Source organism: Tauraco erythrolophus, chromosome 7 (assembly GCF_009769465.1).
Source record: "Tauraco erythrolophus isolate bTauEry1 chromosome 7, bTauEry1.pri, whole genome shotgun sequence".
Lineage (NCBI taxonomy): Eukaryota > Metazoa > Chordata > Aves > Musophagiformes > Musophagidae > Tauraco > Tauraco erythrolophus.
The window spans coordinates 27,672,061-27,793,956 of record NC_141471.1 but is presented as its reverse complement, the minus strand read 5'-3'; the positions used below and the strand labels follow the sequence as shown (position 1 = coordinate 27,793,956).

Sequence of the window (121,896 nt, the reverse complement as noted above, 5' to 3'; positions counted from 1 at the left end):
CAAGTACTGCTACTTGATGTTTCTGACACTGCTATTTTTACAAGAAAGTTAAGAAGCTAATCCGGTAGCATCTTTTAACTGGAGTTTGACATGAGTTCTCGCTCCCCAGCTATTTCAAAAGAAAGACTGTTTATTATGGACATTTTTACTTTCCTAGCGTCTAACTGCAATTCCTTCCCTCTGCACTTTCAGTTGGCATGTAACTATACAAACAGCTGATAGATCCATTATTCATCACAGAAGAAAGGGAACAAAAGAGCAAAAACTGGGAAGTGAGGAGGGAGATGTCTCAGGCAGTTCCACTACTGGTGAAATGGAGTCTTTCTGTCAGCTCCACAGTGGCTTTCTGCCTCCTGTAAACATTTGCTCCTCACCACATTTAAACGTTGCACCTTCAGCTGCACTGATCCAGCTGCTTTCAGGCTGTGTTCTAGCTGCATGGGATGAAGACAACCATTTTTAACTGGTTCTTTTTTCAAAATTGGTTACTGGTTATGCCTGCAAGGCAAGGTGATCGGCCCCACGTGCCTTTATATAAGCAAAGCTGTGCTCTTGGTTATATTACTTTCCCTACTTAGGCCAAATATACCATGACAGTGAAAGTAATTTTAGATATGTCTTTGCCTATATATGAAGTTTTGCCAGTGCTAATATATTTATCAGAGAATGCTCTTCATAATTTTTGTTTTCAGTATAATTATGTCAGCAAAAGTGTCTGTAGAGGTTTAAGTGGTTAGTGTAAACTTAGCTTACATGGAAAAATGAGTGTCAAAAAGATGACTGTCAGAAAGATTATTATATGTTTATATATTCAAATCAAACACCACTTTTTTTTTAATTGGAGGTTCCTAAACTCTAACTAAAACCAAAACCTGGTTTAAAAGGCATCTGATCCCATCTGATACTTGATTTGTGGGAGTCTGAAGATCTGACTAATTTTTTTTTTGCGTTTGTTTTATTCTGAAAAGCGTTTTTGTTAAGCTCTGCCGATGGCAATAATGGAACAGTTAACTGGACGACTAAGCAAGCCCACAGTTATATTATCAGCAGAATAAAGGCTGTTGAGAAGAATGGTGAGTTTAGGTTGTAAATTTACATCCCGTGTTGGTTCAGTCAAATCTGCTTTTAATATTACTCTTGCTTTTTCAGTCATTTCCTTGTTTTAGGAATAAGGTGCTATTTCAAGGTAAGTAATTTGGAAAAATTTACATTTCTTCAATCTTTTAAACATTCACAGACCTGTGTGTCTTTGTGAGTCTTCCCCAACTTTTCCTGTTCCCACAGCTTTGCTTGAAATAATGGCTGTGTATATACCTAATATTGCACCTTTTCTTGTCATGACTGGTTGCTTTGGAGATACCTCTGCAGTTTGCTTAATACAATAACTTGTCTGTAACAATTTAAAAAAAATATTTTCGTACACGTATGTAAAAAGACTTTTTTACTGTCATTTATGTGAGTACACATAGAATATTTTAGCTAGGGTACACTAGCTGAGAAGAGGCTTTGCGCTGATTACCAGGCAATCTGGCCCCCAAATCAAGTTATTTCTGGGATTGTTCTTTATCTGGTAAAAATCAATGGGGAGAGAACCCATTGAAATTCCCAGAAAAAGATTCCAGGTGGTTTTTTTTCTGAAGATCATCAGCATGCAGGCTTCAAACAACATGGTAAATCTTCTGAAATTTCTGGAGATGGGCATCATCTGTATCTGATAACAGACTCTGGGCTGGAGGCTGACACAATCTTAGCTGAATTCCTGGCTATGTCTAGAATTTCGGTGATCTTGTCCAACGCTACAGTTGTGCACATCCAAAAACTACTTCTTTCCAGACCAATGGAGTTCTAGAATTAGAGAAGTCAAGTACCGAGGAACATGCTCACAAGGATTAGCTAAACTGAGAAAGGAATCCTTTCTGCATCTTGCCTGATACTACGTCTGTTTAGTTTTCAGATTCCAAATAAAAAAAATTCTTTTTAAAACATGCGAATGGAATGTTCATTAGAATGGAATCTACACAAAGACATCTTCTAGAATAATTTGGGAAGAAAAAATCAAGAAGAAAATTAAAGAGACCCTGCACAGAAGTGAAGCAATTAAATTAGCAAAACTAGTGCAAAGTGCAGTTTTATATCTCAGTCTAAGCAAGACATGCTGTTTCTGCTCTGATACATCAATATAAGCATAATTTCACTGAAGTTGGTTTAAAAGCCTGGATTTCCACAGAAAATGTTTATGCATTTTCATAAATGTTTGCTTTGCTCAGAAAGACTTACTATAAGCAAACGAAATAAAATTGCGTAGTAGAAACTACTTTGAGTAAAATTAGCTTTAAGAACCAAGACTAGGCCTAACAGAAGACCTACAAGAACAACAACTGGGACAGTTTCTGTATGTTTCAGAACAAGTGATGCGTGTTTTCCAACCTTCGTTTCCCAGTTAATCATCTTCTTTTCCAGTCTCCAGAACTTCTAACCACTCTGCACAGATATATCTTGGGATCTACTGAAAGTCTTCCAAGGGATCTGGAAACAAGAAAGAAGAACAGTGTTGCTGAGGTAGCTGATACTGCCTTTTTTTCTAGCAGGGATCTGTTGTGATCCTACGTAGTGAAGATTTTTAATTTCTCATGATTAGTTTTACAGAAGCCTTTCACAGTCCCCGAGACTTTATCTACCACAGGGAATTTGCCACAGCAGTTCACATCTGGCAGTCTGCTGTATTAGATCAGTATCTAGAAGTTGGTGAGTAGATTCAGTTTCATCCCTGGATCTCCTCAGATGATTACACGATCCTCTCCGGTCTCAGGCAGTCTTATGAAAATAATTGTGGGTTGTAAAAGCTTCTGAAGAAAATAGCATTTCACTTGCTTCATTATTGAAAAGCAGCGATTGCTGTAATGGGCTGAAGACTCACCATTTGCCTTCTGACTTTGAAGGAACTTCATAGGGGAAAAAGAAGAGAGCTTCTCTGACAAGGGGGGTGAGAACTTTTGGATTCTTAATCTCCATACTTGTGTCATTACAGTATGTTTGTCATTATAAGATAAAATAGGTTTCTGGGTTTTTTCCTTCTGAGAGACATTTTTAGACTTCCACCAAGATCACTGTTTTATACCTGGATGAAATCCTTTTTGGTCTGCTACTTCAGCAACAGAGAATGTCTTGTTGCTAGGAGTGGGCAGGCATTTAGTGGTGGCAGTAGATTTCCTCTAACAGATGAAAGAAATACATTATATGAATTTTTTTTTTCAGTAACTGCTGATTCTATTATCCTTCTTCCTTTCTAAAACTATGGCTTGTGGAGAAAATATATATTACTTTCCACTGTTCTTCCCATTTGAAATGGATTTTCATTGTAGAGTCAAAGCATCAGAAATGGAAAAATAGATTTTTTTCCTAGATATTTGATGCATTTTCAACCACCCACCGTATTTTTGTCAGCTTTTCTGCTCTATTAATGTTATAAATTTATTTTTCAGCTTTTCTTGAAAATGTTTTAAAGGAAATGAATTTGTTTTCTTGCTCTATTTACAGCTCATTCACAGAAGTGAGTGCAAAAGTTTTTTGGGTCATCAATTTACTAATTTTAATTATACAATTTAAGTAGCTATGTTACTGTACTTAAATCGAGTCTACATAATCAAAATTACAGTAACTGGTTTATTAACCACACAGAATTCTCATAAACTATTTAAATTTCAGGATCCATTTTGATTTTGACTTTAAGGTAAAATTACTAGAAAGATATTCTGTTCAGTACTGTGTTAAAAGTAGTTTTCAAAAGTGGGAAAAAGCAACTGCTGTGTAATTCGATCAATAGCATATCCAGAGGTTGAGACTATTAATTCTGCAATATCGGGCTGGAAGAGTGGGAAGCGTGTAACTACATGTAGAGGTCTATGTTACAGATGTCTGCGTCTCCTCTCAGCTGCCTCTGCAGTTGGAGGAGATCTAGTCAGTGTAGTCAGGAATCTAGGACATGATTCATCTCATTTTACAGAAGAATCAAATTAATCAACCCCTAGAAGCATCTGTTTCTTCTCCACTGACTATAAAAGGAGCCTGACTAGCTCTGTGGTGGATGTTGTTTCTGTAGGCATCTAAAATTAGGTGAGATAGATTCCACATGGAGTACGTGGTGCGAGGGATGGAACGTCTGTGATTAATTCCTAATTAGCAGTGGCTTTTTAAGCATATCTCAAGTGAGAAGGTTGGTATAATGCTAAGGCTGGAGAAATTATACCAGGATTAGAAAATTACATGAGCTAGGTCCACATTTCAATTTCTTATTGATCCAAGTGTTGAAATTGTACCTCTTACAAGATTAAACGTCTGAGTTTGTTCCTATGAGTTATTTATGAGAACTCTGAAGTCTTTTTCGGAGTTGCTCTTCCCTTTGACAGTACTCCCATGCTGTATGGCCTATAATCTTTGTTCAGAGGTGTGACTTCTCATAAAGCTTTCAGTTTAGCAAGCAGGGCCGATAGCTTTGTGTCTCTGTATCTGTGACTTATCTTTCTTTACCACTTGTGTAATCCTCATCTCATTGACAAAAATTACCAGCAATGATTGATTCTTTCAGGGCATTGATTTAAAATTGAATAGTAATATGGAATAGTAATGTGACCTACAGTGTGTCCTGCTAAGACACCATGAGAAACACCTATTAGATCACTATTCTCTATTTATACTTAAATTTTTAAACTTGTCCATAAAGTGGTTTCTTATCCATTTAATGTATCATAATGATTTTTGTATTCTTCTAATTCATTAGAATGTGTATATAGTACTGTGTCAAATGTGTTATACCTAAATAAGATTTACTTTTCTCAACTAAATTTGTGATTACATAAAAAATAATATTTTGCTTTTACATATGCTAGTTGTTCTGAATTAAGTTTCCTTTAGATTTTTAATTGAGTCATGTAAACTATGGCTTTGCTTTTTTGTTTGTAATCAGTGACACCTGACTGTCCTATTATTGCCCATTTCCTTCTGTTTTATCCTTCAATGCAAGCACAATATCTTCAATAATGATCTCTCTAACTAGATTTTTAGATGTACGTTATCTGAACTTGCTGGTCTAAGAAAGTCTAGCGTTAAGAACTCATAGAAATCCTCAGCTGAAGTGGACTGCTCTGTCCTTTTCTGCACAAGAACTGAAAAATCTGCCGTTTCCACTCAGTGAGGAGCCAGTACCATTGATTGATAAGGTTCCTCTGTATTTCTCATGTTCCTTATTTTTATATAAAATATCAAGAAAACACAATTGTATCATTCATTTAATGTATTTTTATTCATGTAATATTCCAAATAAACGAACTATAAAATTAGAATAGCCTTCCTTATTGTGTTTTTTTTTTTTTTATCACAGAGAAATTAAAGAGCTTGTGCAACTTCTGAAATCCTAACGTAGCCAGCTTTGTTTATTGCAGTGTTGGAAGGGATCCTGTTGGGCATAGAGAGGGTTTGCTCTGTGTTCTGTTCTTAAATCTACGCAACCTTTTAAAAAACTTATTAACAGGTGTCTAATACTTGTTGCTTTCCTTCTCCCAGATTGCCCACATTGCTGTTGAAATGCATGCCTTTTTATCTTGAGCATGTCTCATTTTTGCTTTTTTCTGTCTCTTATCTTTCCTTCTGCTTTTCAGTGTACACGATTCTGTCTAAGGTGCACTCTGATCGGAATGTATACCCTTCCGCTGGAGTTCTTTTTGTTCATGTTTTGGAGAGAGAGTACTTTAAGGGGGAATTTCCTCCTTACCCAAAGCCTGGTATGGGATGCTAAGATCTTCCATATTATATAAAAATTATATATAAAAAAAATTTTCAAAAAATTCGAGTCTAGTTAGCATATCTTACAGTTCAGCATTTAACATACAAAGGACAATTTTTAATTTCTATTGGAATATCTTCAAATGAAATAAAATACGTGGTCCTACAAGTTTAAAATGTTCTGTTTGTGATCATTATTTGTGAAAAGATGCATATAATTGTCTATTGTGAAAAATGTACTTAATAATTTGGGAAGGTGTAAAAACACGTTATATATGTGAGATTAGGAAGTATACCTTTTTCTTCCCTTTGGTATTAAATATGAAATCGTAGAAGGTTAATAATTGTGTCTGTTGAAAATGCCATTTATCTGATCACTGTTTCAGACATAGTATGTATCAGGCTATATGAAAGAGCACTTTGAAAGCATATAGTAAGCTTGAGACCAAACAGAAGATTAAATCAAATATGAGACTATGTAATGATGTCTTCTTTCATTTAAAACAAATACTCATTTGGATTCAGCCTTCCTCCTATATTTAGGAACAGTTTAATGTTAGTAAGGAGTTTGTTTTTAGAGAAGGAGCTGTAATTTCCCAAGTAAGTTGTTTTGATGTACACTAAGGTAAAACTAAAGGATTGATCACTGGCAGGTTAGAATATATATAAGCAATCTGAGGGATGGGAAGAGAAGGAGAGAGCCTTCTGCCCCATTTGCTTATCAATAATGAAAAATAATAATAAATATGAAAATATATCCTATTTATGTAAATATAACTATACTATTTTCATATAAAAATAGGAAAAACCTATAACACATGTACAGTGCACACATAATCAAAAACTGTTTCATTAATAAGCTTTTGTATTGATTTGAGGGTACTTTTTTCAAAACTCACTTTAAAGAAAAAATAAGCTTCTGTTAGCATTGGTTAAATTTTGTCATGAATGAAACCAAATGTTTTAAAAATTTCCTCTCCTTGAAAAACGGATCTTTTTCCTGATATATATCTGAGTCTTCATTTCATGTAACAGTGACTGGCAGAGTGAAGTTTCCCTCTGTCCAAGTTTTTTCCCAATTTTGGCACATCGATGGAACAAACCTGGAAATTTTACTAAAGATGGATTGTCTTTCGAATCCTTACGGCCCCAGCCTGTCTTGACATTCATGTGATTCAAAGGCAGTATGAATCTGTTTTCAGCTACTGCTGAAATTGTACCTGTAGACGATGATGATGATATCAGAAATTCCCTGCAAGGCTAGCTGTTACCATGGTCCTTTTATTTTTGTCTGCTGTGCTGGATCATTAGCATGGCCTACCTTGATGAAGGGCAAACCAGAATGTATGACAGATAGCTTTGAGATTTTTCTCCAAATTATTTGTGATGCTGAGAATTTTGTTACAAATGCAATAGATTGGATTACTGGGACATCCTGAGAGAACTGTGAGGAAAGTTGCGTTATGCCCTCATGTGGGTTTGGTGTGGTTTCGGTACCTTTTAGCCACAGCCAGATGCGTAAACGTGTACTTGAAAACTAGTTACCCTTTGGGAACAGGACTCAGTCTCTTTGTTCCTCTCTGGAGGAGGTGACATGTTCTTTCTTCACTGGGCTCAGTTTCTACCTTCCGTGCCAGCCTGCCCATCATCTTCTCTTGTCACTTCTGCAATTGCTGCTGTTGCCGTTTCACAGCTGAGTTGGAGGAGCACGGTGTAGAGGTACCTGTGCAGGCACAGGGCAGATTTGCCCAAGCTCTGTGTCTCAGCTGTAAGGTGCTCACAGCTCAATGGTGAAGATCTGGTGGTGCTTACAAAAGCTAAAATAAACAGAAGTCAAATCTGACCATTTGTAACAGTTTCAATAAGAACCACCGTAAGTGTTATACTGGTTTGACTTGAAGGGCTTTTAGAGATCGCATCTGGACAGTTGTGTTTAGTAGGCATCAGTGGATCCATTTTGCAGGAATGTCTGGTCCTTTTTTGCATTAACTTGTTCTCTGTAGAAAAACTGCTGGCAGGCTGTTGGTGCTGAAGACCTGTATCCATATCCGGATGCTAACAGAAGCTTTCAGGCATTGATGGTTATTACACAGTCACTCTTTACAGTAAGCCCTCCCAGGTATACTGGGTCTCTGGAGCCATCATTAAAAACATAAATAAAAGAAAGATTTTTGGGAATTAAAGGACTGAGACCTTTTTGTGCTTTTGTCAGGAAGGAGGTTAGATGCTTCAATTCTAGGGTGGAACTGAGCTCTAAAAATCAGATCTACTAATAAGCACGAGCACTCAGGTAGCCAGGACTCTAGGAGGTACCAGTACATTCATCTCTGCAGTTGGTTACACTTTTCAGAGATGGATTTCTTAATACTTACAAGTACTAAGTAGGAGTTCACATTTTTCTAATATGATAAAGGTTAGCAATTTCTTTTTCTTTTTTTTCTTTTTTTCTTTCTTTTGGAAAAGTTTAGAAAACATAACTGGAAGTCAGAATAGGACTTTCTAATGGAGATATCAAAATGAAAGCATATAGCATTTTCTTGTAAATATTCTAATACAATTTTTCTTATCTAGGTGAAATAAGTAATGATCCTATAACGTTTAATACCAATTTAATGGGTTACCCTGACAGACCTGGATGGCTACGCTATATTCAAAGGACACCATACAGTGATGGAGTGCTGTATGGCTCACCGACTGTAGAAAATGTGGGCAAACCAACTATCATTGAGGTATTTTCTTTCAAAAGTTCAAAGAGATGTGTTTTGGTTTAGAGTATAAGATTCAGAACCATCAACAGGTATTGCTTTTTATTTTTGAAAAGTTAATTACAATAAAAAAAAATTATAAGGCAGGGACAGGGGCTTGTGACATTAACATTTTCTCTTAGGTGCCATTATATCGTCTTTTGAGAGAAAGCCAAGTTGTATGATGTTTCATGTTTTACTTTTAAGGTATAACAGCAATAACCAGTTAGGCTTAATAGTCCTAGATGCAATACCTTTTTATTCTTGCCCTTCATCTTTTTAAGAGGCATTTCATTTTGATAAATTATGAATATATTCAAGTTTTATTCAAAATACAGGGCAAAAAAACTTTGTAAACAACTATGCTTGAAGAATAGCTGATTTCTGAACTTTACAACATTCAACTCAAAATATGGGCCAGACTTTTCCTCATTGGAAAATATAACGTTCAGTCAATAAACAGGTTTTTGTGGGGTTTTTTTGGGGTTTTTTTGTGGGTTTTTTAATTAAAGTATTTTTCATCCACTATTCCCTTGTTCATTATTCATGTTTATTGATAGATTTTATTTTAATTAGCACTTACATGTATTTAATTCTATTATTATAAGTGTAACAATGACAAAACCTGCTACTTTATTTTTGACAATTACCTGTCCAAATGTTTTAAGGCACTAATCATTCATTGAGCAGCAATTGAAAGGGAAAAAGGATGGTATTTTCTGCACTGTCTATCACAGCAGACTGAATCAGACACTATGTGGTTCACGTGTTAAGGACAAATCTGCTCATTAACTTGCTCCAGCCATTTTGCTGCTTCAGCAGTACCTTTGTCTTAAACCCTTGATGAGTTTGTGGTTTTTTTTCTAAACTGCATTTGATACAGTTTTTCTGTCTCAAGAATGACCTCTCTAAATGTTAAGTTATGCTGTAGATGATTTCGCCCATGCTTAATTTTATATACATGATTCAGTTTTGATTTCAGCAGGACTAATCACATCTGTAAAATTAATCATGTGCAGAAGTACTTGCAGACTCCGCTCGGTTTTCTGTCAAGGAAACGGTTATTTAAAATTGCCCTTTTTAAAGTGGCGTGTGCTTTTAGATTCGAGGATCTATATCAAGACCTCCATTCTAAGCATGACCCCAAGCCTGTATTTGAACTAAATCTTGCCTAGCATATAAATTAATTCCTTGCAATCCCACTCTCAGTAATGGCTTTTGAATTAATTCTGTAGTATGTGAGGAGGGCAGATTGCATTCGATTCGCTTCCTAGTGCCATCTGAGAGGAGTGGTTGTGTATTCCTGGCCTGAATATAACTTTCATCATGTAATTCCTGAGGTGATGTCATGGTCAATTAATTGGAGGAGACCTCGTTATTGGAAGAGCCTAACATTATCCGTAGTACCACAGTAGATAGAGCAGGTAAGATTCTTGAGCTCAAGCTCCTTTGGAAGCTGCGCAAAGATGGTTTGTGTTTGAACGACTATTCAGCACAAAGGCCGTCTCCTTTCTACTGAGTACTCTACTATTACTCGGTACAGGTGCGTGGTCCACACTGGCAACTCACTACTCAAAGTGAGTACTGTCAGGTTCCGGTATAGAGCTTGTGCAACCAGAGAGTTACGTTTCTAAGTATTAATGTTTAATCTACTGTTGAAACAACCCTTTGAAAAATTAACAGAATTGAGGATTGCAAAAATCTCTGGAATTTATTTTCTATTAATTTTATAATGAAATTTTTACATTACATAAGATGTAATTGTGTCAAGTAAGCTTTTCCTTTAAATGAAGCTGCAGAAAATATTCGAGAGCATTTTTCCTGTTCATTTAAACCCCTTAAAAGAAGTGCAACATCTGTTGCTTTTGTTTGTTTAATAATCAATGTCACAATGGTTTGTAGCTCTGTTTGCTGAGAAGAAACATAGTTCTGTTACTATTGCCACTTCTCTGCCTCTCCTTTGTCCCAGAAATGAATGAACTAAAGTCTAAAATTAGGAAAAAAGTTAGTCTTTTTCAGTTTCTTTTATGAAAGATTTATCATGTTTCAGGAAAAAAAAGAGGAGAGAAAATAATACATTATTATACCAATATCCAGCCTCATTCTGTATTTCTTATGAACGAGCAGTTAACCATAGTACAACTTCAGAGTACAGTCACCACTGAGGAGTAACCACTTCCAAGCATTTCAGGCATCCTGTACATTTAAACTATAAGATTGGTATTCTTATGTAATTTGATCATGAAGGCGTAAGTTTCCAAAAATAAGAGTAATGAATGTTGCATCTACCTACTAGTTTTCGGTTCCCGTACAGTTACACTATCCAGGATTTTTTTAAAAACCGCTTGTGTTGGAGTAATGCTTGTGAATCCATTCATGGAGTATGACTTCGCTGGGGCTAGAGCTAAAACTAAACCCTGGTCCCAAAGATGAGAATTGCTGGCATCCTGACACTCTTTCTTTTAAATATCTCCATCTAGTTTAGTTCTCTACGAGCTATTGATGAATCTGATGGTATTGGTGGAGGGGGGGTTGGAGGATGGACAAGGAAGGGGAGAAGCCGGTCTTTGCTTGTGGTTGTTCTTACATGAAAGAGAGCAGAAAAGAAATACACCTGTATGGCAAAACACTTTTGTCTGGATCAAAATATATTACTTTCACATATATCGCTTGGATAATTGTATTTGGCTGTAAACTGGTTGAGAAAATTCCAGTATCCTGACTTGAAGGTAATACTGCATCAAATAATTTGACCTTACCTTTCAAATTTTATATTAATGAATGAACGTTCATACATTTCAAAATAAGGAGGCAAAGCATTTAAAAGGTGATAAGTATTTCTAAATTATCAATGTAATTTTCATTGATGTTTCATTTCCTGATTTTCATATTTCACTCTAGATCACTGCATATAACAGGCGTACCTTTGAGACAGCAAGACATAATTTGATCATTAATATAATGTCAGCAGAAGGTATGTGTAGAAAATAGCTTATTATGTTTTGAACTGAATAAGCAAAACCATCTTATGGGCTCCTGTTCTTTTAAGATAAAAAACATTGTAAAATAATTGTCTAGTGTTCGAGCCAAATGCAAGGGCACAAGGGGAAAGTTAGACAATTTTCCATATTTTGATTCAATTTGTTATTTTTATCCAGATTATTTCTGGCAGGTAGAATTGTTATTCCTCATTCATAAAAAATGTCTGTTTGCCTTTTTTTAAAAAAATTAATTTTAAATTTTTCCTCTGTCTTTTCAAATGGACTTTGCAGAAAAAGTAAAATCTTTCATGTATGTTGTTTCGTTTTCTTAGTTCTGCATGTTCTTCATGCAGAGAACAATTGTATAGGCAGAGTCAAAAAACAACAGGTTATGGCATACATGTGGATGTTTGTGTCCTTAAAATTAGTTCTTTTCATCATACTTACATATTTACATTGTCCAGTATTGCAGGTTGGAATCCGCTGTCACTGCAGATCAGTTTTGAACTCAAAGTATGAATGTAATTCTATGTGTTTAATGAAGATTTAACAGCTGAGACTCTTTTCCTCTAGTCCATTACTTCATCTCCCATTTGTTTTATAAATAGCCAGTGGTTTTCAGCTTAAGTACAGCTAATGGTACTAACTGACTAATTAAACATAATCACATTAGGTTCAAAATAAGCTAGTTCAAATACAAGATTTTTGGAAAGGTGTGTAATCTTGAACTGGTATTATGTTAATCATTACTTCCGGTTCTTTGTTATGGAGCCTTTGTTTAAGGCAAAACTCTTCCTTTTTCATCATAACTAGATTTTCCTTTACCATATCAAGCGGAGTTCTTCATAAGGAATATGAACGTAGAAGAAATGTTAGCAAGTGAAGTTCTTGGCGACTTTCTCGGAGCAGTGAAAAATGTTTGGCAGCCGGAACGCTTGAATGCTATAAACATTACTTCAGCCCTCGACAGGGGAGGGAGAGTTCCACTTCCTATTAATGACATGAAAGAGGGGTAAGCACATGCGTTGGTCTGATGTTTTTGCTTTACTTTTTTTTTTGCTTACTGAAAAGTTTAATATTTTTTCAGGTTTTCTTGAAACTTTGCCATTAACTGTTTTATATTTTGGAATTAGATACGAAAAGTTTACGGATGTTCCAAGCCCCGTTATACCAAGGATTTACCATGTTAGATGCCATTTCAAGAGGCGACAATTCATATATGTCGATCTTACAATCCAAGGAATTAGTAAATTTCATTAATTATCAAACAGTTGGTAGTAAATATGCTTATTTTGTAATTCCAGTCTTAATTCTGAGCAGTTCTTTGGCATGCTTTTCAAGTATTTAATACTTCCCAATTCACAAAACTTAAAATTGTGAAACAAGGTGTGATTGAGCAGAGATTACAAAGACACTTAGATTTCTAAGAGCATTTAGCATATAACAGTGTCGTAGCTGTACTCTTTACTTAGTGAAATTTCATTATGTGCTTCAGGAGCACTGTGGACTTTCATTTGAAGGTGATAAGCTGGGGTATCTGGGGAACTTAGGTTACTGAGTGTGAACTGCAGGAAGTACTATTTCCAGTTGTGATTCATAACCATAAATTCTGTTCTCAAATAGGATATTTAAAATACTAATAAGGATTCAGTCTTTTCAAAATAAGGTTGAGGTAGTGCTTTTCCCTGGCAAAAAATAAAGATGCCTAGTTATTTTTAGATATTTTTAGATGTTTTAGGGTCAAATAATATCTAGAAAGGACTGAGGGTTCAAAATCTGAGATGGGTGTAGAAAATGTTTTTGTTTCAGAGCCCTTTTGTGCATTTGGAGTTTCTGAGCAGATCTAAAGAAGGAAAGTGTCTTCTGTACTAGCCAGAGTAATAGCAGAGCCATTTAATGCTTTATTATTTACATTTCAAACATTTATTTAGCTAGTGCCTAATATACCAAATGGCAACCAGGACCTGATTACTGTTTCATGATCCATTGGTACATTATTACCTGGTGCAGTAGACTGTATTTTCCAGCAGCATTCTACATATTTAAATATGAAAATGAATAATACAATTAGCACAGTAGCTCTTATTTTATGTACTGTAATGCTAAATGAAGTATTAAGTTTACATTGAGCTTTCAGTATTCTGCAAATTTTGTTGGCAGTGCATAGCTGCAATACGGAATCTTTTAGGAACAGTTGGGGGCCTTGGCAGGTTCATGTTAGTATTAGGTTTAGAAATAAATAGTCATTGTGAATTTTATTTAAAAACATGGGAAGAAACTCTATAAAGCTGAGCAAGATTGAAGATTTCCCTAAAATAAAGTCATACTCTTTTAATGTCCTTTTCAAAAGTAATACTGCGTTACTTACATGAGGAACCTACACTTGGAGCTCCATGACTTCATAGGAATTGATAACTGGTGGTAAGCAAGCATTTACATTATGCAGCGAAACAGAATATGTTGTAATAAGTAGCTAGAAAAATCCTTTTGATTTCATTGTTATTCGTATGCTTAGATAAAGTATACTATCAAGAAAAATAATAGTAAAAAATAGTTTTTGTCTTTAAAGCACGACTGAATGCTACTGTGAACAATAATAATATTTGGAAGAGTACGTCATCATCGTCCTTTGGGGATTTGTGAGAGGTGTCCTGACCGTCTGTCACTTATCTTTCTACAGTGTGTATGTTATGGTTGGGGCAGATGTTCCGTTCTCCTCATGCTTACGAGAGGTGGAAAACCCACAAAATCAGCTGAGGTGCAGTCAAGAAATGGAGCCTGTGATAACCTGTGATAAAAAGTTTCGCACTCAATTCCATATTGACTGGTGTAAAATCTCTCTGGTGAGTTATTTTATTATTGCATAAAAATTATGTTCGTAGAAGTAAAATATTTTATGACAGATATGATTGAGGTAAGAGTTTTGTCAGCGAGGACAGACAACTCTACCAAATTCCACTTTATCATGACTGATGGGCGTTGTTTTCCATCTAGTAGGCACTCTTAAGATTGTGAAAGGATTTTGCTATGTAGGGCTAAGTTCTGTTAGATTTATATAACTGGCCAGAGAACTCTAGGGCTTACAGAAGTAAAAGTAATGAGAGAATGATTTATGTAGGTGTAGTTCATTAGTTCAGTGTGCTAATACTGCTAGTTACATTTGCTTTCTTAAAAAGCGTGTGTCTATAGATGTTTTCTCAAATATTGAATCAACGGCACTGACCAGTTAAATAGTGTTTCTTTGCTGTTAAAAAAATCTTTCTGAAAATTGTCTAGAACATATTTCATGTTAAAAACAATAGAAAATGAAAATAGTGTTGACTCATGGAATCAAAATAAATGGGAATATTCTTCTCAGTCAAATACAAGAAAAGTGATAACCGAACACTAGACTGTTTGCCACAGAAGAAGTATAATTCCCAAAGACACTTTTTAAGGTTATTTTTCTTTAGTTCTGGTGAGGAAAATGAAGAAGTGGTACCTTACTGAAAGAGAGTTTGAATAAAGATGGTGAAGGTACATAAAATAAACTTAGATGATTGCTGAGCTGCTTCAGACGTTACCCAAGAGGAAACTGAAAGGGAGGTATGACAGACTTTTGTACAACGTAAAAAATGTGTTGAGTATGAGAAAAGGTGTTCATACACAGAATCTGTTAGAAAACTTCCAACCCTTTCTTTCTCTACACTATAAATTAGGAAAGCTGTTAGAAAACTGGAAAAGACTTGTTTTCAAAAGAATATCGAGATTATTCACTGTTTATTGGCTTTCTGTTGAGAAATTGCAAAAGGTGCATGTGTACACAGCAATACTTACCAGCACCTGCATAGTAGAAGGCAGTCAGTTTGTTCTTGACAAAGGCTATGTCAAGTCTTTGATTTCCTTCTACAAAAAAGTAGAACAGAGGTGCAGCAGCAGATGTCATTTCTTTTTGGTAAGGTTTTTTGATACTGTCTCATAAGCAAGCTCAGAAACATGGCCTAGTGGAGAGCTGGTTGGATAACCATAATCATAGCAGAATTATTAATAATTCCTTGCCATTCTTCTTTAGTGAGCTGGATGAGGGAATGTGCTTATTAAATTAAATTTACAGTCCCTGTGAAACTGAAGATGCTTTGAAGGATAGGAAGGTGTGGGGAAATTGGAGAAACAGCCTTAGAAAACAAGGTGAATTTCAAAAGGAGCAGCAGAGGAGTAGTGCATTAATGAAGGAATAAGCAACCGTACCTGTGCAGAATGAAGAGCACCTGTGTAGGAATACTTCTCCAGAAAAAAGGTCCCATAGTAACAGTGGCTCATAAACTAATTATGAAGCAGCATTGTCGTGTTGTTTTAAGAAAAACAGAGATCGCCCCGGGATGTGTAGCAGGAACAGGCTGTCAGAGAAGCGTGATTTTCTGCAGCAGCCTATAACACAACCTTCTTGAACTCAGCACTTGTTTTGGCAGCGTGCCACAATAACTGAATTTCAACAGTCTTAGAGGTGTTTACTCTGCCGCATGCTGTAGCCTGGTGCATCAAAGGGAAAAGGGAGCCAAGCTTCCCTCTTATCTAATCTCGGTCTGCTTGTCACAAGGCAAGCCAAGGGGCATCAAATCCCCCAAAATCCATGGACTGGGAGGGAACTGAGCTCCGTTTCCCATAACCACAACATAGACCAGTGAGTGAAAATACTACTGTCATATCCTCTTCCTCTCACTTTTTATGAGGTGACGTTGACTGGTAGCACTTAGAGCGGATTTCTCCCAAATTCTGAAAAGAGAGGGAACATGAATACATGCTTCTTTTAACACTGCTTTCTGATAGATTGTTCTCACGTGTCGTGTATGGCCTTCTGTCAGTCACATCAATAAGTGCATAAATATTTTTTGTACATTGCTTATGGTTTGAGATTCAGTGAAGCAGCCAGGTGGAACTTGGTGTGCCTAGCATAAAAGATACTGTGGAATTAATGAGTGGAAAATACATAAATTAATTTTTATCAAACTGTCTTGCACTTAAAATATATATATGTATGCATTTGAAGCTCAACAAAACATTATTTCTAGCATTCCATAAAAACCTGTTCATCCATTGCATAAATTTTAATACACCATTTTATGACTTAAAGTGTAAGCTATAAAGAAATGACTATCAGTTGCAAGATTTCTCAATGAATGATGTCAGGCAAAAGGCCAAGGATGTAGGCAAATAAAATTTATTTTCATTAATGATCTGGAGAGAGTTTTAAAACTAACTGATGAAATTTAAAAGCAGTATTTAACTGAAGATAGTAAGAAAATTAAGGCAAAAATTGAAAAGTCATGTGGGAAAGGCAATCAGTTAAATGCAATATGGAAGTAGCAAAAAAAGATTGTATTTGTAGAAACATTAGATACAGACATTAAAAAAATAAAATAAAAATTACTCTTGACCAGGAAGTGCAGCCTTCTGGAGGTGGATTGAATTAGGAGGTAGAAAAAACCTTGGAACTGTGGCTCTGATCAACTAAATGCACGTGTCTTGTTGGGGCCCTTCCTGCAGCGGGTGGGTGGGGAGGCAATAGAGCTGCTCAGTTCGTGCCTCTTGCTTTTTTGAGCACTGGATGTGAAGCTTAATAGAAAGGAGGACGAAGAAAATCCTAAGTACTCCACTCTTCATCTTCACCACCTTCGTACGAGAGAGGGCAGCATTGTTATTTAGGAAGTCTAGTAAGAAATGGATTAATTCATCTAAAAGAAATCAGTGTCGAATAATTAGTTTGCAATAAAAATGTTTACTGAATTTTTATTCGAATTACTATTTGTGTGAGATCTCTCTAAAATTAAACTGTAAAAAAACATAGTATCTCTGGTAGGCATAAAATGAAGTGCTAATATTATAATAGTACTTATCACATCAATCAGAAGCTTTCAACAAAATGTAAGGTTTTATTGTTTTAAAATAAAGTGATTGGATGAAATTGTATAGAATTTGTCAAATATGTAATATGGGTTCTTTTATACATTATAGTTGGTTAAATACTGCCTGCTTTTCATTCTGTTACTTTGTTATATAATTGTCTTTTTTTTTTCTTCTTTTTTTTTTTTCTCCTGGATATCAGGTTGACAATACAAAACAAGTTTCCACCTTTCAGGAAGTGATTCGTGGAGAGGGGATATTACCTGATGGTGGAGAATACAAGCCACCTTCTGATACACTGAAAAGCAGAGACTATTACTCGGATTTCCTAATTACACTGGCAGTGCCCTCGGCAATAGCACTAGTGCTTTTTCTAATACTTGCCTATATCATGTGCTGCCGACGGGAAGGAGTGTGAGTACTTTAACACACTAATAAGCAATTGTAGATTTTTCTAAGACTATAATGCATAGAAGGCTATTTGTTGGAAGAATTCCATTCAGTTCATTAAAAACATTTAAAACAAGCCAAAAGATACCTGCTTGAAATACTGAACTATTTCTCACCTAAGCACATAACAGTAATTTCCAAAAGAATGGATATAGGGCCTTTAGCTATTCTAGTTGAAAGGGTTAAAAATCTCAATGTACGCACAAAACTCCACTGAATCTCCACATGTGCACAGCTCTCCAAAATGCCGCAAACAAATAAAATACTAATAAAAGATCTTTGATTTAGGACAGTATTAAGTAATTTCTAAAATGCTAACTTTTATAAAATAAATCTGGTTGAGGAGATGAACTGAATTTAGACGTTTTATAAAAGAAAACCACATAAATGGAAAGCAGCAAGTAACGTAATTTCTGCCATTTCTTACACAAACTACAATTTCATTTTGTCACAGAATTTATTTTAGCCAGAAGCTTGTTCTTTAACTTGCATTTTCATTTCTCTCCGTGTGTGTCTGTGCATGTGTGTCCGTCATCAGTATCTCATCTCTCTCTGTGCGTTCATCAAAGCCTCATCACAAACCCAGCTGCAAATGCTGCCAACTGCGTTTAGCAATAACCTTGTCAGCATTTCTACATCATGTACTATTTTCATCATCAGATAGACTTAATGTTCCAACTATCAATGCTATTATTTAATTCATAAATTTTGTTTTGTTTTTAGGGAAAAGAGAAACATGCAAACACCAGAGTAAGTGTCTTCTTTCCTGTTATTTTTCTTTTACCATTTAATTTTCATTCTCAGTAGCTTGTCATGCTTCATACATGTGTGTCATAATCTTCTTTCATTCTTTCTAATCCATAGTTTAATTCATAAAATGTGAAAGCTGCTTTTAAATCAGAGTCTTGGTAAGGATAGAAGACCAGAATAAAAAGGGTTTGAAATTAACGACTGTCGATTCAAAATAAAATAGTGCTGTTAGAGTAAATATGTTCATACCTAATTTACACTCCTGGTTATTGGACTTCGCAGTCTATATCTTAAAAGCAGTGGACAGGAGAACAAATATCCTGGAAGGTATCCAGTGCCTGTACTATGGAGTGTTTTAAAATTAAACTATGAGTTTCTACCAATTTACCACAAGAATCAGGAGTTAACCAAAACTTTTATTTTAACTGCAACAAATAAATGGAACGTTAGCAGTAAATTGCACAGTCTTGGATCCTAGGAAAAATACTCATCCAGACAGCAAAATCTAATGGAATAATTACTGCCTTAAAAATTAAATCAATATTTATTAAATTAACTATGTCAAGGTTTACTGTAATTGCTGCACTATAGAGTCTGTAGTGTGCATTGAAGTCCTTGTATTTTTAAGATAAATAATAATTGTAAAAGTCTATCCATTTTGATAGAGCATTTTGTATTTACTATTTTATTTCCTTTTGGCATAGCATCCAGTTGGTCCACCACAGTGCTATACAGAAATCAACCAAAGAGCTTCGTGACATGTCTAAAAATAGAGAGATAGCGTGGCCTCTTTCAACGCTTCCTGTGTTTCACCCTGTTACTGGTGAGATTGTACCGCCCCTTCACACAGACAGCTATGATAATACCAGTATGCCACTGATGCAAACGCAGCAGTAAGTATTTAGATTTTATTTTATTTTTGAATACTCGTGATATTGCGCGATTTAACTATGGATTCCAGTGTTTGTCATCTGAAATGTGTTTATTGTGGAGGTATCAGTAATGACGCTGTAGTTCAGGACTGCTCTGATGTTTGCATTTCCAGCAGAAAGAAAGGCCTTCTGTTACAAAATTAAATGGCTGGGTTTCAGTCTGCAGACTTGGCAAGAAGTTTTGCGTGGAACAGTTAGATTCCTGCATGTTTTGGAGAAAAATACTTTTGTCAGAGGAATCTGTCTACTGTTCTGTTTTAGACACCCTACCTCTTAACCCATGTCTTTGGAGTTCTGGTATAGAACTATCACCGGGTTGGTGGTAGTTTCATACCAGAAAATCCAGACTTTGTAAGTAATTAGTCATGTAGCTGTCACAACAGGCGTTTCTAGAAAGGTTTGGTGGAGGCGTCTGGGGTTGAGCAGACCTGAGGCAGCGGTCTCCGAAGCGGCTGGCGTTGTTTTCCAGTGCCGCGCTATGACACTGCCTCCGTCGGCACCTCCTCAGCTGGCAGGCCTGCGTGGCTTCAGCACGAACTTGGCCCTAATTTACACATGCTTGCCCCGAATTTCCTTCTTAGTGTAGATAAGTGCTAGAAGAGTGTTTTCTTCTCCCTGTCCCAAAGCTTAAGTTCTCCAGAGAGTATAGCTGTATAAATTATCTCTTGTACAACTGCTGCAAAGTGCTCTACCCTGTATTTTACAGTTTCCTCTCTATTCAGAATAGCAAATTTTATGACTGGGGTGCCAGAGCCTGTACCAAAGGCTTTCTTAAGTTCCACATAGAGTTTTTATGTGCTTCACCTGCATTCCAACCCCTAATTCCTTTCTGTAAAAACGACCTTAGCATCTGGTCGCTGTTGAAATAGGCACTTAAACAGGACACGGGAATGTAACTTTGTCTGGATAAGTGAACTAATCTGATGTGTAAAACTAGCTAACCATTCATTCATTCCACGGTCAATAATTAAGTTGCAAAGACTGTCACCTTTTCTCTATTCATCACTTATGGAAACCACACTTTGCATAACATCAGAAGCCTCCAGTGACTCTTGTTACTTCTGGTGTTTTGCCAAGTCTGAGCCTCTGAACCTACTTGACAATTACAGTAACATGAACGACCCCTAAACGCTAATTTTCTTTAATTTACTCGGATAATCTTGTGACAACTGTATTTGTATAGTGAAAATGGATTATTGCTTTGTAGGCAAAACTCCAAATTTTAAATACTAAACTTCTATGCATAACATACTTCAGAGTTTGTATGGAGCCATTAAAGATACAAAATTGTTTCTTGTAGGAACCTGCCACATCAGACTCAGATTCCACAGCAGCAAAGTGCAGGTCAGTACTGAGAAATTACAGTAACTATTAAGTGACCAGGGCAGAGGAATCACTAGTCAAGACGCATACAGTCTATGGACAGTGGAAACCATTTTCAAATGTAGTAAAATAGAGTAAAATATTACAGCATTGTCATTCCAGACTTTTTTTGATGTATCAGTGAAAATTTTGCAATGGGATTGATTAAACAAGTAGGAGAAATGCTACATTAGGACTCAGGATGAGACACTGGAATCTCTGGTACAGCTAAGTTGGAAACCTCCTCATATAAATAATTTTCTGTTACAACATGAAGTTACAGCCAGATTCCCAAAAGTGTTTACACTGTTCAGATTCTCTAAAACTTGAAAGGAAATCAAAATTTCTAATTCTTGCCAACACTAGTTAAGCTCTGAAGAAGGAGCTCTTTACTGCTGTTACTAAACGTAAAGAGTTGATATTAGGGAATCTCCGGTGAGGCAAATATCCATGCTGCTGGTTTCCTGTGTCTTAGTCATCACTCACACCATTTTCACAAATTACAGTGTACTGACTGAGGTTGTGAATGATCCCATCAGAGTATTGACTAAGGCTGACTCCTCTCTCTAGTTAGCATATCAGGTCTGAGAAAAACCTACAGCCATAGCCATGTAGGAAAGGGGATGAGGATCATACACGTAAAGTGTAGAGGCCAGAGTACAATTTTGGAATATTGAAAGAGTATTTAGGCAAAACTCCAGGTATGTATGTATTGAACATAATACAGGAACTAGAGGTCCAAGAGGAAGACTTGTTTTAACTTAGGAGTTGAATAAGCAACTCGTTTCATTCAAAATCCTTCTTCTTCATTACTGCTTTCGGGGATTAAAGGAGAATTTCGTATGACAACATTTCAAAGATTTGAGGCAAGTATATAATAGATGCTTCTGCCCATATGGGTTTTTTTTTTGTTATCTGGAAATGAAAAACACGTTTATAAAAAAAAAATATCGGACAGCAGTTCTGCTAGCTTTGCCATTTGTGTGCTTTGTTGTACATATACTGGAAATGGTGGATGACCCTGGCAGTATCCATGCAGAGCCTCCAGCACTGGTTTGGGTTGACATTTAGTGTCGCTCCTAACACTCACTACTGCAGGCATTTAGAAGGCAGAATAAAAACATCACACAGTTCAGCTCTTCTGTTATGACTTTTTGTTACAAGAATTTCAGTCTGTCTTGCAGTGAAAAAGCAGCACCATCACCCGGTAGTACCGGGTTGACAGCAGTGAGAAATTTTTAAAAAGGTATGAAATATAAGCCAGCACGCTTGCAAGTCACACTGAAAAACTGCCATGAAAATAGATCTTAAAAATCCTCCTGTGTCTGTATTTTCTGTAGTATGTTATTTTGGTAGAATACACCTGTTTTTTCATATTCATCACAGACACTGCCTGCGACAAGCTCTCAGAAATCAGGAGGAAGGAAAACGTATTTGGGACAGACAGTGTTTCCTCCCCTTCTCTTAGTTTACAGTGACACCTGCCTTCCTAACTCAGATGTGCAGATGACACTGCGAGCACTTCCATGACACGGTGGCATGTGCCTCTTGCGGTTTATCTTCTGAAGGAGATCCATGACTCGTGTTGTCAGAAGGTTGGATTTTTGGAATATTATGATCTAAAACAAAATTCAGGCGCTTCTAAAATTTTAGTAGCATCAGTACAAACTTGGCAATAAATTTTACTGATTTGTTCAAATAAGAAATTTGCAGAACTGAAACATGACCAAAAAACTTCTAGAACTAGACATTGATTGTTCAATTTTCTTCCTTTCCTACAGAAAATTCCCAACAACACACTCAGGAATATTAACATGCTATCAGTCACCACCATGAATAAAAAGATATTTCTATTTTGAAGTGTCAGTAGACCAAAGTTAGTAATTTGAAGAGCAGACCATGTCTAACAACCACTGTCCTTTTCATGAACTGTCTGACTCCCCAATAAGAAATATTTTTTTTTAACCTTATATAAAAACGCAGACTTAATAGCTGACATAACACTCGACTATTTCACAAAGTTAAAAGATAATTGGGAAAGAATTTTATGAAAGGTGACAACTCACATCTAACGTTCATCTGCTGAAAATTGCTACTGATCTCCAATCCGAAAGGGCGTATTAAGTTTCATAATTGTTTCTCTCTCAATTGGCAAAATTCATGAGGACTGTTTTATGGTGCTTAGATGAAAAAGTTTATAGGATATTCCTCTAATGCAAAAGACTAAATAGTACATGTACACTGTATACTGCATTTTCCTTTTTGAGCTTCACAGTCTGCTGATGAAGTCTGTTAGATCTCAAGTAGGGAGGGAAATTCCCAGTTAAACAGTCTTTTCTTAGATCTCTCCTTTCCCGGAAGCAAGCAAGGAAAGCTTTTTCCCATGTACGTCGTGTTTTGGTCCAGGTTGTACTGGTCGTGTTTCTCCAATGCGGCTGTTGATACAGGACTAATAAATACTATTTATGTGCTGTGCTGCCAGTTAACAGTTCAATATTGTTGAAGCATCATCTGCCACTGACAGACTGTATAAATTCTCATTCATTTGCAGGTAAATGGTATTCCTGAGGAAAGAAAACTAACAGAAGCAATGAATCTGTAATCAGAGAAAGCAGCAAGTTGTCTTATTCTTTTATTTGTTCTGATTGATGCATGAGTTTTTCTGGTGTATATTGTGCATGCCCACAGTATTACGATGATTCCAGTGCCAGAGAATACAATCACTTCCATATAACTAATGTACTGTATCCTTTTGTACTTTGGACATTTTTGACAATTTGTAAACACTGATAACTTTTTATATTTGTTACATTCAGAAAGTAATCTTTCAAATATACGTATTAATAAATATCAAACTTTATTCTGTCTTGTGATCTCTCCTGAAAGTTTTAACAGGGAAATCAAAACTTCAAAGTAAGCACCAGGTTCAAAGGATTTTAGACTCTGTTCAGTGAGATGATATAATTGCCTTACATTTGCATACGGAAAGCAGTAGTGTATAAGCATGAAAACTTATGCAATATGATAAGGCTCAGAAATAGTATTCCAGATTTATTAATTTTTTAGAGATTATAAAAATGTAATGAGCAAAGTTATTTTTGGAGAAAAAAAAACCACACCAAAAACCTAAAACTAGTTGAAAATTGGATTTCTGTTCCTTTACCAGATATTTAACCTATTTGACAATTTTTAAGCAATAAAACGTTTAAAATCTGTCCATTCATTCATCTGTTTATGTTAGAAGAAACTGTTACAAACTACTGGAGGCAGAAATTAATGTCTGCAAGTGAACAAGGGTAAATTTTGTTATGCTTTGCATGGACTAACTTTTAACTTTTTCTTTTTTTGGTGATATTTCTAATGCCCCAATGTGGTTTTTTTTTTGTATCTTCCACATTCTTTGTTCTTTTTGGAGCAAATTTGGTGTGGGAGAACTAGCTATCCAATAAACCAAGGATTGGTTTTTAGCATCTTAAAAAGGAGTTGATTAAATACATACTTTCCTGGAAGGTGGTTACTTTGAGAGGTGTTTGTCTATGCAGCTGAAAGCTTAAATAATAGGACTTTGTTAAAAGGATCTGAATTGAGGTTTCCTTATTTTTCTATAGATGGTGACAATTTGTCTCCTGACACTGTTTTGCATAGTTAAATGTTTTTTTTCTGATGCTTCTTTAAATCCTCAAATACAGCTAACACAGGACTTCAGGGTCTCTAGCTGTAACAGCTCACACCAACAGTTCTTGGATTTTTCCTTCAAAGCATCATACTGTTTTAAGCTGACACTTATGCTTTGTGTTTTTTCTGAAATATTTTCTCTTTCAGAAGCTGTATGTTCACCAGGACATTGCACTGTAAGCAGGAAGCTGCATCTGCTTTAAAATTGCCAAATGCTGGCTATATTTCCTTAGCTGAGGTCTCTGCTAAGAGAAATTCTGAGTAATTTAGGAATTTAAGACTGAGACTAAAAAGAAACCATAAATTAAGGTTAGTAAGAGTTTGTAGAGACCAAAGTAATCACTGCCTTTTTTTTTTCCTCTTTTTACAGTTATGACCCTGTTCCTTCAAAACACAAAACCTTATTTCATGTTCATTTTTGAGCAAACAATGATATGTTTATAGGCTTGGACCTGAATGCAGCACCTCGGCAGAGAGTAAAACAAGTCCTGAGCTGCTTTTTTAGACACATTTTATGCAACAAGTATGACAACTATTGCAGCGAAGTTTACAGTCTGTGCTTAGTACGTTGTACATACTTGTACATTGTCAAGCCTTAACTGTCAAAAGTTTGCAAGGCTGCCTCAAGTGCTAAGCAGAATACGTTAACAAATGCATGGAGCCATAGGAATAGTGCCAGGGATTATTGTACGATGAGAAGGAGCTCAAGCTACAGTCACGTAATTTGAAACACTAAGTCAGTTTCTGAAACAGTTGGAATAGCGAGTCATTCCTAGAGCCATGCATCACACCTACCTCATCCAAAAGGTACCAAGGAAGATATTTAATCAGTCAATCAGCCTCCTACAAGACCCCTCCTTTTTTTCCAGTAGCTTGGATGGGTATCGGTGAATAGTGAATTAGAAAACTGCACACTAACTTTTACACTAAAGTAAAATTTTACGTCTAATCCAAGCTGTGAAAAAATCAAGTACAATCAGAATTTAGTTTCTACTACGAGCTTTCAGTGCTTGAAACAGAAATGAATGGAGTGGATTTTAAATAATGATTTTTAATGCAACGTAAGACTAAACTTTGTAAATAGTATTGGTTTTGGATCATAACAGTTTCTGATAACTTGAGGATGGCATGACAATCAATTAACTACCACTTGAGCTGCTCCCATCTTGTTTGTACTAATACGCAACAGTGCCGATATATTGAAGGAAATTTCTTAAAACTGTTATGTACATGCGTAACTATTCAGTTTGTACCAGTGGGCGCTCCCCCTATTCTGAAAAGAATCTAATGATGAAGGTGACTTGAGTATTAAGCACAACTGAACTAATTTATGATTGCAAGCTTCATTCGAGGTAAGTTTAATAACAAATTATTTATTTTTACGTATTAAAATAATTCCTATGGAAGCATAGATTTATAAAGCTGGCTAAAGACACCTAATGGTTAAAGAATTAGTAACAGTTAAAAGTGCTGATAGTTAAAACAGTAAATCCACAGCCTCTTTTAATGATGTACAATGACAGTATGAACTGATATTGTATTGATTAAGTGACAGTTGCAACCAAATTAAATAGAAAGCAGTACAGATGTCTTTGTAAATATATGAAATGTAAAATCAAATAAATAGGAGAACATTAAGCAGTGATGTTGTTGCCTGGTTATTTTACATAATGATGGCTGAACAGCTTTGTGTTAGTTGTTAACATTATGGACTGTGATACTGGATGGCAAGTGTCTAAAAACTGAAGTGGAGCTGATGGTGCAGGGTTTCTGTTTAACTGGAGGAGATGCCCAAACAGGTGGCGTAACCGGAGGGGACAGAGTATTCGCACCGCCTAGTTCAGGTGCCCACCTTAGATATAATCTCCCTGATTATACGGAGCTTTGGGGATAGCAACTACCACTCCAAATCGTCTGCTTAAGGACTCCTTCCCCCTTCCATGTAGTGTGGGACTTAAGTAGCTAAATTAACAGCTAAATTCCTTAACCCAAACAAATCTTAAGGATGGTTTTCTTGATGTTGCCAGACAGAAGGAAAGCCAAGTCAGTTCCTCTGCTTTTATGCAGAGCTCTGCCCGCAGAGTTTCTACCTTGTAACTGAGGGGGAAAAAGTATTTGACACCTTTGCTGCAGAGTTCTCTGAAGCCCCTCGAGGTCCAGGGGTGGTTTTGGCCACTGGAGTTGCGATTTGATCCGACTTGGGACAGGGCGATTTACTGCAGAAGAATCTTCTTGCATTGCATCTGAAATATTTTGTAATACAAATGAGTATCTGCCCTTAATTTGAACTAACAGTAGCCAGAATATCACTTTGGAGAAACTACACTACTGCTTTGTAATTGAAGGTAGGCCTAATAGTGAACTGTAGCCCAGCTAGAATCAAGCAATAAAAAAATTTTACTTAATTGATGCTGCTCCCATTACAAAAATAAGCATCCACAGCACATTTATTTAATGTTTAAATTACATCATATTTTTACATAACCTGAAAATATATTTATCCCACATACAGTAAACAAGTGCATTATTTCAAACATTAAAAATAAATCTTTTAACCAAGTCTGTACAACAGATAAATAAAGTTATATCTACAATACTTAAGTTGTGAAGAACAAAAGAAAAAGCATCCCTCAAACTCACAGTTCCCCATTGCTCCTAATACTGGCATAGATGAAGGTTATGCATCCTCTTCCCCACTACACTCTTCACCTATACCATTTCTTTCAGCCATTCACATGTACTAATCAGGGAGGATAACCTTCCAAATATTGGAAGTAACGCACACAAAGGACACATAGCAGAGTATCTTTCCAATAGCTTCAAAACAGCTTCAAAACTGCTGAATTTGGGGGAAGTGAATGATTTATTTTTTCTTTTTTTATGATGAATGACTGGTCATTCTTTAAAAGAAACTATCCTCCACCCAAAAAAAACTCAAAACAAAACAAAAAAACCCATTCTTTTTACAATTTTTTTTGCACTCATTGCTACCTGCAAGTTTGAAATGAACTTTTTAACTGGGATAAGATCAAAAACATGTACGTGACAGTATATACGGTAGAAATTAGGATTCCTATTGTTTATACTCATACATAATTGCTTGGAAAACAGTATTGTGCTTGTGGTTTTGAGTGCTAACAAGTAATCAGTAGAAGAATAAAATGAAAAAGCAGCTAGAGGACAAACTATCACTTGAACCCAAACCACAAACAGTAAAGAAATGACCATAACTTCGCTAGTAAGTGGAAAGTAAATTGCAGCTTGTCACTGCCACACTAAATTGAATTGCTTTCAATTTTACTTTATGCTAAAGGGAAGAGTTAATGAGAAAGATGGGCGCTGCTAAAAAGGCTCGGAAAAAAGGTTCCTCCAAACAGCTTCAATCTCATTTCATTTGTAATTCTGCAACAAGATGACCACTCAATCCCTCTTCCTTCTGATATCAACAGACAGACTTGCATCCTTGACTCACATCCTTTTAAATGAAAATATTATTACAGCGTTAAATATGGCACCAGTTCCCGAATGAGACCTAGTTCAAGGTCACCTACAAACTCAGAGAGAGGTTCGAAGATCACTGTTCTCCCATTCACCCATTGCCTTAAGACTGATGAAGTGGATGCGATGGGATTTCATCTGACTGGAGAAGGTTGGAGGTCTTCCAAAATTCCCCACCTTGAGCTGAGACTCTGAAAGTTACTCATATGTTTGTTCACTGGGATCGTACAGAGAACTGCACATAGTTAAATAAATTAGTGGAAAACTTATGAAAAAGCAAACAATTTTGGGGAAAAAAAACCTAATTTTCTTTATAAAAAAAATTCACCTCAGAATTCACTGTATTTGCTGAAAACATCTTACGTTTCTAAAAAAAACCCCATAAAACATTATGTAAACTTGTATATAATCTTAAATCACTGAATTGGTGATGACCTTTTATTTCCACATATAAAGGGTTTCATGTAACATATACTATCTCCACCCAAAATACTCACTTCTAAACAAAAAAGTTACCATTTTGTTCAGAAAAATGCCCTGGTTTACCAGTAACTTCATGTTTCACATCAGCTGAAGGTGACCATTATCACAGGATCACCACTTTGCTCTTTTTCGTTCCTTGATGAGAACAACTACAGCGTGTGTTACGTACAGGCGGTACTCTAGTGACATCCACTCCTCGGCTGAGCCAAGGGAAAGTTAATTCCATGATATGCACATGATATTGCTAAACCATTTAACTTCACTTTGTGTCACGTTTAAACAGATCTGTAAACAGAAACATATATCCAGTAGAAAAGACTCGTTTTCACATGCAATTCTGTACAGTGCATTCTTCTGTCTCAGATTCTCTTGAGGCGGCCATTTCCACGCAAAATATGTACATTTGCACTATATACATTTCCCACACGCTTTGTTTTAATGTCTTCCTGTACCTCCAGCTGAGAAGTTTTGTTCAGGCAGACACAAAGTAAGCCTGAATAAAGTTTCCAGGAATCTTTTCTGGTTAATGCCTTGACTGATCTTGCATTGCTGAGAAGAGGAGTAGTCCAGAAAAAAATCCAGCTATGCATATCAACCTTTTTAGCAGAGTTGAGTTGTCTTTAGGAACCACGATCTGCGCTAGATCATTAGTGATCTGAGAAATTTCATGTGCCACACACACAAATATAAAAGTGCTGACAAGAACATTAAACATGGGATATCCAGGAATGAGCACCAGGATGCCCTTTGTGTCTGCTGCCAGCCAAATATGGTATTGGCAAATGAAGAGCTAAAAGAAAAGAGAGTGTGCTTAACAATACTTTTATACAAATATTTTTACATACATAAAAACATACAATTACTACTATTGCATCAGCTGACACACTGTACTTCTGCTTAAGTCAGACATTTATGATTAAATAAGATACTCTGAGGAACTGCTTTCCACATGCCTTTGCTGTACGACAAAAGTACTAGTCTGTTACAGTGCACAGGACAAGGGGTTTGCTCAGCCCTTCACCAGACGGCATCGGGGCGCATCGTTTAGTGTCAGAACAGACGAGGAATGCGCCTCCGCTCAGCTACTGTCTCTCTGGTGAGGGACTGAACTAAACACGCCTGCAAAGAAAAGATAATGCTTCAGCTGCTGATGAATGCAAAGGTCCCTGGAGTTGATCAGCACCGTAAAGTTCACCGGGAATCAGAACGGTGAAATGTGATCCTTTAAAAAAAAGTTCAAAATCATGTACTACATATACACTGCATTACAGTAAGTTTCTCCTATAAGTTCCTTTCCCTTCTAAAAATCTATTTTTGTTATACAATAAAATGAAACATTTAATATTACTAAACGGCAAATGAAATGGAAAGCAAGACAATTCCTACTGTTTCAAAACATACAGTCAATGGAACAAGACAACATTTGCACTGAGAAGGGTTTTGTTTGTAAAGTAACATTTGTTTATTACTGTGGGAAAGCTTTCTAGGGCAAACACGTTTACAAGTGTACTTATCCTAGGCCGTATAATCCATGCTGATTCTTCAGCTGGCTTAAATTTTTATCTTCCGACTGCATACGCACCGCAGCTCACTCCCGCATTCAATCCCCACTACCACAACGCTAAACTGCCCACCAAAAACAGTGTAAGAAATAAGCTTGCTACTGTAAGACTGAATTTTCAGCTATGATTTTTAAGTGCAGATGGAAGCTACAATGCTAAAAGAGGTCAAACACAACAGCATGGTATTAAATGAACCAATAAATGTTTTCACTATTTATGTGCTATACTACAGTTCAGATAATAAAACCATTTGTACTTCTGACCATCCTACATACCTCTAGAGAGATTTTGCCAAACCAGGCAAAGAATGAGCTATACACAGATCGGACATATCCAGGAATGTTCCTGATGAGGATGAAAGCTAAAATCTTTAAAAAAAAAAAAAGAAAAAAAAGTGACTGTGGGTGACAAGCAGATCACACAGACGAAAACCATTTTATTCATTTTCACTGCCTAAATTAAAATGCATCATAAAAATAGAAGTTAAATTTTCTTTCAAACCTAATAAATACATTAACAAAAAAAATCCATGCAGTTTATACTTAATAAGGTAGGTCTTGAAATTGCAAATCTCTTGCATGCATTCTTATAGCATAGCAGGTCATGTTTACAGCTTCAGTAGAATCACAACCTTGACATCAATAGACATTACTAAACACTTACAAGGTAGTCACAAAACATGCTATATCATGCCAGTCTAAAATGAAGGTGGCCATAAATCTAAGTTAAACCTCAATTTTTAAAGAGAAGGTGTCAAGATGAACAAATTAATATCAGAAAAATTAAGCCACACATGCTGCCCCTCCAGAGAGCACGACAAGCTGTTAAAAAACAACAAAAGGAAACAGGACAAATAGAATCAGACACCTGAGATACAGCATGGCAGAAGACACAGTAACAGGCAAATCTAAATTTAAGAAAACCACATGCATGCCTCTGTGGCCCTCCTCTACTGTGTCTCAAAGTGGCTACAGGACCCCATAAGTTGCTTCCTCCACTAATACCTCCCGATCACTCATGCTCCCCTTCAGCTCTCTTCTTTTTCCTCTGCCATGCAACTAGTCAAAAGTTGGGTTTGGATATGAAATATCCATATGAAATGTACAGTAGGGACATCAAGGTTAATCAGAAGCCTAATTACAGTATGTGATTTCAGTGCTTAAAGACAATGAAAATCAGCAAGCACTGTAGTTCAATTCTTTTTCACTTTCAGACATGAGAATGAAGATCATCATCTAACATTCCACACTAAGGCAAAAATATATTTAAAAACAATTTTTAAAAAAGCTGAAACAAGAACAGATAGGATTCTATCCCAGTAAGAAAAAGGATAATTACCTGCAACACAGAAACAGAAGGATGTAGTTCATTGCACTCTGTCTTGTTTTTACAGCTACTAGCCCAAATAGAGTAGGTCTAAAAGATACAAAAATCAGTCTGTGTAGCAATTATAATGCAACATTTAAAAATGAAACAAGATGTAAGCTATTCACTAACATGTGGGATGGTAATTAAAAAACCTACATTGCGCTTAGTTTTCTGTTTCTCTCAAATTCTTGCTGATGAATACCATACTTATTTATACCCTAAGACATAGCCAGACTGTTGACATTTTTTTTCATCACAAATAGACACGGAATCAAGAGCGGAGGTAAGAGCTGCATTATCTACTATCTTTTTTTATTACCCAGTTTTCTTGTAATCTTTGCAATGACCTGAAAGAGTGATGGTTTTCATCTACAGTTGACTGAAAGGAAAAATATTTCAGAGAGTAGATAGGTAGGGCTGTGCACAAAACCACAGCTGATATATCTCCAGTTTAAGATTTGACTTTTTAAAGCAACGTATTTTCTAAACAAGAACTTCAGAAAACTGACTGTTTACAGATTTACAGACCTGAATATATTAGTCGTACTAGGTACGTACCAAAAAGGATACTGTTGAAATAAATAATAAAACATTCGAAACTCTGCTGGAGAAAAGAGGATCTCCCTTTCCTTCTGAAATCATCTGACGTTTCTGCAGTGCCAGATAAATAAAAGCAAACAGCATCCCATGAAAAACCACCTGTAGAAGACAAACAACGCAATGAATATGTAATGGCTTTTACAAGTACTTCAGGTACAAAATCTTAACAGAAATGCTACAGGATAAACCACTTGTAGTATTAAAGCCTAGGTGTCAAAAGGTCCCTTCCCAGATTTACTGAAGCAAACAAAAATAGGATTTCTACACTAGGTTCTCATAAACTGCATTTTTAACTCAACTCAAAAACTACAAATAAAATACTCTTACTAACACTTCATGGAGCATTAAGGACACAACAATGAAATTTCAAGAAGCTTTCAAGTACCTACTATCCCCTCTGCCATCTATGCTAGCACTGAAAAGGCCTTTCTCTGAGGAAAAACTATGAGTCTCTGGCCTTCACCCAAGCTGGCAGGTGAAAACATCCAAGAAGCACTACAAGTGCCTTCCTCTCTCACAGACACAATTCTTCAGCAGAGTGCTTTATGATCTTATGCCAAGTTCTCATTAGCTAGCAACATGATGCTGTTTCAGGCCCATGAGGTGCTCGTCTTCTGTACTTCTTTTGGGACTTCCTCTTTAGTAGCATCACAGAATACACACTGTTCAAAAGCAACAAAAGCTCCAAGTCTGAAACATCACAACGCAGTGTGCACTGCTGATGGGAGCAGCCCGGGACGTGACAAACGCGTGCTCCGTAAATTCCAGTTACTGAAGACTGCCAGAGGGAGAAGTGCGCAAGTGATCCTGTTAAGGATAAGGTTAGCAGATAAATGCTCCCATCTTGGACACTCCACTGACCTTACCAAGAAGGCAAAAAAAAGACCCTTGTCTCCCTGTTCTATCCCCCCACTTTGCAGGGTCAGTAACTGGAAAGAGAGCACTTTCCCACTGGAAAACCATTTAAAAATATGTGTGAGTACAGTCTGGTTTGGGCATCAAGAGCCTGTTCTTAAAAGTGTTTTAAAGATTACCTTAAAAGAAAAATATCCTTAATTGATAAAACTTAAAAAAATATTATTAAGAAAGCCACCACAATAATTTGGCTTGTATTTCAATAGACTAAAGTGTTACAGGTGTTAAGTTTTTGCAGTAATATTTTTGAGCAAAGACAAATCTAGGTCAATTTATTACTTTTTTTTTTTTTTAAAAAGCACACTAAGCAGGACCCAGCAGCAAATAAGTCAACACCCATTTTCAAGCCATGCTTTGATAGACATTTGCAGAAGTAAGGTGGATGCAACTTAGTCTTCTAATAAACAACCCACTGGGACAAACTTCTGCTTTCTCTGGAGGAAGGGAAAACAACTCTCCCTCTCCCATGCCCCAAATTACAGTAGAATTATAAATTCTACTTTATTTATAATACAGGAGCAAATTAAAAAATACACTTAATAGACTAGTATAAATTTATGCAAATGTTACATACATAGCGATCCAACTTCCACCTAAACCACCATTCATAGACATTCCCGTTCAGTTCAAAACACTTGGACAGTGGCCAAAAAGAAAATATCTTCTCAAATGCACCCTGTGAGAAACAGACATGGCAAAAGCATTAACATTATGTCAACTATATTTACTAAATTGAACTCAATACGCTGTCTTTTAATATTATCGCATCCCTATCTCACTAGCTATGTAGCATGACCAAAGTACCACGCTTCCTTAGAAGGTGCTCCCCCCTACACACACACAAAGAAAAAAAAATCCAAAAATACTTCTTCAGATGAAAGAGGGTTCCAGTTTTGTTTCCCATAAAGGCATTGGCACACCTTCCATTCTGTACTGCCAGCTTAAAGGGAGAGACCCACTTTCTTTGTTGGGATAACAAATGCATACTCTACAGAAGACTACAGTTCAATGGGCTTAAAACCACTGAGGGATTAAAACCACATAAATCCCCTGTAAACTCCTAGAGTGACAAACTCTGCCCTTGTTTCTGTCAGCTGTACTTACAGCATGCAGTAAATCGCTAATTTAGCATGAGAACCGGTCTTTATCTGATCAGGTACCAAAGCCAACACCAGGTCTCTAAGAGACACAGGTATCTGTATCACCACATGCTAGCAAAATCCAGTAACTTTAAGAATATAAAAAAAAAAATTCTGAAAACCAAAGCATAGACCTTTGTATTTATGACATTTGTAGCAGTATATTGATAATACTTCAAGCATTATAAACAAATGATCAAGATATCAAATTGCTTTTTCCAGCATCCACACCAATTAAAGTATGAAAAGAAACTGAATGGTTCCATCTTTTTCTACTGTATTTGTAATACAGGAGCAAACAGACAAGTTATGAGCACATTAAAAGCAGAGATAGGTAAGCATCTTAGGTCATTAAGGACAAAAATAGTCAAAATTTACAAACCTGAGAATATGATAGAAAATATATACATGTCAGTAACAGAATCAGTTTCAGCAGTAAACCAAAGTGCCATAAGCAGTTCCCTGAGGAAGAAATAAATTAATCAGTATACAAACAACAATTTTTCCATAGCATAACCCAGGACACATTAGATAACAATGGCCAATCAACTAGGGGAGCTATGCTCAGTAAGAGATACATTCAGAAATGAATGTTCAAATACTACCAGTAACATTTTATCACCATCTACACTGACACATTAAATTTTTCTTTAAGCAATAAAAATAAACATTCACAGCAATTAACAACCTATTAATCCTAAATTAAGCCTCATGTCTAAAACAGGGACAACATAAATATAGAAAGCAGCAGAATTTAGGTGTTCAAACAGAAACAGTATTTTATTTATGTTTTTTCAACTGACATATAAATAATCTCTGACAAATTGTATTTCTGTGAACAGCTGTTTAACATATTTTGACTATGTTACCGAGAGACTGAGATCTACTAACAATACCATTTTCTCTACAGTTATTATTGTGCTAACATGCAAATGTTTTATAGGGAAAAAAATAATATAATCTTACCATTTGCTTTCTTCTGGACTATCTGAGGCCATATAGCTAAGGTGGCATAAATGATCATAAACCAGACAGTGACTAATGGCACAAAGTAGTAGAACTGGTAAGGTCGGTCCATCACTATGCACAGTACCACAACCAAGAAATTGAGACGAAATAAAACCTGGAGGCAGTCAGAGGAGAGAAGACAGAGGATATATAAACCGTGAGGCAAAGCTACGAGAGATGGGGGTCAAGTTTCTTTAGAACTGTAGGAAAATATCCATGTATTTTACATCTCACATGCTGATTTTATTTCAGCTGAAACACGGACAAGTATCTCAGGGAACATTGAAAATGCCATATAGGCCTGCAGGCTGATGATGTAGTACTGCACCTGTCCTAAATGTCCTACTTGGGCAGAGACAGCAACAAAAGCAGAGTAAAACAGAACTGACTCCAGGCTGGGGACCGAGAACACCAGTTGCTGGATGCTGTTAATGCCTCTCTGCTTTCACTCCCACAGCACCCGGGCTAGCTCCATTACAGCCAGGGTAACGTCCTTACCAGTGCTCCAGTTAGGCTGTCAACAGGCACGGTGACCTGAGTTACATGACAATATAATACTTAAAACAGCAGTTAAAGATTTATTTTTATTTTTTTAAACTGCCACAGCACACACTGCAAAACCTGGGAGGGAAACCATAAAAATAAGTATGTTCCCCAGTACTGCTCTGCTGCGAAAATTCCTTTTCTTTGTTAACAAATGTAGGCTCCAATACACTGCCTTTGGAGAAGAAAATAACCCGTAGAATCAATTCAGCTGACTGGGAAGTATTTTTTTTCGCTATTTTGCATTTTGATCTGAAAACTCAAATCCACAACTGAAAAGACTTTTGGACCAAGAAAAACACCAGGTTTTAAACGAAAGAAAAGCCAACCCAACCCTGCCTATTTGTTCTGCAGAAGGAAGCAGATACATCTGATACATTTGGGAAATTTTCATCTGTTTCTAAACAAAAACAGTAGAGGAGTGTGGTATTTCTGACCACATACTGTATATCAAAGGGTTAAACATACTGTTACATAGGACTAACTGTCCCAACAAAAAAAAAACCACAACAATCCAACAAATTCTCAGTTGAGAATGAAAGAAAAAGTAATGTACAATATTTGATGGTACTTTGCTATGTCTTGAAAGAAGTAACAAATACTATAGTGATACCTCTTGTTCTTGTATTAGTAATCTACTCCAATGCAAAACAGTTGGATATTTAATACAATAGCAACATGAAGAGTTTCTTTAATGGATCCAAAAGATCACTCATCTGAAGCAAAGAAAGATACCACAAGTACTTTGGGACACTATTAATGACCCCAACTAACCCAGCAAGTGAGAAAAAAAATCCAAAACGCATAAAAAAATTGGAAGCTTTCACAATTTACACAAGTGAAAATTACTTCAATTTAAATCAGAGACGAGACGACATTTGTTCCATCTACATAAAGACTTGCCATGCTGAGAGCGAGCAAATCAATGTGCTGTATAACTTCCTGAATAATTACCTTTATTCACAGAAGAGAACAAAAAAAGAAATTCTGTACACAACAGTCTCTTGCATTCCCCAAACATTTATCTACTTGTATAAAGAAAACTCTAATAGAAACATACTAATACTAAAAAAAAGCCAAACCCATGGGAAAATATTAACTGATGAGGTAAGAAAAAGGTAAAAGAAGCAAAATGAAGTGTGGTTAAATGAAAAATGATGAAAAGCATCTTTTTTTTTTTTTTTTTTCCCAACAGGGGAGAGCAGATGAGAACATTCACACCACCTATCTATTCTCAGCAGTAAATGGAGAAAGGCTGTTCCAGAGGCTGATTCAGAACACCACAGCTATCCACGTAAACCTCTTACTCACTAGTGACTACAGAATTTATTTAGCAAATAAATTTGTAGTCAATTATACCCCTTTTCACTGCCGGCCAGTTTGTCTGGATCATTACTTATATATTGCTGTATATTGTAAATTGCTACTGTAATGAAAATTCCATTGCTATGTATTGAAAAATATTTGGTTTGATATTTTAAACCCTATATATTCACAGTTTTTACATTGTCAGTATCATTTATATGCTGTACGTTTGTATTAGATAAATACTACCAATTAAACATGTCAGATTACATAGAAACAATAGCCATTTTTGATGTGCAAACCCTGGTTAAGTAATCTCGTATCACATTATTTAGGGAGAACAGATATATTATGGGTATTTTGTTATCTGCAAAAATTTCTTTATAGAAAAAGTAAGTAAATATTCTTACCTGACACACTCTATTTACGCCAAAGTCTCCTTTTGTCCAAAAATATGAGAAGTGTCCATAACCTGTTTGGAACAGATATGCAGCAACCAGAACTCGAATGTGCATGTACACAGGCAAAAACTGTTGACAAAAATAAAGTACCTTTCATAAATGGCCACGCAAATGCTTTTGATTTTTCCCTTCCCACTCCTCTTATGCTTTTTCTGCATTACAGTAAATCAGGTTTAACTAAGAAAAGAAAAATTAGGATGAATTTCCCTCATTCTTACTAAGCTGCTTTGTTGCCTCTCTGATGTTAAAATTAGTTTCTTGTATTTATTACTCTGCATTTCCCATATTCTGTAATCAGTTAAGAGAGAGTTAAGAAAGGATCTTTGAAAGCTTACATTCAGCAGTTTCAAGTTCTGAACATAAAAATTAAGTGCTACTAGCAATTAAAAAGAAACTAACATAATATTCTACATGGAGGAAACAAGTATATTTTTTCATTGGCTAAGTAACACATAAAATGTCTTATCACTGAAATCTACACTTAAATAGAGTGAAAAACTACTGCTGCTAATACCATTTTTAAAACTAAAGGAATGATAGCACGAGTTATTAATTCTATTCAACTTTAATATACATTTGCACTATCTTTCTATTGAAGCAACACACCTAAATCGCATTCCCATTTAAAAAACAATATTAAATTTGAATTACTTACAGTGCTTGCCCCAGAGATATGATAAATCAAAATAACAAGTTGCATCCAGCCCTTCCATTCATCAGTCTGTTCTCTATTTAACACTTTAGTCTAATGCAAAACAAAACAAGAGGGTTGCTATTCCAAAAAGTACAACGAACATCTACAAAATGAGGAGAAAAAGTTCAAAACAATAAACCACTTTATGGTTAAACAGGTACCAACTGTAAAAGACTTCTGTCTAGCGGACACAGGTCTACCAGATTTTAACGTGCTCTATGCTGTCTTGTATCTGAGCTACGATCACTTCAAATCTGACTGAATGGCAATGGCTAAAAGCACTCAAACCCATATGCTTTCAAAAAGCTTTTGCCTCTAATTCCATGCAAACATTATATTGCTTGCAAGTGCATTTTCTGCAGATGAGTGATACTGTCTTTTAAAATTTAACTTTCAATATTCAGCCATTAGTTATTTACACTCAAACGAGAAATTATGTTATAAGTAGGATGTCAATGTGATCATTACCTCTTTGGTATTTTCGGTATAAAATACCCCCAAAACCAAGATATAGACGATTGGTATGAAGAAAGATGAATGTGTATAAAATTTATTTTCTTTCATGAAAAGATTTGCTCTGTCACATAGATAAAAATAGGTCATGATTAGACCAAGTTTGCAGAAGGAGTATAAGAGCATCTCCAAAGTAGAAACATTAGGAGGGCTGATGGCAGGTTTCTTCTCCTCTCCACTTTCCAAATCAGTGCATGATTTGTTCTTCCGAAAATTATTCCGATGAATTAAACTGATGATTAAATATCCAATAATAGACAAAGTAAAGAAACAGAAAGCTAACTTCTGTATCAGAGTGAGAGGAGGCTGAGGCTGGCAGCAGGAGCCATCAATGGGCTTCATTATCTTATTGCAGTAGACATTCATAAGAATCATCGCATTCTGTCAAAGAAATAGGCAGTTTTGTCAATTAATCTCTAATAAAAAGTTAACGTTTTCATTGTAAGACATTTTCTTCTAGATAATGCATTGACATAAAACATGCAAGTTTCCCTTATCATTACACACATAAAATTTCACAGCATTCCCCATGTACCTAGTTGCATTCAACAGTACAGTCTAAACATCTCATCCAAACAGGAAACCCTTGAGCTGCCTGAGGTAAGAAAGAAGAGCTAATCCTAATCCTTACAAAACAAGAGTTCTCTCTACTGGCTGTAAAAGGAGCTAAATGGACTATAAATGAAAAACAACAGCTCACAAACTTGGGTCGTGAAGAGGCACAGTAATGAAAGTCTCTAGAACATGACAATGAGACTGAAACCTGTGGCGAGATGGTATTTAGTTTATCCAGTACTTGAAAGCAACCAAAACCTGCAAAGGAGTGGAACTAAAAGTGATACAGAGGGAGAGCTCAATCACAAGCACGGCAGACTGACAGCTCAGAGGCTCACTGCATGCATAGATATATACTGGTAGGTTAAAGATAAAGTAAGAAATAAAGTCAGTGGCACTCCATGCATCCAGGAGGGTGTATGTTGTGTGTTTTCTTATCCTTTTCATACTCCTTACTAAACAAAATTATATGGGCACATAGGGGAAAATTTAAGACTTATTTCTTAGCACTGCTTTACAAATCACTATCACACTCATTCATGCAGATGGAAGGCATGAAGTTTGCGCTCAGGAGCTAAAAGATGTGGGAGATTAACATCTATTTTAAAATAGCTACACACTAGTGTGTTTGCTATTATGTTTTTTAAACATCGTATATACTGACTATCCTCCCACCTATTGAGATCTTCTTAACAAAATTTCCTGAAGAATGTGCAAGTCCTCATTACATTCATATTGTCTGCCACTTCGGAACATCCACTTAAAAACTTGTTTTGGTATGATTACTTCTTAATGTTGACCAGTGATAAAACCACTTACTGTATCTCTGCTTGATTCAGGGAGATGCAGGCCATCTGCAGACTTCATAATAGTTTCTTGTGCTATCAATTTTGATACACTGAACACTTTAACTTTAGCTTTGGAATTTCGGGAGCTGCTGTTCAAAATACGAACAGCCGCTTCGTTATAAGCATCTATTTTCTCATTAGTGATCATTTTCCGACTTTCACTCAGCATATCTTCATAAACGGGGTCTGAATTTGAGAGAGAACGGGCACATTAATCTTTTTACTTGACAAATACTTAGCACATGTTGCACAGGCTATGTTCATTTAGGTAGTCGCAGTTGTTTGATGGTACAGAAAAAAGGTACAATGAGGAACGACTGACTGTTACATTAACTACAGTAGTAACGAGAGTTGTTTATGATGAAATGTTCTCATCACCATTCCCTAGTCATGCACACGTACTTATAGATTCAAAAGCTTTAGCCAGACATGGATGCCTGTTTAATTTCCTCAAACCCATGAAGAGCATATAATGCTGGAGTGCAGAGCTGCTTATGGCTTCTCTCAGTAATGGAATCCCCAAGGAAAGACTCCAAAGCCAAGAGGACAGAAGACAGGCAGCAGAACAGACATGTGGGGAAAAAATACATCTCTCAAATCCTCTAGTTACTGCAGAAGAAACGAGCTTCTCACTTCTCTTAAGTCATAGTCTATAAGCACTTGCTCCTTTTGATTTCAGTTTAACTGATGGCAGAATTTCAGTATTTCAGAAGAATGGAACACCACTTAATTGCCTGCAGGCTTCACAAATTACGCAGAGCTTAACACAAAGCTACACGGGGTTCTAGATCAAAAGGTCAGCTGGAGATCAGTGTTGCCACGAAAAGCTATTGATTTTCGTAACTCTGGTGAAACACAAACTATGACCTATGAGTCGATTTACTGTAGCTACCTCAATCCCACTTTTGGACAACCAATGCCTAGGCAACTGTGTGTACAGACTGCTTTTCCTCTTATTTGTTCCATTCAAGAGCTCAGAGATGATTTAAATAGATTGGATCTTTATCAACAGAACACTGGGACACATCTGACAGCTAACTGCCTCTGTTATGGATAAACACAGTTTTGAAAGGAATCCAAGAAAATTAATCTGTTGATTCAGGTTAACCTCTGGAACCATCTTTGACAGGAACTTGGATGTGACTGTAAGGGTACAGCTGGCTACAATCCTATCAGGGCTCAAAACCTGCCTATGTTTCTAACTGACATTATGATAATCTGAAATGCTGTATTCTATGTCAGATAAACCAAGAGCACATTCTACCTATGAGCTCATTGTTTAGTGTCAGGCATGTACCTTAGTTTTACTGAAGAAAAAGCAAAACAATGTAAGCTTGGTGCCATAACAAAAATATCACAGACTCATTTTGAACCATGATTTCTGGCTCCTAACCTCGTCAGTGCTCTCTGTACAGATGCAAGTTTCACTCTAGAGCCTTAAATGCTCTATATTCTCTACAGTATGTCTATTCATTCTAGACACACAAAGAGGATGTGCTTGTTGAACCTCCCCTATTATTTATGTAATCTGAAGTTTCACTTAACACAAAAACAGCAATACAGCTGGTTTATGCACTTGTGTTCTTGACTCCCAGGAGGCACGTATGGAGCACAGCACAGGGAGAAAAGACCCAGCGTATTGAGTCTGAGAGTAAGCTAACACAGAATGAAGAGTTCAGAAGGCAAAAAAATTTTCCTGACAGAGCTCCAAAACCTCTATCACTAGTAACAGCTAATTAGGTACCAGCTAGTTAAGACTGCAAGAAAGGCCAGACTGGAATTCAACCAACACCCTATTTATCCTGCAAGTAAGCAGCATGGACTAAGTTCTCCGTATCCTACGAGAAGACGATTCAACAGACAGTGACAATAAAAATTGTTACCTACTGTTCTTTACCTTACCTTGTAAGACCCAGTAAACATCACTACTTTTTGCTAATTTTTCCAAAAGAGGTGCAATTGAAGTGATATTGATTTTATATTGTGTGAGGGCTTCGTTGCTGCCATTGTGAATTTTGATAGACCACTGGAGAAACAAAGAAAGAGATTCAGAACCTGTATGTCTGAGGACCATTAATTAACTGATTCCATTGCTTCATTAGTAGCTATTTTTCATTATTTCATTAACAGTGATGAAGTAGCAAAGCTAGTCACATTATATAAAAATCATGGCCAATTCAGTCTACTTTACTCTAGGAAAACTGACCACAGCAAGACATGTGTGCAAGCAAAATTTGACAGTGGTATTGAGATGCAGTATTTTAATCTGTTTTGCAGATATCCACAAAGAAAAGAGAATAAAAAAGAGAAGAAAAAGAGCCATTTTAATTTCTGATTTAATCTTCAATATGAAATGATTGGGAGAATGCTATAGTCACTCAAGAATGTCCCCTAACTTCTGAAAAGAATATCCCACACTGTAGGAAAATTAGATTTAGCACTTTTTTTAAAGTACTATTGTATCCACACTGATTTAGTCAAGATACGTAAAAAAAATAAAAATTAGCCTAAATGTAGGGAACTCTCTAGTTATTTCTAAGTATCTACATAAAAATTTTGATGTAAGCCAAGTACATTGATTAATCCACAGCCTGAGAATATTACTGAATATAAACAAATACTTTATTAAACCAAGTACCATGCAGCTGCTCTGAGAACTCACACTCTGGTAAAAACGCAGTTTCTCCCAGTAGCTAAATCCTTACTCGTGAAATACCTACAGTATTTAAACAGACATTTTAAGAAGCATATTCCATTCAACAGGAAAACAGGAACCAAGAAGATGAGCACTGCAGTGACATTCTCAGAGCATTTCCTTTTCCCAGAATAAACAAGCAGCTGAGTTTTGTACTAGTTGGAGCTTCTCCAGCTTGTAAAACTTTACTTCTATTTATAAACTGTTATGTAGTTGACATCTTAAGACAGACATGTCCAGACCAAAGTAGCACGACCAAGCCAAGAGCTCATTTAAAGATACAGGTAAGTTTCAAAATGCTGACAAGTCCAAGGGCACGCAGCAGTTTAATTTGGTAGCCCATTACCACACTAGTGCTCGCCAGGTTAATGTTGCTGATGTGTCAGATTTTTTAAGCACTTTATTTTTCTGCAAGTCCCTCAAAACAGGGGATGTTTATCTTTGGCCATATCTAGATATCACTACTAATGTTTTGTGTAAATATACTGGTGTTATAAAGAGCTGAGCATCACATACATATCGGTTCTTATCTCCCGCTGTCCACAAAGGACAACAAGCTATGGCTAACGTACATATAAGAGTAAATGGAATTCTAAGGCTGAGAGTCCTGTATTTTGCACCCTGACCTTCTGCATACCAGAATACTATCCATACAGAGTGGCATTTTCTGTGTGGAAGATAATGACTCATGCTAGTAAAACATGCTAGATTCTCAGACTGCGCGGAGATATTCTAGGCTTACTAAGATTCCTAAACCTCAAATATTTACATGGATCCTACAGAGGAACATAATTTAGTGGGTTCACCTCTAAGGAAACAGAGAATTTCTGACCCCTCAGGAAATGTGTGGAGGTCTGCATACACATGACCTTCCTCTAAAACTGGGGGAATTCACCCTGGTTTGACATGCCCAGGAGCTTCCAGATCAGTAGGACGCCTGAACTGTCTCTAAACCGGATGCTTTAAAAGAATTTTGCTTAAAATGGAACACATTTTTACATTTCTACATTTGAGCTGGTATGAATTTGTAATAGCTAATTCCTTTCAAAATCCAGTTCCAAAATATTCAGAATTAAAGGACATTAAATGTGGAACTAATGAGATGAGCAGTCGTTCAACTCTTGACTCCCAGTACCAGCCAACTACTGGAACAGACTACTTGGGGGAGCTGTTGAATTCTAACCCTGAAAGTTTTAAAGAATTGGTTGACTCTTGTCAAGCACAACACAAGTAAAACTGATCCTGCCTTGTGACAAACTGATGGGTTAGGAGACCTCTTCAGGTCCTTGTCAGCCCTGTTTTCTATGATGCTGCAGCTTAAAGCAGTGGTAGAAACTTCCAGTGGTGGAAACTTCCAGTGGAACAAGATTCAGGAATCTTAATCTCTTTGGTTGTCAAATTATGCTTGTAAAATTCAGGCTTTTGCCCATATAAGTCTAAAAGAAATATATGTGCTCAAAAAGCATTCCAGTTCGGGCCATGCTCAAAAGCAGTATTTTGTGACTGAAAAGAGTTTATTAAAAATGCATCTCAGTTAGTACGTAAGTACTTTTATCTAACTTTTTAAATGAATAATCTGCTTTTAACAAAGAAGCCTCCTTATTTATCAGCTAGGTTCAGGCTCATCAACCTGTACTGCTTCCAAAAAGCCAGTACTGTACATCACACAGCTACAGTAAAATATATCTAATATTTTAGAACTACTTGTTGTAACAGAAAATTCACTGAGACTGTATTTTTTATTATGAAGTAGGTTTAATAACATCATCATTTAACGAACTTGACAGCATAAAAGTTATGCTACTAGAACTTCCCTCTTTACTAAAATACTCCATACATGTATAACTTACCGTGGCAGCTCCCACTACAATTATATGAGGTTTTGCCACAGAACCCTAAGACACAAAGTAAAAAGAAATTATTTTTAAAATATTCACAAATTATATTTATTACTATATTGAGCAGGTTCATTAAGACTCGTACCTTAATTAACTGTGACTCAACCTGTCCATCAGTTAATGGTCACAAAAGAAAAGACTGCAGATATACTACAGAGAACATCAATTTGTGTATACCAGAATTTTCACGTAACAGATTCTGCAAAAGCGCAAAGCATCAATAAGCACTTACAATCATTATCAGTTTAGCAGCATGAGTTCTAAACATCTTCTCCTAAGGTCAAGTAAACTGCAGATTGTACTACTGAAGTACTTTTTCTCTCAGTGTCTCTCAGCATTCTCAAACATCTGTGTGAGCTGTTGTACTGACTAAAGTGACCTTAAACCCATTGCAAAAACAGAGCAAGGACTACGGACAGTTGTTGCCATTGTTGCCCTGGTCTAAAAGTTATGTCTAGGACAAGGAACAGAATAGGTACTCAAACAGAAGAGTACAAGGAAACAAGCAGTGCTCATCACTTTAGTATGAGTATTGTCTTGGCTCAGCAAGGGTTTAGCAGCTCTCGCTGTTGTATAGTAATCACAGAAAACGAGTGATAACTTTAGCTATCTTGGAAGCTGTTGTTCAAGAATGACAAATTGGGTTACAAAAGAACCACCAAGGTCATTCCTAAATAACTTTCAGCTTTTTAAAGGTCAACAAAAGAAGAAACAAGCAAAATTTAATTGCCATTCTGTAAATACATTACTCGTTATCAGAATTACATGCATAATTTTATGCTGAATAACATGACAACCTATCTCAAAACTGAAATATGTAAAATAATTAGCATGCATTTTGAGGGAAATACTAAAAAAAAATAATAATCAAGGCATTGACTTTCCAAACTGCCTTTGTCCTTCAGTTTGGAACACTCAAATTAACATAAATGTAAAATTACAGAATCACAGAATACCTCAAAAGTTGGAAGGGATTCATAAGAATCAAAAATGTTTGGTCAGATAAAAGCAGAGCCATCGGAGATACAGAGGAAGAGAAACATCAAATCAGAGTAAAATCTTTTTAGCTCTTAATAGAACGAATCGAACTGCTCCTAGGAAGTGGGGTTTTTCTGGTTCGGTTTGGGTTTTTTTGGCCCAAGTGATGCCATCCTTGTGAGACTAGGAGATGTCCAGAAACATATACACCAGTAAACATCCCCCTTTCACGATTTTGATGTCATATTTCGGAACTCTGGTACATAACTGACTGAACAGATGTGATATGCTGCAGTTGCTGGACTCTCGAGTAATCATAATTGTGTGTATGAAAAAGAAGAAAGGTGTCCTCAGTTAGTTGCTATATTTTCCTACAATAAACAGTTTTTTAAGACAAACCTCAGTCCAAGATTTGATACGTTGCCTCATAGACCCATTAACTTCTGGATACCACAGGAAATCCTGTAAAATAAATGCAGATTTACTCTGTAAGCTTAAAGACAAGCAGTAGACTAATAACAAAAAATAATAAAAAAAACCCCTAATTGTCATCAATTCAACAGAAAGGAAAAAAAAAAAAACAATAAAAAAACTAAACCCCTTTGCCCCCATGAAAAAAGAAGTAACTTTCATTTGTAGTTCAGGAGTTGGGATTTCACCAAGAAGGTAATTTTTTAGGTTCTGCCAAATGGGATGTCTTTGAGCTTCCAATGCAATCAGGGCTAAAACCAAGTTTATATCTATAACTTACTTACTACTTGCTTTTTGCTCAATTTCCCAAAGTTTTTACCAACAAGTTTTTTTTTTTTTTTCCTTCCAGAACTTTACGTAATGTGATTGACAGCTTGAAATCACAATTCTCAAAGAAAAATAAATCCTAAAATTTTACATTACCACTTCCTAAATTATTACCTGTTAAATCTAACAAGGCTATGGACATTAAATGCATTACCTACTGACATTTTAGATGTCAGGAGCACTGTCCAACCTTCATCTGGTAGGACAGTCTAGACTTTGGCTACTGCTATTATGTCTCCCACACAAAGCTGACACCACCTAGCATCTAGTTACTCCTCAAGTGCAGAACTCGAAAGGACTAAAAATATACATTGAAGTGAAATGACAGGGACTACATATGCAGAAATTATTGTGAGAAAACTTCAAAATGCAGAATGCAGAAACACTACTAGTAGAGGGAAATCTTATCTTCCACCTGCACAGACCTAAAGATTTAGGTAGTTCACTTGAGTACCATCAATTCACTTATTTGGCAGGAATCTAAAAGTGATCAGGCAGCCATCTGCAGTGACTGAAGGACAGAAGGGTCAGTATGATGACTAGAAAGGGCAAAATTAAACTCTCCACTTGTTTCCAGTGATTATTCTCTTTTGTTGGTCAAGTATTTTCCACATTTAGGTTATTGGGTTGCAGCCATTCTGAATGTGAAAATTCAGCTACCGTGCCAATAATGCCAACAGCAAAACAGCATCAAAACAAGCAGTATGCTAGAAGTATAAATACCCAGACATCTCCCAAAAGCCCAAACCTGCCATCTCAAACCTTGGTGGTTAGACACCTACCAAGACTTAAGGAGTTTTGAAGATGTAGTTCTGTGTCAGGCTACGCCAACATAAATCACGTGGCTTTGTCCCCTTCGTCCTGCCTTGTGTTCTGCCCCCTGTTTTTCAGCATTTACATAACCATATGATGAGCCACATCAGACCTGACCAGAAATGAACCCTACAAGGTAAGTTTTTGGCTGAATCGACTCCTAAAAGAGCCCACCCCACAGCTGTACCAGGGCTAGTTACAGTACAAACACAGAAACATAGTGTGACCGGCAGCGGAGCGGGACAGCATAGGCTTAAGCTGCCATGGGGTCACACCTTATAATGTTATTCTGTACCCTAAATCTTAAACATGTACACAAGCAAGTACTGAAAACTCACTTGCAGCAACTCAGGAAACACACTGCTGCTTTGGTTTTCACAAACAGAGAACGAGTTGTCTCCAGGGAATAAACAAATACTTGACTAGCAGAATCCCAGTGCTGCTGACAGCCGTCATGGGAAGCAAAGAAAGCTATTGAGAACATCATTCCAATTGCCAGGGCAGAGGAGAACAGAGTCCTTCATAAAACCTACCCTCGAGTACTTTCTTTGTTGTTTTTGTTGGTGTTTTTTTTAATATCCCCATTATAATCAACGTTGTGGTTATTTCTCCATGCAAACACAGTGGAAGGAATACTTGCTGGGATAGCGTAGAGCACTCGATGGCAACTATGACAATTAGCACCCCAATTAAGTTAGCCCCAGATACACATTCTTACACCAGTGAACAAGTAAACTTCCTGCCAAAAGCTGTTTTTTGGGAAGGCCAACCTGTAAGGAAAAATCCAGTTCTGACTGCAATTTGGATTACATTGTATGAAATAACAGTATGCATTATTATGGCCTGCAATTTATTGCTTGATAAAAACTTACCACTTTAATTGAAGCAGATTTATCTTCAAAAGGGATATTTCCATGCTGTCAAAAAACCCAAAGCAATAAAACCAAAGTAAGACAAACTTTCAGAAGGGAAAAAAAATATTTCAATTCATATGTTTATTTGCTCTCACCCAAAGGTTTATCTTCAGTAGAAAGGATTTTTCTTGTATAAACTTGTCAGTGTACTCATTCAAAATGTTTATGTTACTTTCTTGATAAAACAAGCTACTTGCATAAAGCGTTATTTTGGCTGGAAGAAATCTATCCAACAAAGTCTGAAATGTTTTATGTTCACGTTGTTAAAAAGGTATAAAATTTTTCTCTAAATTTAGCCTCCCAAAATGAGAAAAACTTAAGATTTTTTCTTCTTTTCTTACACTTCCTTTCTTCTAGCCTTCCTTTTCATCTAACCATCTTCTTTGCACAAAACAAGCAAAACAGTCTTAATTAAAGAATAAAAGAAAATAATCTTGGGCAGAAATAAAATCTGGAATACATTATTATATTTGCTGAGTGAGACTGTAAGAAATCAAAGAGTAAAGTGCCAGATACTGCACACAAAATCCTCTTTTAAAACATTACTAAATACAATATTTAGTTTCAATCCTGGTCCAAAAGAACAAGTGTGTCTCTCTTCCACAAACCGAGATCTTGATTTCATAAATACTTGACAAAAGCTACCTCTCAACTTAAAAATCAATTATAGCACTCTATCATCTCACCACCACTTTTGGGCAGCAACTGTGACCTAACCAACAGACTACGAAAACCGGAGCTAGTCAGTCAAACATCTTGTTTTGACAAGTGAAAGTGACTGCACGCTGCCTGCTGAAAAAGCTCACACTTCTAAACGACAGCAGTACTAAATAATTGACAAACCTGACCTGCAGTTGAAGTGAAACATCTTTTCCATCACATATGTACATACATCCATAAAGGGATGTGCCTAGGCAGCATGATACAGCCACAGAAATGAATATTCTGTTCAACAAACGACACGGCTACATCGCTCCTTACTGCCTCCGCGCAGCGAGCTGCAGCTGACATTCTTCACCGCAGAAAATTCAAACAGCTTTTCGGCAGCAATCAAAAGGCACGTCAGACCAGAAGCTATTTTTAGTTTCAGCCTCAAGTTAGACCTGGAAATCTGTCATTGCCCCACGGATTTTATTAACAGATTAGATCAGCAATTTAACTGACATTTAAAATGACAAATTATAAAACATTTAAAAACACACAAAGGAGCAATCATTTTCTCATCAAGAAGCCAAGTATGAAACATTAGTTGCTACGGGACAAGTCAGCTTCACTAATTTATTCCCAGACTGCCACAAGCTCTCTCTTGAGCTTCCTAGTTCACTTCTCAGATTCCAAATCATCTCATTAGTAACCAAACAATTATCTTGGTCTAATTTTGTTCTTTTCCAAAAAGCCTTTCTGTGGCTCTTCTTCCTGATGGCTAGGCCAGCAAATAGTACTATTTTCTTGCTTTTTTGAAGTTCAGAGAAGAGTTATGAGGCAAATTAGGAAGAAAGAAACAAAACCATCATCAAAATAAACTATCTCACCTTATTTCCTTCTTCTTTGACTTGAGGATTTATGAGTTTTATAAACGAATAGAACAACTGTCGAATTCTAGAATCTCCTATAAACACAATATGTTTGTCTATGAGGCAATTTTTTGCTTCACTGTAAAACAAAACAGCAACATTCATGTTACAGGAAATTTATATTTTAGCAAAAAGTCTTTAGAAAATCTAGAGAGCAATATGAATAATTCTAAGCCTTATATTCAGCTCTGAGGAATGGGAAATCTTTTTTTAAACATGCTGACTTAAGTTTAGTGTAATTTGCAGAGAAATAAAAATAAACTCTCCTGCTAAGGTGATTAGGCAAACAACCAAGTAGGCTTTCCTGTTCTGTATACGAAGCTATGCAGTTTCTTGCACTACTTTGTGGCTCTCCATAACACGTCTCAGTACTACTACTGCCAACATTTATTTGTATTTTTATGTGTAAATACAACTATGACAAACACTGCAGACATACAGAGAATACACAAGGAGAAGACCTCCTTCTGATAAATGCTGCATATTTTTGACAGCCTAAAGAATCAGCTATGACGTGAAAAACAGATGACACTGCAATTGCTTCAGCTGCAGTCAAACAACAATTACTCTTCCTTCCAGGCAGATGAACAGAGATATGAGTTTCCTTACCTGTTTTTATACTTGTGCATCATACAACTGTGGGGCTGCCATACTTTTTCTCCAAGGAATCTTCCACTGGACAGAAGATACTCACACGTGTCACCACCTTTAAAATGTCATATTAAGATTAGAATTCAGACACATGGAAGTTAAAACATAGCCCCATTGCTGAATTAAAAAAAAAAAAATCAATATTTGAAACACAGGAATTGACGCAATCAACAGTAGTAAACAAATTTAACTTACTGCAAAAACATTTTGCACAAGTTTCTGCAAATTGCCTTCTCACTTATTATACCACATTTATCCGTAAATCACTCCTCTATCCACAAAATGTTAGCAATCCCATTTCTGCTGTCAGAAAGATATTGTGACCTAACATGGTGTTTCCACCAAAAGACGCCCATCTATTGTGCTACTATCCATAATACGTTAATGTGAAATTAAAGAATTATACAACGGTTCAATATAATAATCTTCTACACAGAATCACCATACACAGCATCTTGTATAGAACAAGAATCTCAACATGAGATTTGCAAAAGTCTTTTATATCTCCTTGCTTAAGACATAGCCATTGCCTTAGAACAGGTGAAATCACATGCTGGGTTAATATGCAAAACAAGAGACATTTACATGATAATTTGCTGATCATTCTGAAGGGCAGCTACCTTTTTCCATTCAATAAATTTTTCACTAATTAAGATCAATCACTTTACAGGTGGTTATGTTTCAGGTCACTTTAAGTTCATATGAACAGAACACCTCAGTTATGAAATCGGTGAGGTTTATCTTCCAGCAAACTCCATGTCAGATTCTGCTGCCTTGTAACTGAACACAACCGAACGCTGTTCACTGCAAGAGGAGTTGCCCTCCAACATTTTTGTCATACTTGGCATTTCAGAGCACTGCAAACAAGGAAATGGTGGTGAATGAAATGGCAAATACTTGTACTAGCTTGTGCAGGAACAATGTACCACAGCCCATACTTCACACTTTCTGTGAAACCCTGACTTCATTAAACTCAACAAGACTGCTCTTTTACTCCACCAAAACTTGCGCTACTCCTAAAGAACAGAGCATTTTCTATCTACTTTTTTTTAAGGGCTGCTGGAAGCCACACATTATAATGAGACACATTTTCTGCTTCAATTATTACAGGAAAATCTAAAGCTTTTTCTAGACCCAAAAATTGATGAGGCAAACAGAAAGAGATGCAAGCAGTGTGAGGTTTGAGGTCTGTAAGAATGGGAATTTACAAGGCACTGCTGATGTCTACCAAGACCCAAGTACATCAGTACTATAGCAAAGCTTTTAGGAAAAAGAGAGCCATAGTATCACTTCCCTTATGCTTAAACAAGGCTTCCACATGACCACAGTCCAATCACTAAAAAAAAAAAGGTGTACCAGATAAAGAAAGTCTTTCTGTGTAACACTCCGATATGAAATCATATCCTAACTTACGTTCCTAAGACCACAGTGAAAGCTAACTAATTCTCATATGCACTGAATCAACTTTGGTGGTGGTGTTGTTGTCGGGTTTTTCTGAGTTGGACATAGGACAATTGGGAAAATTATTTATTTCCATGATTTCCCCACAGTGGGAAAAATGACAATAGTATCTATATTGAAATAATTTTTCTATAAATATTTTACATCTATGGGCAATAAACTTCAGAAAACAATAATTACATGGGTAATGGAAATATATTCATATTTCCAACAAATATGGAACTAGGATCTTTACAATCCTGCATAACCACAGATCTTTCCAGATAACTCTTATTAACACTGGCAATGATGTTGCTACTCTAGTTTGTGAGCCGGTACTCAGCTGCCTGCTCCTTCACAACCCACCCAGAAAAACAAAAAGGTAAAGTTCCCATTTATGAAGCTGGGAAAATAGTACAAAAAGCATAAAACAAAACGCACGTCTAAAGCACAGCTGATACCCAAAACTCTTAGTTCTCTCTTACTTCAAAGCTCTAGCTCTCTCGTAGTTAGGATGCATGAAGCACACCTCAGATACAGAAGCATAGACAACATGGCTCATGTTGCTGGTTCTTGAAGAAGAATATAAAATTAGCTTGGAGGAAGGAAGAAGTGGCAGCTGAAGTCATCTTTTATCCTCACCTTCATCCCCAAAACTCCTCCTACCTGCTTTCATGAAAATCAGAAAAAGGTGATGTAGAACAGATTGTATTCCAACTGTCACTCCTTGGCTCACTTATCCAACCAAACTCAGCAGTGGTAACACAATCAAGTAGTATTATTTACCATGATCTGAGGCTCCTCAATCCCTCATTTCAAAATGCAACTCTAAAAACCAGACTTAATTTCTCTCCTGGAACTTCAGTGACTTACCACTGCTATTGCATCATGACTCCTAAAAAAGCCGGGATAACATGAAGAATTATAACAGTCTTGAAAAAGGTCTGGATAAACATCTCAGAGCCATAGCTCTGAGTTTGGGTTGCTTCTCCATGAGAAACCCACACATGACACAGTCCTAACATGCACGATAAACTGGCTTTATTATAACTGTCATTCTTTACTCCCTATCTCTCAGTTCTGGGAGCTCTTGGTCAGGCAGATTTTGACGCATAAAAAAAAAAGGTATTTAAAAATTAAATAAAATATATACGTACAGTGATAAACTCCTATTTTTATCATCAGTAAGAGTCTACTAATCATCCCAGGGTAGTTCAGGAATTCTCTCAAATTGACCAGTAACCTCTCAAGCAAATCCCTGAGATATCACAAATCAAATCAACACTTCCTTCCTAATGGCAACGCACGTGCCCTATCCATGTCAAACTGATTAATCACTGCACAGCAGCAACGGGACGTGGCAAACAGCCAGATGCAGAGCACCACACACTCCTGAACATTGAAAGGCGCTCTCATGAAAGTACACTGAGAGCACAGATGTTGGCTGAACTCAAGAGGTTTCCAGAGAGGTAGTCTCTGTAACTCCCCTATCTTTCAACCAGTACAGGTCACTCCAGGTCAGCAACATCTTTTTTTTTTTTTTTCCCCCTAGTTTGTGCCTGTTTCATTATTCAATACAATGCCATTTCTGAACAGATCAAAGAAAAGATCTTCCACAAGCAGTTTATCAATGCCTTTCTGCTCCTTAAGCTGCAACTTACAAGACAGCTGCTGATCCTGCTGCCAAAACTTCTGCAGAAGTAGCTCAGAACACAGCAGATGACATGCAAAGCTGGATCTTTACCTACCTTTTAAGTATGTTGGCATAGCTCAGATCTGCTGGACAGACATCGTTCTGGTAGGAATCATAAGTTCAGAATGACCATAGTTTCAGTTTTTCTTGATTATTTCAAATAAAATCCTGTTTCTACACTTTGGCTATCAAGCAATATAATTACCTTGATTCTCAAACATATACACTTATGTAAACTATCACTTCTAGTAAGTTGCATGAAAGTGAAACTGTCGGAAATAATAATAAATAAAAAAAAAAAGACCAAACTCATGTCGCTTGTGATTAGATTACGAGAATAGGTGATTTACAGTTATTACTGCTACAAAATTCTCCACTTTGCAGATGATGAAAACTAGATCTATCAGAGTGACATTAAGAGTGAACTATGTACAAGAAAATCCATCATTAATTACACTCCTCTGAAATCCATTAACTTGCTGAGAAATGTGCAGAAGAAAATAAGGAGAGTTATTCATGGTCTAATCTATCACTCCTCAAAATTGTGGGTTTTCCATTTAAATTGTGAAATCTCAAAGTCTTCATTCAGTGCCAGAATAGTCTATGTTTCACATACTTTCTTTAAAAGGCACACGCTCTATTTTGAAGAAAAGGAAATTCAACTGTTCTCTATTATTGAAAATAAAAAGGTAGTTTTAAACAGGATGATTCAGTGCTCATTTTAAAAATACAAAATTATAAATAAAAACTTGTTTCCAACAATGTTCAGAACTGTACCTTTGAATTGTGATAATAAGTGAAAAATACACAGCACTAACTTCACTGGATAGTATATAAACATTTAGTCCAATCAACTCTTTGCAGAAGCTGTATGCAAGTTAATTCACTTGAAGTTTTGCAAACAATGTAGGTGACCTCTAAATATTATCGTCTCCCTGAATACGAATTTGACTTTCCACAAGGCTAGTCCAGCATTTTTTCATACAAGTAACTTTTACATAGGCAAGTTTTACTGTGATCTGCAGTGGGCTGCTCCTCTCTGTACTATGTATTTGCATGACTGAGACCAAAACTAGCTGAAACCTTTACATGTAAAGGCAATCAAACAAAACCCTGGAGTTCTAACTAAAGTCTCAATCATCCAAAAGCTCCCAAAGGAAGTCACGACAAAACCAACAGGCTAACCACCAAAAAGTTAAAGTATCCAATTGACATTCATTTAAAATGTTCAAAGTACAGACACACAGCAAACATAAGAGTATCTACATATTAATACTTTCACTCCTACCTAGGGATGGTGAGCAAAGGAAAAGGTATGAAAGAAGCAGCCTCTATGTGCCTTTATCACTTTCAGAACGCCTTCCTAAAAAAACTTCTAAAAACTACTCTCTATCTCTCAAGGAGTCTTTGCATACCCATGCTTGTCCCACAGAAAGAAGGATTCACTGACGAACCTTCTTCACATGTAGCATTCTCTGTCTGGTTATATCCGTTATTTGTGGCTTCTTCCTCTGGCCGAACTGTCCAAGGGAAAAACTGCAGGCTAGAAGTCTCAACATTGTCAGTGTGCTTCGGTGGTATAAGTTTGATTTTTTAAATAATAGAGGACATGAAATAACAAAGTATTTTGACTTAAGATGTAATTTTTCATCAAAGCCAACCGTGGTCTTAGCCATCCTTTATATACCCGACAGGATACCTATACATCAAGATCTTGTTTGTATCATCAGGTACGTCTAAATCCATGAATGACATGTCTATTTCAATCTTACTTTCTCCATTATTCAGAAAGCTGCTGTTTCAACTAACGCAAACTTTAGTTTATCAGTTTCTTCAGATGTGAAAGATCCAATTTTGGGGGGAGGAAAAAACCCCACACCTCCCACAAAACAGTTTTCATCACTTTTTGTTCATATGCAGCTTGCTCTCATTTCCTTCATATTCCTGGACATCTACGAAAGAGAGACAGTATCCACACAGGTGGTTAATTCACTGTTAAATTTCTTGTTTGCCCCACTATGGCAGAACGCACGCTCACGTGAAAGAGTTGGTTCTGCCTGCTCTCCTCTTCCTAACAGCAGCGAATGACAGATGCTCAAAGACAAAGTATCAAAGCATGACCAACACAGAGCAATCCCTTCCCTGGCAGGGTCCGGCTTTCACAGTCCAGCAACTTTGAGCCAGAGAGTCTAAGAAATTCAGGATGTTTACAGTCCCATCTCATCCACCCTCTGACAATGAGGATAACCGTTTTCAGCGTATTTTTGATATAAGATCTTGGCAACATATTTCAAAAAGTCTTGTGTGGAAAAAAAAAACTGCTCTATTCTTATCATTTTAAATATGCTGTCTGCTAATTTCATCTTTCAGTAGACACTTTTTGTGTTACAACACAATCAGAAAGAATCTACCTTCTCCCAATAACTAATAATATTTGAGATCATTACCAGGTTACTAATTTTCTGCCTAGGCTACAGAATTTTAATCTATTTCACTACTTCTTGTACAGAAGCTGATTCGTTCTTCTGTCATTTGTGTTGCTCTTCTGAACACGTTTTGCAGCTCTATTATACTACTACTACTAAGAGGCGGTGACCAGCACCACTGACAATAAGTGAGGCACCGGTTTTCAGTTGTGCAGTATCACAGTGGAATCTTCTGGTTTGTTTTTCATTAATTGCCAAAAATATCTCAACATTTGCTGGATTTCAGATGTTTAAGATCACTGAAGGGTTGCAGAATGCTCTTTAAAGCACCTTTGCTTTTATCCAATCTGAAAGAAAACTTTTGTATTTGCTATAAATGCTCCACCCTCCTTTTCTAAACTATTTGTGCAAAGCAGCCCAAACTGGTAACTCTCTATTCACTCTCACTCTATGCCCTCTTTTAAATAGTTATTGAAAAGCTCCTCTTACCCTGTAACAGATTAAAGAAACTAAAAGCCTTAGGCAAAGGATCTTGTTGAAAGCTTTGTGAAAATCCACACAGACCACATCAACTTTACATAAAGGCCTGCAGATTCTCACCGTTCTGCGATTTGTGACTCAACCCCTTCATTAACTCTCCCATCATATATCGTATTAATGCACAGTCTAGTTTCCTTGTAATCTGCTTGATATGGCAATCCCTATTTCCTCAGGCCAGTCTCGCAATCCCTCTTTACAAAAGCATCACATTTGCCACCCCCCTTCCATCTAGTTTTGCGACTGGTTTGGGCCTTAAGGAACACAGCGCAACAGGCAAGGTCAGTCCCTTCATGCTTGAGCTCCTCTAGAATTCAGTAAACGCTTCAGTGTCTTACAACTTAGTATTATTCAGTTTACCAGACTTACTGATATGACACCCGGAGGGTGGATCTAGGCAACTGTATCCATACTAAAGGCTCCCTACCTCCTTTCCCATTTCCGCAACAAAACTGCCTCAGCTTTGTCTTCCACAGCCGGTGGCAGGTGGCAGCAGGTGTTATAATACGACACCAGTTGTCCTACAGTTAACAGAGCCGCGGTGACCTCTCTTTTTGATTTAACAAACTGTGGTTTTTAGTGTCAATCAGAAATGAGAAAATATTTCCTTCAGCAGTTCCATTATCATGTATGGATCATGCCAAGCTTTGGGGCCAAAACAACCCAAAAGAAGAGGAAATCAGCAAAGCCCCCAGCATTCCCCCAACCACCGTGCCCCCGTGGGCAGCCCTGTCACATTCACCAGCTCGGGCTCCCAGACCTTGGCTGCTGGCTTGTCCATAGCCACTAACACGTGAACCCGAACAACTCTTTTATTTCGCTTCATCCATGAAGGAGGATCGATTTTGCTTTGTTTGAGGCAATGGTTCAAACAGTAAAAGAGCATATAGCAAGTCTATTATCAATTAAGATATTAGTCACTAATTGCCAGGTAAAAGACGTTAACCATCCCGTACGAGAGCCAGTGACAGGGAAGAAGTCACCCTCTGCCCCTGCAGCTTCACCTGCGGCCGCACCGCTGCCGCCCACACCGCAGGCAGGGCCCCAGCAGCCGGGCTGCGCTCACCGCACCAACACCGCCCGGCCACCGAGCCCGCCGCTCGCACACGCCCGAGCCGCGGGGCCTCGCCCGGCCGGCGGGCAGCCTGCGGCCGCCCCCGCGCCGCCCTGGGGCCGGGCGCCGCCATGGGGGTGCCGCGCCGGGTCCCCGCCGCCAGGTCCGCGGCGCCGCTGTCCGCAGGCTCGCCCCGCGCAGCAGCCAGCCACCTGCCGCGCCGCGCCGCGCTGCGCTGCCCTCCCCGCCCCGGCCCGCCGGGGCACGGGTCCGCACGCCGCGCCTCGGCCCCGCCGCGGCTGCTCCGGTCGGGGGGCCGCGGCTCTCCCTGCACGGCCGCGGTCCCGGGGCTCCGCCGGGACTCCGCCTCCCGCTGCCCGCCAGCCGCGGCCCCCCGCGGAGCGCCCGCGGCCGCCCCCTCACCTCGGTAGCGGCGGGAGGCGGCGTGGCAGGCGGTGAGCAGCAGGACGGCGCCCAGCGCCAGCGCCTTGGCGCTCCTCACGCTGAAGTAGTAGTTGATCTCCCGCTTGCCCAGGGTGTAGGCCAGGGCCGCCATCTTGGCTCCTCCATGACAACAGCGTGCGATGGAGCGGGCGGGCGCAGCGGGGCAGCACTGGGTCCCCGCTGCCGGCGGAGGCAGACCCCGCCGCCGCCGCCGCCTGCCACGGTCCCCGCCGCCGCGGCAGGGGCAGGGAGAAGCCCGACCGCCCGCTGCCGGGGCGGAGCCGCCGCCCACCTCCTACCGTCGCCGCTTCCCCTCGCCCGCCAGCGGGCGGCCCCAGCGTTCGCCTCCCCGCCCCGCGAACGGGCGTTTCCGCGAAATAGAGCGACCGTGTATAAACCATATATAAAAAAATACAAAACTCAGGAAAAGTATTCAGAACGTATTCGCATAAATTTGGGAAGTGAGCAGCCAGCAGTCAAGCCGCGGGTTCGTGATGAAGTGCTTACTGTGCTGGGCACATTTTGAAATAGGAGGACCGGTCAAAAAAAGGATGGGAAAAGGGTTTTTTTTTTAACGGAGCGGGTTAAAAAATAATCATGACCTATCTGGATTTTGAACACACAAAAAGTCTGGTTTTCATTTCACCGTCCTTCTCTTTCCCTGTCATCCAAACAACAGTATTCTGAAAGTTCTGCAGATCATTGAATTTGATTATTCGTTTAATAATATGTGAAAAAAATAAGGGGGGGGGGGGGGGAAGTGAAACGTTTGAAACAAAACCAAGAAGTCTACACACTGCAAGCAAAGTTTTATTTTCAAACCTTACCTGAAAAACAGAATAGCTTAAAGCATTATGCAAACATAATGTAATGTATGTACAAGATCTGAGTTCAGTATTCTTCTGATGTGCACTGTTACTACACATTCAATGTATATGCCATTTCCACACAACCCATGTCTTTACTATCTGCCAATTTATAATCTGTAGTTTTTCTATTCAGTTTAGTCTGATAATTCATTCAGTTTCTTAGCATTTTTTTTAATAATAAAAACACTTTACTGTTTTAAAGTGCGCTTTTTTTTTTCTCTCAGAGACAGAGGGAAAAAAGGTACCAGATAAACTCCCAAGTGTACAGATTTGGAGTTACTAGGTTATTTTTTTCTCTAAAAAACCTAACAGAAACCCCAAACTTGGTGATAGTATGGATTCTTTTGCTCCATAAATGAAAAATACCCATTCATGTACCATTTTTTATTCATGCAGCATTCAAAAAGCCAAGATTTTTCAAAGCCTTCTTACTGTGAACAAACCTTATGAGTTAAAATACTGCTGTTGGTGTTTAGCTTTCTTTGACCTCATATCACATATGTTCAGATAAGAGCTGCAAGCATTTTACGCTTTGGGAAGCAACTTAAACATTTTTTAATAGCTTCTGTAACTGGAAGTATTCACTAGAATATTTTCTGTAGCTTTTTGCATTGTTGCTCATTAATGATTCTTAACAGTCTTATGAAATAGTCTTTCTGGCGGTCATTGAGGACAGCAGATACTCTCTTCATTTGTTTTTATAATGTTTATTCATGAACAAATAAGACTTTTAATTCAACCAAAACGTATTTACTTCAGCCTGTCTCATTCTGCAATATACCTGCGTTAAGTTTGCTGGCCGTGCTGCAAGTCTGTGAGGTGCGTTTATGACTGTGAGTGTAGCTCCTCAAAACTTACCCTACTTAATGCTGCTACTCTAAGTGACGTAGATGCAGAAGGCATGGAGTTCAACCGGAGCTCCCAGAATGTTGACTCAGGCTCTTCTCAGTTAGGATGGCTGAAATGCTTGAGCACGAAAATTTATTTTTTTCTCCCAAAATTAAAAAAGAATTCAGCTCTTTACTGTGAGATAGTCTCTGTGGAGAATTTCACTGATCTTCAGTTAAATCAGCTTCTTCCTATGAAAGAACAGCAGAAATTAAAAAGGTATCAAAACAACCAGTTTATAGATACTTCAGAAAATTACAACATCCAGAAATAGCAACTCTGTCCCACAGCCTTTGGAGGGCTGTTTCAGGTCTGCCGCCTGCTGCTGGAAGTCCCTGAGCAGTCCTCATTTGCACTGACACTGGCCTTCAGTGATGCCTGAAAACTCCACATATGAATTACATCTCTGTTATTTTAGGACTGTACAAATGCATGCTGATATGGTTGCAGATTGAATATCTTAATTAAGTTGATCCACTTGTATTGCCCCATCCCTGGAAGTGTTCAAGGCCAGGTTGGATGAGGCTTTGAGCAACCTGGTGTAGTGGAGGGTGTCCCTGCCCATGGCAGGAGAGTTGGAACTAGATGATCTTTGAGGTCCCTTCTATGGTCCCTAACCATTCTATGATTCTATGATTCTGTGTATTAGATATATACATGGATGTGAGCAAGACATCTGATATTGCTTCATTACTCCTTTGGAGACTTTGCGTAGGTGTTTGACAAAAGAGATCTCCCTCATTTTGATCAGAAGCTTTGGCTGAAGTGTCGTGAGTTAAGAAGTGGTTTGCATGCATGGGGTGTTGTTTCTTACAGGTTTTTCACAAGCTATTTGAATTTGGCATCATTACATATACATCATTAATTCACATCAAAACCACTATATATAAAAGATCTGATATAAAAGGCTAATTAGGGATTGTTAAGTACCCCATGAAACTGACTCCAGACACTGTTATTAGCTAGAAGCAGCTTTGTAATTTCCATTGTATATCTCCTTTATTTTCCTGTCTGCTGATAAACTTAGTGTGCTGGAAGTAAACCAGAAGTCTGCTAGCTCTTCTGATCAGTCAGACCTCAGCTTGTGGCTTGCAAATGCTGAAGCTTCACGTTGGCTTTTCTGCTTGTTCTTCTGGAAGCACCAAAGGCCATCAGTGAGAGGAGAACACCTTGAGCAGCCACAGAGAGAAGACCCAGCAAGGAGACAAGTGGTTCCTTTGAGAGACAGAGGGGATGTGACACTACTGCGTGCATGGGATAATGTCTATGAACATTAAGAGTGAACAGCCACAGAAGGGATTTCACATTTCTGTTTTCTACAGATGTAGCCTTGGCTTAACTGAATTAATTATTTTCATAAGAGGCAGTGATGTTAAGTATGGTCACTACTGACAGAAGCTAAAAATATTACTGTGGTTTTCGGCTGCACTATTTCCCGTGGTGTCAATATAATAAAGCAATCAGGAAAGATGGGATTCATCTCACCTAGCTCCAGCCACTAACAGTGAACCCATCTATTTTAAACTAATCATCAACCTCCCTCTGTAGAACTGGCGGAAGTACAGTGCCGGTAATTTGCTCATAAATTAGAGTAAGGTGGATGACTTACCATCAGGAATGGTGACTCTCTGTTGAATTTAGATAATAGGTTTGAATTGGACATGAATGAGTACGGGATTCATCCCAGAGGAGCACTGCCTGAGTGCACATCCCTTCCAGGGGTTAATACCTAATCATTAACATAAAGCTGCAATGCTACAAATCTAAGAGGAAAATATAACTGACTTTTCATCTTGTCCCTAGGCCAACTAGATCCAGTCTTTAGCTTAATTTTTATGTTTTGGGAAGACTGGACCAAGCTGGTCTCGTTTTGTGCTCACATTCCCACTCCTTTGTTTGTCTTTTGCATGGTATCATTTCTAAATACTTCAGCCCTAAAGATATAGTTTCTTAAACATAGCTTATAAGATCTTAGGAGTCCTATTAAAAGCACTTTAGAAGTCTATCCACACTGCTACTTCTCCTTTAGCACTCTTTGGATAGGCTTTACTCCTTCTGCTTTAAGGGGAATCTTTTTGCTCTGTGCTTGCGCAGCACCTACTCTTACAGCTTTGTTCATGGCTTGTGCCTGTTGATGCTGCTAAAAAGGTTTTCATGTTACAGGACCTTCGGATACATAGGTGGCATGCTACCTTCCAGAAGCTGAGGAAATGGCACAGGTTTTTTTGAGGAAAAAATATTTGGTAAGAGTAAGAGAGAGATTAGGCTGCACTGAATATGAATGCTGGTTGAAAGTAAAGCATCTCTGCAAAGCGGTTCTCTTCATTCCCTTAATTCTTAAAGAATCAGTTCAGTTTTCAAACCATGGAGTCTGTAATGGGGTCAGCAATCAATATAGGGCAAAGCACAGCAAGGAAAACAGTATGACTGATGGGAAAATAGTCAAAACCTAGAAAATGATCAAAAGAACATCATGAAGAGGCTTAGAAGAAGAGGAAAGCTGGATTTCCTGGCAAAACAATTTTCACAAGCATAAAAGCAGTATAAGGAGAGAGTGACGTTTTGAGAGTTGAAAGTAGGTAAAACACTGAACAAGAAGGTGAAGCTTTTCTGGTAGAAAAGAAAGCAAGTAAAGCAGCTATTATTGCCTGAAACACTGGAATATGAAAATATCCCAGTGGACAGGAAAACGCTGGGATGGAAAACTAAATCCTGTGATCCTTGAGATTGGACAGAGGTGAACTTCAATGTCACAAAGGACATGTAGCTAAATAAAAAATAAAGACAGTGTAAGCATTAATGATGAATGAAGTGGTATCTCCTACTGCCTAGGAGAAACTGGCAGAATGTTCCACCCCAAAGCTAACCAGCATGTTTTCACTCATGTATGATTGCCACTATTTTTGTCTAGTTTAGTATTTAAGAAGCTCTCCAAAATAGAAAGTAAATAGAAAGTAAAACATTAAATATACCTATATTGATTGGCAAATACTTGGCTAGGTTATTTAATGCTACTGGAGGGAAGATGCACAGCAATTCCTTCGTCTGGCCACTGAGGATACCCCAGTTCTGCAGAGCAGCTTCTAAGCTGTCCCCATCTGGCAGCCTTTCCTTTGTGTTCGCAGCTGCAGTTGTTTATCCAGCAGTATTTCAGACAGTGAAACTTGATATAACTCTGGGTCTTTGGAGTTATGCTAATTTCCCAAGTTTCTTTAAATGAGTTTGAAATTTGGTGGAACTGGGCTTGCTTGACTGAGGTGAGAGAAGAAAATGTCCCTACTGTTGATTTTAATAGTGAGAGATCAAGCCTTCGGAGGAGGGCTACTAATAGGGAGAACCTGCCACCCAATATAATTTCTCCAATAAGAATAATCTTATTTATTTTCCATTGTAGTTTCTTACTATCATTTGCAGGGTGCTGTTGAATAGTTTTTGCATTTAAACACTGAATTACTTAGATCCCATTTGAAATAATCTACTACAAAGAAACATTGTATTGTAATGGGTTTTTTTCATCTTGAAAGATTCTAGGATATAGTAGGATTTAGTGCAGAGTATCTTTGATTCTAACTTGGAATCAAAGTTTTTTGGAAGGTAATTTTATTTTAGGACAAAAAAATATTTTTTTTTATTACAACAATAAGCATAAACAGGGAGTCTCTGTGGCGCAATGGGTTAGCGCGTTCGGCTGTTAACCGAAAGGTTGGTGGTTCAAGCCCACCCAGGGACGGGTTCTCCCCTTTCCTCTGCCCATGGCAGGGGGTTTGGAACTAGGTGACCTTTAAGATCCCTTCCGATCCAAAGCATTTTATGAAACTTTGGAAAACAAATTTTCTGTTAGTCTCAGGCTCATTAAAACACTAGTTTGCTGAAGTATCAGCAATGGATTAAGAGACTAAAATATTTCCATCGGTCATTATTTAAAGATGAAACTGCATAGAAATAGTTTAATTTAAGCAGAATATTACAAAGTGTTCCTTAGGGTTCACTTTGTTCTGTCATATCTGTGTGTCTATATGATGCTCTGTTAGGTTGCTGTGAGCTCTAGTAGGTCTATGTAATTTTATGATGTTGAAATGTAAACCTATATATACAAAATGTCCACGTAGGCTATTGTGCACCTCAGGCTTAGTGAAGATTTGTCGTTTAGGAATTAACAGATAGCTGACTAGTTGTGTCATTTCCCAAAATGTTGTATAAAAGCCTGGTGAGCTGAAATCTGCAGGACAGCTGTTATTGTTTGCGTCTAGCTTTAAATCTCCTGTGCATGGCACACTTTAATAATTGCTCTGATAAAAGGCATATGGATCTAATTCTTTGTGTCATGTTTTTTTTGCTTATGCTTTAAAACACTTGTACTGAGAGTAACAGAATATGACTTTCTCTAATGCCTAAAACCAGAACAAATCCATACGCAGTGAAACCACCGAAGCCCATATCCTCCAGCAGCTCTCTCTTGCTATCATTTGGTGAGTCAGCCCTGCTCTTGCAGGAAAAACTGATAGGGTGCTCTCTCCACTGTCCGTCTGTCTGTTTTCATGGTATGTGCAAGAATTTAATCTTTTTGAGATGTCTTCCATTCTATAGCGCTGGCGCATAAGTCTAAATACTAGGAAAGAGGCAATCAAAATGCTGTTTTCAAAGCTGAAGGCAAAAACTAGCATACTGTTTGGCTTGGGAGCAGGAAGCGGACAATTAGCTGGAAAAGAGGTGAGCCAATAGCCAAGAAAAAATGCTGGCCTTGATTTAGGTGCAAAAGAGCAGCTAATAAAACCAGAAGAGATCTTTGGTCTTGTCTGTTGGCTTTGACAGAGTGCTTCCACTCTACAAGTAAGGTACCAGTCTTAAAATCACCTCCTGGTTTTCGGAAGGTGACTCTGTGCCCTCAAAGTGGCAAAAGAGTACAAAGCAACTTGAAAATGGAAAAGAAATTCCAGTTGTTTTTCAACACACTAAATCTAGATCATATCAGATAATAAGTTAAAATTCCTTTTTTTTTTTTTTTTTTGGAAGATCATGCTACCATAAATTCCAGAGCTTCAGATTGTAAAAGGCTATGAGTTGAACTGAAATATCTATTAAACTTCACAACCATGCTAAGAAACAGATGAAGGAGTCAACAGGAATCAATGCAGTTATTCTTCACATTGTGTTTGAACAGTGCACTGTCGTGTTTGTGGCAAAGAGGTAAAGGAGTTGTTTAGACAAAGCCCACAGAAAACAGCTACTGATTTGTTGCATATGAAATTTCTGCTGTATTTATAGAATCATAGAATGTTTGGGGTTGGAAGGGACTTTAAAGATCATCTAGTTACAATTCAATATGTAGAATTATCATAGAGAACACATTTATAGACTCAGCTTCTGGAGCAGAGGCTAAGGGGAAGATAAGAGCATTGATATGGACCACAAAAGAAGGTGAGAGAGAAACTCAGTTAATCCAAAGGTCAGTCCTTGGCCTGTAATTTTGTTAACAAGAGTGGCCATACCTGGAATGGATACCCAAGTGTTACTACAAAGAAGTGATCTATGAGATCCTGATGTACAGAAAACTGTAATATGGAGGAAAGACGTTCTTCACTCCTACTGTGGAAATGATGTTTCAGGAACTTGATGCAGAGGTTGTTCATATCAAACACCAAATAAATGCTACAGCCAGTGTGTTGCTATGGTAAGAGTCTTGGACTACTGGCATTTCTGAAATAACCTGGTCGGTTGACTTCTACTGTGGCAATTTGTGGAGGAAATTTGTGCCCTCCTCCGTGATGAGAGGACATCCAAACCCATTCTACCTCAAACTGGTTTGCTACCGTTTTCCCCCACTATGAACCTGGTGTTAACCCTGTACATGTATTTGTGTAAAGCATAGTTGTTAATGCCCAAGTCCCACCGTGAGGTCTGGCAGCTGATTTAATGGAGGCCATCTTTGCCTTGCAAAAATAGCTTTTAACCCTTCCAGAAACGCAGGCAGACAAAGGGAGGCAAAAGTTGAAACCTTGCCCTGGTTTAAGATAAAATTAAATGGTCCAGAGTGATTCCAGTGTAATTGAATTGCTCAGAAAGAGAGGTGGTATAAATGCTCTACTTCTCCAGCCGATTTTCTGGTGTGAAAACAGAGGGTATGCGCAAAGGCTAAGACCCTGACTGTGGGGGCTGAGTCAGCACCTAGCACTTTGTTAGGAAGACAGAGAGGAAGAGATGCCATCTTGAATTGCCTTCCTTTCAGCCACCTGTGTCCTCATGAACCTCATAGCAGTATTGTGGAACAGAAGGAACTCAGTTCTGCAGTTCCTCTGCAAGTCAAATTCTTTTTGCTCTGACCTGTTCCAGGTCACTGTCGCATGTGCTGCCTACCTAAAGGGACAGGCGCCCGTTTGACAGCAGGATCTTTGCACAGAGGTGGTGGCAGGAGACTGAGAGCTGAGTTATGGGGAGCATGTTAACAAGCATTTGCTTCATTGAGGAGCTATTAATCAGATGAATTTGCACCTACTGTTTTAGATTCATAGAACCTGACAACTAAAAGACTAAATTATTATTGTCTTGAGTTTTTCCTACCTGGAGTGAGACTGCAATTTGCTGCCAGGAGCCTTCCTGGTTTGGATGGGTGTTCTTCTGATAAGCTAATATCTTTTTAGGTTGAGTTGTGATGCTGATATTTTGCAGAAATAGCCTTTGTGACATTCTTGGCCACCGGCAACTCAGAAGGTTTGAGTAGTAACCATGACAGTGGATTCAAGGAAAAAAAACCTAGAAAAATACTTTTCAGGGGCCGGTAATTAGTATCTAAGTCAATAGGTGGTGCACTATGCGTGTGGAAATGGTGGAGAACTGCTCTTGCTGTTTCACGAAGGGTCTTAAGAACTGGCATCTGGGAAAACTTGTTTAATTTCACCCAAAGAATCAAGTTTGATAGCTTGAAAGCAGTAAGAGAAAATAAAATATATATGTGTTTTTAAGATGGTATTGACTGTTATAATTGGAATGAATTATATGTATTTCAAATGCTTGTGTTCAAAATGGCATTCGAATGTTGTATTTGTTTGATACTTATATTTGGCGTAGTAAGAACCATCATTTCATGAGTAGTTGGAGAGTGTACTTAAGTATGGAATGATGTTTAGGAAATTGTGCTCACGTAATACCTATATTCAATACCTGTTTTCCAGGAAAGGACAAATGTATTCCAATCTAAGAATATAGACATACAGTCATTTCTGTGGAAGATCTTAATTTATGCACCATAGATTACATTCATTTTGCATCTGAGATTTATGGGGGAGCAATACAGAAAATTAATATTTTTCTAATGTGCTTGAAATGAAGCCTGAGTAAAGCTAGGTGAATTAGAGATTACTTCTGGGAGTATGTCTAAGAATTGCTTTATCTGAACTTGCTATTATCTCATTGTTTGCAGTTGGTATACGTGATTCTCATACTGTAAAACACTGCATCAAGTGGGTGGTAGGAAAGCAGCTTCTAGGAGATCCTGTCTGAAACCACTAAGCACTACAGCGAAACTAATCTAAAGTCACGTCACAAGCTGCAGCTTAAACCCCTGTGGTGGAAATGTAGATCTGGTAATCTGTCAATGTTGTTTTATGATTTACTTGTGTTAGAGATTTGTCTATTTGTAGTCTTTAGCACAGAATTCATATTTTAAACTGATAAACACAGGTCTTTAAGATAATTGTCAGTGGCTCATGATTCTCTTCCCAGTGAAGCAGCTTGCACAGTTACAGCTGTCCCTTCTACAACCACTTTCCAGGTTTTGAGCTTCCTTTTGCTCTGCGTTGGTTGAATTTATGGTGCTCTCATCACCTCTGTTTTTTACCTACTTATACCATGTTCATGCAAAAGCACATGCTACAGAGAGCCCAGCACGCTGCCAGCTGAGCCTGCCGAAATGGGAAATGGCGTATATCAGCCTGACACTGGGCTCAGGAGAGCAAGTAACTCTCAGGCAGAGCAAGGAAAGGGGAGACTGAATTCATCACCCCCAACGACCTCGTTTGACTCCTGTTTATCCGAATGACTCCCCTGCACGCTGGGATCACAGGCTGACTGAGAGGGAGTTGTGCTCATGGAAGTATGTGCTTATAAAAGTGACTGAGAGGGAGTTGTGCTCATGGAAGTATGTGCTTATAAAAGTACAAACCAGTCCCAAGAGCTGTTTCCCATCGCAACTAGTAAAATTCAGGTGTCAGGAGAACTACGTAGCAAGCCAGTTCGTATAACAGAGGCACTTTAAACGGTTCTGAAGACTCCCAAGTATGATTTATGATACAGTAAGGAATATTTGCACTGGAGACTTCAGGCTTCCTCTTAGATACTATTTGAAGCACCTACTGACAGGAGCTTTATAATCTGTGTTCATCTCCTGGGGAGATGCTTAAGAGGAGCTGACAGACAGGACACGTTTATTGACCACACAAGTGGGTGATCAGTCCCACAGATTCTGGGGGAAAAATGAACTGAATGCTGCGGTACTTTCATTTATACAGTTATATCACAACGGAGCAATGTGCGTGCCAGAAGCTCTGTAGCCTCTCTACCCAGCCTTACGCAGCTTCTCCAGCAATTCTGTTCCTATGCGGTACCGCCAGGGCTTGCTGCAAACTTTTATCTTTCACTTGGTTATTCCTGCTGTTTTCCTTTCCTTCCACGTTTCTTTTCTTTTTCTGAATGCAAACTTTAACCTATTTTAACCCTATTGTTTTAGCTAATTGATGCTAACAGTCTAGTTGCATTACTGCTGACACATACTGGCTTAAAATTAAATTCTCCAGAGAGAACTCTTACAGGGAGGCAGACACCCCCAAAGACGATTAAGCTCCCTTCACCAGTTTACTCACAGTTAGAAATTAGATGACATGAAGGCTTCCTGCCCTGTCTGCACTTCCTCTTACTTATTTTCAGCTACGGTTCTTGAGAGGAAAGACGGTTTCTTCAGTGTTGTACACAGCATAAGCAAAACACTTGACAGTGCAGTAAGTTCTGCTGAGCTCAAAACCTGCAGGTCAAACTGGGAATCTTCTCAGTGCTAATGAGTCTAGAGGTTGTGAGGTGGGTGCCATGTATTTTTTCTGGTTTCATTTCCAAATAAGTCCACTTTTGTGGTGAAGGTGTGAAAACAGAAGAATTCAGATGTTATCGATGGGCTGGTAGAAAGGAAGCGTTCTCTGCCTAGGAGGACATGCCGTGGAAAAGAGCACAAAGAGCAAAGGAGAAATCAGAAGATGACGGAAGAGACAGCATTTGCCCTTTGTAGCTTCCTTTCTAAACCTCAAGTGTTACTTCAGCTGTGGGGTTTTTTTCCTTCCCAGGCAGCAATAGGTCACCTCTTAGCCCTAGCAATGGCCTTTGCATACATCCTAGTGGATTGCATAGATTGAGGGATGTAATTTTATCTGTTTTGATCCTTATAGGAACTTCCTGGCTTGTAGATAATCTATGTGAGAAATGAAACCCTTACCATTTTAAAGCATTTATTTTCTTTTTGCATCAACAACAAAAATTTCACTTTGAAATAAGACAATGACTGAAATACTAACACTTTAAGAATCATTATGATCCAAGATATTTACGTACCTGCAGTATGTTTTTCACACTTAAGGAAAAATGGGCTATGTTTTCCCACGGCAGTTCCTCTTCTGTTAATTCAGCACACAGCTGTGGGCACATAGCAGCTGCACTTAAGGCCATGTTTTGATATTTGCCCTTTTTTTCCTGTATCAGTTCATTGCAAACAAGAATGAAAAACTTCCTTTAGAAACCATTTTTAGTGCTTATTCCTCCTTGCACCATTTGGAGCTGCCTTCAGACTCTCAGCTGCTAACCTTTGGAGCGGTGCTTTCTTCAGGTTACAGGGATCTTCTTCTGGATATTTTCTTCGTGCTTCCCTTTGGGTGTTCCTGCTGACTAAGCCTGTCTCACCTCTCCCCTTACCTGCTTTTGCTCTTGTCCTCATGGTCCTTTGTGTGTTCTCCCGAGCACCTTCCCAATTCCAAAAACATGGCTGCTGGAATTGCAGGTCATTTAGGGTTTTCAGAAAAGCACTGTATGATAGCAGTCTTTTAAAAGGCCTCAGATAAGACTAGTCTATGCTTCTCGTGGTGTTTTTTGTGACAGTCAATTATTTAGGTCAGCAACAGCCCATAGGTCTGTGTCTCACACAGAACTGAATGAACAGTAAGGACTTAACTAACCCTGATCTTCCTGACAAGGCAACAAAATTTAGAGATTCCTTGCATGGGCTTCTGCACATCACTTCAAAAGCACCCAGGCGCAGTTCTGCTGAGGACGGCACAGAATCAGCCAGCACAGCTCTCGCAACACCAAGGAGCTTTCTGGCTTCAAGTGTAAGACAGAAACCTCATTTTCTTTCTTTTGGTCATTAATCTTGCTTAGCATTTGGAAGAAAGGAAGGAATTATTTCTGCTTTTGAACTTCTTGTGCCATGAGGCACCGAGTTGCTGAGGTTCCTGTGGACTTTTTCAAAAGGTGGTGTTAAAATGAAGAGTTGAATAGACAATCACATCCATAAGACAGTTACAGGCAGACTTCGAATGCTCTAAGCTAATGTTTTGCAGGAGTGGGCTAAGATAGTTGCAGTAATGCAAATGTAAGTTCTGGGTATGAATATCCGCCAATGCATCTAAGCAAGTAACTTAACTCATTTAATAGTTTCTTTTGGAACATCGGACATGCTTTATTTCATTTTTTCACAATTTATTTAAACATCTCACATATACAAAATACATTTTCTTTCTTTTTTTGAGAAATGATGATTTTTTTGTTTTTACCCATTGTAGAAGAGGGAAATGAGATTTGAAAGCAGGAGCACCTGATTTTGGAGGAAGAGGACAAAGATGAGGAAAAATGATCCACATGCTTAAGCTGCGGGTGAGACAGGACATTCTAAGTTTTGAGACAGACTTCAAAGAAATAGAGAAATGATACTTTAAATGCCACTAGCACCATCAAAGTTCAAGTATTGGAAAGATATTCTGTAATAACGCCATTAGCACCACTGTATTTTGAGTGGAACTGAAAGTACCTCAGATCACATGGAGAAGTACCTACAAAAGATGTGGATCACACTTGACTTAGTGTATGAGGTAGTTTAAACCTTTGGAAGTTGTGGTTTTAAACTTCCTCTGTGGAAGATATTCAAAGGCCACAAGTGGTGCAAACTTTCATGATTTTTTATTTTGTTTTTTTTTTCTTTACAAAGGTTGACATTTCCCAAAGCAAGGTGTTAAATCTTGAAAGACTTCCAAGTCCTTTTGGGGCTGTATTAAATTTCATTGCACAATGCTCCAATCAATTCTTCTCCTTCTCTTTCGCCCAGAGTTTAAGCAAGTAGATGAACAGAAGAAATGGAAGGAGTCAGCTTTCATTATAAAAAGAAATGACAAGAGAATAATTTGGGAGAGGCTTTAAGTTAATTTTAGTTCATTCATTTGAAACAGACTGGGCCAATGTCCCAACCGACTTCTTGGTCAGCGCCGCCAATATCCAAAAGTGCAATGTCAAGGATGGGCAAGCGAGATGGCTTATTTGTTCTGTATTCAATGATCGTTTTGCCCCATTCATTGTTCTTTCTCTGCAAGAGAAGATTCATTACAATTGTTACTGCATTGTTTGTAGTATTGAGAATTTTTTCACCCAAATGGGTAATTTCTAAAAGAATTTCCGATTAATTTTGCTGCCATTGTTTGCAAATCAGATACCTATATCCAATTATTTAGGTCTCTGATACAAAGAAAATATTTACTTTAATCTTCTGAAGTCATACATGTGATGCTCTACAGAAACTACCATATTATTTACACTGATGTTAAATCCTCAGAAAACCCTGCCAGAGTTTTTCAGGATTTAAAGATCCTGTCCCTCCTACAGCCTATGCACTATTTGCTTACACAGAATTCGAGTCTGGTTCCTCTGAAAAGCTTTTTCATTTTTGCCACACTGCACAGTTCAAGGTAGGATTTGTTTCTACCCCAGTACTTCCCACTTGTTAAAGACGTGTCATAGTTGGCTTTGTAGGCTATTTATATTCACTGCATAAAATTTTGCCAGTCTCACTGGTAATCTAACTCTGAATGAAAGCACAGCTCTATCCCTCATCATGTGCTTACGCATGGGCAATCATGGTGCCCGTGGTTTCTGCGTTACTTACAGAGCAGCCATCCTTAAGAACACTGTAAGTGAATCTGCTGTTGCCTTCAGGTCGTAGTTCAACATCGTTGGATCCCTGCAGTATAATAGCCTTTTTAAGGTTGCCAGTTTCCTCATCCATGTAGGCAATGCTGTTCTTGCAGTGGAAGGTGATGTTCTGGGAGGCATGGTTGGCCAGCAGACGCATGAAGGCAAGCTGGGTGGCCATATCCTTTGAGGTCACTCCTTCATCATTGTATTCAAACTGAAAAACAGAAAGGAACCCAGTCAATTGTATTGCTGGGGAAAGGCGGATGTTTGCAATGGAAGTATGTGATATTTGTTTTAGGAACATTACAAAAAAAAAAAATCACATAGTCTGCAATCACTTCTCTATTGCAACTCCAGAGCTAAAGAGCATTAAATAAAACTAGCAGGAGGTAGGCTGAAAACCAGACATGAGTGGATGTAGTTAAATTGTAGAACTCTGTTCTAAGGTAGAGCGTGAACAGTTTGTGTGGACTCAAAAGACAAGATCAGACAAGTTGAAGGAAGAGAAATCATTGTTTCCATAGATACCACACAAACAATGCCGTCTCAAGAAAACCCTGAATTTATTTTTTAGTCCAATAGAATAGTGTCTGTGGATATTAGAAATGTTTACTTCATTCTCATATACTTTTACAGCATCTGCTTTTAGCCACTGTAAGAAACAGGACCCCAGACTACCCTGAACCCTTGTTCTGACTCAGTGTGATCAGTCTTATTTTCTTATATTAAAGATCTTGGACATTGCAATTTCATTGTAAGATCAACTCAATTTTATTTATGAATTATGTAATTAGATTTCCTTAGCTGTACAAAAGTGATTTATTTGCAACTGGCTGGTACAGTGTCTAACATGCAAGTAGACACATCTCTTTATTACTTACACTGGCAATTCTGAATGTTACGGTGGCATACATTCAGGATCTCTGATGTGTAATATAATTATCTTTCCAGGAACAGTGTCATATGTAAAAAATCTCAAAAGAATATGCAAAGATGTTTTTCTTACTTTTTCAGACAGTTTCTGGACTGTCTTTATACTAATGTACTTACTAATTCCAGTCCAGGCTTCCCTTAGCAATAGCCATTAGTCACACTGAATCGATCATTTGCAAACACCAAAAAAAATTAGAACAATACTGAGAAATCCTTCTAGCAAACTGCGATCCAAACCAGAACTAGAGCTCTGTTCCCTTGAGTTAAAAGGTAGTTCCTTTTTTCATATTTCTCCTCTAAGAGAGTTGAATTTATGCGTTTGCTTGCTGAGAGTCAGTGAATTAGGAATTCTTCAGACAGCCCTGTAGGAAACAATCATCCTCCCATACATCACTTACCTGGGTGCCACCATTGATACTTTCACCAAACCATACGTGCTTCTTGTCCTTGGGATTCTTGTTGACATACCAGTTCTTAGCAGGAATATGGTCAGGGTTGGCATGGATGCAAGTCTCTCCAGTGGCAAAGTCACAGTACGCTCTAATGGCATCTGCAGAGCAGCCTTGGTTAGGATCAATCCAGTAGAAGCCTGCCATTGAGGAAAGAAATGCGAACAATGGTTCACTCAGCCTAACATTTGCATTCAGTTTATATTCACTTGTTTGATATAGGAACTCAGAGAGAGGTCATAAATATCACAACTAGATACAATATTAGGGTAATCACTGAGATAAATACATATTTTAGATTGTTAATGTGTAAGAAACTGTATTTGAAAGCTAGGGTTAAATACTTTTGTATTATTTTAAAAAACTATTGCAATAATTGCACAACAACAGCTATAAAGAGCTTTTCAGAATGTTCTTGCATGTATTTTCAGTGAAGGCAGAGAGAACTTCTTCAGTGGTCATTTAGTATTTTCACTGGGTGGCCAAGGATACCATTCATCAAAGAAAGCTAATAAGCTGGACGTACTGCCTCAGCCAGAAAGGGCAAATATCTGGCACTAACATACCGCTGCTCCATTCTGGGTGGCTAAGTCTTAAGTCACGGCAGGTGCGAGCTGGATTCTTTCTGGAGCCCTCTGGGGTGAGCAGGGTCTCAATTTGGTTGTTCAAAGTTTTCAGAGTGGCATCAACTTCATAATCCTTGGGTCTGAGAGAAGGCTGATCAGCCCGGTAGTATTCTGCATCATAACCAACTTCGTATCCACCACCATTAGGACCAGGGGGACCAGGGGGACCAGGAGGACCGGGAGGACCCTAAAGTTATTCAAAAGCAAAAGGCAAGAAGCATTCTGTTACACAGATGGTTCTCTCAATTAAATGCTTCCACGCATGTATAGTCCTGCTTAACTCCTAGCAGCCTTAGCTCTAATCTGAGGCAGCACATATAGTGACTACTATAAGCTCAAGCAGTAGAAGATGCACAGTGTAGGACTACCACATCTTCTTTGTGTATTTGCTATCTGGCCGTAAGGAATGAACAAGGACTTCTGGTTTAGGCCTTTTAGCGAAACATTTAATGTTAAATAACAACAGACATTTGAAGTCTTTTAAAAAAAAAAAAATTAACCCACATCTTTCACTAAACTGCTATGCTTTTAAAATTAGTTTCTTGAAACTGTGACATAAATGTGTTAAATCAACAAAGAATAAGTTATACTCACAGCAGGGCCTTGGCTACCATGAGAGCCACGCACACCAGCAGGGCCAATGGGTCCAGGGAGACCATTGCGACCATCTTTACCAGGAGGACCAGAAGGACCAGGTGGACCCTAAAAGGAAACTTGAACAGTTTAATGCCAGTAGAAAATACTACAAATAGAGATTCATATAAATGGGAATGTACATATATATGGCACAAAAGGAATGGGAGAGTTATTTGCATACGCTCTTAAATTCACGTACCCTTGGGCCAGCAGGGCCGTTGTTACCAGGAGGACCTTGATCACCATGTTGGCCCTATTGGGAAAGATAAATGCATAGCCATTAAAAAAAGCACAGTGGCACACATTTGTATTAGCGTGATTCGAGAAGGAGTTACAGTCAGTATTTGGGTTCAGAGAATGGAAATCTAGGGCTAACAGCATTTATTAGTGAAGTTGGGGTATAAAATCCCTGTTTTGGGGAGGGAGGAGAGAGACAGAATAAAAACGTATTTAAGGGGATAACCTATAAAAGTCTCTATCTTGTTTCTTCAGAGTTTCAGAGAAGGCTTTAAAATAAAAGTCAGAATTCCTAACGGGGATACTAGAATTTAAAGGGAAGAAAATCTACAGATTATTTCTGCTTCTCTGTGATGCAAAGGCTTTACAATTTCTGGCCAAAATAATAAATAATATCAAAACAAAGGCAGAGCTTTTTGAAGTCTGTGCTAGCCAAATGCAGTCCAGTTTCAGGGCAACTAATGGTACTCACAGTTCTAAAGCCAACTATCAAGGGCAATATCAAAATTTGCCATTTTATGAAAAGAGCGTTGAGTGTTCAAGAGAATCTTATGGCCTTTGAAAGATGATGCAGAGTAGAGTAAATGGTATCAACCTGCTGCATTGTGCATATGTAATTCCACACTAGGGTGAGCTTATTCCTTTTTTTGCTCTTTATATTCAAAATCCTGAAAATCATTTACTTACAGCAAGACCTGGAAGACCCTGCAATCCATTGTGTCCCTTCAAGCCAGGCAGACCTCTGTGCCCCTTATCACCAGGTTCACCTTTCTCACCACGTGGACCTTGTGGGCCCTAGGAAGGGATATAGGTGTCAGAGAAATAAAATAGAAGGCTTCAAGTATATACTACTGTCAAAGCAAGAATTAAGCATGAGCATTCTACATTATGCCATAGGTTGCCCCTTATATATGTGTGTACATCCTGTGAAGACACCCAGGAAGAGTGTCAATCCTAAAAACTTCAGGATCAATCCCATGAGAGGGAACACTGATTGAGATTCTAGGTCTGTAAATGTTTACAGCTCCTTAAGCACTACTTTTTGGGCCCATATCTTGAGCACGCTTATGAGTCCTTATTAATAAAGCATGTCTTCTCTTCTAGCATCAGTGTGTTCATGTATTTTGAAATCAAACTTACAGCAAGACCTCTTGGACCAAAAGCACCAGCAGGACCGACAGCGCCAGCAGGACCCTGAAACAGGAATAAGAAATGCATGTCACTGCTGTACATTAATACCTAATAAAGATTCCATGCTTAACACATCTCTGCAGAAAGCAAAGTAGCTATCCATATATTGTAGAGTTTGACGTATAATGTATATATATGATGTACAAAGGTTAGTCCTGTGTCAATGAAAAAAAATTAAGGTCTCATCAACTTACAGGATCACCACGGTTTCCAGGCTTTCCAGAAGGACCAACTTGGCCATGAGGACCAGGGGCACCCAGAGCACCACTGGGACCAGGGTTACCAGGAGCACCACGCTCACCCTGGAAACAAAGGAATGCAAAAGGAGAGACAGTGTGTTACTACTGACTTAACACATATTGGAATATTTCTTCCATGATTATGAAATAAAAGAAACAAACAAGTTACCTTGAAACCAGGAGCACCATCACGGCCTGGAGGACCATCATTTCCAGGATTGCCCTGTTAAAATATTATGAAAAAATATTAAATTCCATCAACCTTCATCTCACACGGAACTGAGTGTCAGTCTAATTGCTCCCAATGAGAGTAAGAAGACATTGAGATGGGATAGCATTAATCTTGAAGATAACAAACTCTTCCTTATAAATTCGACTCTCAAATCCCTTGAATATATTAATGTTCTCAGAAAAATAAGATTATCTGCAAATATTTTAGGTTTTACAGGTTCAGCATAGAAGAAAATTACTGGAGTTTGCCGTATTTCTCTGAATGAAAAGGTCAAGACAATAGTGGTCTTCATCGAGCTTGCACTCTTGTAAAACTGAGACCTACTTTTTAGATTAAAAATGCCAGTGATGAGAAAAGGACTTAAACACTAGTCACAGCTAAATAACTTTGTTGTGGCACTTCACAAGCTTAAATGTCTTCCTTTGTGAATGTTAATTTCACTTCAACTGTTTCACTGTGTGCAAACTTTTTCCTTCAGAAAATTTCATGGAACAGAAAGTTTATTTCTTTTTAATACTTATAAAATAAAATCACTATTCTCTGATCTCTTTGAAATCCTGTAAGTCTCAGGACTTGCAGGGGTCCTGTATGTTTCAGGTTATCAGTAAGCTTCCCTGATAACGCTCAGAGAAAGCTTTATATAGTTATCCTAAAAGGAGACAAGATAACATGTTAATATTTTACTTTAACTGTTCTTAAACTGTAAGTCATGTATAGCCACTGTATGCATATATGACTGTATGCATATATGACTGTATGCATATATGACTATGCACATCCTTCTTCAAGATGAACTACTAACTTGGATGGTTAAATTGGATGCAAAAGTTTATTTGCTGCTCTATGAAGAGCTGGGAGCAGGGCTCTGTCCTCCAAGTAATCACCCATCAGGCAGAGCACTAGAGGGAGCAATTTATTCCACTCCAGTGTTCCCACATTGCCCCTTCTGCACAGGACTCAGGTCCTCCATTGCGTCTTAACCTGCATTGATCTCTGCAGTTCAGCAGTACCTGTCACACAGGCCAGGGTTTGTTCTCTCATGTCTTTGGCTGACAAACTTACTTTACATTTTGCGGTGAGGGAATGCACGTTGGGAAATGTTATGCAGCTCCGCCACAATGTTAAAGTGTACCTGTTTTGTTAGGACTCCAAACAGTGCCGAGTGTTGCACTGTTCCAATAACCGAATTCCAATATTTTGTGTAACGTGCTTCATATGCCTTCTGAGTGGGCCTTAAGTTAAAAAACATTTTATCTTTAATACCACGAATCACTAGATCCCTCAAGTAAAAGGGACTGCAATTTTTGTACTTCCCTGAGAGATATGTACATTGCATTTAACATGACGTTTAAGAAAATTTGCTGATAACAAGTTTCCCTGATATACTCTTCTCTATAGCCAAAACCTTATTCCCTGGGATGTACTATTTTTCCCAGCTCCAACAATGAAGTAATCTTTTCCCCACTCGATCATTCTTGGCAATTAAGTAAAAAGTCGAAAGATTCTTATATTGACTCTAGGATGTATTTCAGACACAACTTGTGCCTTGAAGACTTTGTCATCTACTTGGGGATGGGGAGGGGAATCCATGTCCATTAGAATCCTTCTACAATTTTCCCTGAAGACACTGGACAGTACAAGTTTGCTAACAGAACAGCCTCCAGTTGCACCCATTTTTTCTGTGTATTTGTCTTTGGCTCAGACTAAAAGAAAAGCAATCCTGAAGAGGAAATAAGACATAGCTTACATCACGACCAGCTTCACCAGGAGCACCATTTGGACCAGGAGAACCCACAGGACCAGAGGGACCACGGGCACCAGGAGGACCAGAAACACCCAGGGGACCAGGTTCACCCTAACACAGGAACAGCGGTAACAAAATGTGACATTATAATACAACACAAACCAGTGTCACAGAACTTCTGGCCTATATCTAAGAGAAATATTTCTCTGCAATCGATTCTGGAAGTGAGAAAGAGCTAAGACACATGAAACATATCTAACTATACAAATTATTATCTTAATTCTAAATTTTCTGCCTCTTCTATCAGAAACCTCTAATACCATTTGAAAATATGCTCACCTGCAGACACAAGTCTTGTTTGTCTGCAGGAAGCAATAATTTTTGCCACTGCTTTAAGTCTGTTAGGTTCATATCCTCTGTTTGTAGCAGCAGTGGAAACAGCAGAATCTACATCTCCTTTTTCCTGGATTCCCGTAAAAGGAGATCTCAACTTTTTTCTTTACACGTATTTGTTTAAAGCAGATAACTAGCCATATACTCACTGTTGCTCCAGAGATGCCTGGAAGACCACGTTCTCCTCGAGAGCCAGGCAGACCAAGGATACCAGGAGCACCAAGAATACCCTGAGGACCTGGGGTACCAGGAGGACCCTATGACATAAAGAGAATATTATTTATATAGTAGAGAAAAAAACAATTTTTATGGCCCTTCACATTTCTCATTTGTTTTGCTCTATAACAGTACCAACTGCTTTCCAAGGATCTCAATGTGTGTCAGTGCTAGTTCCTGCATGGAAGAAGTTCTAACCAAGCTGTAAGACTTTAAACTCCAAAGCTCAAGGTCTGTAAGAACATAATGCCAGTTATACTCCCCTCACAACTGTTTTCCAGTGGAAATGCTGTTTCTGAACCACGCTATACACATGCTTTTTCCTTTCCCATTCAGTAACAGCGGGTGATGCATGAAAATTGGAGTATTCAGTTAAGAGATGACTATGTAAGGGGATTTCATAGTGAAGACACTGTTCATCTGAGACTGATCATGAGACAACCTTAGAATACATCTAGGTGATACAGATCCGACATCTCCAAACAACCCTTAGAGCTCTCTACTGACCGTTGAAAGGTAAAGTTTGTTAAGTGACTTTTCCATTTCCTTGAAAATTGAGCATATGTGGCACTAAAGTTGGCATAAGTAATCAACCTGACAGATTATCCTAAATTATTATCCTAACTTACAGTCAGGCCTACTAGTTCTATTGTTTTCCATAACTGAAATTAAATGAGAACATAAAAATTAGAAAATGTATTGCTTTATATTGGACATTAAAGGGTAAATTTTCAATTGTCACCTATAAAACTTTAATATACACGTCTAACAATGGCACTGAAGATTTTGTTCTTAGCTGCAACTTCTGCGGATCACAGACGAAGTTTCTATAACTTTTCATTGAGAAACAATAGTGGGAGTTCACACAAGTGCATACTTCCATAAGTCAGAAATGTGTCAGGTTTCAAAAAAGCTAGTAATATTGGATGTGCGAGCTTAAAGACATTCCAATATAATTTATTTGCATAATTCTAAGCTATCCTGAGGCCAGACAACATTAACCTTGTGATTCCCACAAATGACAGTTTCTGAGGCAGAAATTAATTGAGATTATTCTAAATCAATGTTCACATGTTCCTCCTTTTTCCATCCATGATATTCCATTTCAGAGCAGGAGACTCTGCTTCCCTGTCTTAGACTAAATAGCAACTTCTTCTGTAGTTAGCCTTGTTGCTCTCATTTGGGCTACTTGCAGAGAAACATGCAACTCATCACAAGAAATAAGAGAGAAAAACCTGACCCAGAGATCAGGTTCCCTTTTGATGGCACGTTTGTCAAACATGTCTATAAACAATTTTGTGTCTCAGCTTTGACTTATAAAAGCTTTGCTGAATTTGTGGATAAAAGAGAAAATCCCTTCACAAATACCAAAATTATCTTAGAAGCCATAACATTTACATGAAGAGAAACATTTTTAACGAGATGTGATACTCAGTAGCTTACCGCAGCACCAGCCTCTCCAGATGGACCTTTCTCACCAGCAAAACCAGGCGGGCCAGCAATACCTTGTTCACCAGTACGGCCAATGGGACCAACATCACCACGTAGACCTCTAGCACCATCTTTGCCAGCTGGGCCAGGAGGACCAGGGGGACCAGTGATGCCCTGAGTACAAATATGATACCATTATAATATAAATCCATTAACAGGAGAGAACAGAGATAAATTTCATTTTATGTCCAGGTACAAAAATTGTGCTTTGCAATAAACAGGTTATCAGCTGTTCTAAAGCAGCGTCTGTTGCTTTTGTCAGCAGTGGATAGCTGGAATCAGCAGAATTGAGCTGAGAGATTTTGAATTTTTTACTCAGTGAAGGTGAATGTGGCAAAATTTGGCACAAAAATACTGATACAGTTCTGGACACATTAACTGCAACCATAAAATCTACGAGAAAAAACCTCTTCTGATTCAACAGGATTATTTGCTTTGGATATTGGGATTTACAATGTATTTGAATGCAGGATATGTAAGGAAAGAAGTGCCTATTGGCAAAGGTTGGAAACACATTTGAAAAGAAAAACTACAAATGTCAATTTGAAATGAGAATTTTTGGCTGAAAAATAAAGCAGGGATTCACACTCTTAAACACAATGAGGGGTTGCCCTGCTTGAGAGGTGGGCTGGAACTGCAGATACTTTAGAAAGTGTGGACACAAGGTAACCTTACTGTTATTTTTCAAATAGGACATGACCTTCTTATTCCACTCAAAATCAATGGCTATGCAGTTATTCATGGTGAACAAAAGCAAAATAAACAAAAAAGATTTTTACAAATGTTAGGCATCTTGAGATGCAGAGGGATGCTTGATGGATTGTAAAAAAACCCACAAATTAAATGTGTAACTCCCACTCTGAGAGTTTAAACAATTAAGAGACTTATCTCATCCAGTCCTATAAGGTAATCTGAGGTGATTCCAATGCAGTTAGAATTTGTGCCGATGTAACAAAATTTAGGATTATCCCTAACCAATGCGACTTCTGATTTATCTCCCATTAGAACTTCATTAGTTACTTACAGCAGGGCCAGGAGGACCAACTCTTCCAGCAGCACCAGGGAAACCAGTCATGCCCTAAAATAAAAGTGAAAAGGAAGACTTGGTTTAAAGGAAACAATGACTTCATGAAAAGCAACAATGTCAGTGCCAGAAGCCTGAAGACTTACAGGAGGACCAGCATCACCACGAGGGCCAGCAGGACCAGCAGCACCAGCGGGACCCTATGTATGAAAGATTGAAAAAGACAGGTGAACCAAGGAAAGACCGTTAGTGTTCCCTGGTCAGAATCAGGGCTTAGTCTCACTCTCATGAAAGTTAAGGGTGATTTTGCTTACAACTTTAACATGAGGACTGGGCCCAAAACCACAATTCCTGTCCTGACACTAGGGTAGTAAATTCTCACAGACATTTCAAATCAGTATCGTGAGGACTGAGAAGAGTTGCATAAGACATTTATGATTCAAATGAATTTGCCTTGCAGATGTTACGTGCATCTAAGCAAATCTGGAAGTCAAAATGTGAAAGACATAGTAAGGCAAAGAACAGCAAGTGCTCTATTTGCACTGTATAACTAATACAACCATGTTGTGCTAGGGCCTGGTATCACTCTATTAGAATCATACAGGAAGAACCCCAAGCCGTGTTATCCTGCAACACTTTACAGTATTTGAAATACCAGAGCCTGACTTTCTGCATCATTTCAACCACTTCCCCAATAATGGGCTGCATGCACATGAAGTAGTATATGCCTTTGCGTTATAAAGGTGTCAGCACATGAAAAGCCTGTGTGCAAGTGGGTGCACAGGCAAATTTGCACATATGCTTCTAGATGATTTGGTCTGAAAATCGGACTGCGACTGCACACCCTGTCTTTGAGAGGAAGATATCAACATCCTCAGCTCAGAACTTAGCCACCATCACCCCCTGAATGATCCAAGATAGAGTGATTTTGCTGATCTTCAGGGCAAGTTGAAAGTTAGTTATTTTTTTCCTCTTCACTTCAGTTCCAGACTCAGGATCTGAGCCCACATAAATGGATTACAAAGTTTATACAATGTGTGAAAATCAGTATGGTGACTTTTCTCACAGCCTAGTTTGAAGCTTTGTTTCTTTTTTTCATTACCCTTTCAAAATCCAAGGCCTTCAGGCTAGCATATTGCTTGTATAGCTCAGTTAAGAACCATGCATTTTACAGAGACACAGTTCACTTACTGGTGGTCCAGAAGCGCCAATTGGGCCGATAGCACCTGTTGGTCCAGTTTCACCCTTAGGTCCTTTAGGCCCACGCTCGCCTTTAGCACCAGGCTGACCAGCTGCACCCTATGGGCAGAAAAACACATAAAAGAAAGAGTTGGAAAAATATGCAAAGAAAATAGAGGAAAGGAATAGCATCAGTAAGAGGAAACTGCAAACAATACTCACAGGAGGTCCGGCAAATCCACTAGGACCTACAGGACCAGGCTCACCACGTTCACCCTAAAGAGAGGACAAAGAAGAGAAGACTGGTTGGAATGGGCTTTTAAAGGGCATTTTTCTGAACATCACATCTTTGACACAGGAATAGTTGTAGGAATTGCTACTTACAGGGATACCACGGGCACCTGCAGGACCAGCAGGACCAGCAGGACCTCCTTCACCCTGAAACAGATGGCAGAAAACATTGTAACACTGTGGGGGAAGGCCTCACTGCAGCCAGAACAGGGGTGATCTTGTGGTACAGACGCATATAGCAAGTCTGCCCGTGTCTCCATTGGCGAGGGTGTTACTGAAAATGCTTCTGTTTTGACCTGCCTTGTACTAATAATTTCTAACAATACCCAGACAGGATAAAGAATCATTCTGAGCTAATGTGCTGCTGTTCATCACCATATCAAAACCTCTTCTCACAGTGTGATGAGGATTGTGGAGATTAGCCTCAATTGGGAAGAATTCAGACAAAGCCTAAATCAGAATCTTCTCCCCATATAACCCACTGCCATGTAGATGTGCATCCCTTCTCTGCCCTTTTAGGAAAACGTTTAGGGTGCTACAGTAAGCTTCACTGAACAGCTCTACAGTCCCAATAATGCTTGCCTCCCAAATCTGAAAAACTTGCAGAACTCGTGAACACTAGAAGGATGGAACTGTTTTTTATGGTACTCCTCACTTTAAATATTCAAGCGTGAGTAAAATGTATAAACAAACAAGACACTTTTACATTCAAAGAATAGACTTACCCGATCACCAGCACCACCAGCAGGGCCAGGAGCACCAATAGCACCAGGGAGACCCTATAGGTCAAGAGACAGGACACCATTTCTAACAAAATGTAAGCAGGAGTGACTACTTTTAACATTTTTTCTCTTTCCTCCTGGTGACAGGTGTGTGACTTTCTTCCAGCTGTTTTCAATATAAAGGACACATGATCTTATGAAACAAAATCTATTCTGTTATTTTCCTTTCGAAGTATGAATTCTAGGACAGGTAGCCAAAATCTCAAATTACTTATAATTTTGTGTTGATTTTTAGGCTCCCTTTAGAATTACCTGTCTGGGCTGAGCCCATGAAGGTAAAGAGGTTAATGTCACACTGAACAACTGCTTATGAAATACAAGGTTCTCTGCTGATGTAATTTCTGTGCTTGTGTGCATGAGAAGTGACCACTTTTCTCGCTCCCCTCCCCCCCCATTCAAACATCCCTGGACAGTGGGCAACAAAATCACATTGTTTTGTATCAAAAGTGAGCAGATACAAGAGGAAATGCAATACAGTGGGAAATGTAAGTCCTGAACATTCTTTTTAGTCACTTAAGTTCTGAGGTGTAGCAAGGTAAATTCAAGTAGAACCAAAAGATACTTACACGAGCACCATCTCTTCCTGTTGCACCAGTATCACCTCTCAGACCTGGGGCACCCTAGAATACACAGAGGGAAAAAAAAGCATTATATTGGTAACGAACACAATAGTTTGTATGAAAGAAGTCTTGAACTGTTTGCTGAGTATCCATGTATTATTTGCATATCATAGGAGATGCTTTCATGCTAGTGTTTTTTTGCGGAATGAACTTTGATTATTATTTCATTCTTATGGCTGAGTATGTACTGACTTGCAAAGCAATAACTTGCAGACAAAAGGGACTGACATGCTTTTCAGAATTATAAGCCTGCCTCTTTCATGGGAAATCTATTTAGTTTCCCCCAGGAGGCAAGAATTTTAAATGGAAATAAAAATTCAAAACAAAATTGATGTATATTTCAAATTATGAATGTAAATCCCTCCTTAAAATCCCTTTTCTTTTGGTCAAGAAATAAACAATGTAAAAATTATTTTGTGTATTCATGTTATGCTTTCTGTTTGAAGCAGGAAAGCAACTGTTAAAAACAATGGTATCATATGGGTGGTCACATAAACCACCATATGTTTCATATAACAAAAAATTATATCCAAGCCATCACTAGTGTCAAGAAATCAGACCAGCACTCGTTTTATCTCTTTTTTTAAAAAAAATCTTACTCTTCTGCATTAATCTACATGTCAGTACATAGTGTTTCATAAAAAGTTGCAAGCAATTTTCACCTCAATTTCCTTACAACTCCATTTATGCTAAATGACTATGGATTTTATTAGTCCAAACAAATAAAGCAGTTGTAGAAATCTCAGTTTAGAGTTTAAATTATGAATAGAAGAGAATATGGAATGAGGTACAAATAACAAGATAAAAATCAGTTGTATAGATAATTACATGGATAAAGCAGAGGTAGCAACAGGACCTGCAATCAGACTTCACAGCTTTATAGAAGGGCTTACATTGGCTAAAATGTTTTCTGATTTTACAGAGCACTGATATAATCACAAAATTTTTTGTAACTAATTTACTTATATCGTAGTCACTGCACCTAGACCAGTCAAGGATTTGATGAGAGACTCAGTCCTTTGTGATCAGTAGGCCCATTCCTACTATAAACCCTGTTCTCAACGACAGCTTTAGTATTTCTTCGGTAAAAATGAGCTCATTGTTAACCAATCCCGTGATGCACTAACTGCCACTTAAACCAATCCTAAATGCTGAGCAAAGATCAAGATACAAACTTAGAAAAGACTGTGAGTCTGTTAGACCAACAAAACCTCTACTTCTTGACTACTAATGAGTCATCATGTAATACAGTTTCACAGAAAATAAAAGTTGCATTGGGGTAACCTGCAGGTTTTTTTAAGTTAATGAAATTCAAGCATCTTCCAAACCTGTGCATGCAGCCACAAAGCAGGTTCTCCCCCTTACCTTTTCACCCTTGCCTCCTGGAACACCAGCTGCACCTCTCTCTCCTGGGATTCCACCAGGGCCAGCAGGACCAGGACCACCAGCAGCACCAACATTGCCAGGCTCACCCTAGCAGCAACAGCATGTCATGTAAGACAAAGTCAAATCAGTCACACAATTTGGAACAAAATTCTGTCTTTACTACTTTGCCCATCATTCTGCTTGCTCGTAGACAGTGTGAGTAGTAGTAGTATTTTGTCTTTAGCTATTGTACTAATTTTACTTTTTCAGCCAGTGGAGACGCCAGATGTGAACACTCTCCTGATTCTGTGGGCTCCTGAGGTTTTAGGGTGTCTCATACTCCAAATTAAACTTCTGTGGAAAGACTATCCATGAAAATACTGAAAATCAGGACCCATATTCAGTTATCATCAAGTCAATGTTATTTTGGCAGATAACTGCTTATTAGTGTGCTAATGTTTTGGTGAAAATATTGCTTACTAGACACAAAAACTTCCCATGTGTAAGTAGAGGTGGGTATAAATAGAAGTCAGCATGAATTTTGCCCAAAATCTCAGACCCTATCTTAAACCAGAATAATAGTATATCCAGATGACAAGCTGTATTCAAACTGAGTCCAAATGGAAGTTCCCCTCCTGTCATCTACAGTGCTAAACATAAAAACCTGTAATATTAGTGTAGACTAGCTGGGATGAAGCTTTACCACTTGAAGACATGACCCCGGGCTATGATGTATACTACCCAGTAAACACTTATGCTTTTAGGAAAGAAGGTTTTGGATCGCCTTAGTCAGGTTTCCACCAGAAAGGCAATGGCAGCTGGAAAAGGCATACCTTGTTACCATCAGGGCCTGGTGGGCCAGAGGGACCACGGCTTCCAATGGGACCGGCAGGACCAACAGCACCACTTTCACCAGGAGGACCACGTTCGCCCTGCAGGAGACAGTCTGATTTGAGTTTTGCCTTGAATTGTTCCGCAGCTTAGAGATTTAAAAGCACTGACTAGTAGCAATGACAATGCGATGCATTTTCATCTGAACAAACCATTAAAAACTGTGTTAGAATTGTGCAGATATTAACTGAACTGGCCATAAGAATTGGCTCTAGCTTTCGAAACATACAGCAAAGTCAAGTGCTCAAGTTTTGCATCATGATAACAGTTGACAAAGTACAGGTACTTCTTGAACATGGATTTTGGCTACTGTGCTCATTCTGGTAACAGTGTCTTGCGTTCTATTGTCAAATGGAGCTTCTAATACCAATTTGAGGGCAAATAATAGATTCTAGTGGAATTAAAGCCATATTAATTGGCAAACAATTATTTTTACAGTGGCAGATGCTTGGTGAATATTGGAGAATAAAGGTGATAGCTAAAGCCTACTAATGTGACACGTGCATTGTAACTGGCATAAGGACAAATTCTGAAAGGGTGGTCATCCGGAGATGTGGAAGTGGCCAGAAACTGGGCTTAAATGCACAATAGATCTATCAAAGGCAGAAATATCAGTTTTACTGAAGAAATTTCAAATTATCCCAGTGTGATCAAGCTGGAGATCAGTGAATGATCTGATAAAGCATAATGGAGAATTTTAGTTATGCTAGAGAATCTAGGAGTTTGAATGAGAACTATAAAATGGTCAAAGAACTGACTTAGGCAGAGGTACCGCACTACTGAAAAGCACCAATGATGCACAAGGCTAACTTAGTGATGTTCCTCAATTAATATATCTTTTCATTATTTTTACATATATTTTGTTAGTGACAGAGAGGCAGAAAAGGAAGAAAGATATTTATGAAATATGCAGATATCACAAAGGTGGAGACTTTTGTCTACAGGAAGAAGGGTTGGCATATCACACAGGAAGAAGCGAATAACCTGCAGGATGGCTGTCACAGTAGAATTGGGATGAAATTCAAGAATATAATGTACCAGGGCATTTATTTAGGCACCGAAAATGAGGGTTTGTGCTGTAAACAGGGGTTTCATCTGGTGAAAATGACAGAAAGGGAAAGGTGATAACTAAGAGCCAACAATATGACGTGGACATGAAAAAGGCAAATGTGGTCTGGCCCAAGCAGAGAGGTATTTTTAGGAAGTGTTAATTTTCTTGTACGAAGCATCAGTAAGACCTAATTTGGAATACTGAATGAAATACACTCTGGCTGGGCATAAGATGCTTACGGCAAGCAAGAGCAGAGACACATAACTGCTACTAAAATGATACAGGGAACTTGGCTTGGATAGATTAGCAAGATGAAAGCTTAAAGAGGACATGGTTGCTAATACAGCCTCAGGGCACTAAGTATAGAGAGGAAAAGTGCTATTTAGACTGATTGATACGACTGATCAGAATGATGGGAATATGTCATTAATACACTTAGTCTGGAAATCAGAAGAAAAGAGGAAACAGTAGCAGTGGTTTAAACATCGACCTCTTTATAGAGGGATTAGGAAAGCAAAAATTAAATTAAGCACTTTATAAACTACACATTGCTCTGCATAAATGGGACTTTCCTGCCATGCAGGAAGGCCTCCACACAAAGCTCTTTGCAGAGGTTTATTCACAGTGCAGGAATAAAGGGAAGTGGGGGGCAATACCTTCTAATGACTATTCCAGGTTCTGGATTCAGCCCACCATTTGTTCACAAAGACATTACATGGGAGGTAGGAGCTGGCTAGCAAGGGACGGTATGGCTGAACTGGTCAGGCTAAGAAGATCTGCGCACAGGCACTGGAGATGAAAATTCTCATATGCACCAGGCCTCAGTGTAACATTGCAGGATCAGTCTTTTGTCATCCACACTTGCATTGTGAGGCTCATTAATGCAAAAAAAAAAATTAGGTCAGCTCATCAGGATATCATTACTTGGGTAATATTCATTTTGCTTATCTAGAAGTTTACTAACACTGGCGACTATTGTATTATATAATCATATATCCTGACACACACAAAGAGCAGAGAAAATTCTCCCTCGTTCCTGAGTCTGCTGTGATACACTGTATTCTGTAACTGAGGAGAGCTGTTTGTCTTGAGAAACTTGGAAATGTATATAGTTACTATTCTTACTGAACACTTTATTAAGACAGTCTCTACTAGATTTCAAATGAGTTACTCACTCTTGGGCCAGCAGGACCAGGGACACCAAATTCACCATGAAGACCCTAGAAGAGAATAGATGTATTGGTAAAGCTTATTTCTAAAGCAAACGTACTAGCTTAAATTGTGCTCTATTTCTTAGCAGTAAACACAAATGCTTGTCAAATTGCAGCAGCATATTGAAAATCTTCAGACTAAAACCAGTCTTTCAGATACACGGAAATAAAGCCTTTTCATATAGCTGCATGCATCTCAAAGCACGTATGAGAAAATAATTTCTCATCTGAAGAAAGAGCTAGCTATTAAATTCCAAAATTATTTTTCAGGCTCATGCAATGTAAACTCTTTTACAGGAACATGGAGAGATACAACTATAAAATTTAAGGGTGTGCATCATGGGATGCACAATTTGCAGATTACATCTCACACTTTAATGATGCAGAACCTAGAACTTGAATCACCACTGAGTTACCTCAGCTGTATTCCATCATAAATTCACTGAAATCAACTGAAGTGCAAAAGCATACAACTGGAGTAATGCAATTTACATTCAGCCTTGAGGATTTCAAAAGCAACTTGAAGTAAAGTATTTTTCATGTACTCTCTTGTCTTTTGGGGGAGGCATATTTTATTGCTGCTTAAGGCCCGAAAAGCAAAGGATTGGCTTTGCTCAGTTTCATACCAAAATTCTGAAAAAAGTACTATGTCACAAATTCCAGTGGACCTTCTTCATTTGTGGCTAGCTTTAACAAAAGAGACTATTAAACTTTGCATATAACATGGATTGCTTTGTTTTGGCAAACGGATCCAACAGGCTCTTGCTTCACCACATGTGTAATTGTAAACATAATGCTTATGCAATGCCTGCCCCTACTTGCGGAGTACGGTATCTGTCACTCACCCTTTCGCCTGGTTTACCAGCTTCACCAGCTGGACCTGAGGGACCTGGCAGACCCTAAGTGTAAAGAAACAAGAATACAAATCAAGTTAAGGCAGAAGCACTTCATGCTTTGTAAACCACAGATAAAATTAAGCAGTGCACATAGTTGCTTACCTGGAAGCCAGGAGGGCCAGCGGGACCTTGTTCACCCTTTCCACCTTGGTTGCCCTGGATGGAATGAAAGACAAGTTATTAACTTGGAAGAAGAAATACAGGAAAAATAATTTTAAAATGGGAAGCCCATGGATGAAAAGTAAATCTCAAAGTGGATCTGTGTAGAGGCTGTTACTTACAGTGACTCCAGGAGGACCCTGAGCACCGTTGTTTCCCTCTGGACCAGGAGCACCCTAAATGTGTTCAAGCAGAAAGCTGTTACCAAAGTTTTGATTTTTTATGAATAATACCTCACTAAACTGCCTCTGTGACAAAAACAAAGGTCTCTGGATGCACATTTTTAACTCACGCTGGTACACTTAAGGCAAAGTCTTAGTTTTATTTGACTTAACCATTTGCTTTTAAGAACTACACTGTTCAAAGGTATTAAAGTTGCTTGCAGTTTTAAATTCTGGTGATTGTTTCAGTTATTGCAGCACATTCATTCTTAAGGAAACTTCTTTTGGAATTGCAAAGACAGGAACCCGACTGATAGACTGCATTTTTCCCACAAGAGACCAATTATTTGACTCCTCAAATGCAAGATTTAGTAAGTTTCAACTATCACTAAGAAGCTGGAAATTTACAGCATAAATTATAAACCATACACTGTCCTCAAAAATTTGCATGGAGTGGTATTTTTTCCTTTTCATAGGATGCTAATACCCCTAATTAATTGCCCAATTAATATACAAGAAGAGTAATTTTCATTTATGCCCTAATAGTCCCTACTGACATAAGGCTGAATGCATTTCAGAGTGCTTTTCTGTTTCATCATTTGTTCATGCTTGCACAAGACAATGCTATCTTATTACAGAGGTTTTGAAAATCTACTTTTTTCTCTCTGGAGAGAAAACATATCTACATACCCGTGGGCCAGCAAGACCAACATTGCCTTTTTCACCAGGTTTGCCAGGTTCACCCTGAAGTTGAAAGAAAAAGATACAAAAGTTAAGACTTCATATTAGATTCAATTTAGACTATTGGACAGAGACTGATATTCTCCTTGCCAGAAGACGTAATGTAATATTTCTCTAACCCTAATTAAAAAACTTCACAAGTTCCATGTTGAACCAGTGAGAAAGAATAGCTACACAAGTAAACGTCTTTTCTTTTCAAAACTCCATTGCTTTATTTTTTGAGATCACAATTCATGACAATCTACATAGTATCCTGTGCAATACAGTATACAGATGTGTGCATTTGTGTGTGTGTATAGCAACACCACAAATCCAGGAGACGATTATTGTTATCTGTGGCCTCTGTGTGACACATCAAGAGCCCCCTGAAATCACTGATAGCTTTTCTTCTAAAGTGAGTGAGGTTTAGATTGTGCTCCATCAATAACAATACTCTGGAACTGAAACTTAGGCTTGGTGACCAACTTTTACAGAACTTTTACTGAAATGTATACATAGAAATGATAAAAAGGACATGCAGAAACTATAATATAGACATATATTATCCTAATCACTTCAATGCCCAAATATTCCTAAACCAATTAAATTGCTTTTCATTTGTTTAATTGTATTTTAGATAACCAGAAAATAATTTAAACCAGAACTCTTCAATGTAAGTGGATGCCATCCAGTGAGCACTACAGGAGGACCCAGGGAGATATGTTTGATTATTAAGAGTTGGGAATCTACGGCTTAGTCTGGAAATATTTTCATAGTAATATAAAGTTTCTGTATTGTACTTACAGTGGGACCTTTTGGTCCAGGGAATCCAATGTTGCCAGGCTCACCTCTATTACCAGCTGGACCAATTGGCCCAACTCTACCATCTGCTCCAGGGAAACCCTAGAAAAAGAAGTCACACTATTAATGGCTGGGACAATTTAATTGGTGCTTAGAGTTCAGTTTTAGGAGAAATGTGTACTGACAGGAAGCCAGTGTCATTTAACTTTTAAACACTGTTTATACATCTCACACTCATGCATTCCTCCATTTTTCTGCTTTTTGTAGAACTGCATATTTCTTCTTCCCCTCCCAGGGCACAGGCCTGATCTGAGACCCACACGAATGAAAAGTTTCTCCTCAATTTTCTGAGTAATACGGTAGTAAAATCTTGCTGGGTTTATGCATAGTTGTGTTAGAGCTCAATGCTATGATCTCTGCTTTTTAAAATAACAGTTTATGTCTGTTTTCGCATGCACTGGGGAAGTAGAATGAAGAGCAAGGTACTTACAACAGGACCTTCCTTTCCAGCAGGACCTGGGCTTCCAGGCTGACCTGGGAGACCCTGAGAAAGGAAAGGTTTCATATTTTTAGAAGGAAACCAACTCACCCAACAGTTAACCAAAATTTTTTTTCTACATGCATGCACACACACACATACACACAGACGCCAAGTTGCCAATACGCATTGTGGAAACAAGACTGTATGTCCTATTAAGTTCACATCTAAAACACTGAAGTTTAATTTGGTGGTGTGTGCTCCCATGCCAGTTGAAAATCAGTATAGGTAAGGATCTGTTTCACTTGGATAAGCTCATTTAGGCTCTACTGTAGCAGAGAACGTGCTTAAATGTTTGCAGATGCCTAGTAGTTTGTGCATGCATTGAAAACCCTTTCACTTCATGGGGTGGGGTGGGAAGAGAAAGAGTAGATTAAAAAGGATAAAGGACAATAACATGGACATAATCTGGCTGCAGTCAGCACCACCAAAAGTGGATGGCTGTTTTCAGTGAAAGCATTTGCAAAATAAAATTGAAATAACTGAGATCAGCCATCTCACATAATCTTAGTAGGGTTTCCTTTTCTTTTAGTTAGTTAAAGAGAACACACAAACTCCAGCTGTGATCTTAATGATCACATTCTGTAAATAATCAGAAGTGGAACCCCCTCTCAGAAGTCAATGTAGTATCCAGTACAAGAGGGCACTGCATCACAACAAAGCAATCAAATGCTACCATATACAAAAGAAACTAATTGCAGTAAACATCTGGATGCTTCTTAATAATTTCCTCATGGATGTTTTTACAGGGAGTGGTGCAAGTGTGGTTAGCATAAGCTGAATTTTTGCAGTTGGATTTCTGAATAATATTGTCCCTAAATTGTAAGTAATTTTCTTTTTGCATAGTTCAAACTTACACCACAGAGTTCAAACTTACTCTTGGACCCATAAGGCCAGGCTCACCAGGACGGCCACCATCACCATTAGGACCCTTAGCACCAACAGGACCACTAGGACCACGGTTACCAGCAGGTCCCTACCAAAATAAACAAATAAAATTAGGCAGAGTCAGCAAAAAACATCACGCATCTCTATATAAAAGAAGATGGTTTAGAAATAGTGACCAAGATGAAAGTCTTACTATGACACCAGCTCTGCCGTCAGCTCCAGGAAGACCACGAGATCCAGGCACACCCTGCAAGTGAACACAAAACAAATCAAGAAAGGGAAAGAAATAAATCTGTTCCTGTAACATGTACAGTGCTGGCTAAATTTCGGCCTTCCAAACAGGTCTGATGAATTTGAGGTAAGCGCAGCTCGAAGCACACACACCTCAGTGTAAATGTATGCTGTGAAATAAATTGTCTCACTTCCTTTATATTTCTTTAAATTCTAATCTGCTTGTATCATAGCATTTTCACTGTTCATTGTAATCTAATAGTGGCTCCAGTCAGCAGCTACGATCTCACAATCTGGCCCACGCTGTTTTACCTTTGCTTCTCTGCAGAGAGTTACTGCCTTCTCTGTGACTCTGTTTACCCTACTCAAGGTGCAATACTGAATCCTTATCTCTACCAAAAAAATCTGGTGGAAATACCACCATTTTTCCTATTCTTTTCCAGTGAATTCCTGCTCCTGCATGAAATCACAAGCCTCCTGAAATTCAATGAGTAGTTTCCTCACACAGTGAAAAGAGTACTAGGCACCCCTGAAGACACTGAAGTGAAATATTTTGCCTCACGCTGTATCTGAGTCAATTCTCCAATTTCAGCAGTTAAATCTCATCACAAAGCTTTACGAGTAATCAAAGATAATTCACTAAATATTACACAATGGATAATCAAAGCAACCTCTAATTACTTCAGGTATAAGACAGTAAACAGCATTAATACAAAGCAAAAATAGACTTGGTCTCAACTAATCAAAAAGCTAAGAATGGCAAATAATCTTTGCTTAGCAGTATTAATGTAAATTTAATTACTCATAATTACTTAATTTTCCTTTGTGAGTCTAGCTTTATTTCCTCTTTCCTTTTTGCTTCTACTTGTGGAACATGAAAAGAAAACCTACTCTTAGACCAGCAGGGCCTGGGGGACCAGCAGAGCCAGGTTCACCAGTGCCACCTCTCTTGCCTTCCTCACCACTAGGACCAGGAGGGCCAGCGGGTCCAGCAGCACCCTATTTCAGGCAAACAGAGAAAACGAAGAAATCAGATGCTGTGTTGCAGATGCTATCAGGCTTTGTTCATTGAAACAACTTTTACATGCTGCCATACTTACAGGCTCACCCTTGTTACCACTTTCTCCCTTGGCACCAGCAGGGCCTGGTTCACCCTAGAGTCCAAAACAAAAAGAGATCATAGAATTATGCATCATTCAAAAAATCCCTCCCCTACCTGGACAATTTCTTCATGAATTAAAATGCTATTTAATCATCCAATGCCATGCCTGCCTCTATTTTGATAAACGGCCAGTGAATATAACTGTATTTTCGGCTTAACAGGCATGAAAAGAAACATGTTAAAGACACTTATAAATGGGAGTAATTGAACTATGAAGTATCCAGAGCTGGTTCCTCTACTGAGGATATCCAACAGGAGTGCAAAGTGAACCTCTTCAGTCTCAGCATCTGAAGCAAGCAGTAAGACACGGAAATGAACTACAATGTTCAATTACAGTGGAGCAAGAAAAAATGTCTGCATTAAATACAAAAATATATCCAGAGGAAGCCTTTTACAACTGTGGACACCATGTCCAATTTTCAAATGAAGACAGGCAATATACAAGGTCACTTACAACAAGTCCTCTAGCACCACTAGGACCAGCAGGGCCAGGAGGACCAGGAATACCACGGGGACCAGGCAGACCGGGAGCACCAGCAACACCAGGAAGACCCTGTCCAACAGAAGGAAAACAGGGTATTATGAGCCCACTATCTTTGCTGTTGCATTAACTGAATTCTTTTTTTTAGAGCAAACAAGTGTGAATATGGCTGTACTTACAGCTGCACCTTTAGCCCCTGGAAGACCGTTAGCACCAGGGTTGCCCTATTAAGAAAGATAACAATAATGGTTAATTCAGAGTCTCAAGTGCATTGTCCAACAATAAAGTCAGGCAAATTACTCACTGGAGGGCCAACAGGACCACTAGAACCGGGAAGTCCAATCTCTCCTCTTGGACCAGCAGGACCGGTAGGACCAACATTACCAGCAGGTCCGATTTCACCCTGTTTGAGAGAAGGATAGAGCCCTCTATCAGTGTACAGGGCAATAGTGGAGTAATTCTATATTAGCCTGACATTAAGAAAACAATCCAACATATATATTCCCATTTCAGAGGCCAAGAAAGCAAGGAACTGAGAACTTTGATTGGATTTTAAAGGCACTGAAGCTGGGAAGCCTAGCTAGGCCCCACGGAAGATGATGGCTAACATGGAAACAATAGATGTTCAGCATATTGATCACTGAGGATTACGCAGAAGGTTGACCTAGATAATCAAGATTACAATCCCAGTCTTATCTGCAGCCATATGTCTCCAGCATTGGCCTGAGACACCTCAGTGCATGAGACCTAACTGACCATTATCTTGCACCTTAAGGTGCCATTTGCACAGATGCAAAATGCAAAACGATGCCTGATGAGAGTGCTGAGGCACAGTGTTCACAGTGGAGTAAATGACAGGAAAAAAGGTTCTTGATTTTATTCTCAGAAGCTTGTATTTACTAAGTCTAATACAAAAAACTGAATATAATGACAACTTCTCTTCAGCAATTCTCTAAGTAGTCAGAGTTCACCCTGGACATGTAGGCAGTCTTCTCTTGAAATTACGTGCTGTAACCACACTCAACGCTTGCATCAGAGAAGATTTCATGGTTTCCAGAAGTCTTCCTTTTTGACAGAACTAACCAGAACGGAATCTCAATTTTTCTTCATCTTCCTTGCAGTTAATATTAAGAGGTCTAGCACACAATACTCTATTTTCTTCTAAAGCTGGATCAAGATAAGAGTTTTGTCTGTTGTGACATGGACTTTGTGTATTTGTGTTAAGGATTAAAAACTGCATCGCACTACATAGAAGTGAAATTTTTAAATGCATTATATGGGACACTCTTGCCCAAAATCCTCTGTCCTTCCTTGGACAAATTAAAATTCAAAATAATGAGAGTCTTACCTGGGTAAAAATGCTAAGATCTTTGCAATAAACCGAATCATCTAAGTTACAGTAAGAACAAAATGGTATCGCACTAAATGTGGAAAGTTTTGCCATTGTAATTTCAAGAACTTGGGCTGGAAGGAGCCTGATACTCAACTTCAGCTTCTTGGCCCTCCACTGCTTCTGTGAAGTGATCCAAACTGCTACTTTGCTTATTTATCATGATCTGCGTCACCTTTCAAAGATGTATACAACTGCACCATGTAGGAAGTATTAAAAACCCAGAAGTTATATGTCTTCCTGAACCTGCCTAGCATCAATCTTCAGCTACGAAATAGCTGCTGTATTTTAAATTAGCATTCATATATGATCTCTCCAAATACTATAGGTATTCATTCTCATCCTGATCTGTAAGTGTTCAATGGGAAAGCATTCCCGTTTCAGAGAGGGTGTTTTTTTTCTGCTGCCTAGCAATACTAGTTACGGTGCTTCATCTTCACTATCAAATGTACCAGCAGAAGCAGATGTTCATACCTTAGCACCAGGAGCACCTGGGAAGCCTGGAGGACCAGCAGCACCGATAGGGCCCTAGGAAATGAAAGGGAAACAGTTGTGCAAAAGCATTCAATGATGACAGAAGCACCTTGCTTGCTGAAGTAAACAGATTTCGAAAATGCACATTTACTTAGACACTTCCGCCCATTACCACCTCAGAATATCAGTTACCTTTCGCAACTCCAAACTCACAGATTTGGTTCACTATGAACAGTTAAGAGTGAGGTCAATGCTGAAAAACGTTTGCAGTGCAGCTAAAAAAAAAGTATCAATTAAGCAAGGATGGGTAAAACCTTGCCTTGAGGCCAAACACCTGAGAAAAAATAAACAGAGGACGGGCAGAAGCAGGCATCTGCAAGGCAAGATGTCTTGCTGTACAATCCCACAATGAACGAAGGGGAGCACTGCATCCTGCAACTGCAAGTCTAAGGCAGCTGTTTCCAACACATTTACTGTGCAGGGCTAACTGTGTACACTTCCACACCAGTGGTCCTTCTGGGACCACTGGGTTGGGATGGTAAGATCTCTGCACCATTTCACAAGCCAGTGCTTGGCACAACTTACATTGAGATCAGTAATAACGTACCAGAAATTGGATCAGGCTTAACAGCAGCTGAAGGCAGGAGTTGATTCTAACGCATGAATGGATTAGAAATCTTGAGTCATACCCAGAGTATACATTTTGAGGCAGTCAACATGTGCAGCCCCAGTGCCCTTCCATTAAACTCTTTTTTTAATGTCAGAGGCAATGGCACATCAGCTTGAAGAGGGCTGTCTGTTGACTCTACTGTGCCTGGCTGTTGCTGTGAGATTTATAATGATGACGAGACAAGCTTCCTAGCATACAGCACCCAGACACCACAACAGAAGATACACTGGTGGATTCATAGCCTTTGTTATTCTTTAATGCACACAGATGCAAAAAGGATAATTTTACTTCAATTATTAACAAAATATCCAACTCATTCATTGGGGATTGATATCTACTTTTTTGTGAACTAACATCTTTCAATTATAAATACTTGTCGTAACACTGCCTCACAAATCCAAGGGAATAAAATGGGTCAGTTGGTATAGAAAAGAGGAATTGGCTTCCAACATTCTATAACCTACTGTGTTCACTATAAACTGGGTGTCTAGAATTCCCATTGATTTTGCACAAGCGAAGGAAAAAAAGACTAAATGCCCTGTAACATACATATGAAAATACAAACTTTGAGAATTTCCATTGCAGTGACTCTTTTTATGTTTTAAATTCTCAGTGGCAAGGAGAATAAAACAATATTTATGTTTCAGTTTAAAAAAAAAAAGTATTAATAAGTGCTGTGCAGAGTGTTTACAGCATCATAACCTAAGTATGTGTATAATAACTTCAGCCTGGTGTAGACACAGGGCCCCAGTGCAACTCCCTGCTGCTGCCCATTTGGAGTAACACCTCTGCAATCAGCAGCTCCAGAATATTTTTCCTATACTAAGGAATTTTGGCAGGAAGGAAAAACTGTTCTGGGCTATCCCTGAATTTTTTTTACAGCTTTGAAACTATACCCTTGTACACACATTTATTTCACAGAAATAAATGAGTTTTACTGAAGTTAGTGGTATGCTATGGCGACACTAATTCCTTTTAAAGGGATAAATTGCATTGGATTAGCACTTATTAGAATAGCTATTGTTTTCCAGTCAGATCAGGACAGTTGGATCTTACTGGCCTTTCACACTAGCTCACATAACTCATGTATCAGTGGTGAATGAAAAAGGTTAACTCCTGTTAGACAGGACAACAGGTGCAAACCTGTGTCCTGGAGTGCATCTAACAGTTTCAGGATGCATATAATTATAGTCATCTACAACATGTGCATGGTGTATACCTGCTAAAAGGTATAAAGTTTCTTCAGTTCTGGGATAAGAACTGTTCTGCTAGACTGTTGGAAATGAGGGTTCTGTTAATCGGGTGTTTCCCTATGAACTCACCAGTGTAAATGAGAGAATATTTGGTTTCTTCGATACAGATGCATTTAACATAAATCCTGAGGCTCTCAGGATATTGTCTGCAAAAGGTTTATGTTTTAATAATTCTTTTTGTGATGGTCCAGTAAGCAACAAAGAACTGTGTTAAACATCCACACAATCAACTTCTCAGACCCCCAAGAAATCCTCTATAAACAGAAATTGGGACACAAGGCCTAATGGAACCAGATTGTCAAATATAGACTTACAGCAGGTCCAGTGGGGCCAGCACTGCCATCACTTCCACGAGCACCCTGTGAGGAGAGAATATCATAAATAGTGTATGAAAAGAGATTCAAAGATCAGAGAAAGCCACAGTAAGTGGCTGGTCATGATGGCAAACAGATAGGTGGGAAGCCACTTACAGCTGGTCCAGGGGCACCTACTCTTCCTCTCTCACCAGGGAGACCACGAGCACCCTGAAAGAAAAATTAAATTAATTCACGTATATCTATTCACTGAACAAAGATATATAGATTTTCTTTCTTCTGCCAAGTCTCCATATGAAGAGTGTCGCAGCCAGGCAATTCTGTTCAAATATTCACATACTATTACATTAGAGTAACTAATAGTAGCTAGCTGGAGTGTCACTGATGACAAAAATTGACCAAAAGGCTGATTGAACCATATCTATCAGATTAACATTTTCCACAACATCAGTAAATACTTACAGGTTGTCCTGGGGTACCATTTTCACCAGGGGCACCAGGTTCTCCCTATGAAAAAGAAAGTTTGCAGGCTTGAATTACTTCATGGATGCTTTGGACAGACAGTACAACACTATCTAGAGAGACAGCCAACTGCTGGATCCTACTGTTCTTGTCTTCTGTAGCACTCACACCACAGCATACAGTAACAGCATATCAGGTCCTGAGAGTGCAGAGGCTGTGACTGTTCCTGCCTATACTGGAGCATGGCCAGTTGGAATCCTCATAGAAGAGGAGGGCCAGAGCAAGTTTCTTCACTTACATATGTCAGCTTTCTTTACGTCTTTATTTTGATATTTACTCTGTAGCACACGTCTAAGAGATAGGGCCTGGATAGTCAACTACGATTTCAGATCAATCAGCAGCTGTATTTTTAGCTGCAGCAGAAGCAGAATGATGCTTTCTTTTACCTGAGGTTAAGGTGACAAAGTTCCTGTCAAATGGCTGGAAATTAGGATCCACCTCAGGTATTTTTAACTTAAGACCAATAAAACTGAGATATGAGTGACAGCCATTAAAACATGACTCCTCTTCCTTCAGCATTAAGTGTTCTCAACCAGCCTGCAGTTGGTCTAGGCTGGTCTATAGTGACAAGTGTTGTCCTAGAGCACTGGTATCCTGGACATACCTGAGTGCACCTAGTCTTAAATGCTCCAAACAGCACATGTTTCTGCCTTCATCACTGCCTTTAGCAGTTATATGAGTCACCTTTATTTAGTGTGCCTGTGCTTTCCAGACAGATTAGCACTCTTACTAATAACTGTTCTTTCCTTTACTTAATTGCTTTAACTGCTTTTAATTTACAAAGACTGGACAGAATGAGTGTTTGCTGTCTGATTACCAAACTTTTTCTGAAGATTGACAACTTGCAGTGATGTTGGAGAATGCTATGTTACAATTAATAACTCTATAAGCAAGTAAAGCTAAGCTCTTAGAAACAAGCAATAGGGAGAATTAGTATTTGAGCTTTTCATTGTTATATTAAAAGGTCTTGAATACACATCTCCTGCGAATAAGTCAGCAGCCTTAAAGTTACCTACAACCCAACACTGCAGTAGTGTTTTTTAAGAACACTGCTATTAGGTGCTGAGGTGGAATGGGAGAAGAAGAAACCAAGACAGGGAAAGTTGGCTAAATATGTTTCTAGATCATGTTTAAAAACATTCTCTTAAGGAGAGTGTTCAAATGTGCACTAATCTGAGGAAAGTAAAAAGGAAAAAGACTGTGAAGATCAAATAGCCTTAACTCAGAAGAGCACTGCATCTATCCAAAGTTTTAGCAGAAAGCTTCACACCAGAGCATGTGTCTCCTACAGCAGGATTTTGTAGAAAAATGCAATCTTTTCATTTTAGTGTATTTTAAAAACCCCACTAAACCCCTGAAAACAATCCATAGAAAAGCAGAGACAGCAAAAAAATCAGTGTTAAGTGCTGCTCTTACTCATCTAAAATACTAACTTGACTGAGAATAAGAATAAGGCCCCAGGAATAACTTCTCATGTTAAGGTGCACATATTTGTCCTACATGGAGCCACTGACTTCTAGATTATTGCAGCTGGGAAATGTTTAATGATAACATGGAAGATTAATTGGATGGCACTTAATAAGTCTTTTGCTAGGAAGAGCTACAAATGCATCCTACATTTTCAGCTTTCATCTTTACCTTGCTGCCAGGAGTACCGGGTTGTCCCTTTTGACCATCCAGACCATTGTGTCCCTATATTGAGTAAAAAAATAATATTAAGTATATATTTTCCCACTAATGGTTATACACAAACTCTTAGTCTTGTAAGGTAAATCCTTCTTTCCATACAAAATGATTTCCTAATGTAATCTTATGATTTAAAAAAAAAATAAAAATCATTCTTTCATATCAGGAGGTATTAAAAACTTCAAAGAGGTTCATGCACTTAGAATATATATTCTTAAATTTGAGATTTCCAGGACTTTCCAGCATGCTGAAGTGTTGTCAGTCTTAACTACTGAGGGAAAAAGAATATATATACTCACCCTAATTCCCTTAAAGCCGGGCAGACCAGGAGTTCCAGGGAAACCACGAGCACCCTAAAAACACACAGCGCATGAATGATTGTCTCTCATATTATATACTGCAGTTAAAAAGAAAGAAAAAGTGTAAGTCTGTCAGTAAAACTACTGAGTAGATTTGGGCTATGATCATTCAAGAGAGCAACACAGTCCATTCCCAAACATCCCAGGACCGGACTTGTTCCAAGACTAAGAGGAATCAACCTGATTTTCCAGTTCTGAATCTCAGAAATTTCATGCACTAACATGTGATAGCACAGCTGTTTTAGCTTTCTATGCCGAGGTGCCTGCTCACCTGCTCCTTTATAACTCCCCACTATGTCACTTCTGTTACTAACTACGCTAACTTTACTGGAGGGGAAAAAACCCACAAAACTAAAGCATAACTATACAATATCCCTGAAGGTAAGAACTGAAATCAGATTAATCCATATAGGGAATATTGCTAGACTGTTAATGTGGTGCAATTCAGAAATGTCATTAAGTTTTGTTGATAAGAGAACTGTTTTGTATTGTATACAGTGGATCGCCACATACCTGAGGGCCAGCCACACCCCTCTCACCAGGTCTTCCAGGTTTTCCAGGGTGACCCTAAAAAATGCAGTAAAAATGCACTAAGAAAGCTCACTCGTTTTATAAAATAACAACATAAGCCATTAAAAAAAAGAAAGACACTGGCAAAGTTTCTCTTTTTCAATAAATATAGAGAGCTTGTTAGCTTTCAAGTTTATTTCTTCCTGTATTCAGGAAGCTAAATTTGGAGAGGTTTTGAAGTTATCTATTTTTCTGTACATTTCCAACATACAGCATCTCTTGTACTATAAAATAATTATTTCAGGGGTTTATTTATTCTATACAATATCATAGAAAAATGTAAAAATAGAATGCTTAGCTTAACAATAACCTAATGTTAGAGTTGAATCACAGCCCCAAAAGAGATGGGAAACATTTAATAACCACTTACGTCTTCACCAGCCTTTCCTGGAGGACCAGGGGGACCACGGGGACCCTGAGGACCCTGTTAAAAATAGATTGAGGATTACTTAAAGCATCATTCTTCAGATAAGTCTTTTCACTGGTGTCTGAGTTGAGTTGGGGCACAGCTGGAGCCTGAGCTGAAGCAAGGTCCTTCCATCTTAACTGACTTTGCACTTTATGATTCCAGTCTGAAGGACTCTTGAGTCTGAGTGTTCAGTTCTCCTTCTGCAACAGGATCAAGCAGGAATATCTAACTCAAACATTTAAGGACGTGCATATGGATAGGAGAAATGGGCCTAAGCATTACAAGTCTACTTTGGTGTCCTATTTGTAATGACAATCGTATGTGAAACCTGTACTTACTGTTTGACCAGGTTCACCAGGCTCACCAGGAACACCTTGAAAACCAGGAGGACCCTAGAAGAGGAGGGAGACTTGGTTAATATTTGAACAGGCTATTTTGTGATTTTACAGGTATGTCAATGTTAATTAGTCAGTTGGAGAGATGAGACTGTACTTACAGGGGGTCCAGATGCTCCAGGTGGGCCTCTAGGTCCCATTAAACCCTAGGGGAGAAAAATGACAAAATCTTTAAAAAAAAATCACCATTATCTAATCTCATCTATAACACCAATTCCTGGTATTCCTAAAATATTGGTAAGCATTACAGTTTTCAGTGTGCAATGTCCAAATCAAAGTAGAGGAAGTTAGGAGATCTGCATGAATTTACAGAGGCAGTCCAAGTGCAAACAGATCTTCTAGTGGCAAGGAACCAGCACAAAATCCAGTGAGATGATTAAGAATGTACCATTACGGCTGAGAATCTTGTGATAAAGCTCTTAATCTGTTCTGGCTTGATAGTAAGTACACTGGTTCATTCTTCTATGCACCTTCTTCCTTTCTGTGCATAAGCTTCCAGAGTTTAAAGATGAAGGTCAAAACAACACATTAAGAAAGGCTAAATTTTTGGGCCTGTCAATTTTATCATGATTTTCAAGTAGAGATGTCAGAGAAAAAGATCATTAAAATGGTAGGAAGGTAAAAGGGAAAATAAAGGTATATAAATGGCAGTGTTGCCATGAACTGAGAGGCTCACATATAATTTTGTAAAGAAATTGAACAACTCTTACACATAATATTTACACATCTATTTCAAATAATGATCAACTTCTAAATATTAGATATTTCATTTTGGTTTTGATTAAATTATCTTCATTTCACCTCCAAAATAAAGCACTAACATACTCTTCTTGACTGAATTTAGAAATTACATACATCTTGGCAAAAAAAGGATCAAAGATCACTCTTAAAAAAGAAATTTCCATAGATTACTGCACTTTCTTAAGAGTTGTCTAAAGCTTTACTAAGCAAGCAAACAACTTTGAAATGAAATTTAATTTAGGCTTCTATTGTCCAAACAAATGTTTTATGAGATGTTTCAACAGAAACCATTATGTTTTTAATTGGTTTTAAAACTTTCTTGGGAATTCTTTTAGATTTTCTCATTACAAGATTAAAATCACGTGCCAGCTTTTCAATGGCTTATGTAGCTTTCCCGTAAGACTGAATAGCTTTTATTAAGGGAAATAAATGCATATTAAATACAAGCATTTACTTATGGAAGCTAAAGCAATCTTGTGGCTACAAAAATATGCAGTAATTCTAGGAAAAAAAAATTGTTTCTGACAATCTGAATCATATGTGCTGCAGAAGCCCTGTGAATAACCTCTTCACATATTATACTCTATAATTGGTTTTCTCTTTTCTGTCTTCCCAATCTCTCATATTTTCTTTATCAAACTTAAAAATTTCTCATAGTAGGTAGATTCTACTGCTGTTGCTGTCAGATGAACACTAACTGACACAAAAATTGGAACTTAGAAATTGTGACACCCAAAAAAAATCCACATCTACATTTTCTAATTTACTTATTATTTATTGTCAGACACTGAGGGCAGAACTTGATTATAGATACTCCTATTTTCCTATATTTAGTATCTAAATGGATGTCAAAATATTTTCAAAAATTCATTTAATGTTAGCTGGTAACAAGCAGTTGACCCAGAATAATCCTGGGTAGCCTTCATCCTGCTGATCACCCACCAGATGCATTGTTTGTGATGTCAATGTGTGTGGTGAATTTAACCCATATTCTACTATCTGTGTACACTGAAAATATCTGCTAACATTAGGAAGGGTTAGGAATCCATGCAGAGAGACAATAGACTCCTTAAATGACCATCTGGACATAGTATACAGCAACCAAGGAAGATTCCTCCTCAGAATAGCCTTGTAGTAGCAAGTACTAACATTTGATTACTGAGAATTAAATGTGGTGGCCAATTTCTGACCAAACCTGTGCAATCCAAAGATATCAAAAGGGTTGTACAGCCATGGGAAAAAAAACGGCCACCAACTGGAACTGAGACACTGAGTTACTTTTTAGATCTATGCCTGCTTCAGAGAGTAGCTTTACTATTGATCTCGTTCCTAAAACACAATCTTCTGGCTCCATGTGGGTAAAGTAATACTATATCAAAGTAGATGTGCTATCTGACGTCAGATTATGAGATTCACCGATTCATAAAAGTGTGGTCAACAGACCGGATTAAAGCACAAGACCCAGAAGTGCTATATTCGAGTTAAATGTACAGCCCCAAGGCCCTATTTCAAGTCCTATGACTACATTTAAAACACTTCACGTTGCCCTACATCAGAGGATCAGTTTACAATCTGACTCAATACATGATCAAAACACTGATTTTAAAAATCTTTGCGTTAAAACAGCTGGATTAGATTCAAAGGAAAATACTAAACACGTTATCTATGCAGGTTATCAAGTGCTAAATCATATACTTACCATAGGTCCTGGGCCAAAATCAGCTGCTTTAGATGGATCATATTGAGCAGCGAAGTTCTGTAGGTGATAAAAAGTTTGAAATTAAAATATTAAAAATTTTACCTTAAAAAGTATTGATGATTATCATTCTACATCTGTCATCTGACTTGCTACACTTGCTCTATGGTATGTTAAAGCAGTATACATAAAACTCAGTAAACATAGCCCTATCATAAATACTTTTCTATTCACTTGTTTCCCGAAAGACTTGATTTTACTAGGAAGGCCTTTCACACAATGGCCTCAAATATCTACGCAGTAGTGACAGAGAGGCACTGCAACAGCATGAACTGAAAATTAAGAATGTAAACTTAATGCTCATTTAAAATGGAAAACTTTCTGGAAACCCCCAAATCCTTCTGCCTAATTTCCATTAAAAGAAGTTATATGTACTTTTTCACCACATTGCTTAAGTAAAATTCATGTATCAGCCCTGACTGACTACTGGATGAGGTGAGGCTTTCAGCTTCAAAAAGTTCTGAGGAGCACGCAGCCTCAAAAACACTGCACTGGATTTTTCATCTTTTATCAGTGTAAGTCTTGTAGGCAAATATACATCTAGTTTTATAGAGTACATTTTCCTTCTTCACTAAAATGGAAAAAAGTTCTGTACAGTATAACTAAAAATTCTTTTCTTGCTTCTTTTGTTTTATTAGCATATTAAAATAATGGAAACTAATTAAAGCAGTTTGGGGTTTGCTAATAGGAAAATAAATTACTGCTATTCATGTTGAAGGTAAAAAGGGTATTCTTCCATGCCGGAGGATTTTCTACACTTGCTTAATACGACACTGTCTATGTCTTCATGTTCCCTGTGCAAGCTAATGTCCAGCAAAGAGTTAAAGCCAGCGTTCTTCAGAGAATACATGATGGACACTTCTGCAGAAAGTGTGCATGTGACACAGTCCACTGACGTTTTGAAGCATGAATACAGAGAGAAAAGAAAAATTTTAAAGGAAGAGCAGTATTGACTCTTAAGTACGGACTTTTAGCTTTAGGGTAGTCTTCTTAAGCTAATTCCAATACGGTTGCTGTCTCTTGAACCCAACCGCAAAGTGCCGTTTCTTTCCCCTCTCTGCTTAACAGCACAGGCTTCATTTAGGCAATTCCTAATCCACACAAGTTATGGCCATACAAATTTAATGCTAATTAACAGAGTTGATTTGCTCCCGTGCATAAGTCCCTATTGAATAGAGAATCCAAATTTGCCATGGAAAATATACATCCTAAGGAGAGTTTCATCGGAACTGGGACCATGAATTTCATGCCGATCAGAAGAGAATGTTTCTTCTACGTTCCAATGCAACAACAGAACTTTCCTGCAGATATGTATTTAGTCTTTGGATGCCACAAAGCACAAATGATCAGTATTTCAGTAATAGAAAGTTTGGATGCCTTACTCCGCCAAGACCTGGAGGACCAGGGGGGCCTGGAGGACCTGGTAGACCGTCTTCACCATCTCTGCCTGGTGGACCTGGTGGACCCTAGAGTCAAAAAGTGGATTATAAAGTGAACATTAGAAGTGGCTAAAGAAACCTCTGAAGTGATAAATTCATTAACAACCAGACGCCTACAGCACACACTACGGCAGTGCTGTATATGCAGTTTTGATAAACAGCTAACTTTAGAAAATAAGCATAGCCTGAATTTACACTGCCTTGCCACACCTCGTATCAGATATTTACCGTAGTTTCAGATTTGGGAAGATTTATGGGGGCAATATTGGATCTAGGCTACCTAAGCATAACCTCCAAATTGAGAAATTTCATTTTAAGCAACCAAATTTTTGACCCATGAGCCCCAAGCAACCCATGTGGACCCACACAGCCTGTCAGACTCTGGTAGCGACAGCCTAAAATTTGACCAAATGAGGACTCGCAGCTGGTATGAGCTAACAGATCCCGTGTAAGTCAGAGGCCAGTTTTTAATCAGTCTAGACTATTTGCTGGTATAATTGCAAATTCAGTCACAATAAAACAGTGCTCTTCTACAGATTTTTGATACTGTTGCTCTGTTACCACCGTCATAACTTCTTTTACACATATTGAAGTGACATGTGTTCAGTCCAGCAACATTTGCCCTTATGTTCTTTCATCCTCAATGCACAAAGCTGGTCAAGTTTTGCCATTGTGGCAATTGAGGTGAAGTATTTCATTTGGTCTGTATTTTGGACCCATTTCAGTGCTGGATGAAATCCACAGTAAAGGTCTTAGGAATTTCTAAAAGAGCAGGATTAGCCTTGCTGTCTTCAGGACAAAGCATGTATCTCATTTCATTAAACAGATTTGGTTAGTGGTAGCCTAAAGTAAATATCCAGTTTATCCAGCAAATATCCAGGGTATATAGATATACTCTTCCTAATAGCTGTCATTATGGTCATCAGCATATCATGATCTAAGAAATTTTCAAGAGCTACCTATCCATATTAAGGCTTTTCAATTTTCAGAAGATACAAAATGTTATAACTACACACTGATCAGATAAGGATGTTAATTTCAGAAGACTACTTTACAAAAAGCAGCAACAATGCAGAAGCAAATCAGAAAAGCAGGTATGAGCAACATGAATGAGCATTACAATTAAATTATTCAACTGTCCTTATTGTGGTTATTTTTACGGTAGCCTTTAACAGTACAATATCCACTTTGACTGATAGAATGTAGATGACAAATGTCTAGGTGCTAAGAAGACAGCTTTTTCAAGTCATCTTTGGAGGCACAGGTAATGAACGATCCTCAAGGCTAGGCTTTGTCTATTTGGGTTTGACGCAGAGAGCTTATTATCTGTACATCATACTGTTCAAAGACTACATCTTTATGTGAGAACTTTCCCTTCCATGTTTTCATGCGCTATTTTCACTGCATGTGGCTGGAAAAAAAAGTTTTTCGAACCATCGCTTGGATTGCTAGGCTGCTGTCTGAACTCAACCACATCTGCTCAGGCACAATGACCATAATCAGGTCAGCGAGGTATTACCAGGGCAGAATTTGGTAAATAGATAACTTGGTTTCTTTTTAACAAAATTTTACATGCAAGCTTCTACAGGTACATTCATTTAATCTCACATCAATGCCTAAATTTAGTTTTTTCCTACTGGTCTTCCAACAACTGTTGTTCAAAGATCACAAACAAATGAATGTCAATCTAATTCCTTACCCTTTCTCCCCGTGGCCCTTTGTCTCCTCTAGGGCCCTGGTGGAACAAAATAATACTTAATGAGTTTCTGTGGAAATTTTCCAGGACGATACAGGGAAACAGATACATAAAAAACAACTAATGTACATGAAAAGGGGAAAGCAGACTGCACATACAAGTCCAATAGCTATTTTCCACAGATAGCATACTCTTTTCCCACAGTAAGTTATCAGAAATTACTTAGTCACTGTCATTACTACATCAGTTAAAAGTATCACTGCACAGTCCACAGCAGTACTTGCAAAGTCATTTTTAGTCTCTACTGAACAACTGACTCTAATGTAACAGTAGCAACTTTTAAAAATAAAATAAAATCCATTTAGCCTTTTAGACCTGTATGGATATTTCTGTACTGTTCAATTCACGTAAATCTTTCCAAAGGAACTCTTGTTGAACAAGAATGCTGCTTTGATGCAGTTTAGTTCTTGGTATGCTTAGTTTTGCTCTTGGGTAAAGAAGCTTAAATCCAATAATTGAATTTACGCTGGTGTTAAGATGTTGCACCCATTGTTCCCTGCTTTTTACTTCCTACTCATCTCAGTGCTACTGTTATTCTCAGTGAATTTAGTCAGTTTTCCTTTCACCCAATATTCAACAAAATATTCATCTGGTTTGGAATATCTGATATCACCTACATTTCAAGACAAGAAAAAAAAAAAGTGCTTACCTTCCGCCCTGTAGATGCCTGAAAAAAATAAAGCAGAAAATTTTTTAAAAAAGATGCAATTTCTCGAAATATTTTAAACAAAAATACTGCATAAACTTAGACTTGTCTTCTTACATAACTCTGTAATTTTTCTCAGTACAGTATATTTAAGTATGTCCTATGGGTTTTAAATTACTATGAAGGCTAGGAGTTTATTCTATAGCAAAGATACATGTAACTACATTAGAACGTTCTGATGAAGACTGACAATTTTACACATATTGCAGCCTACAAAACTGGTATAAATGAAAGTCACACCTGAGTTCTTCCATAATCCTTCTGTGCAATGAAATTTAGGCTATAAGTCTAGCTTTAAAGTACAGTCGTCTCCAATCCAAACTGTCAGGTATAATGTCCAGACACCACTGCTCCCTTACTTTCTCCTCATGGTCTTTACACCTATGAAGGCAGTCTCTTAAAAAGGCCGTCCCACTTGAGAAATTGGGGTGGGTACATTTCCAGGCAATCCCTGCAGGATGTAATCAGTATCTTTCCATGATCGTCTTGGGAATTAATGTTAGTAAATGATACTGCCATGAGAAAGAAGTCTAGCCTGTTAATTGAGGTTGAATGTTACATATTAGATAAAAAAATAATTATACTGACCTCACTCACATCTGGAAGAAAAAAGGAAAGAAAAAAAAGATATAATTAGCGCGTGGATTCAATTATTTTAAAAGGTTTACATTTCAATGGTTTTAAATTAAAATTCACATTTGTTAATTATCTTAACGCAAGAAACGCTAATGAAATTAAAACAAGTAATACGGTTGATACACCAAAAAGGCAGACATCTTTTAAAAGCCTGCTCTAAATACACTTAAACATCTCTCCATGGAAAAAAACGCACATATCTATTTTCTCACGTGTGCATGCAACAGATTAAATAAACCCAGACACGCTGACACATGTGAAGATATTAAATTGCAGGAGTAATCTCAAATTTTAATATAAATGGCCCCATCTCACTTTTTATGGAGAGCAGTTCTACTTAAACATACCTATGTCAAAAATTTCCCGTAAAATTTCATTGTGTTTAACAGAGAACAGCTTGAAATTATTAAACACCAAATAGCAAATAACTCTCTATGTTATTTACTACTAAGTAAGCTCTTGTTAATCAGTTGGAGATATTAATTTTCAAAAATCTGTTTTCCTAATTTCAAAAAAATTAAAAATGTATTTTGGCTGAAACTTACCACGCTAAAAACATCTGGCGCCACACTTTAATGCCAGCAATTTGACACTAACTAACAGGTTGTTGGGTGGGGTTTTTCCCCCACAAAATGTCACTTTGGCAATGCACGATGACACTAAATTCAGATGGTTCATACAGCGCAGCAAAAAAGGTGGCAACAGTGAAGTGCTGACGGCTGTAAAGCACTGAAGCACCGATTGCCAGCATTAACTCAGCATAAAAAAGAAACTGCTGCCCCCAGGTGATCGGGACACCAACGTCAGCTTATCTCGGGAAAAGCGAGGGCGGTCGGTACGGCGGGATGCCCAGACGAACCGCTCCGTCTCCTCACCCTTAGCGACGGCGCTGCTGCCGCCGCCCGTCACCGGGATGAGGGCGGGGGGGGAATGTCCCCCGCCGCGGGCTCTCGGGCCTCCTCCGGGCCACCGTGCCGCCCACCGCCACGACTGCCGCCCCGCCCCGCCGCACGCCTGGCTGCGGGCGGGGGCGAGGCGGGGCGCAGCCGCCGCCGGCGGGCGGGGGGCACCGTCCGGAGGGCGCGGAGCGCCAGGAGCGGGCCGCGCACGGCCGCTCCCTCCGTCCCGCAGGCGCGGTCAGACGCGTGGTGAAATCTCTAGTTCTCCAGAGAAAAGGCGGCGAGGGGCTGTGGGAGGACATGACAGGATGCTGCCCAGCAGGGAGGCAGGGGGAAGGCTCCGCTTCTGCCCAGCCAAGGGCGTGCGGCGCGTTTTTTTCCCACCGCAGGGTGTGTGTGAGGAGCTGCGCTCCCCCGCCAGCGAGGCGGGGAGGACTAAACCCTCTTGCCCGCGAGTGGCGGAGCGCCGCGCTGCAGCCGCGGGGAGCCCCACTCCCTTTTTGCGCTAGAGCTAGGCAACACGCTTCCCCTGCCTCGTACGGCCTTTCCCTCTCCGCGCGGCGAGCCACCCGGGGAGCCGGGAACCGCCTTCCGTTGCCGGGCTGGCTCGGAGGGCGGCCAGCGGCGCTGCCCGCCGCAGCGGCCCCGCTTCGCCTCCAGGGGGCGCCGAGATGCGCAGCGGGGCGGCGGCGGCGAGGGGGAATCCGGCACCGGGGTGCCTGCCGCCCGGCCGCCCTCCCCTCGGAAGGAAGGGGCAAAGCCGCCGCTCTCCCACTCCTCCCGGCTCCCCCGCTTCGGAAAGTGCGCCTGCAGTCTCACAGAAGTGCAGTCCGGGTGCAGCCTGGATTCTTCCGCTCGCCGTAAACGCTCTCCTCCTATAGCCTTTAGGCATCTGCGCTTGAATTGGGTCTTTGCATTCTCCTTTGGTGCCTGTCTTTTTTTGTGGGTTTTTTTGTTTTTTTTTTTTTTTAGGGGGGATAATCAAGTTGGCCTTTTCGAGGAAAAAAAAAAAAACAACAAACCAAACCAAACGCTAGACTCTAATCTGAGACGGAGGTGGCAGTTTTATGAGATGGTCTCTATAGCTTGGGAAGTCGCAGCTCGACACTTCCAGCCCCCGCAGGCTACCATCCGCAGGGAAGACGTCTGGATAGAGCACAGAGAGCAGGACAGCCACCCCCTGACACCACCCATGCCACAAACAAGCTGAAAGCACTTACGTTGGCCTGTTGCTAGGTATGAAGTTACTGCAAGCAGCAACAAAATCCGTGTATCCACAAAGCTGAGCATGTCTAGTTGCAAGACATGCAGACTCCTTGTGGTGCAGAGTCCCTGGTCGGTGGTTAGCTATTACCTATGGGACGCAGGCATACAGTCTTGAGGAGTAACTCCAACCTTAGCAGAAACCTGCTGCCCGGGATGCTAAATTAATCAAGCCCCGGTCCGCCCTATTTATACCGCAGGAGGGTCCCGGGGCTGCGAGTCACCGGCGGCGGAGCAGCCAATGGGCGCGCGGCGGCCGCGGGGCCCGCGCGGCTCCCAGGCCGTCACGTGCCCCGTGTCTCCGGCGCGGCGCAGCAGCCTTGGCAGCGGCGGCCGCGGGGCGGAGGGGCCGCGGGGTCGGCGGGGGAGGAGGACGGGACGGGGGGGGGGGGCAGGGAGGCGGCGACGTTAAATTGGTTCCATGCTTTGAGGACGTGGACACTTTGAGGCTTTCGGAAGGAAAATCTGACTCGTCGTCTGATTTTTTTCCTTTTTTTTTTTTTTTTTCCAGACGTCCCCCGCCCCTCGCCCCGCTTTTCTGCGCTGCGCGGCCGGGAGCCTCGCCGGGCGGCCGGCTGGCAGCGGCCGGAAGGGCGCTCCGAGGGCTTTCAAAGCAGGAGCTGTCCAGGGCCTGTGGAGCCTCCCGCCCCGCCCGGACCGCTGCAGGGAAGCGGCCAGGGGCGCCGGGAGGAGGCTGAATCCGCTGCTCAAGCTCTCCCCGCCGTCCCACCGCAACCGAGGGGCAAAAGGCGACGCTCCCCTTCACCAGAGCTCCGAGGTGCCCGGCCCCCCCAGCACGGGGTGCGGACAGCCTGTCGCCCCCGTCCCTCGCCCCTCGCGTTTCCCCTCGGGCAGCCGGCGTGGGCGCTTGGCTCCCTGCGGCGAGCAGGGGCCAGCGACAGCCCCATCAGCCTGCTCGCAGCCGCGCCCGTCCGCGTCTCTTGGTTTGCTCGCCCCAGGGAGGTCTCTCCGGCCACGGCGCGGGCAGAGAGCCGCGAGTTTCTTCTCCCGGCTTCGCGGCCGCTCGGGCAGTGTGCGTGTGAGCGGGGGGAGCCCAAGGTCTCCCGGCAGCCGGCCGTCCCGAGAACTCTCCGCCTCCCGGCCCGTTAAACAGAACCCCACAGCGGCTCTCTGGAGCACGGAGAAGGATGGGTGCTGCCGGCAGCTCCCCTTCCCGCTGGCCACCCGCGCCCCCAACTGAGGGGAAAGCTGGCGGGGTTGCTTGCCACGTCTGTCCGGCAAACGCCTTCTCCCTTCTCGGGGCCGGGGGGAGGGGGGAGAAGGGGGGCCGCCGACCGCCCCACGGCGCTCAGGGAAGCCGAGGGGGCGGAGAGGAGGTGCCTGCGCCGTGCCTCTGAGGGCCGGCGGGGTCGGGCGGCCTCTCGGGGCGGGTAGCGGGGCCCCATCGTCCCTCCCCGGGCGCCGGGGGTCGGGGGCCTGCAGTCACTTGGGGTCGCCCATCTCGGCCGCGCCGGCCTCTGGCCCGCGGCGGCTGAGGACAGCTGACGTGGTCCCGCCGGCCGGGCCAAGCGGCGGCCGCGGCCAGCCCGCCTCCCCGCCCAGGGGCTCCTCCGAGGCAGGCAGCCGGCCCCCTCCCGGGCCCCCTCTGCTGCTGAAGGGAGTCCCGGGCGGAGGTAACGGCGGAGGCAAACGGCAGCCCCGCCTCAGAGCGGGCCCCCCTCTCCGGGGCGGAAGGGGCGAGGAGGGAGCCGCGGGATGCGGTGCTCGCCGCCTTCCCCTCTCCAGCCCCTGGGTGCGGGTCGCCAAGCAGGCGGGTCCGGCTCAGACGCACCAGCGAGCCGCGACGAGCCTCCGCGCTGGCGGGGGAGCCGCGGCGGGGCGAGCGGGACGGCTCCTGACGGCGGGACCGGCGGGGGCAGCCACCCCCGCAGCGGGGCCGCACCGCCTCCTGCCCGCCCCTGAGCGCAGGGCTCGTCTCTCTCGCCGCGCGGCCTCGGGGAGTGTGTCCAGCCCTTATTCCTAAGCTGCCGCCGGCGGAGCGTGCACAGAAAGCACGGGAAAGATGGGACACGGGTGTCCATCTGAGAGGGTTTCCCACAGAAGTTGTGTCCCAGGGGCTGCCGAAAGCAGCAGCCCTGTGCCATGCTTCCACGCGTGTCGGGGAGTGCCTGCCGTACCCAGGCTTGAACAGCCTCCCTGGAGCTGCCTCCACGTACAAGACATTCCCTAGCGATCAGGAGTGCTGATGAATCATAGAATCATAGAATGGTTCGGGTTGGAAGGGACCTCAAAGATCATCTAGTTCCAACCCCCCTGCCATGGGCAGGGAAACCCTCCACTACACCAGGTTGCCCAAAGCCTCATCCAACCTGGCCTTGAACACCTCCAGGGATGGGGCATCCACAACTTCTCTGGGCAACCTGTTCCAGTACCTCACCACCCTCAATGTAAAGAATTTCTTTCTTATATCTAACCTAAATCTGCCCTCTTTCAGTTACGGATAACAAGCGTGGCAATGCACGGAATTAAATGGCATATGGAATTAAACCTGTAGTTTCACTAAAAAAATTAATAATACCATGAGCATTAGAAAAAGGTGACCTAACAAAATATGCCTGACCCCAAAATCGGAGCCCAACAGGTGATATATTGAATACCTGTATATTGAATGCAATATGATACATTGAAACACTGTGATAAAAGTATGTGGCATAAACACTACATAAGTACTCTTTCAGATTCTATCTTTTATGTGAATGATATTACTTTAAATCAAATAAGATTTAAAGTTAACCTGGACAGCAAAGATAACTACTTTAAAGTTCATACCAACATAAACCTATAATACCTCAGCGAGCTTCAAACAAATAGAAATTAGGATTGAAATTAGGCCCAAAGCACTGAGGCTCAAGTTCAAGAATTAGTATTTCCTGACATCTCCACTTCCAGTGAGTAGTGGTGTCATTTTTTTTAACTTGTCATTTGAAATCAATCATTAGATTCTATAGCCAGAGTTTTTCTTCATTTTGTCAAATGAATTGTGACTCTGCTGCATCAGCAGAACATTTATTGCCTGTTTATAATGGTAAGTAAAGTCTTTTGAGACAAAATCTTTTCTAATTGTATATACATAATGTCAGACTTCTCTTTGCCCACTTTTATGCATGTTTTCAAGAAATGATAGCCCTTTTCTACTAATGGAATACTCCAATGGTGCAAGAATGTACACACATTCCTGACCAAGCCAAACTAAATCACTATTCCCCTCCATCCTACACATGAAGTTTCCCACAGGAAAGATAAGCCCTCATCCCAAAGAAGGGAACCCTCCCTTCAAAGGAACTGCCACTTCTACCATAAAGCAAATGGCTGAGGGAGACAGAGCCAGAAGCTCAGCGACACATAAAACCTGTTGAGATGCTGTGAAACTACAGCTCCTAGGCCTCCAGCTCCAGGTCTCTTTTCAACAAGCCACTATGCTGAAAAACGTGTAACTGACGTTCTCTAGGACCGGCAGCTTTGACATAACAGTCTCAGATGTATACCTGACCTTTGGAACCTATAGAGCTCTTGGCCATTTTCTTCACTAACATTCATCCATAGTCTTTTTCCGTATTTTGAGGAAAGATGAGGAAGGAAAAGAGAAATATTTTTTTTCTCTCTACTATCAGCACTAATTCAAACAAATGATTTTAGGGTAAGTTCAGCTTCCTGCAAAGTATCTTTGTCATACAGATATTGTCACAGCTTCTGTTGCGAAGGTAGGCTACATTGCTCACCTCCTCTATCTAAGCATGTAAAAGAATTCTTAGAAAGTTGGGGAAAAAAATCAACGTATTTCCCAAAAAGGTAGTGCTCAGTGAATTTGGATCTATAGTGTGAACTCGGAAAATGTATTTTCCTTAAAATGCAGTTATTACAAATTATGACTATTATGAAAATATCTTTACTTGTAGAGGGACTCCTGAATTAACAGAAGTGACATGACAGCTTTTGGATTCATTAGCATATCAGAAGTGATTTGATCGGCCAGCTTTAACAAGGAAACATCTAAGAACTCATTTTTACTTTGGATCATATCTGTTTAAAGGAGCTATTTCACACTGAAGCCAGTAATGCTTATGGCACAATTTGAACTGAAACTGATGATAACAAAAAATAACCTCTGGAAAATTTGCTGTTAGGGCAAGCTTTGAAAGAGATGAGTTTCCAGGTGATGTTGAAGCAGATTTATTTCTCATCATTTTGAACAATTCATTAGAATGCAGACCTAAAATTCCAAAAAATAGAACTGTTTTTAATACATACACTGGGAAGCATTTGTCCTGCCTACTCCTTCAAAACTTACCAGCCAACCATTGAGCCATTGTCCAGCCAAACAGTTTAATACCCACTGGCCAGTACCGCATTACAAGAAAACACAGAGCAATGCCAGAGTTTGGAGAAAGATCTGCATCTTTCTAGGCTGTCCCCAGACCTCATACCCCACGGTGGATAACTGGGTTTGGTGAGCTCTCAGATCCCAGTTCTCAGGGTGATATGAATGGAAGAGCCACAGTATTTGTGGTCAGTGCAAATAATTATTGATTTCTATACATCTATTCCAACGCAAAGCTTCACACATTTGTTCAGATAACGGATGCGTGCCCGACCACGTATCAGTAAAGGATGAGCAATAAAGTTGTGTAAGGGAAGTAGTTTCCCAGTGGGACTCCTTTGAATACTGGGACTGGTTGAGTTACACAATCTTGCTTTAGTCTTTGTTTTGTAGGATACATAGAGGGTCCATATGATTTAATGCAGCACTAAGATGAACCCTGGGTAGATTCTACTTGGTGTCTCCTGTGTAGACATATCAGCTTGATTAGAGCTGGCTTTAATAAAACTGTTTATGATTTTGCTCTTCACGTCTTAGCTTGGTTATAGTCAGTATCTTGCTCTGTATAACAAGGAGACTAGTACTTTGTCAGTGGAGAAAATACAGAAGGGTTACAGCATATTCCCCTCACTGCAATTCATTGTTTCATGTTTGCCATTCTTTTCCTGACTTCTTAGTTAAAAAAACAAACAAAAAAACTCTTGTGCTATACTCTTACAGCAAAATCCTGAGGAGAGATGACAGAGTGCAAGGAACTTCCGCCAGTCCTCTGCACCTTGTGTTGAAGGGCGGGGTATGCCAAGCTCCTGTGGTCAGGACGCTGTTCCCCTGTAGGACTAAAGGTATACAGAGATCTAAGAGCATGGCATAGGTACATAAAGAGAGTCATGACTTGGCTGGTCCATGGATCACCATTTAGAAGTAGTGTGTAGGGTGCCAATAGATACGGAACCAGGAAAACTGTTCTTTGTGCAAACAGCTCATAGCCATTGACCTCTAGTACTTCTTTGATATTTTAAGATAGTTCTTTCAGAATCATTTAAAGTGGCTTTTAAGAAATAGTCCAGCAAATTGATTTTTAACGAGAAACAAACAGGTTCTATGTGAACAGCTATGGCAGCTGCTTCCTTTAGTTCCTGTTCCCCAGTGGCTATGTACACTTGAAATAAATCATCACTCCTTGTTCTCAGCAGGAACAATGGTCTTGGTTTCTCAAAAAGGAACAACTGATAGGCAGACAGCAGCTCAGCAGCCCATGGAGGAGTGCGGTTGAAGGGATCAGTAGACAAATTTAATGGAAGATTTTCCTTGATTATACCTAAGTCAAGACAAAAAAGAGGACTGCTCAAGGCTGTTTCACTGAAACTGAGATGTATAGTCATCCTTCTCAAATGTGGTAAACTTCTACAGTGGCATTCGGTGAGCTTTCTGGGTAGTGTTTACTTATTTAAAGTATATACCGTATTTATTTTTATTTTTTCCTTTTTCTTTTTTGTTCCTCAAAGGCTACATATTTAGGAATTGAGGAGGTCAAAACAAAGACTTTTTCCACATATTGATAGAAGGCTTAGTTGGTCATTACTGGAGCCAAACCAATTTATCAAGGTTAAGTGCGTTCAGGACACGTAGACTACTTTTAAGATCATTATCAACTCGATCAGCTATGACACTGAAAGTCATCCAATAAAATAATGCAATTATGAATATATTAGTTTACATCTGAAAGCTAATTTTAAAACTAATTTTTTAAAACCATTTGGACTTTACCGCCATTCCATTTAATAAAGCTGTAAGTCTGCACGGCTGTTATAGACAGCCCTCCACACTGGCTCTGGTTCTGTTCTCACTCAGATAATGGAATGGAAACTCCCATTGACTTCAGTAGTAGCAGAGCCAGGCCAGTATTCACAATAGTGGTAAATCTCACAACCTTGGAAAATCTCACAAGTATTTAAGCCGTATCACAGAATTTTGGATCTTTTTTTTTTCCTGCTTTAAACATCTTTTTTTTTTTTTTCCTTGGGCCCATTCTATTTACCAACCTTAGAACTTTTTGGCTTAGGGCAGACAAAATTCTCATCAAAAACAGAAGACAAGGTAAAATTAAGGCTGGCGATCCTTAACTGATGATCCTTTTAAAATGATCATCAGTCTCAGTAAATTCTAGTAAAGGAAATTAAAGTAATGCTGGTAAGAATACTTTCTCTATATGAAAACAAATATTAATGGATTTGTGCAGACAGATTCTAAGTAACCTGGCAAGTCTCTGCTGTGTCAATGTGTTCTGGTACCAAGCTTGTACCACTGTTAATCAGCATGTTGCTGAAATGAAAGTCAAAAAACAGTATTAAAACTGTTCTAAAAACAGTATTAAAAAAGTTCTATTGCTTCTTTATGGCATAGCACTGTAAAGTGACAGCTATGGAGCCTCAGCCCCTGGGGACTTTCAGAATTTCCTTAATATCAGAGACAGAGAAAATAAAAATGAGAATGCAATGAACCTCACTTGTACGAATCTGCATAGATCTATTCCTTCCCATTCTCAATTGGTTTGGGAGTGATAAGGTCAAGGACTCAGAAGTACCTGAATAAAATAAGCATTGTAAAATGTAAGGCAGATATATCCACAAGCCCAGAATGTGCAAGAAAGAAAACTAAAACATGGACTCGGCCCTTAGAAGGGTCTTGGAAATACATGAGAAACTTAGAATGATGCATAACCTGGGAAATTAGCTGATTGGAAGTGTAACAATTCCCTGACTGAAAGTCAAATAGCCTTTTTGAACCGTACCATAACTATTGGTTCATGTGAAAACCTGACATCAGTGGAGTAACTGAGAATAAGCAAACATGATCAGGGGTTGCATTTGGTTTACGTGAAAATGTATTTGCACAGAAGCTTGTGGAGGGTATCACACAAAGCTTTAGTCATTACTTGATACAATTACTATAGCAATCAGAATCACACAGGTAATATTACAGGAGAATACTAAGTCATTGGTACCTTGCCTTGAAACCTACTACTGAAAATTAACTACTGCACAGTTAGAATAAAAAAAAATAATTTAAAGGAACATCAAAAGAACTCACAAACAGAAGTGTTTATAGCAGGTAGAAAAATAATCAGTCATTTTGTTATCTTCAGATCCTAAGTTTCAATTAACGTAATAATAAATTGTAGTTTTTTGTATCGAGTGATAATTTCCAGCTACAACAAAGAGTACATAACTGATGATTTAATGAAAAGAAATCCGTCTCAATGAAGGAAGCAACTTCAACCCGAACCTTCATTATATGGATACCACCTGGTAAGCACGTGGGCAGTCGAAAATAAGCAGCAGTGCAAGTAAAGGCTTGTTTCAGACAGTGCACATCACTGAACTTAGATTCTGAAGCAGCTAAATTCCCACAGGCAGTGGGTGTAGCTTTCAAACGCATCTAAACCCTACTTTGAAGGATGAGACAGCATGCAGATATCAGTGAGACTCAGAAACAACATTGCTCTGTCAGTCCAGTCTTTTCCATGACTTGAAAACTTTACATCCTTTGTCATCTGGCAGAGAAAGAAAAAAAAACCTTCTGTGCAGGCCTGAAATGCTTTCATCTCCTACAGCAGCTACAGATGGACGTCTGTTCTGCTTCATGTGTTGTTAGAACCTCTCATTCTGGAGGGAGGATGCAGAGGAGATCATCTGAGTGCTGATTACTTTCGTATGTCCTTCCCACAACTTTCTACTCCCCATTCACTGAAAAGACAAAGAACATCTCCTGCTGCAGACTAGGAAAAAATCTTAGAGCATCTCAGTACAAGGACTCATGGCATATGCACATGTCACACCCAGGCAAATGTGAAATCTCCGCAGATGCAATCGCTCCTGTAAGGCTTGGCTGAGAGCAAGATCTTGCTGTGTCCCAGAATTACTTGCACACAGTGTTCCCATTTTCAAGTGGCAGAATCAATGAGAGCCGTGCAGTATGGTGCTGTTTCTCTCTTCAAGCATTTTTAAAGCTGGTTGTGCTTTGTTAAAAGCATTTAATACAGATTAATAGGTCATTGTTCATTGTGATACATGCAGTTTTGTAAAAAATCCCAGGTATTTCATAAGTGATGGAACCAATAGGCCTTACAGATAGAGATGGCATACATCCTAAAAACCTCAGCTCCTCCCTTCTCCCGGATTACCCTCTCTATACCTGCTCCCTGTCACTAGGCTCACCTCCCTTCTGTGCAGCTACCAGCTGGGCAAAAAGCAGCCCATGCTGGGGCTAGCCCCAAGCAGGCCAACATATTTGTGCTGAGTGGCCTGCTGGTAAACCAAACTAGACAAGCTTTGACTCACACCGCAGATTTTCCTTCCTGGAGCTGCTGATTTTAGTCTTTTCCCTCTACCTGCCTGCCAGTTTCAAGAATTACAGAAAGAATGATTAAGAAGTAGGATGTCCTGGTGAAATTTCTGGGTGCATGAAAGCCCCAGTCCTGAAACACTGGGGAATCTCAGTGGATTCATCCCAGGAAGTTGACAGATTTTTGTTTTAGGAGCAGTGTTGAGAACCTAGCATGGTCCTTGGTGGAACTGATGCTGTGCTGCCCTATTAGGAAAGGTAGTGGTGTGGAGTGGGGCTACACCACGAGTGAGTAGGCTGCCCTGCTCTGAGGTGACCACAGGTAGTGTACAGAGAGCATACATTAGAAGGAAATGCTGTGGTGGAAGGCTCAAGGGCATGAGCTGTGTGGATTCCTTATGCAGCCCCTCCAGAGTGCAATGCCCTCTCAGGATAATTTGGGGCTGCAACCTAATCAGCCTAGGTAGCCTCAAGAGGTGTGATTGAACAGCTAGCTGCTCAGCCTCTCCTGCAGCAGTCACAGGACTGGGAGCATAGGCTGCAATGGCATCAGAGATTATTATTTCTACCAGCAAAGTCTCATAGAATGGAAAAGGAACAAGCCAACAAAGGGTTAAAGTGCTTCCAAAACAAACCAGACTCATTAATTAATCATAGAATCATGGAATCATGGAATCATGGAATCATAGAATCATAGAATAGTTTGGGTTGGAAGGGACCTCACAGATCATCTAATTCCACCCCCTCTGCCATGGACAGGGACACCTTCCACTAGATCAGGTCCCTCAAAGTCTCATCCAACCTGGCCTTGAACACCTCCAGGGATGGGGCATCCATAAATTCTTTGGGCAACCTGTTCCAGTGCTTCACCATCTTCATAGTGAATAATTTTTTCCTTAGATCTAATAGAAATCTCCCCTCTTTCAGTTTAAATCCATTACTCCTTGTCCTATCACTACACGCCCTTGTAAAAAGTCCCTTTCCAGCTTTCTTGTAGGCCTCCTTTAGGTACTGGAAGACTGCTATAAGGTCTCCCCAGAGCCTTCTCTTCTTCAGGCTGAACAATTTAACAGATCTTTGACTTCTGTAAGTCTGCTCTGTCAAATCACAGAGAATGGTGCCTCTGTGTTATAAAATTGCTATAGACAAGAAATTGAGGCAGGGGAAGTCAAGCCTACTACAGTCCCCTCAGACACATGGGAGCAAAG

At 39.2% G+C, this 121,896-nt stretch overlaps 3 protein-coding genes and 1 non-coding gene across 7 annotated transcripts; 2 read left to right on the top strand and 2 right to left on the bottom strand.

The window, feature by feature from the left end:
* Positions 1-976: 976 nt before the first annotated feature.
* SGCE (sarcoglycan epsilon) lies at positions 977-23,479 on the top strand. Its single transcript, XM_086614752.1, has 11 exons — positions 977-1,073; positions 5,655-5,777; positions 8,350-8,507; positions 11,424-11,496; positions 12,317-12,515; positions 14,184-14,346; positions 17,586-17,797; positions 19,288-19,476; positions 20,816-20,859; positions 21,709-21,743; positions 23,429-23,479. Exons 3-11 carry the CDS (start codon positions 8,391-8,393, stop codon positions 23,477-23,479), a joined length of 1,083 nt encoding a protein of 360 aa, XP_086470878.1. The 5' UTR covers positions 977-1,073; positions 5,655-5,777; positions 8,350-8,390.
* A 4,016-nt stretch (positions 23,480-27,495) lies between these two features.
* Positions 27,496-58,071, bottom strand: CASD1 (CAS1 domain sialic acid O acetyltransferase 1). Of its 4 annotated transcripts, XM_086614714.1 has the most exons (18): positions 57,939-58,071; positions 50,324-50,420; positions 49,673-49,793; positions 48,099-48,143; positions 46,015-46,077; positions 44,590-44,634; positions 41,947-42,070; positions 40,016-40,230; positions 38,597-39,022; positions 38,090-38,179; positions 37,384-37,503; positions 35,084-35,240; positions 34,500-34,579; positions 33,553-33,654; positions 32,022-32,162; positions 31,434-31,511; positions 30,371-30,463; positions 27,496-29,323 (listed from the first exon to the last, which is right to left on the bottom strand). In XM_086614714.1, exons 1-18 carry the CDS (start codon positions 58,069-58,071, stop codon positions 29,057-29,059), a joined length of 2,397 nt encoding a protein of 798 aa, XP_086470840.1. In that variant the 3' UTR covers positions 27,496-29,056. The 4 variants fall into 4 exon arrangements, with proteins under 4 accessions (XP_086470840.1, XP_086470841.1, XP_086470842.1 ...); XM_086614715.1 differs by lacking the exon at positions 57,939-58,071 and having other exon boundaries at positions 32,022-32,114; positions 50,324-50,377; XM_086614716.1 differs by lacking the exons at positions 48,099-48,143; positions 49,673-49,793; positions 57,939-58,071 and having other exon boundaries at positions 50,324-50,355.
* Positions 58,072-63,372: 5,301 nt separating this feature from the next.
* Positions 63,373-63,446, top strand: TRNAN-GUU (transfer RNA asparagine (anticodon GUU)). Its single transcript has one exon. It is a non-coding gene; the product is annotated as a tRNA-Asn (tRNA).
* A 7,731-nt stretch (positions 63,447-71,177) lies between these two features.
* On the bottom strand, positions 71,178-112,032 carry COL1A2 (collagen type I alpha 2 chain). Its single transcript, XM_086614658.1, has 52 exons — positions 111,963-112,032; positions 109,796-109,806; positions 109,151-109,168; positions 108,445-108,480; positions 106,689-106,772; positions 105,250-105,306; positions 102,911-102,955; positions 102,753-102,806; positions 102,376-102,429; positions 101,949-102,002; positions 101,376-101,429; positions 101,029-101,082; positions 99,331-99,375; positions 99,025-99,078; positions 98,869-98,913; positions 96,632-96,685; positions 95,072-95,170; positions 94,947-94,991; positions 94,741-94,839; positions 94,225-94,278; positions 94,016-94,123; positions 93,087-93,140; positions 92,883-92,981; positions 91,958-92,011; positions 91,471-91,569; positions 90,637-90,690; positions 89,908-89,961; positions 89,729-89,782; positions 89,576-89,629; positions 88,695-88,739; positions 86,411-86,509; positions 85,578-85,685; positions 84,159-84,212; positions 83,536-83,589; positions 82,904-82,957; positions 82,742-82,795; positions 82,532-82,639; positions 81,487-81,540; positions 81,341-81,394; positions 80,269-80,430; positions 78,759-78,866; positions 78,220-78,327; positions 76,410-76,463; positions 76,196-76,303; positions 75,951-76,004; positions 75,498-75,605; positions 74,773-74,826; positions 74,532-74,639; positions 73,878-74,124; positions 73,261-73,451; positions 71,901-72,143; positions 71,178-71,324 (listed from the first exon to the last, which is right to left on the bottom strand). Exons 1-52 carry the CDS (start codon positions 112,030-112,032, stop codon positions 71,178-71,180), a joined length of 4,092 nt encoding a protein of 1,363 aa, XP_086470784.1.
* Between the last annotated feature and the right edge of the window lie 9,864 nt (positions 112,033-121,896).

What these genes read in the sequence shown, in the direction of transcription:
- SGCE (XM_086614752.1), top strand. Translation starts at nt 8,391, where the DNA reads ATGGGTTACCCTGACAGACCTGGATGGCTACGCTATATTCAAAGGACA. An exon ending in TAATATAATGTCAGCAGAAG is followed by an intron (nt 11,497 to 12,316) that starts GTATGTGTAGAA and finishes CATCATAACTAG; the next exon opens with ATTTTCCTTTACCATATCAA. An exon ending in CAACATTTCAAAGATTTGAG is followed by an intron (nt 21,744 to 23,428) that starts GCAAGTATATAA and finishes ATTCATTTGCAG; the next exon opens with GTAAATGGTATTCCTGAGGA.
- CASD1 (XM_086614714.1), bottom strand. Translation starts at nt 58,071, where the DNA reads ATGGCGGCCCTGGCCTACACCCTGGGCAAGCGGGAGATCAACTACTAC. An exon ending in ATATCTCTGGGGCAAGCACT is followed by an intron (nt 37,504 to 38,089) that starts GTAAGTAATTCA and finishes TTTTGTCAACAG; the next exon opens with TTTTTGCCTGTGTACATGCA. An exon ending in ATTTTCTATCATATTCTCAG is followed by an intron (nt 33,655 to 34,499) that starts GTTTGTAAATTT and finishes TGTTTCTCACAG; the next exon opens with GGTGCATTTGAGAAGATATT.
- COL1A2 (XM_086614658.1), bottom strand. Translation starts at nt 112,032, where the DNA reads ATGCTCAGCTTTGTGGATACACGGATTTTGTTGCTGCTTGCAGTAACT. An exon ending in CCGGCTTTAAGGGAATTAGG is followed by an intron (nt 101,083 to 101,375) that starts GTGAGTATATAT and finishes TACTCAATATAG; the next exon opens with GGACACAATGGTCTGGATGG. An exon ending in CTGGACCAAAAGGTCCCACT is followed by an intron (nt 90,691 to 91,470) that starts GTAAGTACAATA and finishes TTTCAACTTCAG; the next exon opens with GGTGAACCTGGCAAACCTGG.